We start from the raw sequence: 144,179 nt of genomic DNA on the forward strand, positions 1-144,179 counted from the left end.
TCCGAGAACTTTTATTTCTGCACAAAAACAACACCATGGTAGTTCTCCTAAAAACAACGTCAGTCCGGGTTAGTTTCATTCAAATCATGCAAATTAGAGTCCAAAACAAGAGCAAAAGCGTTAGGAAAAGTAGATAAGATGGAGACGTATCATATGTATGTGTGCAAGATTTCAATCCGCTCCCAAGAAAAGCCATTTGATGGCGGTGAAAAGATTCTTAGATATTTGGTTCATACCCCAAACTTGGGCCTTTGGTATCCCAAAGGATCAACATTCAAGTTAATGGAATATTCAGACTCGGATTGGGCCGGAGACAAGGTTGACCGCAAATCCACATCTAGCTCATGTCAATTCCTAGGAGATCTTTGGTAAGTTGGTCATCAAAGAAGCAAAATTGTGTATCTCTCTCCACCACCGAAGCCGAGTTCGTCGCCGTCGAAAGTTGTTGGGCACAATTATTATGGAAGAGGCAAACTTTGATGGATTATGGTGTCAAATGTGACAAAGTGCCTCTTTTGTGTGACAATGAAAGTGCAATCAAGATCGCCGACAATCCCGTGCAACATAACCGAACCAATCATATTGATATTCATCATCATTTTCTTCGGGATCATGTGGCACGCGAAGACATTGAGATATTCCATGTTGGCACCGAAAAGCAACTTGCGGACATTTTCATGAAGCCGATTGATGAAGCAAGATTCCACGAGTTAAGGCATGATCTAAATATTGTGGATATGAGTAACTTGGATTAACCGTCTTGCAACCGCACACATGCTCAGCTTGTATCTTGTTTAGGTGTAGGCACATATGTATGGGGAGCTAGTTCAAATAATGAGCTATCTTATCCTACTGGTGCATAAATTGAGCAAAATCTTTCACATTCACCATTTTTATGACACTTGTGCTTCAAAGATGAGTATTGGTCTTGGGCCCAAGGTTCATATCTTCGCGGTCCATACCAAATAAACTCCAACATGGTGGGTATGGCCACAACCCTCCCTTGTAGGTTGGATCTTCATTTAGTTCTTATTTGGGTTCTTAGACCTTGTGTTGCTAGTTGCATGTTTGACCAATGCACTCACTTTTTTTTTTCTCATTGGATGTTTTGTCCCCTTCTTTGTGAGTGTATTCGATCTTCCTTCCTATTCATTGCTTTTCTTAGATATGCTTTTCATCGTGCAAGTGCTCCACATAAACCTTTCTAGTAGTTTAGGTGTTCTCTTACGATGTGTTCAGAAGTGAGATGGCCTTGAACATTTACCCTTGGTAAGGATAGCTAGTCTACCCAGCCGAGAGTTAATTCTGATATGCGTTGTCAAAATCTACTGGACACTCCTTCTCCATGGGCTTGTACCATGTGCACGGGACCCCTCGTGCCCACGAGCACTTTAGCCCCTGCGCACGGGGTAGCGGTTCCTGGCACCCTAAGAGGCGTGATTTGTGGGGGTTAGGGATCATTCCCTTCCATTCAACCCCCACACCCCTACACGCCTCTGGGAGCCGTCGATGTCACCTCCAGCCCTCCTAGTGCCTCCTCGCACCATGGAAGCAATCCCCTTCATGCTTCTTGTTGAGGACGGGATCCTCCTCTCGTATGCATCCCTTCCTCTTTTTTTTTGGTGGAGGAATCCTTTTTTTCTTCTCAAATCTCTTAGGGTTTCTCTTCGGATTAGATCAACTGTTTCCTTCAATAGTATGACTTAAAATCACATAGAACTAGTCTAGACCCACCACGTAACATTCACTATTCGTCTGAGAAGTGGCTGTCGCTAGGTGCCCATGTGCGAACGAGGCATGTGTTGTGCCCACGAGACCCCTATGTGCATGGGTCGTGTACCGTGCACACGAGGTCCTTGATCCCGTGAAGACGGGGTGTACAGAGTAGTTATGTACGATTGTTTGTCTATCTATTCCATGGCATAACATCAAGCACTTGCACTTATCTTTTTGCCTATGTTGTTTTACATTTTATCTCTCAGACTACGCTGACAAGAGGCCGGCAGCTCATCGCAAGCGCACTAAGGCAGGGGATGATCAGTTTCTTGTCGCTCGCTGTCAGTTGCCAGATGGAATTGGCCAGAGTTCTCAGGCTAGTGGTCGTGCTTGTCATGCAGCTACAACGAATCCAGTGGTTGGGGCTTCCAAGGATAGTGATGAGGAGTATGACTCTCAGGATGATGCCCACTAGCTATGAACAAGATGCAGATGTAGAGTCTAGGTATGTTGATGAAGATTATGAGGAAGAGGGTGAGTCTAGTCCTAGTGATCATGCCATACCTGGAGGGCATGATCTCAGGAACTTACCTCTCAGTGAGTGGTCCAAGCCAGATCTATGGGCTCGCAGGCAAGGTTTTCCTTATGTGCCTGCCACTGGTATGGGAGTTGACCCAAGATTCAAGAATGAGTAGTTCCAGCATCGGGTGTACTATGAGTTGCTCATGCTCAAGGGTAAAAAGTTTTCTCCTCACAAGCAGGTTAACGCGGAGCATCTCTGGGAAAACTCTCATATCTGTCCCGATGTCTATGATGCTCTTGGTAGGCTTGGTTTGCTTCCATTTGTCACTTTTAGTCACCCATTTAGTGAGGACCTTGTGATGCAGATCTTTGCCACCGTTTATTACCACAATGACTTTGCTCTCACTATTACTTAGATGTCTGGGACTCGTGAGTGCCTCGCCTCCATGGCTAAGTTTTGTGAGATCATTCCATATCAGTTCTTTGCCGAGGAGCATGATGACTATGGCCATGTTTGTGAGACTTGGCGGAACAAGGATGAGATTGTATTTGCTTACAAGTAAGAGAATTTGTTTGTCACCGGTTCTGTCAATGATTTACTACATGTATATGATACTATGTGCCACATCCTTAGGTACACTCTCACTCCTAAGGCTGGTGAATCACACAACCTGGGGAGCTCAATGTTGAGAATCTTTGTATACATTCATGATAGGAAGAAAGTGGATGTTCTATACTTCATGTTTTATGAGCTGCGTCAGTGTGTTCAGGAGAACAAGTCATTGATCTATGCTCCCTCTGTTCAGGCTTTGACTGAGGCAGTCTGCCCTGCTAGGTCCATCTCCCAGTACTATACATTCGTTCCTAAGCATAATGTCAACTTGGTTCCAGCTGCTCCTGTCCTTAAACACAATTTGTCTGTTGAAACTCTTGGAGGTCCTCCTCCACCTAAGGGTGATCCTTTGGTTGAATTAAAACAATTGCCTGATACATTGAAATATGATTATCTTGATGAAAAGAAGATATATCCTGCTATTGTTAGTGGTAACCTTCCAGAGCATGAAAAGAGATTATTAATAACTCTGAGGAAGCACTGTGCTGCTATTGGATATACTCTTGGTGATCTTAAGGGCATTAGTCCCACTCTTTGTCAGCATAAAATTAATATGGAGCCTGATGCTAAACCAGTTGTTGATCATCAACAATGGTTAAATCCTAAGATGAAGGAGGTGGTAAGAACTAAAATATTAAAGCTTCTGGAAGCAGGTATAATCTATCCCATAGATGACAGTAGATGGGCAAGTCATGTTCATTGTGTCCCTAATGAAGGAGACATTACCGTTGTACCTAATGATAAGAATGAACCTATTCCACAAAGAATTGTAACTAGTTATAGGATGGTAATTGATTTTAGAAAACTAAATAAAGCTACTAGAAAAGATCATTACCCGTTACCTTTTATTGATCAAATGTTAGAAAGATTATCTAAGCATACACACTTTTGCTTTCTTGATGGATATTCTGGTTTCTCTCAAATACCTATATCACAATCCGACCAAGATAAAACCACTTTTACTCCCTTTTGGAACCTATGCTTATAGACGTATGCCTTTTGGTTTATGCAATGCACCTGCTACTTTTCAAAGATGTATGGCTGATATATTCTCCGACTTTTGTGAAAAGATTGTTGAGGTTTTCATGGATGATTTTTTCGTTTATGGAACTTCTTTTGATGATTGCTTAAGCAACCTTGATCGAGTTTTGTAGAGATGTGAACAAACTAATATTGTCTTGAATTGGGAGAATTGCCACTTTATGGTGAATGAAGGTATTGTCTTGGGGCATAAAATTTCTGAACGAGGCATTAAAGTGGATAAAGCTAAAGTTCATGCAATTGAGAAAATGCTACGTCCTAAAGATATTAAAGGTATAATAAGTTTCCTTGGTCATGTTGGTTCTTACAGGAGGTTTATTAAATACTTCTCTAAAATTTCTAGGCCTCTTACTAAGCTCTTGCAAAAACACGTTTCATTTGTTTTTTATGACGATTGTGTAGAAGCCTTTTGAACACTTAAGAAAGCCTTAACTTGTACACATATTGTTCAACCACCTGATTGGAACTTACCTTTTGAAATTATGTGTGATGCTAGTGATTATGTTGTTTGTAATGTTCTAGGACAAAGAGTTGATAAGAATTAAGTGTTATCCACTATGCTAGCAAAACTCTAGACAATGCCCAAAGAAATTATGCTACTACTGAAAAAGAATTTCTAGCAGTTGTGTTTACTTGTGATAAATTCAGGTCTTACATTGTTGATTCTAAAGCAATTGTTCACATCGATCATGCTGCTATTAAATACCTTATGGAAAATAAAGATGCTAAACCTAGACTCATTAGGTGGGTTCTACTGCTACAAGAATTTGACTTGCATATTACTGATAGGATGGGAGCTAAGAACCCCGTAGCTGATAACTTGTCTAGGTTGGAAAATATTCTTGATGACCCACTACCAATTGATGATAGCTTTCCCGATGAACATCTAGCTGTCATAAATGCTTCTCGTAATACTCCTTGGTATGTAGACTATGCTAATTATATTGTTGCTACATTTATACCTCCTAGTTTTACATACCAACAAAAGAAAAATTCTTCTTTGATTTAAGAGCATTACTTCTGATATGACCTACACCTTTATAAAGAAGGAGTAGATGGTATTATCAGACGTTGTATACCTGAGCATGAACATGAACAAATCCTACGGAAGTGTCAGTCCGAGGCTTATGGAGGACACCATGCGGGAGACAAAACTGCACACAAGTTATTACAATCTGGTTTTTATTAGCCTACTCTTTTCAAGGATGTTCATAAGTTTGTCTTATCTTGTGATGAATGTCAAAGAATTGGTACTACTGGTAGACGTCAGGAAATGCCTATTAATTATTAAATTGTCATTGAACCATTTGATGTTTGATGGGGCCTTTTCCTTCCTCTAATGGGTATACACATATTTTGGTTACGGTTTATTATGTTACTAAGTGGGTAGAAGTTATTCCAACTAGTAGTGCTGATCATAAAACTTCCATTAAAATTCTTAAAGAAGTTATTTTCCCGAGGTTTGGAGTTCCTTGATATTTGATGACTGATGGTGGTTCACATTTTATTCATGGTGCTTTCTGTAAACTACTTGCTAAATATGATTTCAACCATAGAATTTCATTCCCCTATCACCCTCAATCTAGTGGTCAAGTTGAATTGTGCAATAGCGAAATAAAGTTAATTTTGCAAAAGACCATCAATAGATCTAGAAAGAATTGGTCTAAGAAACTTGACGATGCATTATGGGCTTATAGAACTGCTTATAAAAATCCTATGGGTATGTCTCCTTATAAAATGGTCTATGGAAAAGCATGTCATTTATCTCTTGAGTTAGAAAATAAGGCATATTGGGCAATTAAAGAACTCAATTGTGATTTCAAACTTGCTGATGAAAAGAGGTTATTTGATATTAGCTCACTAGATGAATGGAGAACCCAAGCTTATGAAAATGCCAAATTGTTTAAGAAAAGGTTAAAAGATGGCATGATAAAAGAATCCAAAAACAGGAATTCAAAGTGGGTGAGTATGTTCTACTGTACAATTCTAGTTCTAGATTTTGGCAGGAAAACTTCTCTCCAAATGGGAAGGACGATATATCATCAAAGAAGTTTATCACTTTGGAGCAATTAAGATCAATAATGCCGAAGGCACTAATCCGAAGGTGGTCAATGGACAAAGAATTAAGCATTATATCTTAGGTACGCCTATCAATGCCGAAACTAACATTATTCAAACTATGACACCGGCGAAATACATAAAAGAGACCTTCCAGAACACTCTAGAACCCTGAAAAGGAAGAGGTACGTGATACAGTAAGTAAACCGACTCCAAAAATTCCATAAAAATACTTTTTGTCAGTTTTGGAATATTAGAAAAAATACAAAAATAAGAAACACCCGAGGGGGCCACCCAGGTGCCCACAAGGCACCAGGGAGGGCCTGCCCCCCCAGACGCGCCCTGGTGGCTTGTGGGCCCCTCGTGAGCTTTCCTGACTCCGTTTTCTTCTGGTATACTTGTTTTGCATGATAAAAATTCTTTATATATACTCCCGGACATTTTGACCGCCGCATCGCGGAAATATCCTCTGTTCTTGTTTTGTACTATTTTTTGATAGATCTAAGAATATGTCGTCCCAAGATTCAGATGGAGAGATCTATGTTTCCCACTACATCGCAAACCCAAGGATCTATGGAGATATGGATCCTAATGTTTGGTCCACGGAAGAAGCACTGGCACGGCGAGCTGCTATACAAACGGTTTTTAACCCCTTTTCGTGACGGCATTTTAAACCGTCGCCTTGCTAGTGTGTGCGATAGGGGGGGTCCTTCCCACGCAACCCAGAAACTGTCGGGGATAGGGAGTAGGAATGCATACGTTTTCCAGAACAAAGCGTCTGTGATGCGCGCATCTACCCCAAACGCGATTCTTCACACAACTGTTTGAGATATGTCAAATATCCCAAATGCTCCATCCTTGCTACTCGTGTGTGATGGCATTACCATTGCACATGCTATTAAGTGGTGCAACGTTTATGATGCGCACTCCATCACAATCAGTTCTTGATTGCCAAGCGTGTGCTATAAGGAGACGATCACACACATTCACTTCTCTCGAACTGTATGCGATCTGTAATTAAGAAGATTACCTAATCATCGTACGAGTGTCGGATAGGATTACGAAACGTCGGACCGTCGTACCAGTGTCGTACAGGATAACTATTGCACACGCTATTATGTCGTGCAACATTTACGATGCCTACAACATACGAAACAATTCATGATTGTAAATCGTGTACGATAAGGTGATTATGACAAACATTTAGTTTGCTCACACCGTTTGTGATATTGTCTGACATCACACACGCTTCATAGACGGCAACTGTGTGCATGGTCGCACACGTTTCCTCTCTGCAAACCGTGTCGGATTATGATGTATATCACACATGTTTGTGCTTTATTAACCGTGTGCGCCGTAACGACCTGCAGAGCATATTTTGACCCTAATAAAATCGCTGCTATTTAAAATTCTACAGAATTTGGATTTGAAAGTTGGCTATAACTTTATTCATATCCATCAGGTTAAACAACTAGTCCATTACTCGATTCGCAAATACATATGTTCAAGAATTACATAAGCACCAACTAAAGAATGATGAACTAGGGTTGTATACGTGTACTATTAAACACGGTAAAGAAAGATGCAAAAGACATTCTGGTTGCTGAATAAGGTGAAGCGAAATGCCCGTATTGTGCCCTCCACCACGCAGAAGGCACGCACGACTCTAGTCCAACCCCTTTTGATGGCCGACCGCCCATCCTTCACTGTCTTCATGTCTCATAGGGACATCTAGATAGTCATTATGTTCTGGTAGAAATACTTTAACCTTTGCATGCCCACCAATCATGGAGTTCGAGAGGTAATCTTGAGTAAACAGCTTCGAGAACCACTTCAAAGGAAAAATATTCAGACATTATCATCTAACACAACTCATTATGGGCAGTAAAAAGAAGGCTGCAGAGTTCTTAATTACCATGCTGCAGTTCACTGTTGTCTTGGATAAAGTGTTAACAAATAGTTTAATTGCCATCTTTTGACCCATTTTACTAACAATCTTTATCAGTTTCCTCACTTGATGCTGGTTCATCAATATCTCATTGCCCCATACGCAGAAAGGGTCGAAGCACGAATCTTTACCAATGACATGTACCCAAAAGCACCAAGTTAATATTAGAAGCTAAACATCAATTACACAATGATGTAGTACAACACTCCCTCCGTCCTATTATATAAGATCTTATAACATCCAATATACTCACGACGTGGATGAATAAACATCTTATATCATGGGGCAGAGGGAGTTTATTATATTTTTACAAATATCAGCTGATTAACTGCAGTTAACTGCTGCTGTGTTGTTGCTGTTGTTGTTCTTGCTGCTCTTCTATGTATATCTAGACATCATACGAACATTAAGGTAACACTCTTGGTTTGAGACTACGCTTGCCAAAGGTTGCCACACCTAAGGTTAGGCAAGTTTGACCAACTTAGGTGTGTGTTTGGTTCAAGCCACATCTTTGGCAAGCCACACTATGGTCCCACATCACATACACTCAAAAGGTGTGGCAAGATTCTCTTAGGCATGCCAACTTGTGGCTCACATTTTGAAGAACTAACCCTTTGGCAATTTTGGCAACATTGTATGGCAAAGTGTGGCACTCCTAGGCCTAGAACCAAACATCCCTTCCTTGTTGCTATGTGGCCTAGGATTGCATATTTAGTCATTCAGTACAATGCATGTTGCTATCTAGCCTTAGATATGTTAGATATGGCCCTAGTTAACCTACTGATATATGGGTTACAGACATATTTAGTTAAATGTATGATTCAACAATTAATCCCTTATCAGCCCCCGACTATATGGTACCAGCTACCGATATCCTGAACAATGAGTACATATAAGCCCTGGATGAAACTAACCTCGATGGTAAACAACAGTTGTTCCCAATATTGTCCTGTGTAAGTACATCTAAAGGCATGTTAAGCACAACAGGCTAAACATCAACCAAATATATCCATGGTAGACAACATAATCTCCAAATGATAGCTTCCTGGCGAAGGTTTAAGCACGCTAGTTAAGAAAAACAAGAAGTGGAAAGGTGTGTTAACTGCAACAAGACTAACATTTAAAAACAAGCAAACGTAGTCATTCAAACTGGTATTGTGCATGTCTAAGTACACTAGTTATTGTTAAATCAAATGGAAAGGCGTGTTAAATACAACATGCTTAACAACAACCAAATATAGTCATTCATAGAGCTATTCTTAAAACTGGTATCGACGAAATTGAACTACACAGTTCATACTTGCACATATAGAACATCACATTGTGAATAACTGAAATAAACAAGGCATACTATGAGCAACCAAAGATGGCAATTGAAACTGGACATATGCTAACTACAAACAACCGAACAACCAAAAACCATGGAAATAAACAAGGCGTATTGCAAACAACCATATATGGCAATAAATACTGGACAAGTTCTCACTACAAAAGGGGTTCGAGAAAACAAATCATAGGATTCCCCTGGTGAAGAGGCACGACAAAACAAATCATGGGTTTCCTCACTTGTCACAGATGGGCTCCTCCTCGTGGTCGCCATCGATGAGGTCTGACTTGGCAGCTGAGGATCCCAAGCCAGCATCGCAAAACATGTCCTTCAGAAATGACAAAAGGGGCTCCATGGCGATGAAGGATGGCAAATTGTTCATAACGAGCACATGATATCAGCGGCAAGGCCATCACTGAGATCGACGGCTGTAGAACCCGAGGGGTTGGAGGTGGGCAACTTAACCTGTGACATAGCCCGCGTTAAGCCGTCATAGTTGGTGACCTTGATATCGTAGCCGGTGTCCGTGACATACAGAATACTCTAGCCCGCTGATTGAAAGGCTGTGGCCGTCATCGTCGTCAGCTTCCTCGGGGGCCATCTCACCGATGTCGGGTGAAGAGGCCGTGGTAAACCTCTTTTGGGCCATTCGCTCCTCGAGCTCCCCGAGAAGCGTAGTCGGTCTTAGGCTGCGACGCTCTAGTGTGGGGTAGGGGGGTGGGGATGGGGATCTATGGGAAAGGGGGCATTTCAGGGAGGCAAGGGTATGTATATCGGTGGGTAACCGACATGGGTAGATCGGCAGAGGTTGAGGATGGAGGCGGCCCGGCGGCAGCGACGACCTAGCTAGGGTTTCGAGCGAGGGAGGGGTGGTGTGTGTCTGTGTGAGAGGGGGATTTGGGGTGTGTGTGAGCGGAGGATTTGGGGGGTATGTGTGTGGAGAGGGGCCAAGGTGGTGTTTGAGAAAATGTCGTGGGTACTGAAAATTTTACTAGGTGGGACTAAAATGGCCGGGCTACCAAAAATTTGGATCAAGGGATTGAAGCAAAGCGGGGTGGGAGTAACAAACATCACACACGGTTAAAACATAATAATCGTGTGCTATCAAACAGAAAAACCCTCCAGTCGAGCAGATATTTTTGAGATTGCGAGGGATGCAGGCGGGAGTGAAATGCCGTGGCTGCTAAAAATTTGGATCAACAGATTGAAGCAGAGCGGGAGTAACAGACATCACACACGGTCCACACATACTAATCATGTGCTATCAAACAGAAAAAGCCTCTAGACGGGTGGATATTTTTGAGATTGCGAGGGAGTAGATATTTTCGAGAGCGGGAGGGAAGCCTCGTGGAGCCCAATCTACTGTGATGATATGGGTGACAGGGGCACGGGCGTGGCACACGGGTAGTCCGAGGGAACCGTGTGTGTTGCGTACCCGATCGCAGGCGGTTGCTGCATCCGACTCGCTTGCTATTTATGAATTTGGCAAAAAAACGCGGGAAAGGGTCAGAACACGAACACACTTGCATGTGGACCAAATATATGTATGAAAAAGCTGGTTTGATGTTCAAATACCCAATTCACAACTTTGATGTGGCACCTGTCTCAGAGAGCGCATGTTATTATTGCTAGTCCCCCTCCCTCCCCCACACACTTCATGTTGGCGGGAGAGGAATGCTAGCAATGAATGGATGCCCCCAAATAGCTAGGTCTGACATCTCACCCTACCATAGCACAAAACCGAAAGGAGTACATCATGGTTAGCCCCCCCTTTGCTTCCGGTCAAATGTGGACCGCGTGCGGGCCCACAAATATGTGCTTGTGGTGCGAGATGGGTGAGACCACATACGAACCACACCTGTGGGTGGCCCCACAAATAGGCTAGCTTGTCGTCGATAACTACGCGAGGGAGTGCCTGAAGACAACCACTGCGTGCATGTGTCCCAAACATATGTATGGTTATGTGGTGTTTGAATACCCAATGCATAACTTTGATGTGACATCGTGCTTTTGGAACCGGAAAGTCCCCACACGAAGCGAGGGTTCACGACATGTATAGTACACACACGTGCACACACACATATAGTAGCACTATTCCGATCCTGGAATCAGAATAGTTATTCTGAAAACTACCGGCGCTATATAGAGAGCCACGAGTGTTCCTGAACTCCCCGAACCGACATACACGAAAAAGAAAAAGACAAACGTCCATGAGTCCACCTCGACGAACTGCTCCACCTCCTTTCCCCTGATTCAACGACCCATCTCCCGCCCCTGGGAACCCGAGACGTCGCCGCCCCCGCGCCCCCGCCCCTGGGAACCTGAGGCGCCCCCGCCCCCGCCCTCGCCAACGGCCTCTGCCCAAGATCCTCTCACCGCCGCCAACAATTGCCTCTGCCCAAGCGCGCCGCCGCCGCCATCTGCCCTACGCACCGCCGTCGTCCCCACCTCTTCCCCTGGCAGACATGCCGGCGGCCCCACTTTCCTCCTCCAGCAGCACACACCGCCGCCCAAAACTTCCTCCCTGGCAGCACAAGTAACCGCCCAAACCTTCTTTCTTGAGCAGCATGCAACTTAGTTGCCGTTGAACTGCACCTCGAGCACCCTGCTGGTACGCCATTCAACTTCACCGCCTCGAGCACCCTGTCGGGCTGCCGTTTAACTAAATCACCTAACACCGCCCATCTCTATTTTATCTTCTCAGCCAACAACGAAGACGGCGGCGACCAAGCCATCTCCTCGAGATGCTCCACGTGCAGCCGCCGCCTTCTCGCATGCCATCGACCCCTTCCATCCCCGCGTGTGCCTTCTTCCTCCTGTGCATGGTGGACTTCCCCCCGCGTAGCCTGTGACCTTCTTACTCTTGTGTGGCTGCTAGCCAGCACTTGCGTTCTCGCCGACCCATTGTTCAGTTTCGCTTCAGCCCATGTGGGACTGTTGCTTGAGAGCCTTGTGGTGCTGCTGCAATTGCTTCAATTTTTGACCTGTGCTACTACTGGTTCCTTCTTCCATCTGATGTCGCTGATGCTGCTCTTATTCAACATCACGTGGTTGTACAGGGCACATGGCAGCTCGAGTAGATTTCTCATGGTCGTTCGAATAATAAATGACAGCCACATCGCGGTGGCGGCTAGAATGCATGATCAAAACTAAAGTCCGAGTGTTGCTAGCTACGTACATTCAGAGTAAGACATTTACACTTTTCTTCGGGAAGGCATTTGTAAGTCTAAACATGGTTTTACTTTTTCTTCAGGAAGACATTTGCTTTGAAAAGGAACTGCGTCTCGTTAGTACACTTATATTCTTATTCAGTAAAAAAGATGAAGTGCACTTAATAAGGAAGGCCTGGGATGCATCCATGTGGAATTGTATGAAAAAAAGGAAGGAACAGTCTGGGTGGATGAGCAGTTCAAGTTGAACTCTCCCCTACACACACTTTGATTTTTATTTACAAGTATTCAATTTTTAGATGTTCTACAGTCTCTGAACAAAATCTGATCTTATTTCATCCACTGATCCTGTTTACAGTCCTTGATCAACAATCACGGTTTAATTTTTGCTATTTCTGCATTACACAAAAAATGAAGGTACCGTCTTAGCCATGGTGAAATCTTTCCCATCCCTGATGAACAGCGACAAGCTCGATTTACTACTCTCACAGGTTTGCAATCGTCCAATGGAAAAGTTTTCATTCCAAGTTTCCATTCACATGACATTAGAGCAACTCTAATGGGATGACTCGTTTCGTCCGCGGCCGTCCGTTTGGGTCGGCGCGGACAGAAAAGACGGCCCAACGCGCCGACCCAAACGGACGCGCGTCCGTTTTTCGTCCGCGGGCGACCCATCCCCGGCCCATTTTTGAGCCTGATTTGCGTCGGCGCGGACACGTGACGGACGCACGCGCGCTCGCCTACTCCTGTCTCCGGGCCCGCTGGTCTGTGGCACATTGGCCTCCCCTCTCACCCCCCTTCCGCCGGCCAACAAGCAACCCTCGCCCCGCCTCCTCCGTCACCGACGCCGCCGCCCATTTTTGTCGGCGACTCTTCCAGCTGCCGCCGCCTCCACATCCGCCCAGCAACGCCGCCCCTGCCCCCCGTCGCCCGCCGCCGCCGTTTTGCCGCCGGGGAGCAAACTGGTTCCCGCCGCCGCTTCCCCCACCGCACAGCCGCCCGCGACCAAGAAGACGCCTCACCGCCCCCGCCACATCCGACCGGCACGCTCGTCGGACGCCGTCACACTCATCGGACCCTGGCAGGGCAGCTAGCAGGTCTGTGGGCGCCGTGTCTCCCCTCGCCGGCCGTCTCCTTCTTCGACGCCCGCAAGCTGTTCGACAGTTTGCCAAGGTACGAAAATGGACTCCGCCGACGAGTTCTTTTTCCACAATTTCCTTTGCGACTCCGACGATTCGTCGTCCGACGACGAGGAGGAGATATTGGCTGCCGTGTTGGTCCATCACCACCTCAACAACCAGCGGCCGTTGTTCCGTGGCTCCATTTCGGGCCACCTTCCGGCGTTGAATCGCAACCGAGAGAGCGGGCATTTCCTTCTCTGGAAGGACTACTTTGATACAACAAACCCGTTGTTCAAACATCACAAATTCCGCCGCCGGTTCCGTATGAGTAGGCATGTTTTCAACCGTATTAGAGAGGGAGTGGTCGGCTATGATGACTACTTCGAGTGCAAAGAGGATGCCGTCGGCAAGATTGGTTTCTCCTCTTATCAGAAATGCACTGCCGCCATCCGAATGCTTGCATACGGAGTGCCAGGTGATCTCATTGACGAGTACGTCCGTATGAGCGAGTCTACATGCCTAGAGTCCCTGTACAAGTTCTGCAAGGCTGTGATTGCTGTGTTTGGCCCTGAGTACTTGAGAGAGCCGACAGCTGAAGATACAGCCCGTTTGTTGGCGATGAATGCCAGCAGGGGCTTCCCGGGGATGCTTGGCAGCATAGACTGCATGCACTGGGAGTGGAAGAACTGCCCTTCTGCTTGGCAAGGGCAGTATAAGGGACATGTCAGGGCTTGCACTGTCATACTAGAGGCCGTGGCGTCTCAAGATCTCTGGATCTGGCACTCTTTCTTTAGCATGGCTGGATCACACAATGATATCAACGTGCTTCAGAGCTTGCCGGTGTTTGCTAGGCTTGCCGAAGGCAACAGCCCACCGGTGAACTTTACTGTCAACGGCCACAACTACGACAAAGGGTACTATTTGGGTGACGGCATCTATCCTCAGTGGACCACTATTGTCAAGACAATACCCAACCCTGTCGGAGAGAAAAGGAAAATATTTGCCAAGAGCAAGAGAGTGCTAGGAAAGATGTCGAGCGTGCCTTTGGTGTTTTGCAATCTCGCTGGGGCATCGTTCGGTATCCTGCTAATACTTGGAGCACGCAGAAACTATGGGAGGTGATGACTGCTTGTGTGATCATGCACAATATGACCGTAGAAGACGAGCGTCCGGAACGTCTGTACGATCAAGACTTTCAGTTTCAGGGTGAGAATGTTGTGCATGAGCATGGAGTAGCGGCAACATTTGAGCAGTTCACTCAGTTTCATGAAGACATGCGTGATTGAGAAACTCACGTGAACTGCAAAATGATTTGGTTGAGCATATGTGGACTCATGTTGGCAACCAATAGATGTATCTTCTTTTATTCGTTTGCAAAACTATGTGAAACATTTTTATTTGTATTTGGCTTGTAAAACTATACTATTTATTTGGGCGGCTAAACTATTTTGCTTGTTAACATTTTCATTTCACAATATGTTTGAATGCAAATCAATGTAAAATTGGGCGGCTAGCCGGCCACGCCTGCACATATGGGTCGGCCGTTGGGCGCGCTGCCGACCCATATGAAAAACAGGGCGGACGCCGGGCGGGCGGCCGACCCAAACGGACAAAAAGCGGACGAAATCGCCGTCCGTTTGGGTCGGCCCGTTGGAGTTGCTCTTATTTTTATTGACATTGTTGTAGGGAAAAATAATATGTTTTCATCAAAAATCCTGATAACTTAGGCGCTACTGTGGACATGCGTATCTTATACGTAGACATGATATTTAATATTTACTTTGATAAAATTCCAATTTTAAGAGAAAAAATATCCCCTGCTTATTTACTTAAGTGTTACATTGAGATACTAAACCACTTGATCCACAAACAGAATGAAAATTGCATGGTGTCCTCAATGCTCATGCCTGACCCTAACTGATGTTCCCAAAGACTGCCTAGACATTGCAGTGACCCCTGCCCGTGCGGCACTACCGTAACTTGCACCCTGCAAAAAAAATTGCAAGTCCAGAATCAAATAAACAAGAAGTTCAAAAAGAACAGAGGTACCGCCTTCACTCATGTGTTTCTAAAATGGCTAGGTTGTATCTCGCATGTTGTTTGCCAATGATCAATAAACATGTTGTTTTGCCAGCGATCTTTAGTTTATTCCGTAGCTCATAAATAATTGCCAAATACTCATAACTTCATAATCATAAGTTGATAGTTGGCCTACAAGGACAACCATGCCGATAACGATTGAAAAAGGATGCGGAAATATTATTATTGAGACTGAAGGCCAAGTTTTATGCACGATGTGGCAGGATCCCAGGGATTGTTCTTAGGCGGTCGGTGGCTTTCCAGAGATGTGTTCATACCACAAGTTGCAGGGGTTCAAAGATCACTTATACAAGCAGGAATGCCAATTTGGTTGCATATCTGTGTATGAAAAGGAGGCACTGAAACTAGATGTACTTGCTATTTCTGTATTTGTAACCCCTACCTACCTGATTGAGATGTGTTACAGCAGTTTGGAGTGTATTTATATGGAATAAGAAAAAACAAGGGCACCTGCACCAGAGCAACAGGACGACGCACCCTCCCAGCGACGGCGCAGCAACGCATTCGTCGTTTGTGCACATGTGTGTGTGCAGTGCACTTGAGGGAGCACTCCCCTATTGCTATTCTGCACATACGCCTCCCCATGGATCCCGTTCTCTTCTATTCTTTTTGTTATGAGTTTGTAAATTGACCATCGGTCATAACAGGGGAAGGAAAAGTTTTACAGAGTTTTTCGTAAAAAATCAGAGATGTTGTTCAGATTGTGATGGACTTTTCGTACATGTTTATGCTAGTTCATGCTTGTTTGTACTCTTTTTTTTTCTTACTCTGTTTCAGATTTATGTTTGAAAGAGTATGTGCATGTTCATAGAGACAATCTATACAAAGAAGTTCAAATATTATTGCCCTGCATGTTCATGTCTTCACAAGATGTACCACTATTTTCTTCTCTCAAAAAGTGTGTGTTTTCAACACTACAAACAGATCCAATACCCCAAGAAAGTTATGGGAAAAATATAAAAAGTCCAGAGAGGTTGGGGACAAAAGGGTTCCTGTAGCGAATAATTTTTTATTCCTATGCGAAGTCTAGAGAGGTTGGTGAAGAGCATTTCATTCCCGTATGCTCCCTATTTTTAAAGAAATGAAGTTCAAAAACAAGAAAATGAGAAGTTCGGATTGTTTAACTTTTACAAAAAGACTTAGATATTTTTCCTGTTAATATAACAATAAAATGAAGAAGTTCAAATTAAAATAAATAGAGCAGCTCAAAATTTATAGAGAAAATGGACATTCCCCGTTTCTACAAAGGCTAGAGGTTCAAATTTAAATAACAGAGAAGTTCAATGTTTTTTACAATACCAAGAAGGTCAAATAAAAAAACTGAGCAGTTCAAAAAGTATATAAAAACAGATTTTCCCTCTTTTCAAAAAAGACCTAAAAGTTCAAATTTAAACAATTGAACGGTTTGATATTTATTACATAACTAGGACTTTTCGTGTTACTAATGAATAACACCAATAATTCATAATTTTAAAAATGAAGCTGTTTGATGTTTATAAAAAACTCATATTTTCTTAAAACTAAAGAATAAAATTAAGAAGTTCAATTTTAAAAAAATGGAGTAGTTCATGTGTATAATAAACTCAGGTTCTCTCGTTAATAGAGAATAAAACCAAGAAGTTCAATTTCAAAAAGCGGGGCAGTTTGATATTTATTTGAAAAATTAGATTTTTCTAGTTACTAAAGAATAAAACCAATTAGTTCAATTTCAAATAACGAAGAAGTTCTATGTTTCTAAAAACCTCCAATTTTCACATTTTCTAAAAAATACATAATGAAGTCCAAATAAAAAAGGTAGAGCGGTTCAATGTCTATAAAAAACTCCAATATTTTCACGTAACCAAGACAAGTTCAGATTGATAACTGCTAGAAGTTCACGTACTACACGGTGTGCATTTGTATGAAAAAAGAATGAAAAAGCAAAGGCTAAAAGTTTTGTTGCTAGAATTTCAAGTGCTCGGCCCGAAAAAGTTCAAAAATTCTTGCGAGAGAGGTTGAACAAAAATACATGACAAAAGTTCAAGGTGAAAACAGCGGGAAGTTCAGCTACTACATGAAATGCGTTTCAGATAAGAAAGTAAGAATAGAAAACAAAAAGCTTAAAAGGTTTGTTGCAAGAAGTTCACTTGCTCCTCCTAGCAAGGTTCAAAATTCATGTGTGAGACGTCCGTCGTTCATTTACATGTTGAAAAAAGGCAAAAATCAACATTGTTTTGCCATTTCAAAAACTACTCTCAAACGACGGCGAATTTGTAATACCTATCCGCATGAAAATCTTGCTGCTATTCATAAGCTTTCCAATCATATATTATATGCTACATTCCGATGAGCGGTTTAAAATTTTCATGTAGACCGTTTAAAACACGTTTTTACGTATTCAAAAAATTCTTTTGAAATGTCGCGAGCATGAAAACTCATCAACACGGGAAAGTTGCATGTTTTCAACAGCTTTCCATCGGTATATCATTTGCTCAATTCCGGTAAGTGGTTTGCGAGTTATGGACAAAAACTACACGTCAAAAAAAGAGTGAAGTTCAAACACACATGCCTGAGAAGTTCAACTACTTCACGCTGTGCATTTCCATTCGCGATGAAGGAAGAAATCATGATCTCGTCATTTTCTAATTTACTTCAAAACGACAGAAATATCATTTGTGTAATTTCAAGTCCTCGGTCGGAGAAAATTAACAAAATTATTGTGAGAGAGGTTTGTACAAAAGGAATATCGTTTGTGTAACACTTACGAACTGATGAGAAAATTGCAAACGAAAATACGTCACAGAAGTTCAACGTGAAAACAACAGGAAGTTCACCTACTAACTAAATGAATTTCAGATGGAAAACTTTTAAAATTGTCGCGAGTATGAAAAAATAATCAACGCGGGAAAGTTGCGTGTACCGTTTTCTGAATTACTCTTAAACCATTCAAAATTAGAAAAAACTTTCAACATGAAAAAGTAGCACATTTTCATAAGCTTTCCAACGCCTTATCATTTGCCTCAACTGGATTAGCCGTTTAGAAATGGCATCGAAAATACGAACTCAGCTGTTCGGTTTGTGAAGTTTTACGATTTTCCAAATTACTCTTTAACCATAGGGAATTGGAGGAAACTATCAACATGTGGAAGGAGCGGTTTTGCAGTAGCTTTCCAATGCCATATTATTTTCCTCATTCTGATAAACGGTTTAGAAATGCGATCAAAAATACGCTCCATGTTTTTGTATTAAGAAAAAACGGTTTTCAAAACTGCTCTTAAACCGCTTACATATTGTCAAAAATTTAACTTGGGTCATGATACTCATGTGCATAGCTTTCCAATGGTATATCGCAAGCCCCATTTGGGAAATGTTTGCGGAAGTTCAACCTAGCACTGGGGGAAGTTCAGGTCGAACAACTCAGGCAGTAAAATTGGAACAGACGCATGTTCATCACGACCCGAGAGCAAAATCCGCCAATGAGCGAGATTCCTATTTAAAACGGGCATTTAGTTTCTAAAAACCGTTTGCAGATTACACTTACATGACATAGGACACGACTGACCAGAATAATTCGCGCGGGGAGACACGGTTGAGAAGATAGCCTGAAGGTCGGGTTCGAGAGAGAGAGAAAGAGAGAGGAGTACATAGTCATCTTGGAGTACAAGGTAAGGTAGAATAAATCCTACGCTATCCTGTGTTTCCTAAATAAACATTATACTCAACATCCCCCCGCAGTCACAATGGTAGCGACACAGACGGTGAGACTGGAGAAGAATTCGAAGACACACCGATGGACACCCCCCACAGCCGTAAGGGTCGATGCATCGTGGAAGTCGTGGCTGGAGTGGAACCAACGAGGTTGCTCAAGCAAGGTGGTAGCCCTTTGTGTCGTTTGTCAATGTAGCCGAGAGCGGAGGGTGGTGTTGAGGTGGTCGAGGTAGCCATGCGAAGAATGCCGTGGTCGATGTCGAGTTGGGGTGGCCGATGTCGAGGAAGTCATCGTGGAGCCGCGGGCGCAAGGAGGCGCCGAGTTAGCATGGGTGCAGTGGTGTCGAAGAAGGGGTGCACCGTGAAGAAGACGTTGTTCACGGAGCATCGCGCCGGGTTTGCCAAATCCGGGGACACGTCACAGACAAAGGCACGCATCGGTGTTGCCAGCACCAGGCATGCATAGACGGATGAAGTCGAAGTTGACAAAACACCGCTCCAAGTTGCCAGACTCGGGGACACGTCGTGGACGAAGGAACACATCGGTGTTGCCAGCACCGGGCATGCGTAGATGAGGACCTGCACGAGCTGTGCGCCATGTCGGAGAAGTAGGAGGGGCCAGCAGAGAAGAACTCGATGATGATTGCGGCGTCCATCGGCGCAGGGCCAATGTCATCAACGGTGATCGGAATAGACGAAGTGGTCGGGGTAGATGATGGTGACGGTGGCGACGGGATAGTGCTATACGAAGACGAAGGGGGTGGACGGGCGGCGGCAGTGGCTACTGTTGGAGATATGCCCTAGAGGCAATCATGTGATGATGATATTTCCATATGTATTCATGAGTCCTTTGTATTGTCCTTGAACATCATCAATGATATGTATCAATAAGTATGTGACTTGTTTGTGGAACTATGTATTGTATGATGATTGTTTTAATGGTCCCTAGTTGATAAGGTTATGCGGACACATATCCTTGACTAGTATACGACTCGGTTGATGACTATGTTTCACAAGTCATGTGCATGGAGATGCTAAACCGATAGTATGGGCTCGGGGATGGAGATCACCGAGCCGGACAGACCCACTTTGAGACGCAGCGAGATATAGTCATCTGTTAGTCTCAAGTGAAATGTCTATGCCATGTCCTAGACCTGAGGTCCTCGCATGTTCTCGGGATGAGGATCGACTCACTTAGGGTCTATCAAACGCTACTCCATAACTGGGTAGTTATAAAGGTAGCTTTCAGGTGAGTCGTGAGACATGCCGCGAGACATGGTTGACCAAGATGGAATTTGCCCCTCCTATTTGGAGAGATATTCTCTGGGCCCTCTCGAGTGATCATATTCGGAAAGCATGGCCATGCGACTTGGGTTAAATGTTAACCCAGTTCGGGAATCTATATCATGGTTTCGAGAAGAGAGGTCGAGCTAACACAAGGGTGACAAGTACTCGCCTTGAGCTCGACAACAAATATCATGAGGAAAAAGGAATGTTGCATATGCCACATTGTTGAGGTTCATCAAACGACTTTATGCCCACATGGGAGTTGGCATGTTCTGCTAGGAGCCGCTACCAACTATCGACTCTGGTCGTGTCCATGTGTACGTGAACCTATAGGGTCGCACACTTAAGTGGATGCAGCCCATTCGGATAGGATCTGAGTGGAAAATGGATGTGGACTCCTAGTGGGCTCAAGTGTTGAGCCCACCTCGGAGGTCTATATAAAGGTGAGTGGGCACACCACTTAGGGTTGACTGGATTGAACCCTGGTTAGCCACCGCCACTCCCCATGCCCATGCCGCGCGACCGGACCTAGCAGTCCGCCGCTCGACGCTGCTCCCCGTACGTGTGGATACCTTGGAGGCATCGCATCTGCGGTGCTTGGACGAACCGTTCGAGGGAACCGCGAGGTGCCGTTCGCGGGAGATCACCGTTCACGGGTCTTCGCTGTTCGTGGGAGATCGGCAAAGCGAGGAGGAGACGGCCCGGGAGATCGGCTACACGCATCACCAACTCTACTTCCGCTGTGGTGACTGCGCGTCTAGTGGTAAACCCGATCCCGTGATCTATTTCCAGCAGCATGATCTTGGGTGCGCGGTAGAAAATTTTATTTGGCGCTAGCGTAGCGTACCGTGTGTTCCAATAGTGGTATCAGAGCCTCCGCTGTGTGGTAATAGATTCGATGATATGCATATGAGATATGTAGATCGGTTCAGGTGCGGGTCGATGAGATCGGTCGCGCATGTCAGTGTTGAAGGTTGGTTTCGTGATCTTGTTTCCGTGATCGTGATGCAGAGGTTGTGACACGACTTACCCCTACCGGTCGGTTGTCTGCCATCGGGGTAGACAATGGAACATAAATCCGGATGCAACACGCGAAGATCAATGAGATTGATCGAATCGGAACATAGATCAACACCTTGGAAATGTGATTTCTGCGGTGCTGAAATCTGTTGGAGCGGTCTCGGTAAAACGGCTATAACTTTTGCATACGAACTCCGATTTTGCTCCACGACCTGTCAAACTGAAGCTAACAAAAATTTGGATTAGCGGTGAAATCCTAGAATAGGATTTCAGCGCTTGTGGCTAGGCCAAAATCCGCTTGGAAGATAGAGTTTCAGGAGGTTTTATCTTCGGCGGTAGAACGTCTGACTCGTTTTTGCAGGGAATGACTGTGATTTGGTATAGCCCATGTATGTTTCTTGTATATTATTGTTTCATGACCTGCGTGTCATGAGTGCGGCAACCGGCAGGAGCCATATGGTTGTCCCATTATTGTATTAATGACCTGCGTGTCAACATAAGAAGTCATGTAATGTAATTTACTTTCAGTAGCTATTAGTTTTTAATAGCATAGTATCTTATGTAACACTTGGCGGTTGACACTATGGCGTGGAGATGGAGATCACCACGAGGACAACCATGCATGGGCAGACTGCGCACGTGGAGATGGAGATCACCATGCGTTGTGAAAAGGGGCTATACCATATCACACATACATAAACTGCCTGTGAAAGTTTATCCCTTTTATGCACCCTTCCTTTTGCATGGTAGATGTTTTAAGTAGGGTGATCCCTCAAAGAATGTCAAGTACAAATGCCTCCCCAATTGATGCACCTTCACATGTCAAGTATACTTAGTGGCGGGCCTATGAAATTAGGGTGCCACTAGATCTCCTTGAAGTGATGGGTTCGTGTCGGACACTTACACGCGGAGCATTGGTTGACTTGTCGTGGCTATCAAAATAGTTTTGGGCTACGAGGCATAGGAGTTGGCGAGGCATGAGATGTCCCCAACAACAAGAGTCGTATGGAGATACGATTAGCAAGAGTTGCTTACCGAGTGATCTTGTCCTCTAGCGGTGATGCAAAAGCTCACTAGTTGACATGTTGATCTTGGATCTTGAATCACTAAGTATCAACCGAGGGATGTTGATTTTAGTGGGAGTAATGATCTTATTAAAATGTTTAGTATGAATTACTCTTCATGAATACATGTCTTAGTGTTTTGCATATTTCTGTTGTAGATCAATGGCACCACCTGCTCAAGTTACCCCTTTTGCGTTGAAATCAATCCTGGAAAAAGATAAATTGAATGGAATAAACTTTACCACCTGGTATAGAAACCTGAGAATTGTTCTTAGGCATGAGAAAAAGGAACAAATTCTAGAGAATCCGCTTCCAGAGGAACCTGCCGATAATGCTAATGCCACTGCCAGAAATGCCTACCAGAAACTCGTTGATGAATCAAACGAGATCAGCTGTCTCATGCTGGCTTCTATGGAGCCCGATCTGCAGCAGCAGTTCGAAAATATTGAGGCTTTCGATATGATCGAGAACCTTAAGAGCATGTTTCAAATGCAGGCTAGGACCGAAAGGTTCAACGTCTGGCGATCCTTGATGGATTGTAAGCTGAAAGAGGGTGATCCACTGGGCCCGCATGTGATCAAGATGATAGGGTACATGCAAGCTCTGGATAGGCTGGGCTTCCCACTTGGGGATGAGTTGTCCACAGATACAATTCTGGGTTCTCTTCCGGACAGCTATGGGCCGTTCATCTCGAACTACCATATGCATGGGATGGAAAAGAAGCTCACTGAATTGCATGGGATGCTCAAAGTAGGAGAGCAGGATATCAAGAAAGGTACACATCGTCAAGTGTTGATGGTGTAGAACTCGGCTAAGTTCAAGAAGAGCTGGTCCAAGAAAAAGGCTAAGGCAAAGGGCAAAGAGAAGGAGGCAACTCCAACTACAGCCGCTGCGCCTATGTCAGGGATGGCTTCGGGGAGTATTTGCTTTCATTGCAAGGTAACCCGGACACTAGAAAAGGAACTGTAGCAAGTGGCTTGCCGAGAAGGGCAAGAAGACTGGAAGTATGACTTCTTCTTCAGGTACACTTGTTGTATATGTTATAGACATTTATCTTGCTGATGTTTCTAGTAGCTCTTGGGTATATGATACCGGATCGGTTGTTCACATATGCAACTCGATGCAGGGGCTAAGCGGAAGTAGGAATGTCGCAAGAGGAGAAGTTGACATTCGCGTCGGGAATAAAGCAAGAGTTGCTGCATTGGCCGTCGGCACTATGCAACTTAATTTACCTTCAGGATTTGTAATGGAACTTGATAATTGTTATTATGTTCCTGCTTTGAGTCGAAACATTATTTCTGCCTCATGTTTGATGAGACAAGGTTATGAATTCAGTATTAAGGACAATGGTTGTTCTATTTACTTGAATAATATGTTTCATGGCCTTGCACCCGTTGTAAATGGGTTATTTATCCTAGATCTTGAAGGTGAATCAGTCTATAACATAAATGTCAAGAGGCATAAGCCTAATGAGATAAATCCGACTTACATCTGGCATTGTCGACTAGGACACATTAGTCAAAAGCGCATGAAGAAGCTCCATGATGATGGAATTCTAACTTCGTTTGAGTTTGAATCATTCGAGACATGCGAGTTGTGCCTACTCGGTAAGATGACTAAGACTCCTTTTGCAAAGAGTTGCGAGAGGGCGTCCGAGTTGTTGGAACTTATACATAGTGATGTATGTGGACCAATGAGCATGGCAGCCAGAGGTGGTTTCCAATACTTCGTGACTTTCACCGACGACTTGAGTAGATATGGATATGTCTACTTGATGAGGCACAAGTCAGAAACTTTTGAAAAGTTCAAGGAGTTTCAGAACGAAGTGGAAAATCAACTCGGCAAGAAAATCAAACTTCTACGATCTGATCGTGGCGGTGAGTATATGAGCCAGGAGTTTGATGATCATCTGAAGAATCGTGGAATAGTTCCACAACTGACTCCTCCGGGTACGCCACAGAGAAATGGTGTGTCAGAACGGAGGAATCGGACCCTGTTGGACATGGTCCGATCGATGATGAGTCAGTTGGATTCACCCTTGTCATTTTGGGGATACGCTCTAGAAGCTGCAGCTTTCACACTAAACAGGGTACCATCTAAGTCCGTAGATAAGACACCATATGAGATATGGACTGCGAAGAGTCACAGTTTGTCTTTTCTAAAAATTTGGGGATGTGAAGCATATGTCAAGCGACTCCAGTCGGATAAGCTCACACCCAAATTGGACAAGTGCATATTCGTGGGATATCCAAGGGAAACCTTGGGATATTACTTCTACAACCGTGAAGAGGGCAAAGTGTTTGTCACTCGACATGGAGTTTTCCTTGAGAAAGAGTTTCTCAATCGGAAGGCTAGTGGGAGGACGGTCCGACTAGAAGAAATTCGAGAACCACACGGGGACGTTCCGGTAGGTGATACTGTCACACCGGAGTTAGTCAGGGAACCCGTAGTGGAGTCGACACCGGTTCCACGGAGGTCAGAAAGGTTACGCAATTTGCATGACTGCAATGTGTTGTTCTTGGAGAACAACGAGCCGACTACGTATGCGGAAGCGATGGAGAGCCCTGATTCCGAGTTATGGCTTGAGGCCATGAGATCCGAATTAAAGTCCATGGATGACAATCAAGTTTGGAACTTGGTTGACCTGCCAGATGGCGTTCGAGCCATTGAGTGCAAGTGAATCTTTAAGAAGAAAACTGATATGGACGGAAAATGTCTTAGTCCATAAGGCTCGACTTGTTGCTAAAGGTTATCGACAAGTTCAAGGAGTTGACTACGATGAGACCTACTCACCGGTAGCGATGCCTAAATCAATTAGGATCATTCTTGCTATAGCGGCATATTTCGACTATGAAATATGGCAGATGGATGTCAAAACGACTTTCCTTAATGGAAATTTAACCGAGGATGTGTATATGACACAACCCGAGGGTTTTGTCGATCCAAAGAAGTCTAGCATGGTATGCAAGCTTCAGAGATCCATTTATGGATTAAGGCAAGCATCTCGGAATTGGAACATTCGTTTTAATGAAGCTGTCAAAGAGTTTGGCTTCATCAAGAATGACTGTGATCATTGTGAATTCAAGAAGGTCAGTGGGAGCTCAGTTGCATTTCTGATCTTATATGTGGATGACATATTATTGATTGGAAATGATGTTCAAATGCTTGAATCTGTCAAGGACTCATTGGAAAATAGTTTTTCTATGAAGGACTTGGGAGAAGCAGGTTACATTTTGGGAATCAAGATCTATAGAGATAGATCGAGAAGGCTTATTGGATTAAGCCAGAGTGCGTATATTGACAAGGTGTTGAAGCGTTTCAACATGCAAGATGCCAAGAAAGGTTTCTTGCTCATGTCACATGGCATTAGTCCTAGCAAGACTCAGAGTCCTACGACTCCTGATGAGCGAAGACGCATGGATGGGATTCCGTATGCTTCGGCTGTTGGGTCCATCATGTATGCTATGGTATGTACTCGTCCCGATGTTAGTTTTGCTCTTAGTGTGGTGGGCAGATACCAGGCTGATCCAGGGGAGAGTCACTGGACAGCGGTTAAGAATATCCTTAAGTACTTGAGAAGGACTAAGGATATGTTCCTGGTTTATGGAGGTGAGGATGAGCTCGTTGTAAATAGTTACACCGATGCTAGTTTCCCAAAAGATAGGGATGATAGTCGATCGCAATCTGGGTTTGTGTTCATTCTGAACGGAGGAGCAGTGAGCTGGAGGAGCTCCAAGCAAGATACGGTAGCTGATTCTACAACAGAGGCCGAGTACATTGCGGCTTCTGAAGCTGCAAAAGAAGGTTTTTGGGTGAAGAATTTTATTTCTGATCTTGGTGTGGTTGAGGGCGCGTCTAATCCATTGGACCTCTATTGTGATAATAGTGGTGCCATTGCGCAAGTCAAGGAACCATGGAACCATCATAAAACCCAACACATACTCAGGCGTTTTAACCTTATTCGCGACATTGTCGAAAGAGGTGATGTAAACATATGCAAGGTACACACGGATGCAAATGTTGCTGATCCATTGACGAAGCCTCTCCCACGTCCGAAGCATGAGGCGCACATGAGCTCCATGGGCATACGATGCCTAAATGATTGACTCTAGTGCAAGTGGGAGACTGTTGGAGATATGCCCTAGAGGCAATCATGTGATGATGATATTTCCATATGTATTCATGAGTCCTTTGTATTGTCCTTGAACATCATCAATGATATGTATCAATAAGTATGTGACTTGTTTGTGGAACTATGTATTGTATGATGATTGTTTTAATGGTCCCTAGTTGATAAGGTTATGCGGACACATATCCTTGACTAGTATACGACTCGGTTGATGACTATGTTTCACAAGTCATGTGCATGGAGATGCTAAACCGACAGTATGGGCTCGGGGATGGAGATCACCGAGCCGGCCAGACCCACTTTGAGACGCAGCGAGATATAGTCATCTGTTAGTCTCAAGTGCAATGTCTATTCCATGTCCTAGACCTGAGGTCCTCGCATGTTCTCGGGATGAGGATCGACTCACTTAGGGTCTATCAAACGCTACTCCGTAACTGGGTAGTTATAAAGGTAGCTTTCAGGTGAGTCGTGAGACATGCCGCGAGACATGGTTGACCAAGATGGAATTTGCCCCTCCTATTTGGAGAGATATTCTCTGGGCCCTCTCGAGTGATCAGATTCGAAAAGCATGGCCATGCGACTTGGGTTAAGTGTTAACCCAGTTCGAGAATCTGTATCATGGTTTCGAGAAGAGAGGTCGAGCTAACACAAGGGTGACAAGTACTCGCCTTGAGCTCGACAAAAAATATCGTGAGGCAAAAGGAATGTTGCATATGCCACATTGTTGAGGTTCGTCAAACGACTTTACGCCCACATGGGAGTTGGCATGTTCTGCTAGGAGCCGCTACCAACTATCTGAAGAAAATATGCCCTAGAGGCAATAATAAAGTATTATATATTTCCTTATATCATGATAAATGTTTATTATTCATGCTAGAATTGTATTAACCGGAAACATAATACATGTGTGAATACATAGACAAACAGAGTGTCACTAGTATGCCTCTACTTGACTAGCTCGTTAATCAAAGATGGTTATGTTTCCTAGCCATAGACATGAGTTGTCATTTGATTAACGGGATCACCTCATTAGGAGAATGACGTGATTGACATGACCCATTACATTAGCTTAGCACCCGATCGTTTAGTATGTTGCTATTGCTTTCTTCATGACTTATACATGTTCCTATGACTATGAGATTATGCAACTCCCGTTTACCGGAGGAACACTTTGTGTGTTACCAAACGTCACAACGTAACTGGGTGATTATAAAGGTGCTCTACAGGTGTCTCCAAAGGATTTGTCACTCCGATTGTCGGAGAGGTATCTCTGGGCCCACTCGGTAATGCACATCACTATAAGCCTTGCAAGCATTGTGACTAATGAGTTAGTTACGGGATGATGTATTACGGAACGAGTAAAGAGACTTGCCGGTAACGAGATTGAACTAGGTATCGAGATACCGACGATCAAATCTCGGGCAAGTAACATACCGGTGACAAAGGGAACAACGTATGTTGTTATGCGGTCTGACCGATAAAGATCTTCGTAGAATATGTGGGAGCCAATATGGGCATCCAGGTCCCGCTATTAGTTATTGACCGGAGACGTGTCTCGGTCATGTCTACATAGTTCTCGAACCCGTAGGGTCCGCACGCTTAACGTTACGATGACAGTTTTATTGAGTTTTGATGTACCGAAGGAGTTCGGAGTCCCGGATGAGATCGGGGATATGACGAGGAGTCTCGAAATGGTCGAGACGTAAAGATCGATATATTGGACGACTATATTCGGACTTCGGAAAGGTTCCGAGTGATTCGGGTATTTTTTGGAGTACCGGAGAGTTACGGTAATTCGTATTGGGCCTTAATGGGCCATACGGGAAAGGAGAGAAAGGCCTCAAAAGGTGGCCGCACCCCTCCCCATGGTCTGGTCCGAATTGGACTAGGGAAGGGGGGCGCACCCTTCCTTCTTTCTCCTTCCCCCTTCCCTTCTCCTACTCCCACAAGGAAAGGAGCCGGGAGTAGGACTCCCCCTATGGTGCGCCTCTCCCCTTGGCCGGCTGCCTCCCCCTTGCTCCTTTATATATGGGGGCAGGGGGGCACCCCAGAGACACAACAATTGATCCTTGAGATCTCTTAGCCGTGTGCGGTGCCCCCTTCCACCATATTACACCTCAATAATACCGTTGCGGAGCTTAGGCGAAGCCCTGCGTCGGTGGAACATCATCATCGTCACCACGCCGTCGTGCTGACGAAACTCTCCCTCAACACTCGGCTGGATCGGAGTTCGAGGGACGTCATCGAGCTGAACGTGTGTAGAACTCGGAGGTGCCGTACGTTCGGTACTTGATCGGTCGGATCGTGAAGACGTACGACTACATCAACCGCGTTGTGATAACGCTTCCGCTGTCGGTCTACAAGGGTACGTGGACAACACTCTCCCCTCTCATTGCTATGCATCACCATGATCTTGCGTGTGCGTAGGATTTTTTTTGAAATTACTACGTTCTCCAACACTATCGACTCTGGTCGTGTCCATGTGTACGTGAACCTATAGGGTCGCACACTTAAGGGGCTGCAGCCCATTCGGATTGGATCTGAGTAGAAAATGGTTGTGGACTCCTAGTGGGCTCAAGTGTTGAGCCCTTCTCAGAGGTCTATATGAAGGGGAGTGGGCACACCACTTAGGGTTGACTGGTTGAACCCTGGTTAGCCACCGCCACTCCCCATGCCCATGCCGCGCGACCGGACCTAGCAGTCCGCCGCTCGACGCTGCTCCCCGTACGTGTGGATACCTTGGAGGCATCGCATCTGCGGTGCTTGGACGAACCGTTCGAGGGAACCGCGAGGTGCCGTTCGCGGGAGATCACCGTTCATGGGTCTTCGCTGTTCGCGGGAGATCGGCAACGCGAGGAGGAGACGGCCCGGGAGATTGGCTACACGCATCACCAACTCTACTTCCGCTGTGGTGACTGCGCGTCTAGTGGTAAACCCGATCCCGTGATCTATTTCCAGCAGCATGATCTTGGGTGCGTGGTAGAAAATTTTATTTGGCGCTAGCGTAGCATACCGCGTGTTCCAACAGCTACAGGGGTAGCGATGGGGGCGGCCGAAGAAGAGTGGCGGCGGTGGCCTAACGGCGGCGGCGACGGCTAGGTTAGGAGCGCGGTGGTGATTCTCGAAGTAGGCGAGGAACCCGACAGTGTGACGAAGGCCGGCACGGACGGTGGCGTTCCCGAGCCAAGGGAGACGGCGTAGCGCATACCACGGGAGGTCAACACGCGGTGACAGCAGAGTGGACCGCGGGCCGTGGTGCTATGGCCCGAAGAGGCGATGCAGTGACGGCGGGCAGGTCGGGGTGACGGTGGAAAGACCTCGGGGCGGCGGCGGGGACCGCAGGCCACGGTGCTACGGCCCGAAGGGGCGGCCCAGCGGCGGAAACTAAGATGGTGCAACTGCGCGAACGGTCTCGAGACGGTGGCTTGGACCGCGTGCCACGCTTGCTACGGCCCGACGGGGCGACGCAACGGCGACGCGAGGGTCGGTGAAGCCATGGGACGGCCTAGAGCGAACAACCTTGGGGCGGCGGTGGACCGCGGGCCGCGCGCACTATGGCCCGAAGGGGCGACGCCGCGGTGACGCGGGTCGGTGCAGCTGGGAGAAGAACCATGGGACGGCGGTGCTGTGGCCCGACGGGGCGATGCAGCAGTAGCCCATTGCTCGGCCGGTGGAGGGTCGCGCTGAACTCGGGGATGATCTTCACAGGACCTGCGAAGGCGCGTGCAACCAAGGGCCCAGGTCGGTCGCGCGGCATAGATGAAGCGGATCATGGCGGCGAGCGGGTGATCAAGCCGATCGCACGCGAGATCCATGATGCCGCTCGGTGGAGGCGGAGTCCGAGATGAAGCCGGCGACAACGGTCGGCAGGGCGGCCGTACAGGCAAGGCATAGATCGATGGGCGTGCCGGCGCGCGTGGGGCGGCAGTGATGGGCCGCCACATGGCGTGAGGCCGTCGGGTCGGGGCGATGCAGGAGTCCCGGTCGGATCAAGGCGGTGACGGCCAAGACAGGGTGACGGGCGGGCCGATGCACGGACGGCGGCTGGCCCTGACTGGCCGCTGGGTCGAAGGAGAGGCCGGCTGGACGCGCCGGGGTCGAAGTAGAGGCGCGCGGGGGTCGACGGCGACGGCGGGTGACGCAAATCGATCAAGATTAGATCAGAAAACCAGAAAGAAAACACTGATCAAGGTGAAATTCATGAAACTTATCGTGCTGTCACTGCTCCATATTAATGGCGCGCATGATCCGCTGGTCATAATAGGCGGCCGCACCCCCCGTCCATAGTTGTCACCGTGGCCTGGAGTGTATGAGGATGCTGCCAAAGCTCACCATCGGAGGGAGTGGCGACTCCGAGGCTGGTGAAGCATCCGCGCAACGCATGAAGCTGGGCACAGAGGTTGCGGTCGCTGCCGACGAGGACACGTGTGGGCAGCAGCGCCACCTTGACTTCGTCGCCACCATTGTGCCTCCCCAGCCGGAGCTGGAGGTCCACAGCTACTCCGGCAACGACTCCGACTATGGTAGAAGACCGGTTAGTCCCAAAATCCTATGGTAGGTTCTCCTTGTCCATAAAATTAGAGTAATATTCGTTAGATCCGTGTAGTGTATTGATTGCTTGAATGGTATCTATGGTTAGTGATTAATTGTTTGTTCTGTACAAATGAATTTTTTGCTAATAATCTGAGTAGCGTTAGTGTTCATGCTAATAATTCATAGCCAGATCTTGAGAATTGATTTGGATTGTCGTATATATATTTGTGCCATTTTTTTCTTCCAGATTCTTGAGAACTTATTTTGAATGTCTTACATATATGTTTCTGCCATTTCCCCCCCCCCCCCAGATCGGTATGTATACTGATGAGGCTCCGGCCAGCGGCGTCGTTCGTTTTAGATCCTGCACCCAACAGCGCGGGCAGAAGTGGCCACGCCCCATGGATCCGAGAAACCCGTAGAATCTCGGGCGGCATCAGCGATCGCTCGGAATCCATCCTTGGGGAGATCATCTCCCTTCTCCCCACCAAGGACGGCTGTCGCACACAGGCCCTCGCATCTTAGTGGTGCACTCTATGGCGCGCCGCGCCTCTTAATCTCGACTGTCGCCAGCTATCTGTCATTAATGAATTTGAACTCCACGAAGCCATCATCTCCTCCCACCAGGGCTCCTTCAATGCCTATGCATCCGGCATGCTGCCTGCTGCACATACCCTCCATGGTGGATGCCTGACGGACATCCCGTCAATTCTAAAAACTCCAGCATCTTGAGTTCTACCATTACTATGAAAATAGCTTCCCACAAGCGTAGCTGTGCCCTCACCACCGATGTCCATCTCATGGTTTTCCTCCTCTCTCCACACCGCCACCTTGGCCCAATGCCATCTAGCAGACAATCTGGTACAAATGCTTTGACTCCCACAGCTAAAAAAACTCGCGCTTGTGGTGGTAGATCTATAGGAGGCCTCACTGCACAACATCGTCCACTCCTGCTGCCCTGCCCTAGAGTGCTTGTTGCTTGTTTTTGGAAAGAAATATGTATCTGTTATCTCTAAATAAAGTCGCCTCACCTTGTAAGCGTTGGAATTTGCTTTAAAGGAGAGGATCTCATCATCAAAGATGCCTCTTCACTCCAAAGGTTGCTCCTTGATTATCGTTATGCACCTTCGCAAATAACTGTGGTCTCTGCGCCTAAACTGGAGACCTTGGGTGTAATTCCTGATCCGTTTAAAGGTTACAAGATGGTGTTTGGATCCACATTTATTAGGGTGTTGTATATTATCATCAACACTTTTGTAATCATAAGCTGCCTTTTTTCATTTGTGCACATAAGTTTTGTATCGTCAACACTTTTGTAATCATAAGCTGCATTTTTCATTTGTGCGCATAAGTTTTATACCATCCTGGAGTACACTTTTGGTATTAATATTATGTTCTATGCTCATTAAAGAGTTTGTCCATGGATACCCTATCAATGGTGCTAGTTTCTGTCAAGACCTTACATATCAGGTGTTTTGATATGAACACGATTATCGGCTTGCTGCGATGCTTTCCATGTCTGGAGAATTTATATAGAGGTGATGCTGAGCATCCTACAGTCATCCCCATGGACCTACCATCGTCTCATCAAGAGCTAAGAGGACCCATGACACGAGCACGAGCTAGAGCTCTCGAGACCGAGGTGACTTCCTTCCTTAGTGATATCACATATGATCCACTCGAGACATGGCTACTACCTAAGTCCGGAATGTTGTGCATGATTAGGTACCAAGAGGACCCTCCTGAAGATGCACGTGAAGACGGACAAGTCACCAAGTTCATGGATGAGGAGAACCAACGGAAGGAGTTAAGAACAGCTCCTAGGACCCGGACATCCGGCCACGACCCCGGACATCCGGCCCCTGGAAGTGTCACCAGCAGCAAGGAGCTAGCGGCCAAGTCTATAGGGCCCGGATATCCGGCGACCAGCTCGGACATCCGGCCTCCAGCCCAGAAATCCGGACTTCTCCCCGGACATCCGGACAGGACCATCCAGAGACCAGAAGACCTGGCCCTTGAGCCCAGACATCTGGCCAAGGCCCAGACATCCGGCCTGTCCCGAGCTCCGGGACATCCGCCCATCGCCCAAACATCCGGACCCCGCCTATCCAGAGAGCATCAAGGCCAGCATCGACCGCCCGGACATCCGGTGCTAGCCCGGACATCCGGCACCTCGCGAAGGCCGGACATCCGGCCCGACGCCCGGACATCCGGCCTCCCCTGTCTGCGCACAGTGTAAGGGCCGAGGCCCATGTACCCCTTCGTCCCCCTAGACTATATATACTCCTCCTTCTCCCTCTTTCTAGAGTTAGCATTGTGATAGCTCATTTGTGAGATAGATCCTCGCTCATCCATATGGATCTACTCCTTAAGAGAGACCGCGACCCCTCTTCGAAGAAGATCCACGTTGGATTCAAGACCCCCTCTTGGGTGGCCCCATCAAGACCTCCTCACGGAGAAGAACCTGTTACCCTTTGTATCGTCCTTTGTTGATCGTGGATCTTGTATATCCTCTCATGTTTCGAGGATCTAGCATATGTGTGACTATATCTTGTTGGTTTGAGCGATTCTCTCGTGTTTTCGCCCAGACCCAGCCATGTACACGAGCCCTGGCCGTACGTATGCACGAGTAGGCGTTCGAAACCCCGCCCGTATGTACGTACGTGGCCGTATTTACTTTCTTGCACCCTGGTTGTACGTACGTGTACATGCTATGTGCGCGCCTCTACTACGAGATGTGCCCTTCCTTACTCGGCCACGGTTCATCATTGTAGCCTGCAGACAGACCGATCGACCAGTATGTACGTACACGTTCGCGACCAGAATGACAACGCTAGGTACGCTTCGGCCAGGTGGGTCCCGACTCTCAGGGAGGATAAGGAGGCACTTCCTTACGTGTGAAGATGTAGCTGGTGGGTCCCAACAGCCAGGGGGAAACATTTTTTTTGCGAAATACGGTGGCCCGTCCGGTGGGTCCCTGCTGTCAGGTGGAGGAATCATTATTTTCCGCGTAATAAGGAGGCACTTCCTTGTTGCAGTCGTGGACCCAGCTGTCAGCCTCTCCACGTACAGTACTCTTCCCATGGAAGTCGTTCCTTGACCATGTTAACCATGCCGCGCCGAGAGCACCAGGGCGGTGGATGACGGTGAGGCCTAGGAAGGGGACGACGCGGAGCCGGGGGAAGACGCGACAGTGGATGCCCATGCCGAGAGGAGTATGAGGGTTCACTGGTTCGGCTGCGGTGTGAGGCTGCCGTTGCCGCAGTGCCTGGCCAGCGGTGGGAATAGTAGGGGGCGGTGAGGCCTTCGCGGCAGCACAGCCGGCCACGGGAGGCAGGAGCACGCGGCACAACCGGCGCTAGTTTGGGCGGCTGGAGCAAGAAGACCAGAGGTTGAAGAAGCTCTACGACCGTTGGATGGACAACCTACGGTCACTGGAGCTAGAATCGTTCATATTGACTAAGTTGATAAAGCCCTCCGTCCCCATCAACTTAGTAGGCCTACAAGTCAGCCTCCCACTATGGTGGGTCCCAGCTAGCAGGGGGAGTATTCATGTTTTTGTGCGTAATAAGGAGGCACTTCCTTGCATGTGAAGATATAGCTGGTGGGTCTGACTTGTCAGCGGGGGAAACATTTTTTCCGCAAAATACAGAGGCCCTTCCGGTGGGTCCCAGATGTCAGGTGGAGGAATCATTATTTTGCGTGTAATAAGGAGGCATTTCCTTGTGTGCGGCCGTGGACCCAGCTGTCAGCCTCTCCACGTACAGTCCACTTCTGATGGATGTCGTTCGTTGACCACGTTGACCACGCCGCGCCGAGAGCACTAGGACGGTGGACGATGGTGAGGCCTTGGAAGCGAACGACACGGAGCTGGGGAAGACTCGGCAGTGGTTACCCATGCGGTGGGGAGTACGAGGGTTTACTGGTTCGGCTGCCTTCGCCGGAAAATAACAGGAGGTGTGGGTGAGTAGAGGAATGGCCTGGCCAGCAATGGAGTAGGGTGGGGCAGTGCAGCCTATGCGGCAGCACAGCCGGGCACGGGAGGCGGGAGCAGGCAGTCCCACCGGCGCTGGTTTGGTCGGCTGGAGCAAGAAGATCAGATATTGAAGAAGCAGCACGGCCGTTGGATTAACATCCAACGGTCACCGCTGCTAGAATAGTTTGTGGAGTAAGTTGACAAAGCCTTTCATACACGTCAACCTAGTAGACCCACAAGTCAGCCTCCAAATCCGTCCCAAACAGCATACAACCCGAAATTTCTAGCCAGATTCAAATTAATTTAAAAACTAAACATACCTTAATTTAAATCCAATGAATCTTACCCGCACAAAAACAATGAAATTTAAAATATCAAAATCCAAAAGAAAAAGTATTTTGGAACTAATTGCCTGTTTGCTATATTTTTTCATTGTACAGCCCATTAATTATTACTTATAGCCCATTTCTTATTACTTATAGCCCATTTTCTGGGCAAAATGCATCCCTCGTCTTGAAAGATTTTCCGCCCAGCAGGGCGTAGAAAAGCAAGTAGGCCTACGTTGGTTATTCTGCAAAAAACAAAATAGCTGGGCTAGCCATTTTCAGAAAGGAAAAAACAAATTGGGCTGGTCAGGTGGTAAACATATGAAATAAAAGCCTGGGCTAGACGGGCCACAGCTCCCGCACAACCCAGTTGATACCCTTCTCCGTCCCGAAAAAACAAAATTACTGCGCGTGCTACTGGGTCCCTACTGTCATCCTCACCATGTACAATCATCTCCTTATTCCTCTCAGTTGTTGACAATGTTCACAACACCGGAGGGCGGCTCCGTGGCGAGTGAACCAAGGCGGAGAACGATGGTGAGGCCTCGGACGGGAACGAACAGGAGCCGGGGAAGATGCGCAGAGTTTTAGGGTGCAATGTGGCCACGATGCGTGTGCGGCAGCACAGCCAGCCATGGGAGGCGGGAGCAGGCTGTCCCGCCGGCGCTGGTTTGGCGTTGGCGGGTGGAGGAAGAAGAGACTGAAGAAACACGACAGACGTTGAATGTCAATCCAACGGTGAAGGTTTGCACAATCGTTTGTTGACTAAGTCGACACCAAGTAGCATAATTTTTTATATATAGGAAGAAAAGAAAAACTGGGCTCGTTCGCCTGATAACATTCCCGAAACTGCGACCGTTCGATCTTGCGTTGCAACTAAAACTACGAGGAACATGCGTTTGTCTGCCGTCCTCCTCCCAGGGAACGTTCGCCACATAAGTGACTAGCACCCTTGGTTTTCAACCGAGAGGTCTTGGGTTCGAGTCCCAGGAACTCTCAATTTTGCCCTCCTTCCTTCCTCGCCAAAAAGAGAAAGAAAATCAAAGACTTGAGAAGGCATACAGAACAAGCTAGTGTACCAGTAAAGAGACGTTGCTGAGTTTTAGAAAAAAGAGAGACCTGATCCTGTAGCTGGTTCAAATCAAACCTAGACTATGACTATATATGGTGCTATGCTACTCTGCAAGTAATGAAACTGACATATCCAACATTCGCGCCTCCTCTTCTCTACTTACTCTGCCTAGCATCAAAAGTCTGGCCGCAGCAACCATGTCCGCAGGCTGCTCGTCCACCTTCTCTTTAGCAGGCAACAACCAGATATGCGCCAAGTTGCCACCCGTACCATTGCATGTGGGTCTCATCACACCCTCGCCGGCACACGCACCGCAGCCGGTTGCTCATCTCAACCCGCTGCCGTTGGTGTGGTGCCACTACTGGAAATCACGCAGAGTCATCCGTCGCGTCTTAACCACAATCCTCAACCCTGGCCGAGTCTTCTACAAATGCTCGAATCATGGGGTAATAATATGTTTAAGTGTTGTTCTGCTGCTTTCAGTTGCTGATTTTTTTAATAGTTTGGTTGATGATCTTCCAATTTGATTCATGCAGAAAAGAGAAGATTCGTGAATGCAACTATGCTGATTATTTGGTTAGCCGAGGAATCCCAGTACCAGCAGGTTGGGGTGTTGGACAAGTAACTGAAGGAACGACAGAAGAGGAAGATGCAGAGCAGAAGGTTAAATATGCAGTTCCTCTGATCACGGCCAAGCAACAGCTGCTGAATGGCCTTGACAGCAATGAGGAGATGAAAGAGCTTGTGAAGATAATGGGCAAAATCGATGTGCTCTGTAGGATGATTGTCTCTTTATTTGTAGTGTATGTAGCACTCATGATGTATTCAGTGGCTATGACACGAGCACTTTGCTGAAACTAGTAATGAATGAAACCTGTGCAGCAGGCTGGGCATAGTGTTGTGGACATCTAATGATTTCTATTAACGGAAATCGGGGGTATCCCCTTTTGCTCATAAATAAATAAATAGCAGAGGCCCTTTTGGTAATAAATAAATAAATTAGCAGAGGCCCTGTCGGGTCAGCTTTGTTCCCATTCAAAGACGTCAAGCAAATTGCAGTCCAACAGCAAACTATGTCATCAAATTCAAGTTTCATAGCCAAATATGAGTACAACTAAACAACAATGTCATCATGTTTTAGTCGTCATACAATCACCAAACACAAATCAACATACATAACAAGTGATGTTCTCACAGCAAAATACTAAACAACACGTTCATCAGGTTTCTGTTGTCATAGCAAACACAATTTCACATAGTAGATAAAAAATGTCTTCTGACAGGCAAAGACGACAAAATCAATCTAATCATCATCCGTAGCAGCAGCGTCAACATCTTCGCCATGTGTATCAGTATGACTCGTAATTCCCCGCAGTGTCATCTTCTTCTTCATCCTCAATGTCCTCGAACGTTGGCTTCTTCTTGATCAACTCTTGTATGTCCACAGCACGACAGGCAATCTTTTTACCAGCGTCATTGACATGATGGTTCTCAAAGACATTAGGAACATCTATGGAATCTTGTACATTAGGAGCAGTGTAAGCATCATCTTGTTGTGCAACTTCATTAAACGAATTCCTCTGCTCAAACCTTTGCAATACTCTCTAGTCATCACTACGTGAAAATGTGTTTTCCAAGAAAAATATCTGTGTTGCTTGATTTGCCAAAATAAAAGGCTCGTTGGTCTGGTACGCCGCCTTGACATTGATGGATTTGAAATAATCATCAGCCCTGGGTTTTGCAATCCTGGAAAACGGGTTATACCAACGACAACACAACAGAACCACACACCGATGATCTTTGAAACTGGAGATATACTGCAACTGAACAATGTCTATTATGTTAGCATACATTTCAGCTGTCTCTCTGTCATACGTATCCGTGCTCATGATGGCACTATTTTGTGTCTTCCTTCCTTCATCGCGTGCAAGGGTGTCGTAGCGCACATCTCCAACAACGCAAGATTCATAATGTCTTACTCGAGTATCATGACCTATTGCTAGTGCGTAAAGGGCATCATCAACTGCCTGCCCATCCTCCCGCATGTTCTTAACCTATGGTTAGAAAATAGACAAGCTGATCATCTTATGTACTCAATATATTAAAAAAACTGACAGTGCAATTCAAAAGCTTACATGCCTCTTGAACCATTTCGCAAATCATGCCATAACCAGTTTGTCAATGTTTCTTGGATTTTGCGGCAGTAACTCCTTTTTGTAGATGCTGCACAACATAGTGATCGCGTCAAACATCTAAATATATAAGAATGTGATGCAAGTTTAGTAGATTATGATGTATAAGCTGCAGTACTTAGCACTTACTTGATATAAGGTAGTATCTCAGGACAGTTATTCAACACATACCAAACTATTTTGTCAAAATCTTTAGGTTTGTCCTCTTGTCGACTCTTCCCTGTAACTCGAACAGAATAATCGAAAACATTGAGCCCGGGATTGTCTTCACCCACCTCTTTGCTAAGCTGATCAGCTGTTTCAATGTATTTTGAGAAGAATGTCAACGCTTATGTAGCAATGTAGGCCTCTGCAATGGAACCCTCGGGTCTAGCTCTGTTCCTAACATAGCCCTTGAAAGTGCCTAGTCGCCTTTCAATAGGGTACATCCAGCCATACTGTACTGGACCTCTAAGTAGTGCCTCATCAGGTAGATGACCAACCAAATGCACCATCACATCAAACAAGGCTAGAGGATATATCTTCTCAAGGTCGCATATGATAGTTGGAATCTTGTCTCTAAGACACTCCAAAGCATCTATCCTGATATTTCTACTGCAGAGTTCCTTGAATAATTGTCCCAACTCTGCAACTGCTCTGTATAAGTCAGGGCGGCCCAATCCTCTAAGGATAACAGGTAAAACCCTTTGAAGTAGGACGTGGCAGTCATGAGTTTTCAACCCTTGTACCTTGTTTCCATCTGCACTGACTCTCCTTTCAGGGTTGGAAGCAAATCCACGTGAAAGGACCTCGCATAATTCTTTTCTTTTTACCTTGTCCAAGACGCACACAGCAGGTGCCATATCCCGTGGTTTACCTTCATCTTCCACCCGCAAATCCTTTCTGATACCCAGGTGTGTCAAATCAATCCTAGATTTTAAGGTACCTATCGTCTTGCCTTCAATATTAAGAAGTTTGTTGATGATGCTGTCACATATATTTTTCTCGATGTGCATCGCATCAAGATTATGCCGCAGATCCAAATCTTTCCAATACTCCAAGTCCCATAAAGTGGACCTGCGGGCAAACAATAATCTCTCTTCTGCCCTGCCACGCTTCCTTTTCCTGCTACCATTACCAGGATGGTTTCCTGGTGTAATATGCCTGACGTTCTCTAATTCCACTTGCAACTCATCGGCGGTGAGCCTCTTTGGTGCATCACGGTTTTCATGCTTTGCATTGAACACATGTCTTCGGTATTTTGTAGGACGCGGCTTGTCCTTCGCAAGGAAACGACGGTGTCCAATGTAACAGATCTTGCTAAGTATTGCGTATGACAGTGGATTCCTGTCACGGCGAACACATGCATTGTAACCATGTGTCGTTCGCCCTGACATAGTGCCCAAAGCCGGATAATCATGGATGCACCAAATTATAACAACACGCAGAAAGAAATCAGCTGGTGGGCTGCTATATAGGTCTCGAGTGAGAACACCCCTCCATAGCTGTTGATGTTCTTCCACAAGAGGCTCCATGAATAAATCAAAATCCTTTCCAGGACTTTTTGGACCTGGGATGAGCAAGGCCATCATGTAGTTTGATTCTTTGGTGCAGACATTTGGAGGCATGTTGTAAGGGATAACAAGCACTGGCCACATGCTATATGTGGCACTTTGGTGGCCAAATGGGTTAAATCCATCTGAAGCTAAGCCAAGTCTAATCTTTCTCGGGTCAGCAACAAACTTCTCGGGTCAGCCAAGTGAATGTGTAGTGGACGTACTATTGGAGTGCCTAAGATAAATTGTGTATGTAGACCCTATGTGTTTATTTACTTTGCATGTTAGCTTTGTCTCGGTTCAAACCTTCTATGTTTATACACACAAAAACGGATCATCATTCCATATCTATCTACTCTTATATATTCAAAAAGCAAAGTTGGTGATGATGATGTGCCTGCCATCCTGCAATATAGGCCATCCAATCTATATCTAACGGATAGGAAGAAAACTATGACAATTTACCCGCACTCCTCTCCAAATTTGCAGATAAGGCCTTCCCTCGTTCATCCTTTTCCCCCACAAGATCTTGATGTTCCATGCAACGCATGGGCATCTTGCTAGTACACCTACAATATACTATATTATTGTGAAAGTTCATATACACCGGCCGACATTAATGCAAACACGTCATATTTTCATTACATTTTGAACTTTTATAGGACAGAAAAATAAAACAAACCCTACCCTAAACCTATTCTACGGGGGCGACCGACGTCCTCCATCTGCGATCTCCATGTACTGGGGCGGGGTTCAAGACCTGTGAAGTGAAGGTGCAGTTTCCGGCGAGGAAGAGTAGAACACGGGAGACGGACCAGCCAGTTGGCACACCATGCACTGCCGCCTCCCATGCCCTACTCATCCTCGGAGGAGTCCCCAACCTCGGCTGTGCCGGACGTTGGACGGCGGCAAGTAGGACGCGTGGCTGACGGTGCTCCCGTTGTCGGCCGCTAGCGTGGCCACCGCTTGTGCGGTCGCGTCCGCGTCCGGCTACGCCGCTATTGCGTCGCGAGCGGTGACTTGAGCGAGGGCGGTGACCTCGAGCTTCATCCCCGAAGACAAGCTCTCCCGCAGAGCGTTCACGCTCACGGTCATGGCGGATGTGGTGCCAGGTAGCAGGACGATGCGCTATGGTGTGGAGGTTAGCTGGGCGTTGCCACTTTAAGTAGCGCATTCCGGTGAGGCCAAGCGTCCGGTGCGTCATTAAGTTGCCGGATTTGGTTCCTCAGGCACTGAGCCTCTTAACGACGGCATACAGACGGACGGCATGAATGCGGTCAGCTGGCGCCGGCTGGGAACGCACTGCGCAACAGCGATAGGGATGAGCGTTTTTGGTGTGCCAGGGTAGTCAGCTGCGGTCGTGGCAACGTTGGAGATGCCATTTGCTCACATGCGATCCCCACATGTCATTGAAAAAGCAACATGACCAAGCATGGTCTCAGGTCATGGGGATGCAGTTGGCCGCGCTACACCACTCCGCGGACACGTCGCGGCGCGCGCGCACTTCGGCACCCCATGCATCCTCGACGAGCCGGGTATTGATCTGCTGGTCGTGCCACAACGCTAACGCCACCCTCGACACACTGAAACCGACCGTGTCCAGCGATGATGAGCGTGTCGCTCACCGCGGTCGCCATGTCCAGAGGCGGTGCTGGAGCTGCGCCACGTTGCTGGCCCCCACGACCCACATGAACGATTGCCGGTGGCGAGGAGGTCGTGGGCCAGCTCCTCCATTGGACTAGTCTGCGCCATGTCACCCTGACAGGTGTGCCCCATGTGTCGGTTTCCCTGTTTTCCTGACCATATTTGAGCGTCAGTGTTCCGCGTTGCGCATTAGGCGCAGAACAGGTGGTTTTTGTGCCCTGGTTCAAATGTGGTACAATACCAAGTTATTACCCTAGCCCCAAGTGTGGTGGTTTTGGGTACGGTATCACCCTTTTCCTTTTCAAGTAGTGAATCGTAACACTTGATTAAGTAGTCGGATGGTGTGCTAAATCTAGGTGTCCGACTATTTGAAGGAATAATTGAGGTGTGCCCGGTCTGTGCCCGCATTTAGGGGTCCAACTTACCATGTTCCGGCAGTAGTAGCTATACTAGTCCCTGCGTACTCCCTCTGTTTTTATTTACTCCACATTTTAGCTTTGCTCAAAGTCAAACTTTGTAAACTTTGACAAATTTTATAGACAGAAATTATAACATATACAATAACAAATCAATACCATTAGATTCATTATTGAATATACTTTCACATCATATAGATTTGCTATTGTAAATGTTCATATTTCTACTCTACTAGCAAGATGCCCGTGGGTTGAACGTAACATCAAGATGCATTTGGATGACTAGTTTATCTTGTGAGAGAAAAGGATGAACGAGGGAAGGCCTTATTTGCAAATTTTGGAGAGGTATGTGGGTACCTTTTGCAAAATTGCCATAGTTTCCTTCCTATCTGTCAGATATAAATCGCACGGCCTATATTGCAGGATGGCAGGCACACCATCATCACCAACTCTATTTTTTATAAGAGTGTAGATAAAAAGCAGAGTTGGTGATGATGGTGTGCCTGCCATCCTGCAATATAGGCCGTCCGATCTATATCTAACGGATAGGAAGGAAACTATGACAATTTACCCGCACTCCTCTCCACATTTGCAGATAAGGCCTTTCCTCATTCATCCTTTTCTCCCACAAGATCTTGATGTTCCATGCAACGCACGGGCATCTTGCTAGTTTTCTATAAATTTGGTCAAATTTTATGAAGTTGACTTCAGTCAAACCTAATATGTAGAGTAAATAAAAACAGAGGGAGTATCTTACTCCGTGACCAAGACGGAAGGGAAAACGAGACAACTTATTGTTTATTTGAGCCGTTCAAGTATAACCATGTGGCGTTGCTTGTTTCTCATTCCTCTCCAACCCTCTTCTCCATCGATCATGCCGTCCTCCGGTCGAGTCAACCCTCCCGCATGCCTCATTTGAACATTCTGCCGAGTATCATTCGCATGTGGGCCTAGACCATGCTTGTATTTCCAATGTTGTAATTTGTACGACATGCATACAAACAAACGATTCATTTAAAGTTTCACTTTGCCTCCACTACGTGTCGCTTCCCGTCTTAGTTTTGACATCCCATTCGGTTCATGCCCTGACACATCTTGACGAGATCGATTGATGTTGAGAGATCAATTGCGTGTCGTGCAAGGAGATAAAGGTTTGGTCCGTTTCTATGATAGAAATGAACCGCGCGGGGGGGGGGGGGGGGGCGTGGGGATCAGAGGGAGTATATTGTACGTTCATAAGCGAAACAAATGTATTGTACCCACCCTAGTCCTCTTTCAATCGATCTTCGGACTCCGAGATGAAATCGAGAGAGAACGAGTTGGTGCATGTGTGATACCTAAGGCAGATTCAAAATTTTGAACCGGTGATCATAGCTTTCGCAAATCATATATAAAGGGTATTCAATGTTCATTTCGCTTTTGAACGTACAATATACTCCCTCCGATCCTTTCTAGTTTACATATAAGTTTTATGTGTAGTCAAAGTATCCCTACTTTGATCAAACTTACAGAAAAAGTATCAACATTCAACAATGCCCAATCAATATTGTTAGATTCGTACGTACTCCTAGATTTGTATTCAAACAGAGATGGTTTCCAATTTGTTTTCAACCACGTGAATGTGCTTGTTCTCGTGCATGCTCTTCCTACTAGGATTTCGCCATGTATAGCCAGTCCAATAGCAACTTTTTTAAGCTCCCTGTCCAATAGTACTAGTGGAGTACTGACAACATCTGTAGTAGAGTATGCAGTGCTCATAGTACTCCCTCCTTCCATTTATATAGGGCCTAAGAGCAAGTACAATAGTGGGCTTATAGCCTGCTTACATGGCACTTTTGCCTATGTGGAGAAGAGAGATGTGAAAAATTAAGGGGAGTGAGATCTCATGCAAGAGCCTAGCTATATACGCATTCCTAGGTAAATACAATAAATATGAAGAAGGAGACAAATAGGAGATGGAAAAAAGTACTAATACAATAGCCAACTTTTTTTGCGGGAAATAGCCAACCTTATAGCCCACACTATTGTATGAGTGCATATAGATGATGGCTATAGATGACATGGTAGTTCCTTATAGCCATCAGCTGGCTATATTATTAACCATGCTCTAATGCGTTTTTCAAAACCGCCTTTGACTATTGACAAGATTAATAGTACATGAGATGTATAATGTGAAAATTATATCATTGGAAGCTCCTTCCACACACGAATTTGACCGTATGCTTTGTGTAAGTTGCATGTCATATATTATTACTCTAACATTTGGTTAAAGTTAGCCTCAAAAAATGCATTAGGCCCTGTATAGATGGAAGGAGGGAGTAGTAGTGGAAGTGGATCCTCTGATGTAGGTATCCCTGCCTTACCCTCCCTTTCGGTCACTTACTGGCGGGCCCCATGCTTGCCAGGCCCTGCATGTCAGTTACTCAATGGGTTCGGCCATGTCAGGGGATCCTCATCCGTAGTATACTCCCTCTGTTTTTATTTACTCCGCATAAAATGGAGGGAGTGGTAGTATAAATGATGCGGGCGGGGGAGGGGAGTGTAAAACCCCCAGTGTCATGCTACAGTAATCCCCTGTTAATGGCGCCATGTCATCATGTTACTGTTGCCAACCTTCAGTTGATCCAAATCACCATTCAAATTCAAATCCAATCTAAAGTCAAAATTCAAATTTGTCAAACTTCAAAATAAAAATGTTCAAGGTGTGGCAAATAATCCCTGGATATTTGTCATGTTGGAAACAACCTCTTTTGGATTCCTAAAGTGCCCCTGGAAGTTATTTAGTAGTCCAGCAACATTTAAAATTGGCCTTTTCAATTTCTATAAATGGTTAGACATCTCCTTTTCACTCCATACTTTTTGTTTCCATCTCATTATATTGTGTTAGAGTTATGTGCCAAGTTTTGATCAAAATAAAACTGATTTGTTACTAAAAGAAAATACAAAGCTCAGGCTAAATTTAATAAACAGAGAAGTTAAGGCAAGTTATAAAAATTTAAAACAAAGAAAACCCCCTCCCCCGCGCTGGACCATCCGGCCCAGCTAGCCAACCGGACGGCCCAACCGCCCCCTCTCTGGACTACAAGGCCACCCCCTTGACCCAAACCCTAACGACCAACCCCACTCCCCTGCACGATTCCCCCTCACTCCCCACTCCTCTCCCCTCACGATCCGATCTGGATCGGGCTGAACCCGGCGCCCCAACGCCAACCGCCGTCGCCGGAGGCGTCCCCAACTCCACGCCGGGCAGCCCCGCCCGAGCCGGCGCCCCCATCGCTCGACACTGTCGCCCGTCTCCCTCTTCCCCGGAGCCCCTCACGCCGCGACGGCCCCGCCTCTGCGTCGTCCTCGGTGAACGCCGCCGGCGCCGCGCCATTCGCCACCGTCCTCCTCATCCCCCTACCCCACCGGCCACCCCGAGCCTAGTGCCATCCCCGTCCGGCTCCCGGTGAGCCTCGCCTGCCTTCCCCCTCTCGAAAAACCCCCTCCCGCGCTCGCCGCGTCCAGCGTGCTCGGCCATGCTTGTCGCCCTCTGACCCTTGCGGCGCCCGGTGCCTGCTTCGGCCACGCCCACCTCGCGCCCTATCGCCAGCCACGCCGCGTCGACCAAGCCCGTCCACACCAACCCCGCTACCTGACCTCGCCCCGCCGCGCCCTAGCGCGCGCCCCCTACTGCCTTCGCTCGATCGCCTGCCTGCCAGGGCCTTGCTGCCCAGGGTTGCACCCTGTTTCCTCTCCCTGCATGCCCGTGCGAGACCAGAGCCGCGCCGCCGCTCGACTCGGCGCCGCCGTCGCTGCACGCCGCCTAGTCCATCTGTGAACACCGTTGGACGAGTCGCGCTGCGGCCGTTCCAGCAAGCCCAGCCGCGCATTGAACGGCCTCCGGCCGATGTGTTGTGCTTGGCGCCGGCTGTTAAACGCCGGTTACGTGACGTGGTTTGTTTTAGTTTAGTCACTGATAACCCCCTGTGTAACTGACAGTAGGACCCACTAGTTAGTGAAGTTAACAAAGTTTGTTTAAAACTCTGTTTAACTAAATGTCCCACTGACAGGTGGGCCTCTCTGCTAACTAAAACAGATTAAACCTGTAAATAACACTGTTAAAAAATGTGTGTGACTGACAGGTGGTCCCCACCTGTTAGTTGGACTGGTTAAATGTTAACCCAGTCAATGTGGACTGTGGATGCTGACTGGACCCCCCCTCGGGCCCCACTGTCAGCCACATAAGCACCTCTGGGTACACTTTCTGTGTACCCATAGTAATTAAGGATTAATGTATTTTCGAATTAGAATAAATCCAGAATTTATAAAATTAATTAAAACTTTGAAAATTAATATCAAATAATCCGTGACTCGGAAGGAAAAACTTTGTACATGAAAGTTGCTCAAAATGACGAGACGAATCCGAACACGCGGTCCGTTTACATGTCAGAGGCCTCTAACTATCTGAACATGGAACTTGCCCCCTCCGGTCATCTGTCTGACACAGGTCCGGAACCGGGAAAACATTCCCGGTTGACTTCCCCCTTCGCCGGTATCGTGTAGCACCGCGTTAGAACACGTCTAGCTGTGCCTGTTGTCCTGTTATGCACTTGCTTGCTATGTATTTACTGTTTCTCCCCCCTCTTCTCCTCGGTAGACCTTGTCACGATGCTGATGCCCCTGCGATCGACTATGTCACCGACGACCCCTCCTTCTCGTCTGAGCAACCAGGCAAGCCCCCCTTTGATCATCCCGATATCGCCCATTCCATTCTCTCATGCTTGCATTAGATTTTGCTACTGTTATTGTTTGCTCCTATTCTGATGCATAGCCTGCTTTTGTAACCTGCTTATTGTTACCTACCTGCTTATCCTAAACTGCTTAGTATAGGTTGGTTAGTCATCCATCAGTGACCCCCACCTTGTCCTTGTTGCCCCTGCTTCATCATCGAAGACCCGTTCAATGGGATCGAAGACCAGGCCCCGGCACCGCACATCACTTTCCCCTTAGTTGCTCGACACTACTGGGTTACTATCGAGTACCGAGGGTGAGACCTCATCAGCACTTCTGATGTTAACCCTGTAGTGTAGCTATTCGGTCGTGCTCATCGAGGGTGATTTCCTCCTTAACCACTTCCGATACGACTCTGTCGTGCAACCCCTCAAGTGTGAACCTCGAGGGTGGATCCTCTTACGTTCACCTTGATGATTACATCGAGTGGAATTCACCAGGGGTGATTCCTCGGGTTTTCCCCTTGATGTTTGGACACACGGATACTTGGACTTTACAACTGTTACTTGGAAATGCGGGTCGACCCTGAGGGGTACCCGCGACTGATGTGGAGACGGGTTGACCTGGAGGGTGCCCGCGCGATAATTACGAGGCGTGGCCGGGCATTCCTATCGCTTGCCGCAAGTCCTCGAGACGGGGCAACGGGGTCACATATTTCATGAGTCTCTGCTTGTTACCGCGCGTTCCTAATCCACTACGATTTGGATATTTGATCCGAGGGGCCTCTGGCCTGATAGCACTAACCATCACGTGGGCATAGTATGGGCGTTCTGCGTCGTATGCATCAGCCGAAGCTTAATTGACGTCAGTGACTGAGCGGCGCGCGCCGGGTTGGACTGCGTAAGCACCTGCCTTTTTGAAGGAGGTAGCTAGGTCTGCTCACTGGCCGCCCTCGCAACGTGCAGGAGTTCCCGGGGCAATGGCCCATGACCCATGGGGGCATAGGTTTAGTCCGGCGTGCTGACCTCTCTATTAAGCCTAGGTCGGGTTGCGGCGTATTTGTTGGCCGAGGCCGGGCATGACCCAGGAAAGTGTGTCCGGCCGGAGTTAATCGAGCGTGGTGGGTAAGTTGGTGCACCCCTGCAGGGAAGAAAACATCTATCGATAGCCTATCCTACGGTAACGGACACTTGGAGTTGTATCCCGATCGATACAACTAGAATTGGATACTTGTGATGAGAATTGGATTATGATGAGAACTGGATAGTATGGTTCTGGGATTGTTTACTCGCAGGGAGTCGAGAAAGGATCTCTGGCCGAGGTTGGTAACACTTCTACTTCTTTATTTTATGCTACTCTACTCCCTCCTGTTGCTGCAAGACGGTGGTTTCCAGAAGATGCCAGTCTTCGATAGGCTAGGCTTTCCCTTCTCTTCTGGCATTCTGCAGTCCAGTCCACATATACAACCCTTTTCATTGATACCGATGCATATGTAGTGTAGATCCTTGCTTGCGAGTACTTTGGATGAGTACTCACGGTTGCTTTGCGCCCCCTTTTCCCCCTTTCTTCTTCTTTCCGGTTGATGCAACCAGATGTCGGAGCCTGATAACCCACAAGTATAGGGGGTCAATTATAGCCTCTTTCGATAAGTAAGAGTGTCAAACCCAACGAGGAGCTAAAGGTAGAACAAATATTCCCTCAAGTTCCATCGACCACCGATACAACTCTACGCACGCTTGACGTTCGCTTTACCTAGAACAAGTATGAAACTAGAAATACTTTGTAGGTGTTGTTGGATAGGTTTGCAAGAATATAAAGAGAGCGAGTAAATAAAAAGTAGGGGCTGTTTAGATAAAGACACAATAAAGTTAGTATAGCGAGTGTGGAAAAGTGGTGGTAGGAGTTGCGAAATTGTCCCTTAAGCAATTGACTACTTTACTAGACCGATAGCAAGTATTATGTGGGAGAGGCCACTGCTAGCATGTCATCCCTTACTTGGAATTCTATGCACTTATGATTGGAACTATTAGCAAGCGTCCCCAACTACTAACGTTCATTAAGGTAAAACCCAACCATAGCATTAAGATATATTGGTCCCCCTTCAATCCCGTATGCATCAATTTCTATGCTAGGCTGAAGCTTCTGTCACCCTTGCCCTCCAATACATAGTCCTATCAACATACAACTAACCCTATGGTGTGATCCACGCGCGCGCTCATATGATGGGCACCAAAGGACAACAACATAACCAGAAGCAAATTAAATCAATCATAGCAATTCATCAACCACCGATAGGACAACGAAAATCTACTCAGACACCATAGGATGGCAACACATCATTGGATAATAATATGAAGCATAAAGCGCCATGTTTCGAGTAGAGGGTACAGCGGGTTGTGGGAGAGTGGACCGCTGTAGATAGAGGGGGGAAGGTGATGGAGATGTTGCTGAAGATGGCAGAGGTGTTGGTGGAGATCACGGTGATGATGATGGCCCCCGGCGGCGTTCCGGCGCCACCGGAAGCGAGGGGGAGAGAGCCCCCTCCTTCTTCTTCCTTGACCTTCTCCCTAGATGGGAGAAGTGCTTCCCCTCTGGTCCATGGTCTCCATGGCATGGGAGGGGCGAGAGCCCCTCCGAGATTGGATCTGTCTCTTTGTCTCTCTCTGTTTCTGTGTTCTGTTCTGCTGCCCTTTCACCATTTCGTATATATATGAGATCCGTAACTCCGATTGGACTGAAACCTTCGCCGTGATTTTTTACCAAAAATTAGCTTTCTTGCGACTGAAGAAGGGCGTCAACTGCCTTATGGGTGGCCCACGAGGGTCAGGGGCGCGCCCCCTGCCTCGTGGCCACCTCGGGCACCGTCTCGCGTTGATTCTTCTTCCGGAATTTTCCAAATATTCCAAAAATAAGCTCCGTCCGTTTTTATCCCGTTTGGATTCCGTTTGATATGGATATTCTGCGAAACATAAAACATGCAACAAACAGGAACTGGCACTTGGCACTGGATCAATATGTTAGTCCAGAAAATAGTATAAAAAGTTGCCAAAAAGTATATGAAAGTTGTATAATATTGGCATTGAACAATAAAAAATTATAGATACGATGGAGACGTATCAGCATCCCCAAGCTTAATTCCTGCTCGTCCTCGAGTAGGTAAATGATAAAAAAGATAATTTTTGATGTGGAATGCTACCTAGCATAATCTTGATCATGTATCTAATCATGGCATGAATATTAAGACACGAGTGATTCAAAGCAATAGTCTATCATTTGACATAAAACCAATAATACTTCAAGCCTCTAATAAAGCAATCATGTCTTTTCAAAATAACATGGCCAAAGAAAGTTATCCCTACAAAATCATATAGTCTGGCTATGCTCCATCTTCACCACACAAAATATTCACATCATGCACAACCCCGATGACAAGCCGAGCAATTGGTTCATACTTTTTAACGTGCTTCAGCCTTTTCAACCCTCACGCAATACATGAGCACAAGCCATGGATGTAGCACTATAGGTGGAATAGAATATGATGATGGGGGTTATGTGGAGAAGACAAAAAAGAAGAAAGTCTCACATCGACGCGGCTAATCAACGGGCTATGGAGATGCCCATCAATTGATGTGAATGTGAGGAGTAGGGATTGCCATGCAACAGATGCACTAGAGCTATAAGTATATGAAAGCTCAAACTGAAACTAAGTGGGCGTGCATCCAACTTGCTTGCTCATGAAGACCTAGGGCATTTGAGGAAGCCCATCGTTGGAATATACAAGCCAAGTTATATAATGAAAATTCCCACTAGTATATGAAAGTGATAACTCAAGAGACTCTCTATTATGAAGAACATGGTGCTACTTTGAAGCACAAGTGTGGTAAAAGGATAGTAACATTGCCCCTTCTCTCTTTTTCTCTCATTCTTTTTTGTTTTGTTTTTTGGGCCTTCTCTTTTTTGGCCTTTTTTTAATTTTTTTTATTTTTTTATTTTTTCGTCCGGAGTCTCATCCCGACTTGTGGGGGAATCATAGTCTCCATCATCCTTTCCTCACTTGGGCAATGCTCTAATAATGATGATCATCACACTTTTATTTACTTACAACTCAATATTACAACTCGATATCTAGAACAAAGATATGACTCTATATGAATGCCTCCGGCGGTGTACCGGGATGTGCAATGATCTAGCGTAGCAATGACATCAAAAAATGGACAAGCCATGAAAACATCATGCTAGCTATCTTACGATCATGGAAAGCAATATGACAATAAATGCTCAAGTCATGTATATGATGATGATGGAAGTTGCATGGCAATATATCTCAGAATGGCTATGGAAATGCCATGATAGGTAGGTATGGTGGCTGTTTTGAGGAAGATATAAGGAGGTTTATGTGTGATAGAGCGTATCGTATCACGGGGTTTGGATGCACCGGCGAAGTTTGCACCAACTCTCAAGGTGAGAAAGGGGAATGCACGGTACCGAAGAGGCTAGCAATGATGGAAGGTTGAGAGTGCGTATAATCCATGGACTCACATTAGTCATAAAGAACTCATATACTTATTGCAAAAGTTTATTAGCCCTCGAAGAAAATTACTACTACGCATGCCCCTAGGGGATAGATTGGTAGTAAAAGACCATCGCTCGTCCCCGACCGCCACTCATAAGGAAGACAATCAATAAATACCTCATGCTCCAACTTCGTTACATAACGGTTCACCATACGTGCATGCTACGGGAATCACAAACCTCAACACAAGTATTTCTACAATCCACAACTACCCACTAGCATGACTCTAATATCACCATCTTTATATCACAAAACTATTGCAAGGAATCAAACATATCATATTCAGTGATCTACAAGTTTTATGTAGGATTTTATGACTAACCATGTGAATGACCAATTCCTGTCATCTCTCTAAATAGATATAAGTGAAGCAAGAGAGTTTAATTCTATCTACAAAAGATATGCCCACGCTCTAACAAATATAAGTGAAGCAAAAGAGCATTCTACAAATGGCGGTTTTCTATGTGAAGAGAAACAGGCAATCCAAACTTCAAATGATATAAGTGAAGCATATGAAGCATTCTATAAAGCCATACTCAAAAGATATAAGTGAAGTGCAAAGAGCATTCTATAAATCAACCAAGGACTATCTCATACCAGCATGGTGCATAAAAGAAAAGTGACAACTAAATGCAAAAGACGCTCCAAGATCGCACATATCACATGGATGAAACGAATCCGAAAACATACCGATATTTGTTGAAGAAAGAGGGGATGCCTTCCGGGGCATCCCCAAGCTTAGATGCTTGAGTCTCCTTGAATATTCACTTGGGGTGCCTCAGGCATCCCCAAGCTTGAGCTCTTGCCTCTCTTCCTTCTTCTCACATCGAGACCTTCTCGATCATCGAACACTTCATCCACACAAAACATCAACAGAAAACTCGGTAATATCCGTTAGTATAATAAAGCAAATCACTACTCTAAGTACTGTTGCAAACCAATTCATATTTTGTTTTTTCATTATGTATAATGTAGTATAACTTTTTCATGGCTTAATCCACTGATATAAATTGATAGTTTCATCAAAACAAGCAAACTATGCATCAAAAACAGAATCTGTCTAAAACAGAACAGTCTGTAACAATCTGAACATTAATCATACTTCTGGTACTTGAAAAATTCTGCCAAAATTAGTAAAAATACAAAATTTGTATATAAAGACAGTGCAAAAAGAATCAGAACCATTTGACGTTCCAGTAAAAGATGTAAAATCACACACTACAGCCAAAGTTTCTGTCCTGCACCGCACAAACCAACAAGCATCGTAAACATCCTAAAGGCAAACCTTGGCACATTATTTTTATTTCTAAACTTTATAAAAGCACACAACAGAAATAAATGACTCTCTCAAACTTCCGGGTTGTCTCCCTGGCAGCACTTTCTTTAAAGCCATTAAGCTAGGCATATAGTGCTCAAGTAGTGAATCCACCCGGATCCCAAGGTATATCAAAGCCAATTTTAATTAACAATGATTTGTAATTTAGTAGTGAGCACAAAGCAACATATATCAAGCAATGAAGAAGTCTAACTCTCTTCCTATGCATCGGCATGTTATAAAAGAACAATTCATGCACACACAGTAAAGGCCAATGCATAGTATAAACAGTTTCTTGCAATTTTTTCGTGTTGGAAATATAGAGAGGTGGAGATATAGTTCCTCTCTCATAATAATTGCAAGTAGGAGCATCAAGCACATGCATATTATATCTATCAAAATCATCATGTGCAACATTAAAAGGCAACCCATCAATATAATCCTTAATAAGGGCAAACTTCTCCGATATAGTGTAGTCGGGAGAATTCAAAAAGATAATAGGACTATCATGTGTGGGTGCAATAGCAACAATTTCATGTTTGACATAAGGAACTATAGTAAGTTTATCTTCATAAGCATAATTCATATTGGCATCTTGGCCACAAGCATAGCAAGCATCATCAAAAAGGGATATTTCAAGAGAATCAATGGGATCATAACAATCATCATAGCAATCATCCTTCGGTAAGCACGAAGGGAAATTAAACAATGTATGAGTTGAAGAGTTACTCTCATTAGAAGGTGGGCACGGGTATCTAATCCGCTCTTCCTCCTTTTGTTCTTCGCTCTCCTCATCATCTTTTTCATCCAATGAGCTCACAGTTTCATCAATTTCTTCTTCCATAGATTCCTGCAAAATATTAGTCTCTTCTTGGACAGCGGGGGAGTCCTCAATATATGGTTTAACATAAGCATTAGAAGCATAATTATCATAGCAATATTTAAGTATGGCAAAATTTTCAGATTTGTAAAGAGTAGCACCATACTTTTCAATCAAAGAAGCAATTTCATAAGCACCCTTAAAAGCAACAAATTCTTCAATTTGTTGAACATCATAGTAATTATAAACACCCTTAGCATACGAAGATACGATTCCATTATCACTAAACTCACATTGGTAGGGAAGGTGTTTCTTAGGGTTTTTAGAACAAGAAGTAAAATCATATATATAACATAAATTCCAAGCATAGCATTGCAAACGATGAATTTGACCTAGCAAAAGTTTCCCTTTTTCAGATATACGGTGTCGCACATAACAGGCATGCTCATCTAAAGATTTTCCCTCAACTAAGCTAGTTGGGGTTTCAGCACGAGCACATAGGGATCGAAGATGATCCAAGCAATAAGCTACAGGAGTGTGATAGATTTTGAGTGGTTCTTCAACCATTGGTTCAGTAGGTACAACTAATTTTTTGGTATTTTGCGTTTCCTACCCATAACTAAAGATAGAAAACAACTAAGAACAGCAAATAAAAATTACTTAGTGATAAAGCAAACAAGCACACACGAGAATATTCACCCCACGCTATGACTCCCCGGCAACGGCGCCAGAAAAAGGTCTTGATCACCCACAAGTATAGGGGATCAATTGTAGCCTCTTTCGATAAGTAAGAGTGTCGAACCCAACGAGGAGCTAAAGGTAGAACAAATATTCCCTCAAGTTCTATCGACCACCGATACAACTCTACACACGCTTGACGTTCGCTTTACCTAGAACAAGTATGAAACTAGAAGTATTTTATAGGTGTTGTTGGATAGGTTTGCAAGAATATAAAGAGAGTGAGTAAATAAAAAGTAGGGGCTGTTTAGATAAAGACACAATAAAGTTAGTATAGCGAGTGTGGAAAAGTGGTGGTAGGAGTTGCGAAATTGTCCCTTAAGCAATTGACTACTTTACTAGACCGATAGCAAGTATTATGTGGGAGAGGCCACTGCTAGCATGTCATCCCTGACTTGGAATTCTATGCACTTATGATTGGAACTATTAGCAAGCGTCCGCAACTACTAACGTTCATTAAGGTAAAACCCAACCATAGCATTAAGATATATTGGCCCCCCTTCAATCCCATATGCATCAATTTCTATGCTAGGCTGAAGCTTCTGTCGCCCTTGCCCTCCAATACATAGTCCTACAACATACAACTAACCCTATGGTGTGATCCACGCGCGCGCTCATATGATGGGCACCAAAGGACAACAACATAACCACAAGCAAATTAAATCAATCATAGCAATTCATCAACCACCGATAGGACAACGAAAATCTACTCAGACATCATAGGATGGCAACACATCATTGGATAATAATATGAAGCATAAAGCACCATGTTTCAAGTAGAGGGTACAGCGGGTTGCCGGAGAGTGGACGCTATAGATAGAGGGGGGAAGGTGATGGAGATGTTGGTGAAGATGGCAGAGGTGTTGGTGAAGATCGCGGTGATGATGATGGCCCCCGGTGGTGTTCCGGTGCCACCGGAAGCGAGGGGGAGAGAGCCCCCCTCCTTCTTCTTCTTCCTTGACCTTCTCCCTAGATGGGAGAAGGGTTTCCCCTCTGGTCCATGGTCTCCATGGCGTGGGAGGGGCGAGAGCCCCTCCGAGATTGGATCTGTCTCTCTGTCTCTCTCTGTTTCTGCGTTCTGTTCTGCTGCCCTTTCACCGTTTCGTATATATATGGAGATCCGTAACTCCGATTGGACTAAAACCTTCGCCATGATTTTTTTACCAAAAATTAGCTTTCTTGCGGCCGAAGAAGGGCGTCAGCCGCCTTACGGGTGGCCCACGAGGGTCAGGGGCGCGCCCAGGGGGGCAGGCGCGCCCCCTGCCTCGTGGCCACCTCGGGCACCATCTCGCATTGATTCTTCTTCCGGAATTTTCCAAATATTCCAAAAATAAGCTACGTCTGTTTTTATCCCGTTTGGATTTCGTTTGATATGGATATTCTGCGAAACATAAAACATGCAACAAACAGGAACTGGCACTGGGCACTGGATCAATATGTTAGTCCCAAAAATAGTATAAAAAGTTGCCAAAAAGTATATGAAAGTTGTATAATATTGGCATGGAACCATCAGAAATTATAGATACGACGGAGACGTATCAGAGCCCAGGAGCCAGATGCCACGGCCAATGCCTACTACTACGTGGGGACCGCCGACGACCAGGAGTAGTTAGGAGGCTCCCAGGCAGGAGGCCTTGCCTTTTCGATCGTAGATGCTTTTGTGCTGGCCTTCTTAAGGCAAACTTGTCTAACTTATGTCTGTACTCAGATATTGTTGCTCCCGCTGACTCTTGTGTATTCGAGCTTATGTATCCGAGCCCTCGAGGCCCCTGGCCTGTAATATAAAGCTTGTATTATTTTAATTTGTGTCTAGAGTTGTGTTGTGATATCTTCCCGTGAGTCCTTGATCTTGATCGTACACATTTGCGTGTATGATTAGTGTACGATTGAATCGAGGGTGTCACAAGTTGGTATCAGAGCCGACTGCCTGTAGGTAGCCCCCTTTCCAACTCCTTGGCCAAAGTTGAGTCTAGTCATCCAAAGCTGTTTTACTAACTTGGCTCTGTGGCTTATGGGCCCACGTCGCCATTGGGTGGTATTAGGATCTTTTATTCCTCGACTATACTCTGGGACTCTGATCTCTCTTCTATTCGGGTTTAAATGGATTTACTAATGCCGACACTTAGGTTCTCGGACCCACTTCCTCCCAGAGAGCCCCGACATTACCGATGACCGCTTGCTGCACCAGAAGATTCTGCAGTTACTCTCCGATGTTTTCCTGAGACCCTTGTGACCTTCGCCTTTGCAATTCCCTACCACCGTTATATTCATATGGACAATGACTTACGCGTGTCGTTCATACAATCATTCCCAATTGCTCTTGCTGATTACAAGTTACCCCAATACTATTCGTTGTTCCGAGAATCCTTGTGCTTCTGCTTTGCAGCTTCTTTCGCACTACGGATAATTCCTCACACTTATCAGGGATTCGTTCATCCCTAGTTGATCATGTGCTTCGCATCATCATTCCCATTGTTAATCGATCTTCCGAAATTTCTCTGCACCCCTTTTTCTCTTGAAATTCATGCCTGCTGGCATTATGGATAGTTCCATATGTCAAGTAATCCTCGTTGACATTCCTTGATACTACTATTTTGAATCCCTTGAATCAATATGCTGCCAATGTTCGTAATCATCAGTTGAATCCTAGAATTCATCCTTCCGACTCAGACATCATTTTGAGCAGGAGCTGGTTCTCGACCAATCCATTTGCCGTCGATTGTACCCCCAAGTCTATTCAACTTATCCATCCTTAATCAGAGTGTTCTCTTCCGATCCATTGATTTGGAAATCATAATTCCTTGGCATTTGAGTTTTGAATTAGTCAGTTGTTTCTATAATCTGATCTCCTTGCATTCTTTCTTCTTCTGGTTGGGTACCGATGGTCACATCAGATACCTTGTGGACCACCACATCCTTTGTTGGATCATTATCCGACACTGCCCCTCGTATTTAATCGCCTTGTGAGTTCTTCCCTGATACATAATGACTTTGGTAAATTCTATCCTCTCCTTTGGTCAACCATGCTCTACCTTTGAGCTTGTATTAGTTATTCTTTAAGATTGTGGTATATGTTCCTAAGATACCCCAATGGGTTGAATCTATGCCTTCCTTAATCTGTGTGAACCAGAAGATTTTTCACAAGTTATGCTATTCTAGTGTTTTGCCAAATATAATTTCAACACTACAACTTCATCGAAAGCGAGAAGTGAATGGAAGGTTATGCATTGAAGAAGTGGGAGTCGACCTTGAACTTTGTATTCATGCCCATGGACCTAATGTGGAACTTATCGTGGAAGCTTCTTGTGATATAATAATCCCCTTATTATAAGTTCATATGGTATCTATGTTTGGTCCTTTGCAACCGATGTTCTCACCATGATTGTTCCCCTTTAATTCCATTTCTCGGACAAGTTAAAGCACTTGTCTTTTGCAGATCAATGCATCTCCGCAACCTCTATTTTGATCTTCCTTCGAGTATTACCCTTCGGTACCTGGAGAATATCAAATAACTGTGTTGCTTCCTATGAGTCTTCATCTAGTATTGCTTCTCACTGATTTCAGATTTCCCCGGTATCTGAGTTATTAATCACTCGAGGACACCGATAAGTGAATCTGTTGAATCGATTCCGCACTCCGATCTATAACTCTAAGTAATTTTCATTGCTTACGAGTTTAAAATTCCTTCAAGTCATTCATAGCGTGGCCGGCTATGTCGTTATCGTGCTAAATTTTAACTGTGCTACCTGGTCCTTCTTCCCGGAACAGAATTTTCGACGATGACCTAAGCTTATGTCGATCTTCCTCGTCATATCATTTTGCCTTGAACAACAAGCTTGATTTCAAGTTTGTGCCGTACCCGTGGTTCCAATAACCTTTTGCTTCATCATTCCTTTGACTTTATGTCATCGCCGATCGATTACATCTTCGTGAAATCTCTCGAAAAATGTGTCATGATCATCATCAACATTCTGATGCTCCTCCAGGATATCAATCGAATTCATGATGAGAAATACCATCCGCGCCCCTCGATGATTTGGGTTATCATCGACAACATTCTTGCCTCCCCCCTAACACAATTTTTTTCATATCATTTTGGCATTACATCCTTTTGACATGTCGATGGTTTGCTGCTGAACCCATCGGCCACATCCTCATCTTTCAATGATGAAATTGTACGAACTATTCTAGCAGTTCCCGCGGGATCCCTTGTGTTTCCGAAGTCTGAATTTTACCTGCTCACCATGTCAATGCTATCCTGAAGCACAACTGTGGTACTCCGTTCACCAACAAGAACATTGGCAGCGCAATGCTAAATGTTTCTTGACAAACTATCCACACACCATTGTATGGGTAACATCACGAGTTATCGCCCTTTTCCCTAGTTGGTTAACTACTTGTAGTCCTGTCATGATTATTCCGCTCTGCTTGCTCCTGGGAAGGAGATACACCTAATACTCATGTATACACCTCTTCCTTTCCATTGTTTTGCTTAACCTTCCTTGTGATCTGTATGATATAAGAAGTAATATTTTGCTGCTTAGGTAAACACCTCAATGCACAACTCTGTTAGTAAGACGCTGTTACTATTGATGATGCCATTTCGGTAACCACCGATGGATGAGAACTTTGCCTATTGGTCTGCCTCGTTTCAACGAGCAGGAAAATGGTTCTCTTCGTCCCTCACCCTTGGTACCAACGTTGTTGCCAACATAACTGACATGCTATCCTCTGACATGCCTTGCTACCATGACCGTGCAATATGTCAATGTCCTTCCTACTTTTGAACCACATGGTGGGCCCATAACCCACAGTTCCACAGGATCGAAACCTGACTCCTGTACATCCTTGATTCCGAAGTATCCTTTTTCACTTGCCTTCGTATGTAATTCATGAGCCACCTTCCTAGTGATCTATTCTAGTATCAGACGTAATATTTTTTCTTGTTAATGCTATGAACCCCCTTCTCACACTCTGTTCAGGTATCGATCGTTTGTCCATTCGCTTGAAACTTCCTATTGTACCTTCATATTTTGCTCTTGATGTTTTCTTAAGTTTCAACTCAAGAGATACTTCTGCCACATTCCCTGAATTGTTCACCAGATAATTAACCCTATAAGGGTCAGTTCTCCCGAAGTTACTCTTTACTTCCACACTTAAATCTCGGGACGAGATTTCTTGTAGTGGAGGAGATTTGTAACACCCCCAGTGTCATGCTACAGTAATCCCCTGTTAATGGTGCCATGTCATCATGTTACTGTTGCTAACCTTCACTTGATCCAAATCACCATTCAAATTCAAATCCAATCTAAAGTCAAAATTCAAATTTGTCAAACTTCAAAATAAAAATGTTCAAGGTGTGGCAAATAATCCCTGGATATTTGTCATGTTGGAAACAACCTCTTTTGGATTCCTAAAGTGCCGCTGGAAGTTATTTAGTAGTCCTCCAACATTTAAAATTGGCCTTTTCAATTTCTATAAATGGTTAGACACCTTCTTTTCACTCCATACTTTTTGTTTCCATCTCATTATATTGTGTTAGAGTTATGTGCCAAGTTTTGATCACAACAAAACTCATTTGTTACTAAAAGAAAATACAAAGCTGAGGCTAAATTTAATAAACAGAAAAGTTAAAGGCAAGTTATAAAAATTTAAAACAAAGAAAACCCCTCCCCCGCGCTGGACCATCCGGCCGAGCCAGCCAACCGGACGGCCCAACCGCCCCCTCTCTGTCCTACAAGGCCACCCCCTTGACCCAAACCCTAACGACCAACCCCACTCCCCCGCACGATTCCCCCTCACTCCCCACTCCTCTCCCCTCCCGATCCGATCTGGATTGGGCCGAACCCGGCGCCCCAACGCCAACCGCCGTTGCCGGAGGCGTCCCCAACTCCACGCCGGGCAGCCCCACCCGAGCCGGCGCCCCCATCGCTCGACGCTGTCGCCCGTCTCCATCCTCCCCGGAGCCCCTCTCGCCGCGACGCCCCCGCCTCTGTGTCGACCTCGGTGAACGTCGTCGGCGCCGCGCCGTTCGCCACCGTCCTACTCATCCCGCTGCCCCACCGGCCACCCCGAGCCCACTGCCATCCCCGTCCGGCTCCCGGTGGGCCGCGCCTGCCTTCCCCCGCGTCCAGCGTGCTCGGCCATGCTTCCCACCCTCTGACCCCGCGCTCGCCGCGGCCAGGCCGCGCCCTGGCCGCGCCCGGTGCCCGCTACGGCAACGCCTAGCTCGCGCCCTGTCGCCAGCCACGCCGCGTCGACCGAGCCCGTCCGCGCCCACCCCGCTACCTGACCTCGCCCTGCCGCACCCTAGCGCGCGTCCCCTACTGCCTTCACCCGGTCGCGTGCCTGCCAGGGCCTTGCTGCCCGGGGCTGCACCCTGTTTCCCCTCCCTGCACGCCCGTGCGAGACCAGAGCCACGCCGCCGCTCGACTCGGCGCCGCCGTCGCTGCACGCCGCCCACTCCCATCTGTGAACACCGTTGGACGAGTCGCGCTGCGGCCGTTCCAGCAAGCTCACCCGCGCATTGAACGGCCTCCGGCCGACGTGTTGTGCTTGGCGCCGGCGGTTAAACGCCGGTTACATGACGTGGTTTGTTTTAGTTTAGTCACTCATGAACCCCCTCCCCTGTGTAACTGACAGTAGGACCCACTAGTTAGTTAAGTTAACAAAATTTGTTTAAAACTCTGTTTAACTAAATGTCCCACTGACAGGTGGGCCTCTCTGCTAATTAAAACAGATTAAACCTGTAAATAACACTGTTAAAAAATGTGTGTGACTGACAGGTGGTCCCCATCTGTTAGTTGGACTGGTTAAATGTTGACCCAGTCAAAGTTGACTGTGGATGCTGACTGGAACCCCCTCGGGCCCCACTGTCAGCCACATAAGCACCTCTGGGTACACTTTCTGTGTACCCATAGTAACTAAGGATTAATGTATTTTCGAATTAGAATAAATCCAGAATTTATAAAATTAATGAAAACTTTGAAATTAATATCAAATAATCCGTGACTCGGATGGAAAAACTTTGTACATGAAAGTTGCTCAGAACGACGAGACAAATCCGAACACTCGGTCCGTTTACCTGTCAGATGCCTCTAACTATCTGAACATGGAACTTTCCCCCTCCGATCATCTGTCTGACACAGGTCCGGAACCGGGAAAACATTCCCGGTTGACTTCCCCCTTCGCCGGTATCGTGTAGCACCGCGTTAGAACACGTCTAGCTCTGCCTGTTGTCCTGTTATGCACTTGCTTGCTATGTATTTACTGTTTCTCCCCCCTCTTTTCTTTGGTAGACCCCGTGACGATGCTGATGCCCCTGTGATTGACTACGTCACCGGCGACCCCTCCTTCTCGTCTGAGCAACCTGGCAAGCCCCCCTTTGATCATCCCGATATCGCCCATTCCATTCTCTCATGCTTGCATTAGATTTTGCTACTGTTATTGTTTGCTCCTATTCTGATGCATAGCTTTTGTAACCTGCTTATTGTTACCTACCTGCTTATCCTAAACTGTTTAGTATAGGTTGGTTAGTGATCCATCAGTGACCCCCACCTTGTCCTTGTTGCCCCTGCTTCATCATCGAAGACCCGTTCAACGGGATCGAAGACCAGGCCCCGGCAGCGCACATCACTTTCCCCTTAGTTGCTCGACACTACTGGGTTACTATCGAGTACCGAGGGTGAGACCTCATCAGCACTTCTGATGTTAACCCTGTAGTGTAGCTATTCGGTCGTGCTCATCGAGGGTGATTTCCTCCTTAACCACTTCTGATACGACTCTGTCGTGCAACCCCTCAAGTGTGAACCTCGAGGGTAGATCCTCTTACATTCACCTTCATGATTACATCGAGTGGAATTCACCGGGGGTAATTCCTCGGGTTTTCCCCTTGATGTTTGGAGACACGGATACTTGGACTTTACAACTGTTACTTGGAAAGGCGGGTCGACCCTGAGGGGTACCCACGAGTGATGTGGAGATGGGTTGACCTGGAGGGTGCCCGCGAGATAATTACGAGGTGTGGCCGGGCATTCCTAGCCCTTGCCGCAAGTCCTCGAGACGGGGCAACGGGGTCACATATTTCGTGAGTCTCTGCTTGTTACCGCGCGTTCCTAATCCACTACGATTTGGATATTTGATCCGAGGGGCCTCAGGCCTGATAGCACTAACCATCACGTGGGCATAGTATGGGCGTTCTGCGTCGTATGCATCAGTCGAAGCTTAATAGACGTCAGCGACTGAGCAGCGCGCGCCGGGTTGGACTGCGTAAGCACCTGCCTTTTTTAAGGAGGTAGCTAGGTCTGCTCACCGGCCGCCCTCGCAACATGTAGGAGTTCCCAGGGCGATGGCCCATGACCCTTGGGGCATAGGTTTAGTCCGGTGTGCTAACCTCTCTATTAAGCCTAGGTCGGTTGCAGTGTATTGTTTGGCCGAGGCCGGGCATGACCCAGGAAAGTGTGTCTGGCCGGAGTTAATCGAGCGTGGTGGGTAAGTTGGTGCACCCCTGCAGGGAAGAAAACATCTATCGATAGTCTGTCATACGGTAACGGACACTTGGAGTTGTATCCCGATCGATACAACTAGAACTGGATACTTGTGATGAGAATTTGATATTGATGAGAACTGGATAGTATGGCTCTGGGATTGCTTTCTCGCAGGGAGTCGATAAAGGATCTCTGGCTGAGGTTGATAACACTTCTACTACTTTATTTTATGCTACTCTACTCCCTCCTCTTGCTGGAAGACGGTGGTTTCCAGAAGATGCTAGTCTTCGATAGGCTAGGCTTTCCCTTCTCTTCTGGCATTCTGCAGTCTAGTCCACAGATACAACCCTTTTCATTGATACCGATGCATATGTAGTGTAGATCCTTGCTTGCGAGTACTTTGGATGAGTACTCACGGTTGCTTTGCTCCCCCTTTCCCCCTTTCTTCTTCTTTCCGGTTGATGCAACCAGATGTCGGAGCCCAGGAGCCAGATGCCACCGCCGATGCCTACTTCTACGTGGGGACCGCCGACGACCAGGAGTAGTTAGGAGGCTCCCAGGCAGGAGGCCTTGCCTTTTTGATCGTAGATGCTTTTCTGCTGGCCTTCTTAAGGCAAACTTGTCTAACTTATGTCTGTACTCAGATATTGTTGCTTCCGCTGACTCTTGTAATATAAAGATTGTATTATTTTAATTTGTGTCTAGAGTTGTGTTGTGATATCTTCCCGTGAGTCCTTGATCTTGATCGTACACATTTGCGTGTATGATTGAATCGAGGGCGTCACAGGGAGGGACGTCGGTTTGCTCTCAACTGCGGTCCCATAAGCGAGCGAAAATGCAAGACGAGCGTGTTCCATTCGGTGAGCGACATGGAGGGTCTAGCATGCCGGGGTGCAACGCGAACGCGACAAGAACGATTTACAATCAAAACCAATTGACCGGACGTCACCGGAACCACTATTCACACCAGAACCTTCGCTGCTCGGCCTACGCCAGCCATTGCCCCAAAACCACACCTTATTTCCAACCCATTTCCCCACCTTTCGATCCCCTAGCCCGCATCAAGCGTCCCCTAGTTCACCGAAAAGACATGGTGCGCCGCAAGATCACGTACTACAAGATGCTGACGCCGGAGCGCCACGCAGAAATTGCGGCAGCGGTCAATGCCACATACCTCCGTTCCCAAGCTCGCTTTGCGGCGGGCCAATCCCCCAGTTCTCTGGAGCCAAGCTACGAGGAGGAGGAAGCCAATCCAATGTTCATGGCGGAGGTCACGGCGCAGAAGGCCCCCGATGTGTATGAGACGATGGACGTCGACTTCGTGCCGGCGTTCGGGTCCCCCATGGTGCAGGCGGACCGGAGGTTCAACCTGGCAATACTAAAGGAGGACTGCGAGGCAGAGGCTCAACTCGACACGGACCACGTGCATGCCGCTGCCATCGAGGCTCTCCTGCACGCGGAACCGGATGTCGTGGATGTGAACCGGGCGGCGGAGGCTCAACTTGACGCAGAGCGCACGGATGCCGCTGCCATCGAGGCCCTCCTGCAGGCGGAACCGGATGTCCTGGACTTGAACCGGGCCGCGGAGGCTCAACTCGACGCGGAGCGCGCGGATGCCTCTACCATCGAGGCCCTCCTGCAAGCAGAACCGGACGTCCTGGACTTGAACCGGGCGGCGGAGGCTCAACTCGACGTGGAGCGCGCGGATGCCGCTGCCATCGAGGCCCTCCTGCAGGCGGAACCGGACGTCCTGGACTTGAACTGGGCGGTGCTCTCGTCTGTGCAAAGCGCCCGCACGCTCCGCGTGAACAAGTAGCTGGAGGCCGAGGACAACCACGGTGCGGAGACACACATCGGCAGCTATGGCTGGTTCGCGCCGGCAGCCATAGACGACGAGGCTGTCCCGTTCTGCGAGCAGTGATAGTTTTTCTTTATGTTGTTGTTTTTAGGGATCTTTTGCCGTGTAAAAACATATATTTATGCAAATCGCCTGACTTTCATCATTTGGGTCAATCGACCATTTCAGGCGGTTGGATGAATATCCTACGTCTCCTAACCCTTCTTCCTCACCTCTTCTTCTTCCCCAACAGACCACCGCACGGGTCGTACGGATCTTCCCCAACATGCGGTTGGATAAACATATTGTATGTGTCAGCGGTAGGATGGCTGAGTTTGGTTTGATCACATGCGGTAGCACGTGTCACTGAGGGTGCGTTCCCTTGGTCGGGTTTGCGGCGTGCAGGAGCGACTGTGTGAGGGTGCGGTGTGACTGCGGCGTGCAGGAGCGACTGTGTGAGGGTGCGATGCGACCGCGACAGCTGTGCGCAAGTGTACCTCCTTTTCATTTTGAAAACTTTAGACAAGCTTCAGAAAAATGTGTGGCGAAGTATGGCAATGCAAGGCCTAGACCCAAACAGGATACAAGTACGCACGTAGGAGTACTAGTGTTAAAAAAGAAAGGCGGGGTTTTCCTTCGCGGGATTAATCGATACAAATCCTCGTTTGACGTGTCAATTAATGCGTATTTTTTTCTCAAAAGCCCAAAGAGCTAACCATCTCACTCCTCATCGCTTGAGTAATGCAGCGCCATGCAAACCAACCTTCTCACTTCCGCATGCATGAAAGGGTATATTAATGTCCTTGGTTGCTAGTATGAGGCAAACCCCATCAATTTTGCCTCGATTAGTGTTAGTGGCCTTTTGCAAATTGTAATTTTGATATACTGGCCTTGTGTACAAAAAAATGGAGGCAGTAACTATTTGACTTCCATCCCCGTTGCGGTGACGTCGACGATATCTCGAACGTTGTGGTTTGGCGAAGTGCGTTCAACGGAGAACACCATTGAGGGAGACCACGGTAATTCATTCGCAAGTGTCGCCTGCAAGCCGAGACAACCACATTATTTGGATCCAGGAAGTCCGTTGAACCAAAGAACACGTAAATGTACTAGTACTAGTACACAATAGCGTCGTCCGTCCAGCTTAGTGCGGTGAGGTGGTTTCTCAAAGAAGACGATGGAGAAGCAGAGTCAGCGAAGAGTGAAATGATGGTTGCCTCGTCCGTTCTTTGTGATTTGACGCCTCACTGCTTTGTGATTTATGATAGAAGGGATAGGGGAGTAGACTCTATGCTCTATACTGTACATGCGTCCAAGCACGGGAGAAAGAGGAGAGACGTTGCATTTTTCTATTCCTTCAATCAATCAATCAATCAATCAGGGAGCTTCGGTTCCATCTTTTTGGCTTTGGCAGCACCATCCACAATGGTTCCCATCGATGCCAAAAGCTATTCTCACATTTGGCTACACATTGTGGATGCCCTTAACCATACCACTTGGTTTTGCTCCTGTGCGCTATCTATACAAATCTCAATTATATTGATCTAAAAAATTATAGAATCAAGATTAGTAAAAAGGAGGTGATTTTGCCACGCGGATGGCAGGGGAGTTTTCTTATTTTTAAAGGACGTTGGCCTGGTGGTTTGATAACATGTGGTCCCACGTGTTAGTGCTTTACCAAGCCGATCCGCGTCCCACATGAGGCAGAACAACAGCAGAAGCAACACGTGGTTAACTTGAAGAAGATGAGGTAGAAGCGGATTCAGAACGAGTGAAATGATGGTTGCTTCATCCCTCCAACTTCTTTTTTTAGCATTATTACTTCGTCCCTCCAACTTAACTGCGGGAAAGGTGCAACTTTGTGATTTGAAGCCTCATTGCTCATTACTATGCCGGCGCCATGACTGGGGTGCTTCAGCCTTGCTGCTCTGCACTGTATTTCGGTATGGCACGTGGACCCGATAGCTTGATGTCCCACATGTCGGCGAAAGGGACTAGAACATTTATGAAAGCGAGCGCTCCACTCTTACGACGGAGGAGTACACGACACGGCGGCCGAGTGAACTATTACTTGTACTGTATAGTACTATAGTTTTGCGGTTTCGCACGATCCATCGATACAAACCCGATTAAACAGGAAAGGGCGGGATTTTTCCCGCGCGGTAGATGATACTGGTCATACATTTCAAAGGCAATTTGAATGTATGCAAACTGAATAATTAAGTAACAATATGATATCTAGTAAAACTAAAAACACATATGATTGTGTTAGAGTGTAGTAGTAGTGTTGTATTGCATAGTTGTTAGATGTAACATGCGAGCACGTGTAGAGATGTAGTTTGGGAGAGCCTACAGAGAGAAAAGCATAATACGGTCACCGGACTTCAGAATACGCTCATTACGGTCACTATATACGTTTTGCGGTGATTATAAGGTCACTTGCTCACCGTTCAGCATTGGATTGCACTCTGTTGACCGGCCAAATAGTCTCCGTGGCACCATGTTGACTAGTTAAATTCACCACGTTCCTTGTGGGTCCCACCTGTTAGTTCGCATAGGAAAAAGGTCAGATAAACACAAATTTACGCAGGCATGACAAGACTCCAACCCATGCGTGGGAACCACCTGGTTGTGTATGTGTCTGCCAGGGCCTGATGTGTGCGCATGCACGTGTAGGTTGAGCACTTGAGCGTGAGAGTGTATGTTGGTCATGTGGTGTGTGCATGCGTGCGTGCGTGTGTGCATGTGAGTGTTGCGTGCGTGCGTGGCTGCGTGTGTACGTGTGAGTGTTGCGTGCGTGCGTGGCTGCATGTGTTCGTGTGAGTGTTGCGTGCATGCAGTTCGTGTGCATGCGTGAGTGTGTGTATAATCACCACACCAGCTCCTGTGTGTTAAAACAAATGGCTCAGCATACCAATACAAGGCCACCTTGTCCGCTGTGCCCGCGGTCATGACTTTGAACCACCATCCAAAATTTTTTTGTCGTCTGTTTTCATTCTTACTAGCAAGATGCCCGTGCGTTGCACGTAACATCAAGATGCATTTGTATGACTAGTTTATCTTGTGAGAGAAAAGGATGGACGAGGGAAGGCCTTGTTTGCAAATGTGGAGAGGTGTGTGGGTACCTTTTTGCAAAATTGCCATAGTTTCATTCCTATCCATCAGATATTAATCGGACGGCCTATATTGCAAGATGGCAGGCACACCATCATCACCAACTCTGTTTTTTATAAGAGTGTAGAGTAGATACACGCCGACAGGTGGGCCCAATGGTAGTGAGATAATGTGATGCAACACTAGAGGTGCCACGTGGAGCATTTAACTGGTCAACTAGTCATGTCGAGCAAATATAGAGCTGTACGGTGAGCCCGTGACTGTATAATAACCAGAAAATGTAAATGGTGACCGTAATGAGTGGATTCTGAAGTCCAATGTACGTATCGTGCTTCTCTTCAAATACCATGATCGTCACTATATATATCGCGAGAGAAAGATGAAACATGCGTGAATGTGCTGGGGGCGTACTTTTAGAGGACCTGGAGATAGTTTGTGTGCAAACGTGAAAGGGGCGTAGAGGGGGTGTATGAGACGGTGAGAGAGATGCTCTTCGGATCTCTTTATTATGACTAACTTTCTATATAGTATAAAAATATAAAAATTCACGGTGCGGAATAAATATCACTGTGGGCACCATGCAATGCAAATTAACATTCATACTCCTCCATATAACTTTGTAATGTTTTATATATGTAGAAATTCTAAAATAATTTTTTGGCCACACTTTATTCAAAAGGAATGTTGTATGCGAAATAAACGTGAAGAGAGGGCTTTTTAGATCAATGGGCTACGTGATGTAACATGTGTGAATGTGTAGTTGATGTATTTGGCAGGGACTAGAGAGGTATGTGTGTGTATTACGTACTTAAGAGAGGCATGGATAGAGGGGCCGGCGGGGGGAGGGGGGGCGTGGGAGAGAAAGCACGAGAAATGAGAGAGTTCTAGAGAGAGAGACGAATATGATGTCACGGCGAGAGATGCCCTTGAGTGTGTATATGCAAGGGGGGAGGGGATAGAGGCACGAGGAGATTTTTTTGTGTGGTGTCTGTGTTGGCATGTGTGGGTGTGAGAAGATAACAAGACCTGGGGCAGAGGGTGTGTCACCGCGTGAGGTCCGGTGGGCCGAGGTTAGGCCCTTGGTTCGGTTCCGTCCTGCACCACATTGGTCGGCCCGTGACGCATTCAGGGAGACCCATGGATGACTAGTCATACAAGACAAAGATAGCAGAATCATGAAGGACTATGTGTCCACTGACAAAGCCATCTAGGATTTGTAACCCTAGGTCCTCGGAGTAAGGTAACCCCTTATCTCTGATATTACTATTCATCCAACCAAACTTTAAGGGGCATCCTACAGAATGCTCTACTAGAATCATACTCGTCGATTAGGAAGAGAGGTGTGAGACAATGCGTGAGAGACAGTCCTAAAGATAATGTGCGTACGGGAGACACGTAGGCAGGTCTATGTATATAGAAAGGGTCGATGGGGATTGTGCGTGTGTATGCTTGTGAGAGGAACAGTGCTTGTGATAAAGGTTAGTGAAAACAGTCGTAAATGGTTATGAGAGGGAGTGAGGGTTATATCGAGAGCATGTCTGCGAGAAAGACACCTCGGGAGAGTGTGTGAGCATGTGTGAGAGACCACCGATGGAGAGTGAAACTACACGTAAAAGATTGATGTACACATTGATTAAAAATATAAATTGTATCCAAATATTAGGATGGGATCATGATACTTGCAATTCGTGTAAGGAACGGTCATTGATCCATCAGACATCTAGATTCTATCGAATTTGAGCATGTTTATGTTATTATTCGACATAATTGATCCACATAGTTAGTATTTTGAACTCCAGACAATGCATCGCTTTAGCAATCGAATATAAACGTGAGTATAGTTCATGTTGTGTGTGTAAAGCACATTATACATATGAAAGTTACACAATGAACATTATAAATAGATAGCTATGAACTAGCATACATTTGAATTCAACTTAAGGTGGTTTAAAAAATTCGAATTCAACATGAAGTCCATTCAATTATTTGAGTTCGATATCATGGCATTTGTAAATCATACCTAAATTATGGGGGCACCAATCTTTGCTCTGCTTTTATACATAATAGCATATATAGTTTTGTACAAAATAGATTCAAATTTAGCTCCTCCATTCCAAAATAATCATAGTTATAGGATTTTCAAGTGTCAAAATTTCAAAAAGAAGCGGATAATTTAATGAGGTTTTCAAACATACAAGGTCAAATTTAACGTTGTCTATTTAGGTTAATCCTCAAAGTTCAAGAGTACTCTAAACGTGAATGCTTCTGTTTCAAAATTTCGAACGAAGCGCCAAAAGAGCCTCTACTCGCCCGAAACCGCGCGAGACCAATGTTTGGTAGTAGAAGGAAATTACTTTTCTAATTCCGACCCGTGAAACCTACCGGCCCGACATCCAAAGGTCTAAACCGGGGTAGGTTTGTAGCTTCATGTAGACGCCACGCAACTGCCTCCGAAAAAACATTCATACACAATGGCCGCCTAAGCACACATGCGCGCGGCCGAAATTGCTCCCGCCCACTATTTGGGACACCTGGGTTTACCATCCTACCCCCGACCCGCAGTAGGTCCAAAATTTAAGAGGGGGGCAAAGTTTATACTTTCCCCAAATTTCAAACAAGCGCGTCCCATCTGTTCAAAAATCTAAAAACAAGCGTGTCCCAGACCAAAACATGGTTCTCCCTTAGCTCCCCCCCCCCCGCCCGATTCCCCATTCGTACTCTGTGGGTGCCAAAACTACCTCTACACCAGCCGCGAAACCCCGGCGTCCTCCATCCGCCACCCCATCCCACCCATCAAACGCCGCCCTCCTCCGTCACGCGGGAGCCGATACCCCGATGTCGTCGTCCACCGCAACCTCAACCGCAACGCCCTCCACGGCTAGTAGTTGAAGCCGAGCCCGAGCTGTCCATACCCGAGCCAGTTCAACAGCGCCATCTTGCGCCTCACCGCTGCCGCTCCAACTTCGCCATCATCCACCGCACCGGAGCTGTTCCTGCTACACCGTCCTTCGTCGCCTCGGACCTGCTTCCCTTCCGCTGACATACGGCCACGGCAACACAGTCCACAATTTGGCCATGGGTTCGTCCAAGGCTACACCCTCCTCCAAAACATCGGTTCCCCCGGCAAAAAGAAGAAAATCGCCGCGACATATGGAGGACACAACACTGGCAACCGGAAATGGTACTCCTCTTCCCTTATTCGTGCAAATCTTACATGTCTGCTTGCACGGTATTCATCCCACAGAAGACAATAGTTGACCACTTCTTCTTGATACTAGATATTCCTAGTAACTCGCGATGCACAAGGTTTCTCCTCATATACTATTTCACCTTAGCTAGAGGTCCGTCGCCCCCCTGGATTTCAATTCCTGATTAGTTGATTCCCAATTAACGGAAGCATTCCCCGGCGTAACAGGCGCTAGTCCGCCTATTACGCCGGGGAAGTAGCGCCTCGGTGTTTATCTCAGGGGCATGTGGGGCCTAGAGCTGCTGGTGCCCGATCTGGAGGTCGGCTGGGATTAAAGGGATGGCCGGGGGGCGCTGCCAAGCACGACGGTGGTGTGAGGTCGAGGGGAGGGCGGGGCGGCGGAGGCAGGGGTCTGGGCTGATGGTTCGAGAAAGATCGTCAACAGTGACTGGCGGGAGGTAGACGAAGGCCATCTGCCCGTTCCTTATAGATCGGACGGTTCATAAAAAAAATCGACTGACCTATTTATTTTCGGTCGACTATTATTTTGATAGGACCACATGTGGTGGTGTGCTGGAGGAGTACCTACATTTCCCAGCCATCCCTGTGCTCGTATATTACAAAATCATACGGAGTAGAATCTAATTTTGCTTGCCATGCAATGATGTAGAGCTATCATATGTCTCCTGTCATTTATTTTTCAGCCACCTGCTATCTGCTACTTTTACAGTGCACTAGTTCTGCACACACTTCACCCATACTCTCACTATTGTGTTTTTATGCAAGGGTATTTAAGACTCTGCCTTAACAGAAGCAGAAAAGAAAAGAGAGAAGTCGCTCCAGCTTCGTACGCGGCTAGGCCAGACACGTTTCAGCACTTTAAAGGGTGTAGTGTCAGCAGATGGAGACGGTAAACGTAGCTCTGGAGTTGATGATCTTGCTCGCAATGAACCACCATCCCAGGTGCCTGCTTTAACTTCACGGTGTCATATGTGGTTGCATGTTGCATATGGTGTCTAGCTTGTATTCGAAAGGCCGAAGTTGGTCTTTATTAAGATAAAGGAAAGATATTTTTTTACATGAACCACCATCCCGGGAGCACCAGAAGACAAATAGCTAGTCAGGGCACTGGCCGAGCCAGTGACAAGCCCAGCACAGACATGCATCACCTGGAAGCCAACTAAAAAGCCACGATGGTGGCGAAGCAGCCCGCCTCCCACGAGGCTCTCAGGTCCTCGATGATCATGCTCACCACTCCAGCCGGATGTCTAGCTTGTATTGCTTTCAATTTGGTCAAATTGCATCTGCTTAGCTTACACATTATACCTTTGAATATGACACGCCTTCCTGTTTTTGGTACATACTAGTACATTTGTCTATTAACCATGTTCTTACATCAAACTAATGTTCTTGTGTATCCCTCATCAATCACTTATGATGAGACAGTCACCCCAGTGGGTTACTATGAGAAAAGATCCTCTTTTAAAGAATGCAGTGTCAGCCTCCCCACATGATTCTCAAGAAACATCAAGGCTAGATGAAGATAGTGAATGTAGCTCTGTAGTTGATGACCGCATTTCCCCTACACCAGCATCGCATGTGCTTTCTCTAACTTGGCAGCATGATATGTGGTTGCATGTTGCATATGGTGTCTAGACTGTAAGTCTTCCAATCTGGTTAAATTGCATGTGCTATTCTGCTTAGTTTATACATTATACCTGTTAATGTGACATGCCTTCCTATTTTTAGTACATAGTACATCTGTGTATTAAGCATGTACTATTGTTTTTTATATCCCGCATGAATCAATATGACGAGACACCTTTAGTATATGCAGTGTAATATTAGTTGCATCTTTCATATGATTTATAGCATGCGCTGCTTCTAATTTGTTGAAACGCCATCTATGATGGGACGCTTTTAACTTGCCAGAGTCATATTGGTTGCATCTTTCATGTGGTGCCTATATTACATTGCTTCTTATTTGTTGAAATGGCTTCTGCTTAGTTTACACAAACAGTTCTGAATATGACATGTCGTCCTGTTTTTCGTACATATTCCATCCTAGTATCATGTGTTTGCCTTACATCAAAGTAGTGATTGTCAGTACCATGCACGAATGAGTTCTGAAGAGTGAATTTTCTTGCTTTTTCTTGTCGGTTTTACTTGATAATTCAAAATCAATAAAGCGGAAGGAAAGTAGCAAGGCAGCGGATAAAGGTGCTCCTTCCAAATGGAGGGCCTCTACAGATTCTACTCCGCCACCCCCCAAAGAAGATTTGCAAGACAAAACATGCATAAACACTCAACGTAGCTGGGTTGATGATGAGCACGTCTCCCCTAGTGCACCACCACAGGTGCTCCCTCTAACTTCGCACTGTTATATGTGGTTGCATGTTATGTATGATGTCTAGCTTGTATTGCTTCTAATTTTGTTGAATTCCATCTGCTTACTTTACACATTATACTTGTGAATACACGTGTTCCTGTTTCTAGAGCATACAATATCTGCCTATCACACCATGTTCTTACATCAAAGTACTACTGTTGTGTAACCTGCAACAATCACTTATCATAAGACACGTTTGACTTGGGAGTGTGATATAGGTTACATCTCGCATTCTTTTCTAGCTTGTACTACTTCTAATTTGTTGAAATGGCACTTATGACGAGACAGTTTTAATTTGGCAGAGTGATATTCGTTGCATCTTTCATATGGTGTCTAGCTTTCATTGCTTCTAATTTGTTGAAATGCCTTCTCCTTAGTTTACACATCATAAGCTGTGAATATGCAATGTTGTGAATATGCAATGGCACTAATGAGGAGAGACCTTTAACCTGGTAGTGTGATGTTGTTTGCATCTTGCATATGATTTATTTCTTGTACTGCTTCACATTTGTTTAAACGCCAATTATGACGAGACACTGTTAACTTGGCAGCGCGATATTTGTAGCATCTTTCATATGGTGTCTACCTTCCATTGCATTGCTTCTAATTTAGTGAAATGTCTTCTGCTTAGTTTACACATCATAGTTCTGGTTATCTCATGCCGTCCTGTTATTCGTACATATTACATCCTCCTATCATGTGGTTGTCTAACATCAAAGTTCAGTTCATCTGTATCACACATCAATTTGTTCTGAAGAACTAAATTGTTATTCCTTTTTCTTGTCGGCTTGGCTTAACATGGCACAGAGAAAGAGGAAGGAACACAAAATGACAGGGAAGGGGAAGCAGAAGAATCCTGCAGATTCTGCTGGTACTGATGGTGCAATAGAAGGTCAAAGTCCAGCGGAAAATTGTACAAACGGGGTATCCCATGCTACACGAGCTGCAGAACAAGCCAAACAAAAACCAATAGCTGCCACCAAACAAGTAGAGACAGACCTAGTTGTTGCAACATCTTCTACAGTACCACCAGTTGCACGAGTTACTCGTTTGTCAACTCAGCTAGCAGCACGTTCCCAAGCTCCCTTGCGACCTGACACCACTTCCGAAGCACTCTTGACACAGGACGAGTTGGCAAGACCAGATGAGCTTTGTGAGCTTCAACAGCAAGAAGGTAGTTGCTGGAGTCAAGTTACAGTTGCATGCTTCTTTATATGTAGTCTCACAATTTGATGTACACTAACACTTCCTATGTTCGTTGTTGGACTAGCACCTAGGCGCAAGAGGAAACAAACATCAGGGATAATGCTCGATAGGTTAACTAAATCTAGAGGAGGAAGAATGGAGATCTGTTTTGAGGCAGGTTTAAAAAGGCCACGTGATGCTACAGAGTCAGCCAAGTTAGTATCAGAGGCAGCGGTTGCCGTTAGGTGTCATGTACGTATCCTCCCAACATGGATTCAGTACAGGAATGACAAAGACGAAACCCAGTTCAACACCTTCCTCGACCATTTATCTGTAAGTATGGTTATGTATGGAAACTAGTAATATCGTCTTGCTCTGTCCCATACTTTCTAGGTTGCTGATAATGAGACTCCCATAATTTTCAACAGATGAGGTTCAAGTTCAATAGCCAAGATGATGCAACCAGACAAGCTTGCACCCATGTTTTCAAGTCTGCTCTGCGACAGTATCGGTGTAACTTGAGGAAAACTCACTTTGAAGGCAAGGCTAACAGTGAACTTGCCCAAACATCTCCAGTGGAAAATATATCGAATGAAGACTGGAGAGGCCTCATTAAACACTGGTCTGATCCAAAGTATCAGGTACATTATATATATGTGATCAGATCACATGTTGAAGCCCTATTTATGCATGTGCCTCACAAATCTATCTTCTTGTAGGTGAACTGTTCAAAGAACAAGGCCAACCGTACGAAAGTGAAATTCCAACAGACAACAAGATCTCGTAGATATATTGCACACTACGAGGCTCTTGTAATTAGCTGTTGTTTCACTCTTTTCGTTGTACCATATTATCAGATCCATATTGACTTGTTCCAAATGCAGATGAAAGCCCGCAAGGACCAAAAAGTAGGTGAACCAAATGTTGTGAAAATCTTCAAGGACTGTCACACCAGCAAGACGAAGGGCATGACTACACCAGTCAAAGTTGTTGTTGTAAGTCCTTAATCCTCGTGCCTTTTAAGTACTACTTACTCTGACTTGTGCATTGAACTGCATGGTTTGCAACCAATGTCACTCTTTTCAATTTTATACACAATTGTCTTAGCGTATCATTGCACCTTACAAGGTTTAAAAGAGAGGAGTGATGTTCCTTTGATCTTGATCTATAATCTAGTTCCGTGCTGGACTTTGCCCACACAATGTTACAATTGCATGTTTGTCTGTTCTCAGTTGTTTTGTGATATGAATGATGTCATACTATGCTTACCGTATTATAAACTTTGCCTCTTTATCCTTAGCTATCAATACAATGTGAAGAAATAGACAATACATTAGCCATGGTACATGGTCATATGTTTGGAACCTGGTTTTATTATGTACTATGCAGTAAAATACAACTAATATTTTACATGGGTTCACCGAAATAAGTTCTGTATATAGACCAACGCTATTTTGTTTGGTTTTGCTGCCTCCTTAATATCTTCTGTTCTGGTACTACTAATGTAAAAACTCAACTTTTCAGCAAGCTATGGGAAAAATGGTGGAACCTCCACCTTTTAAAGGTGGCGAGGCAACTATAACCGCAATGTTAGCTCTTGCTGCAGTGGGTCAGTACGTGTCCACTAACAGTGCCAAAAGCATGTTCCTGCGTAATACTGGGTTGGTTGTTAAGGCAATCTCATCCAAACTGCCTCATGATCAAGATATGCAAGCTCAAAACTATGTTATATCTGTGCTCTAGACACAAGTCCATTCCCTAACAGAGACCCTTTGTGAAACAAGGACAGACATTGTTCGACGTCGTCAAGATATGCATGGTTTTGAAACCAGACTATCAGACATTTGCTATGTTGTTCAGGTGCCTAGGAGAAATGAAGGCGAAGGTTATGGTGCTCCATCGGACAATACAACATGAAAACATAACAGTCAGGTCAAATGAACTGAGCTTCTGAACTTCTGGTGGTGCATTTATCTACCAGACTTTTAACTTTTATGCCAACCTACCTTTTGTTTTATAGTTGTAATTTGTTTTGTTGCGATACAAAATTTGTTCTTAACGTGCAGCCACCGGCTAAAGAAAACAACAAGCCATTTTTGTATAGTGTAGGGTGTTCCCTATATTTGCACTGGTGGCGACCTTTGATGCCTAGTGGATGTAATCCGTGCAATCGCCTTAGTAGCCTAGCGTTAGTTTCGGGCTTATTTATTCCCTAGTATTCTTTTTCCCTGGTTTGCTAGTGGCGGCAACAACCATGGGCCATATACGGACCGTGGTAACCTTGACCCTGCTACAGGACGTAGGATCCATGGGCCTCCTACGGGCCATCGGATAAATGGGCCTCCAACGGGCCGTAGAATCGGTGGGCCTCGGGCCGTCGGATAAATGGGTCTACATGGGCCATAAACGGGCGTAATTGGTATCGGCGCAGCATAGTAACGGGCTGTTAACAGGCCGGAGGAAAACAAAGGCTTAATTCTGTCACAAGCATAACGGGTCATTAATGGGCCAGAATATAGGACGGGCTGGAAACGGTGCAACGGGTTAACAGACCACAAACGGGCCGACTCTTGCCATGGGCCGAATTTGGCCCATTAGGGGAACAGGCCAGTAACGGGCTGGAAGTAATCGAGGGCTGGAAAGGATCCCAAGAACGTATGGGCCGTCAGTAGGCCGAAAGCTAACACGGCCTGGAAACGGCCCATGTGAATCATGGGCCGTTAATGGGTACAAAGAAATTTACTGTTCATTATGGGCTAGAGTCACCGTGGGCCTCTAAAGGGCCTAAAGATACGAAAGGCCTCATATGGGCCGAAAGACGTCGTGGGCCATACATGGGCCGAAAGTGAAACGGGCTGGTGTTATATTCGACAGCCCACATGACGTTATTGGGCCGATTTTGGGTAGGCCCTAACGGGCTGTGAGTTACTGGGTCGTAAAATGGGCTATTTGTGAAGAGACTGTTAATAGGCTTTTCATGGGCCAGCCCGCTAACTTTTGACCAAGTCAAACAGGCTGGCCTTTGTAAGCTAAATGGGCCAGTGGTGGGCCGTTGCTGTCACATCCCTTGTTCTGGTAATGCCTAGTGCTAGCATCTAGTGTTGCATCATGTTTACTTTTCACAGAAAGTTGAAATGGGGATTATAGAACCCCCAGCACCCCCCTAAAACCAACTAGGGTTTACTAAAATTATCTTCAATGAACCTGAAATGCCCTTCTAAAATGTTCATCATCTTTGCCTTGGTCTTAAACCTCTGACAAAAATGGTGCACATATTTCTAGGACATCATAGGGTCACTGAATTAAATCATACTCTATTTGCATTTGGGCATTTAAATGCTATAAAATATTTTAAATGTCCAAATAATCCTAAACTAAAATGTTCCATGTTGGTTATATGCTAAACAGTGGGCATGAGCAGTTTGGTGATTTTTGAAAGTGCCTAAGAATTTTTAGAAAAGCCACAAACCTGCAGAAATAAAAAAAGAAAACAGAAAATAAAAGGAAAAGCACTTACCTGGCCAACTTACCTGGCAGGCCCACCTGGCGGCCCAGCACTGTGCTGGCCCATGGCCAGTCAGCTGCTTCCTCTCGCCAGGCAGGCAGAGAGGTGAGCGCCGGCGTGCCCGAGCTCGCCACGCCGTCACTTGCTTGCCGCCGAGCTGCTGGACGCGTGGATGAACTCCTGCTCATCGCCCCGACGTCGCCGACACCTCACTCGCCCCCCTGCGCCTCTCCCTCGCTCTCTCCCTACCATGGCTGACGCCACCGCGCCCGCGCCGCCGTAGTTTCCACAGCCACCGTCGTCCTCGCGCCTCCCCGACGTGTTCCCGAGCTTCGCCGCCGTCTGCTTCACCGAGCTAGCCGAGCCCCGAGCGCTCGCCTGCCATGGAGCCACCGCAACAGCCTCGTCTTCGCCGATCGTCGCCGGAGATCCCCCTCGACGCCCTGACCACTCCGGTTCCTTCCCGACCTCGCCGTCTGCACTGCCGTGACCGTGTGAGCCCAGCTACCTCCTCCCCCTTCCCGTTCTCGCTCTCGAGCACCGTAGCGACCGCATGAAGCTTGCCCGCACCCGCCGCCGCCGCCTCTGCTTATCGCGTCGTGGCCACGACCATGTTGGCTCGAAACCGAGCACGCCACCGCACTCACCGCATCCCCAGGAGCCCGTAGTACCACTCCACGCACCTCGCCGTGCCCCCTAGCGACGAGCCCGAGCTTGCCCGAGCTCCGGCGTCCGCCAAGGTCGTCACCGGCGTCGTTTCCGGCGACCCCGAGCTCCACCGCCACCACCAATCAACGCGGCTCACTCCCCGCGTCACTTAGATGCCCTGCGCCGTCCATTTGGTCGCCGGAGGAGGAAACCCGCACCTCTCCGCCGTCCCTGGCCTTGCCGGCGACAAGCCCCGGGTCAACTCCGGCGAGTTTGACCCGGGTTGACCCCAGTTTGACCCCGCTGGGTCAATGACAGGTGGGGCCCTGCCCTGCTGATTAACCTAGGTTAGGACTAACTAAACTTAGTTAGTTTAGTTAACCACTGACACGCGGGACCCACTGGTCAGGTTTGACCTGGACCGTCCCCGTTGACCGCTGACGTCACAGTGATGCAGTGCTGACGCAGTAAATTATTTTCTGGATTTATTCTTATTCAGGAAATTCCAGAAAATAGTGCTAACTTCTATAAATCATAGAAATTAATCTGTAACTCCAAATGCAAAGTGTTATATATGAAAAATGATCAGAAAAATCCAATCTATCCATCTGTACTGGTTTCATGCATGTTAAAGCAACTTAACCCTGCTGTTTATATCAAAACATGACAAAGCACTATTTAAATTCATAAGATGAGTTTGGGGTTGAACCTTTGGTTCAAAATGGCTCAAACCCATCTGGTTGTAGTTGCATTATCCCAACACACTCATATTGCCATGTCATGATCATGCATCATATTGTTACATTGCATTGATTGTGTTCTTTCTTGTTTGCCGGTATTTGTCCCCTCTCGATAGACGTGTTCCAACGATGAGATCGATGACACCGATGAAGAACTATACTATCTTCAGAAGTGCCAGGCAAGCAAAACCCCCTTGTTCATTCTGATACAATCCCACCCTCTCGCTCCTGCTCTCTTTTACTGCATTAGGACAACATCCATTCATCTGTTACATGCTGCGGTAGCTGAACCCCTTTTCCTCTGCATGACCTGTCATTGCCACAGTAAATAGATGAAACCCACTAGCATGAGTAGGAGTTGTTTGAGCCCTGGTGTGCCTACTCATTCATGCTTGTTTGTCATGCCTGCTACTGCTTAGACTTGAGTCAGGTCTGATTCATCGGGAATGAATTGGAATGGTGATGAACATGTCCTACTGTGTGTGAGCTAAGTGTGTGAACACGATTTGGTAAAGGTAGCGGTGAGAGGCCATGTAGGAGTACACGGTGGGCTGTCTCATTGAAACCGTCCTCAGGAACTGAGTTCTGTGTTTGTGATCCATGAACAGTTACTACCACACATTGGGATCCTTAATTGACTCTCTCGACTTATTAATCGCCTTGATCTCTGTCTAGGAGTTGCAAATAGTTTCTGGTGTTTGTAGGATATGTGTTGGAGGCCGTGGGTAGCACTGACCCTAGGGGTGGGCTATGATGCGGTAGATACACTGTGGCCCGGTGTACCGGGCGCCCGTTTAGTGTCTCGGGTACCCTGCACACATCGTTTGGGACTGTGAGCGAAACCCCGGCCGGATCTCCTCGCGGATGGAACCCGAATAGGCGATAAACCTGGACTAGAGACTTGTGTGGTTAGTCAGGTCATGGCCGACTCCCTCGCCAGTCTTCCGCTTGAAGGTTGCCGAGATACACGACATGTACATGGTGGTAAGTGGCGAGAGCGTGTGTGAAGAAGTACACCCCTGCAGGGTTATAAATGATCTATTCGAATAGCCGTGTCCGCGGTAAAGGACTTCTGGGTTGCCTATAACAGTTCATAGACAAGTGAAAGTGGATACTCTAAAATGCGCAAGATAAGCGTGAGTGCTATGGATAGTGTTCTCGTAGGGAGACGGGAGCGGATCCATAGTGGTGTATTGATATGGTGAATATGTGGACTCGTGTGCGCCACCTCAAAAGAGTTACTTGCAGTCGTAGTTCAGGTTAGCCACTGAGTCAAAGCTGGCTTGCTGCAGTTAAACTCCACCTCCCCCTTTGTTGATACTGATGCATATGTAGTTAGTGCTGATGTATGTCTTGCTGGGTACATTTGTACTCACGTTTTCTTAATTTATGTTTTGCAGAGAGACTTCAGTCTCGCTAGTAGTTCTGTGTGGACTTCGACATTTAGCTTGATACCTCAGCTACGATCTTGTGCCCTTAGCAGGATCTGGTAGATAGTCAGGCTTCTCAGCCTTTTTCATTTGTAGATGTCTGTACTCAGACATGTTAAGCTTTCGCATGTGTTTGACTTGTATGCTCTGAATGTTGGGTCATGAGACCCATGTTGTAATATCTCGCTCCTCGGAGCCTATTGAATAAATTCTTGAGTTGTAGAGTCATGTTGTATTTACACCTATCGGGCATATTGTGTGTATGATTGAAATGCTTGGTATGTGTGGGATCCGACAACCTAGTTGTCTATCCTTGGTAGCCTCTCTTATGGGGAAATGTAGTCTGGTGTTTCCACTGAGCCATGGTAGTCTGCTACAGCCCGGTTTACCGGAGTCCTGTTAGCCCAGTTGCTACTGCTTCGGAACACTTAGACTGGCCGGCATGTGTCCTTCTTCGATCGTGTGTCTGTCCCTTCGGGGAAATGTCACGTGGTGTCCTTCGGAGTCCTGTTAGCCTGCTACAGTCCGGATTCCCGGAGTCCTGGTAGCCCAGTTACTACAGCTCGAATTCACTCACTGATGACCGACACGTTCGTTGCTGGGTCATGTATGCCTGTCCCTATAAGTTAGCGCCACTTTGGGTTTACGACTAGTCATGTCGGCCCGGGTTCTTTGTCATATGGATGCTACCGACACTATCATATACGTGAGCCAAAAGGCGCAAACGGTCCCGGGCCAGGTAAGGTGGCACCCATGGGAATATCGTGCGTGAGGCCGCAATGTGATATGATGTGTTACATGCTAGATCGGTGTGACTTAGGATCAGGGTCCTGACAGTCGCACATGTTGACATGTCATAGGCGCCTATCTCACCCACTGACGAGCTAACACGTGTTTCCTCTGGCCAATCAAAATTTTACACGTGGAAAATCCCCATTGGTCTGGGCTGTTAACGGGTTATCAGATCCAGAACCGGACCCGATAGCTTAACGGCGACCCGTTACGGTGGATGCCACATGTCGGTCACCCTTGACGAAAGCACTTCTATGACGCGTGATTTATCGTCATGGAAGTGGACACTTCCGTGATGATAATTTTGGTAATGTCATGGAACACTTCTACGACAACATAGGTATGACTATCTTGATTCTATCATAAAATTGTCATGGATGTACATGCATGACAAAAAAGTGACCTACTGTGACAAACACGCACTGGTGCGCGTCGGTGCTATACATACGGTTTTTAACCCCTTTCCACGACGGCATTTGGAACTGTCGCCAAGTGAGTGTGGGCGATAGGGGGGTCCTTCCCACACGACCCAGAAATCGTCGGGGATAGGCCCTCCTGGGACACAGGCTAGGGCCGTGTGCGATCGGGTGAGGCATCGAAACCCAATCATTTCCATAGGTATGTACATCCCACACGGTAATCCGAGAAAAAAAATTCCGTAGGTATGTACATCCCACACGGTGAATCCCAGAAAAACATTTCCGTTCGTATGTATATCACACACAGTCAATCCAAGGAATATGTTTCCGTTCTTATGTACATCCCACACAGTCAATCCAGGGAAAACGTTTCCGTTCGTATGTACATTCCACACAGTTTTATGTGTAGGCTCGTGTGTGAAAGGTGTAACTATCAGACACGGTCTGCCTTGGTTAACTGTTTGCTTTTATCAACTATATCACACACGATTTGATGAAGAAAACAGTGTGGCATTGGGCTATCCATCGCAAGCGCTTTTAATGCTAGAACCATTTGCAAAGGTCCATGACACATTTAGCAGGTTTATTAGTTTACAATTAATAATTCCAGTATTACACAAATTCACATTCCATATTGAGCAGTTGTTTGCCAATTTCATATCAGACACATAAATATATTATAACATCACAGTACGGTAGCTACATGAAAACATCACAGTACAACATATTGCTAGTTCAACTTCATAAGAACAATATATTCATTTCCCTAATCGAGATCATCCAGGCTCGTCTTATCCACCTCTGCTTTCAGTTCAGTAAGAACCTGTTTTGCACGGGCTAACTGGGAAAGTGCCTCCTCCTTCGCCAACACCATCTTAGAAAAGTCTGATTTAAAAAATATGAGCTCATTCTCTACCTTCAACTTTTTATCCCGCATCTTCAAATATTCTTCAGCGTTGACAACAGTTTCTCTAAGCCTACGTATGTTCTCTTCCTCATACATGCTCCAAAGCTTCGCTAGGCACATCTTCAAAGACTGTGGCCACTCTTGATCAACCCACTCCAAGTAAGAACTCTTCCGTTCATCCTATAATATTTAAAACTAGATTAGTAACAATTGTAGGGGAAATGGGTTTATAGCAACATAGAAATCATCAATGCTTATTTTGAAAAACTGAAGAAACATGTTAATTATGACATATGTTCTCAAAAAGATCAATGTGCAAATGAATTAATTGCTACTAAGATAACAACCAAATTCTGGAACATCAGAAGCTATAATTAACTACAACGACGCTACAAGTTCTTACTCATGTACAATAAATAACAAATTGAATATTTTATGAGGAAGGTAAATATAACTGCAATAGCATAGCGACAATGTTTGGATGATAGCAAATTGATACTAACAGGTGTGTACATGCACAAATTTAGTAACATAGAACTAATAGCACTAAGGCCGTCCACTATGTATGCCAAAACTGGTGTGAAGACAACTGTTGCTACATCTCGCACCGGTGCCCTGCACTGGCGAGTCGATGCAGCGAAAAAATCAGGGACCCGGAGCACGTAGTTGGTCTGATGCCCAGTTCCTTCGTGACATAAAGATTTAGTATTTTACTGCGTGGCTGCTTGGATGTGTGGACCAAAGTTGGGTGCACAAACTGCTGAAGCGGTGCCAAATAATTTTCTAATGGCACCGCTGATGAGATGGCAACAATTTAAGATACTAGGTACAAACTGTGACACTGTCTTAGGATGCGTTTGGTTGAAGATGTGGTATGAATGGGTTGGGACCGTGACAGTGTCTGAATCACATCTAACAAATGATTTGTAACAACGCAAGAGGCTCTAACCTTCTCTGCACAATGCCAGAAACTTCCTCCCACTGTCCACAGATTCAAACGCAACTAGCTTCATGCATGGAGATTGATGGTGACAACGACCAGATAGATCTTCAGCCACCCCGCTCCATTCGTTGCCACTGATGGTCCTAGGGAGCTACAAGAGGAAGAAATGACTCAAATCGACCGCCGGGTAAAAATCCTTCATTCCAAATCATAGCCCGAGAGAGAGAAGAGAGGCATACCCGGGTGGTGAAGGAGTCGGAGGAGGAGGAGGAACCGCTGGAGAGGTGTTTGAAGAAGACCATGGCGACCCCGGCGGTAGGATGCGAGACAACGAGAGCGAGGAAGCGGCTATAGCTTAGGAAGGAAGGAAGGAGGAAACATGGGAAATGTGACTTGTGGTCGGGGAGAAAAGGGGGTGCGGAAGGGGGAAGGGGGGCAGGGGGCGGGGGTAGATATTTTGGCGGTAGGCCAAAATTTTGGAAATGTGGAGGGAAACTTTGCGCGCGGTGCCGCCGGACCATTCACTTTGAACGATTGTGTGCATCGCAAACGATTCTTCTGCTTTACGCGCATGGGATGAGTTTGATAATTCAAATTTTGGTGGAAATTTCCCCAGGTACGTCATTGCATAATTTAACATCGCTTGCTAATTTCGGCACACAAAAGAGCGTACAGCAGACATACCACACTTACTGAATCTTAGTAATTAAACAGAGCCAGTTGACCTAAACATTGCTCTAACAAAAGACCAGCATTAAAAACAAAGCCTAAGTACGCATAATTTTAACAAATCCACCGCCGCGCCGGCTTATGCACCGCCGGTGTGAGATGAGACGTCGATGACTTGTCCTGGCGACATGCCGCCATTGGTGGACTCCGCATCCCCCCTGCTGAAGTCGACCGCGTCCTCGTCCTCGTCCTCGACACCGCCCTCAAGGTTGTAGAACTCGTAGTAGTGGCTGCGCCAGAGCTCACGTTGGTACTCCATCGTCGGTTCCTCGACGGACAGACTCTTCTCTACCTCGACCGCACCCACGCGCAACTCCTCCTCCCGGCGCTCCTCGATCTCCTCCTCCACCTGCATCTCTAGCTCCCGCTCGGCGACCTCATGAGGAAGCAGGTGCTCCATGGCCACCGCCGCCTTTTCAGACGTGGGTTGCATGCTGGAGTCCGATGTGGCCTGGAATATCTTGGTTTGTGCATCCTCGATCTTGGCATGGATGGCCTCGACCCGGGCCAGGGCGACATCGGCGGCACGGACGGCAGCTTGAGCGCTCTCGGCGTTTGCGGCCGCCGTTGCAGCAGCAGCTGTAACCGTCTCGGCTGCTCCAGCTGCCCTGTCGGCTGCCGCAGATGCCCTCTCGGTGGAAGCGGCCGCGCTCAATGCGGATGCGGCAGCAATCTCGGCGGAGGCGGCCACGCTCTCGGCGCAGGTGGCCGCGCTCGAGGGGGACGCGGCCATCGTACGGGCGTTCACTAACCGTTTCCACGGTGTCATCTTTGCAAGAATGGGGTACGGGAATGGGGAACAGGATTCTTGGATTCGGGGGTTGCCGGCACTGGAGCAGACGAGTCGGTGAAGCTTAAGGAGGGGGACTTAAATAGACCCAGATATTTTTCATCGCAAACGGTTCCTAGAAAACAACTGTGTGATGTTGTAGATATTTTTTATTAGCTGTGAAAGACAAATTTGGAGTAAAGTGGCAACGGATGGTGTTTTGAATGAAAGAGAAATTTTGTAGTACTAATACAACTGTCATGTCAAATTTTGGAAAATTTCAAGGGTCATTTGACCTTTTAAGACATTTAAGTGATTTTCTAGCCATTTAATGACCGTCATTGAAATTTGAACTACATGTACACGCAACAGCTAACCATAACGGTTTGAAAACTCATATTTTGTGTACTTGTGTGCGGTTTAATTCCATGTGCAGTAAATTGGAAGGAATTTTCAAACATATTGGTCTAACGGCTATGACACAATTAAGCATGGAGTGACATGGCATTTTAATTCAAAAAAATACATGAAACCTTGGTTGATGTAATGTCATGCCACCAAGATGATGTGGTAAAAAAATTGGCATGTTTGACGAAAGTTTGGACACACACTCCTCACAAACCGGAGCAACTCACTACAAGGCTCGTGGTTCCGAAAGGGAACAATGCATGTTTGATGACGAACGGGAGATAGCTTCCTCTACGGCCTTCACTTTTTTTTACGTCTAACGTGCAGTACTACAATTGTAATGTGAAATTTTGGAAAATTCTAGGGGTCATTTGACCTTCTAAAGACATTTAAATGATTTTCTAGCCATTTAATGACCGTAATTAAAATTTGAACTACATCTACATGCAACGTGTAACCAAAATGGTTTGAAAAATCATATTTGTGTACTTGTGTGCAAGTTAATTCCATGTGTAGTAAATTAGAAGGAATTTTCAAACATATTTGTCTCACGACATGGACACATGCATACGTATGCATGGAGTGACATGGCATTTAAATTCCGAAAAATAAAAAAAACCAAAAACACATGAAACCTTGATTGATGTAATGTCATGCCACCAAGATGATGTGGTAAAGAAATTGGCATGTTTGACGAAAGTATGGACACACACCCCTCACAAACCGGAGCAACTCACTAGAAGGCTCGTGGTTCCGAGAGGGAACAATGCATGTTTGATGACGAACAGGAGATAGCTTCCTCTTACGGCCTTCAATTTTTTGTACGTCTAACGTGCACTACTGCAACTGTAATGTGAAATTTTGGAAAATTCTAGGGGTCATTTGACCTTTTAAAGACATTTAAGTGATTTTCTAGCCATTTAATGACCGTAATTCAAATTTGAACTACATCTACATCTAACGCCTAGCCAAAACGGTTTGAAAAATCATATTTGTGTACTTGTGTGCGAGTTAATTCTATGTGCAGTAAATTAGAAGGAATTTTCAAACATATTTGTCTCACGACATGGACACATGCATACGTATGCATGGAGTGACATGGCATTTTAATTCCAAAAAATAAAAAAATATCAAAAAACACATGAATCCTTGGCTGATGTAATGTCATGCCACCAAGATGATGTGGTAAAGAAATTGGCATGTTTGACGAAAGTTTGGACACACACCCCTCACAAACCGGAGCAACTCACTAGAAGGCTCGTGGTTCCGAGAGGGAACAATGAATGTTTGATGACGAACGGGAAATAGCTTCCTCTTACGGCCTTCAATTTTTTCTACGTCTAACGTGCACTACTACAACTGTAATGTGAAATTTTGGAAATTTCTAGGGGTCATTTGACCTTTTAAAGACATTTAAGTGATTTTCTAGCCATTTAATGACCGTAATTCAAATTGGAACTACATCTACATGCAACGCCTAACCAAAACGGTTTGAAGAATCATATTTGTGTATTTGTGTGCGAGTTAATTCCATGTGCAGTAAATTAGAAGGAATTTTCAAACATATTGGTCTCAAGGCATGGGCACATGCATACGTATGCATGGAGTGCCATTCCATTTTAATTCCAAAAAATTTAAAAATGATTAGAAAAACATGAAACCTTGGTTGATGTAATGTCATGCCACCAAGATGATGTGGTAAAGAAATTGGCATTTTTGAGGAAAGTTTAGACACACACCCCTCACAAACCGGAGCAACTCACTAGAAGGTTCGTGGTTCCGAGAGGGAACAATGCATGTTTGATGACGAACGGGAGATAGCTTCCTCTTACGGCCTTCAAATTTTTCTCTACGTTTAACGTGCACTAATACAACTGTCATGTGAAAATTGGGAAAATTTCAGGGGTCATTTGACCTTTTAAAGACATTAAAGTGATTTTCTAACCATTTAATGACCTTAATTCAAATTTGAACTACATCTACATCTAACGCCTAACCAAAACGGTTTGAAAAATCATATTTTTGTGTACTTGTGTGCGAGTTAATTCCATGTGTAGTAAATTAGAAGGAAATTTTAAACATATTGGTCCCAAGGCATGGGCACATGCATGGAGTGCCATGGCATTTTAATTCCAAAAAATAAAAAATGATCAGGAAAACATGAAACCTTTGTTGATGTAATGTCATGCCACCAAGATGATGTGGTAAAGAAATTGGCATGTTTGACGAAAGTTTGGACACACACACCTCACAAACCGGGGCAACTCACTAGAATGTTCATGGTTCCGAGAGGGAACAATGCATGTTTGATGACGAACGGGAGATAGCTTCCTCTTACGGCCTTCAATTTTTTTCTACATTTAACATGCACTAATACAACTGTTATGTGAAAATTTGGAAAATTTCAGGGGTCATTCGACCTTTTAAAGCTATTTAAGTGATTTTCTAACCATTTAATGACCATAATTCAAATTTGAACTACATCTACATGCAACGCCTAACCATAACGGTTTGAAAAATCATATTTTTGTGTACTTGTGTGCGAGTTAAAAAATCATCAGACGATGTAAATATCTGGTGTTCAAAAAAGAAAATGTAAAGATCTGGCAAGACAACCAGCCCCCACACAATTGGCACTCTATCTCGCGGCTCAAGGTTTGGTAGGTGAGTGCCGGGTATCATTAACCAGACACGGTTCTATATTGGAAACCGTCAGCTATTATATTCACACATGGATTTTGCTATGGGAATCGTGTGTAATTCAAACTACAGTACTCGTAAATTCCGGTGACCAGCGTGTGTACTGTCCCCGTCGATCTAGATTCTGGCCGCCAATAAATACTCCCTTTCTCACGTCGTCCCGCCTGCATTCTCGTCTACATCCTCCCCTCGCTCGCCCTCTCTCTCTCTCTCACACACACACACACACACAAATCTCTGCCATGGCGCCGCCGGTCTGCCCACGCGGCGACGAGGAGTCGCCGCCCCCAAAGGACGCTCACTCGAATAGCAGCGACGAGGACCCCTACGCGCCGCCTGATGAGGTTGCGCTGGACCCCCCCCCCAACTTTGGATTGGTTTTGGGGCCAGTACAATATTTGCCTGTGGAAGTCGCTGCCGCCGGTTGAGAAAGCCATGCAAGTGGCATTCAAGAAGGAGATGGACGAGGAGGAAGCTAGGTACCAGGCGGACTGTGAAGCCCGTGATGCCGCCTGGAAAAAGGAGGCGGCGGAGCTTTGGGGGCGGGCGCGTCGTCGTGCCGAGGAGGTGTATGAAGATGGGTACTTCACGAGGAAGGTCATAGGAGCTGGGCGCCTCGTCGCTGCGTGGAGGTGGGCCAATAAGCTCCAGCGTGCCACCGACGAGGAGCTCCGGTGGGCGCCCAACGAAATGGCGAGATCGTTCGCGCGCGTCCGCCAGCCAGAGGCAGATCGGTACGTCAAGCGCTGCGAGGCAGAGGAGGCGGAGTACTGCCTCCGCACTAGGAAGACGCCACACACTAGGGAGCTGCTGGCGAGGGGCTGCTGGAATACTGGCCCCAAGAGGGATTATTAGTTTTAGTATTGTTCGTTTTCAATTTTATGCATTGTACCTAGTAGTTAAGTATCATCACGTATATGTGATGATATTATATATATATATATATATATATATATTTGTGATGAACTAATGAACAATTGATATATATATATATATTATGAATTCCATTTTCTATCTGTTTTTATATACTAATTTGAATCTAGCTGTTATCATCCACATATACAGAATGGAAAGCGTATACACACACATTGAAACAGAACATATAAGAATGGAAAACAGAGTACACACATTAAAACAGAGGAATAAACAGAGCAATACTATGATGGCTGTGAATACATAGCTATCCACGTCGAAACGACTCAACAAAATAAAACGCGTCCATGAGACCATGACCAGCAGCCCTTGCCTACGGTAGCCCTTGGCTCTGCCTGAACTCATGCAGGCGTTCGTCCAAGCGGTCGACACACTCGTAGTACATCTGGAGCGCGATCTCGAGCTCCAAGTTGGCTATTTCATCGGAGATCACCAGCTCGAGGATGCGACGGCCATGTTCCTCTACTACGCGCAGGTGGACACCTGGGCCAAGGAGGCGGTCGAGCCTACGGATCAGCGCGTTGGCATCCAGCTGGCCGCGGACAAGGGGAACGGCGGCACCCATGCGAACGGCATGGCGGGCGTCCGATGCAAGTACTGCGCGGCCGGCCTCTGGTGCAAGTACGGCGCTGAGGGCCTCTGCCCACTCCTGGCGAGGAAATGGGGGTACTGGTGGGACGTGTACCCAGCTGCGACGCCGTGTCGACAACAGGCAAGCGCCGATGGATCCGCTCTTGCTGTGCGGCGCGCCGCGCCTCTCGCTCTCCGGCGCTCCAACGGTCTCGTCATGCGGCGAGCCGCAACTTATCGGCGCGGACGCGCCTAGCTTGCTCTGTGGCGCGCCATCGATCATGTTGTGCGGTGAGCTACAGCCTGTCGGTGCTGACATGCCTATCTTGATCCACGGCGCTCAAGCTCCATGCGCGAAAGGTCTGCTCAACCCTGGTGATGACGCGCATCACGGGGTCGTCCATTGTGTTGCCAGGGAGTGCCTCAGCCTTGACGGGTCGTGGCGCCTGCTTGTTTTCCTTGTCGACGAGGTTGATGTCAGAGGCGGCGCTTTGGTGGGTTGGCATGCTTGGAAAAGGAGGATGTACTACAGGCTACGCTTTTCACCTCCGTGCGTCGCGCGCCGCCTAGGTTTATGCGCAATACAGGTGAGGAAATGGCGGGAAACGGTGGCGTGTTCATAAAATGCCATCAATTAATGGAAACTTAGCATAGAAGGAACATCGAGCTAGCACAAGAAGTAGATGATGATCAAATGAACACGGAACACACTAGGGAACCCGTCGGTGATGAATTCATTAAGTTGAACCGTTTCTGTTCCCATGTCTCAACGCAAACCGTTCATCTGAGTGAACCGTCTGATGTACATCGCACACACCTTGATCTGGCTGACCGTTTCTTTTGTGTTGCCTAATCACAAACAGTTCGTCCGAGTGGACCATATGCTGTACATCGCACACACCTTCATCTGTCCGCCCGTTTCTTTTGTTCCTCCTCATAGCAAATGGTTGATTGAATTGAACCATATGCCCTGCATCGCACAAGCAACTAAAATCTGAACCGTGTTTGATGCATCCTCCATCGCAAATGTTTTGTACCTTTTTTGACGGTTTTTTACACCACCGCTTCGTCGGAGGGTCTCTGATCGTAGTGTCGCGTTAGAGCATCCTGCAGTAGTGAAGTATCATCCCGGAAGTGTATTTTTTGTAGTGTGACATGCTTTTCCATAAACCATTTTATACGGAGACATGCACATAGGGTTCTTATAAGCAGTTCTATAGGCCAATAATGCATCATCAAGTTTCTTAGACCAATTCTTTCTAGATCTATTAACAGTCTTTTGCAAAATCAATTAATCTGTCTATTGCTCAATTCTACTTGACCACTAGATTGAGGATGATATGGAGATGCAATTATATGGTTAACATCATACTTAGCAAGCATTTTACGGAAAGCACCATGAATAAAATGCTAACCACCATCAGTCATTAAATATCTAGGGACTCCAAACCTCGGAAAAATAACTTCTTTAAGCATCTTAATAGAAGTGTTATGATCACCACTACTAGTTGGAATAGCTTCTACCCACTTAGTACCGTAATCAACAGCAACTAAAATGTGTGTATACCCATTAGATGAAGGAAAAGGTCCCATATAATCAAAGCCCCAAACATCAAATGGTTCGATAACAAGTGAATAATTCATAGGCATTTCCTGACATCTACTATTACTAATTCTTTGACATTCATCACAAGACAAGACAAACTTATGAGCATCCTTGAAGAGAGTAGGTTGATAAAAACCAGATTGCAATACCTTATGTGCAGTTCTATCTCCAGCGTGGTGTCCTCCGTAAGACTCGGAGTGGCACTTGCGGAGGATCTGTCCCTATTCATGCTTAGGTACACAACGTATAATAACACCATCTACTCCTTCTTTATAAAGGTGTGGGTCATCCCAAAAGTAATGTCTTAAATCATAGAAAAACTTTTTCTTTTGCTGGTATGTGAAACAAAGTGGTTTAAATTTAGCAACAGTGTAATTAGCATAATCAGCTTACCATGGAGTATTACGAAAAGTATTTATGACAGCTAATTGTTCATCAGGAAAGCTATCATCAATAGGCAGTGGGTCATCAAGAACATTTTCTAACCTAGACAAGTTCTCAGCAACGGGGTTCTCAGCTCCCTTTCTATCAATAATATGCAAATGAAATTCTTGTAACAAGAGAAATCATCAAATAAGTCTAAGTTTAGCATCTTTATTTTCCATAAGATATTTAAGTAGCATGATCAGTGTGAACAGTTACTTTGGAATCAACAATTTAAAATCTAAACTTATCACATGCAAATACAACTGCTAAAAACTCTTTTTTAGTAGTAGCATATTTTCTCTGGGCACTGTCTAGAGTTTTACTAGCATAATGAATAACATTTAATTTCTTATCAACTCATTTCCCTAGAACAGCACCAACAGCATAATCACTAGCATCGTACATAATTTCAAAGGGTAAATTCCAATCAGGTGGCTGAACAATAGGTGCAGAAATCAAGGCTTTCTTAAGTATTTCAAATGCTTCTACACAATCATCATCAAAAACAAAAGGAACATCTTTTTGCAAGAGATTAGTGAGAGGCCTAGAAATTTTAGAGAAGTCTTTAATAAACCTCCTATAGAAACCAGCATGACCAAGGAAACTTCTTATACCTTTGATATCTTTAGGACATGTCATCTTTTCAATAGCATCTACTTTAGCTTTATCAACTTCAATACCTCTTTCAGAAATTTTATGCCCCAAGACAATACCTTCATTAACCATAAAGTGGAACTTCTCACAATTCAAGACAAGATTAGTTTCTTCACATCTCTGCAAAACTCGATCAAGGTTGCTTAAGCAATCATCAAAAGAGGTCCCATAAACGGAGAAATCATCCATGAAAACCTCAACAGTCTTTTCACAAAAATCAGAGAATATAGCAGTAATACATCTTTCAAAGGTAGCAGGTGCATTGCATAAACCAAAAGGTATACGTCTATAAGCAAAGGTGCCGAAAGGGCAAGTAAAAGTGGTCTTTTCCTGATCATCTTTTGACACATGTATTTGAGAAAAACCAGAATAACCATCTACAAAGCAAAAATGTGTATGTTCGGATAGTCTTTCTAGCATTTGATCAATAAAAGGTAGAGGGTAATGATCTTTCCTAGTAGCTTTATTCAATTTGCGAAAATCAATTACCATTCTATAACCTGTAACAATTCTTTGTGGTATCAATTCATTCTTATCATTAGGAACAACAGTAATACCTCCTTTCTTAGGGACACAATGAACGGGACTTGCCCATCTACTATCAGCAATAGGATAAATTATACATGCCTCCAAAAGCTTTAATATTTCATTTCTTACCACTTCTTTTATCTTAGGATTCAACCTTTGTTGGTGATCAACAACTGGTTTAGCATCATGCTCCAAATTAATTTTCTGCTGACATAGAGTGGGACTAATGCCCTTAAGATCATCAAGAGTATATCCAATAGCGGCACGGTGCTTCTTCAGAGTTTTCAATAATTTCTTTTCTTCATGCTCTGAAAGGTTAGCACTAATAATAACAGGATATGTCTTCTTTTCATCAAGATAAGCATATTTCAAAGTATCAGGTAATTGTTTAAGCTCAAACACAAGATCACCCTTGGGTGGAGGAGGATCCCCAAGGATTTGAATGGGCAAGTTGTGTTTCAACACAGGCCCTTGATTAAAGAATATTTCATCTATTTCCCTTCTTTCATTCATAAACATATCATTTTCATGGTCTAGCAAATATTGTTCTAAAGGATCAGCAGGAGGCACGGCAATAGAAGCAAGGCCAATAATTTCATCCTTACTAGGAAATTCTTTATCATGGGGTGGTCTATGAAATTTAGAGAAATTAAAATCATGAGACATATCGCATAAACCAATAGTAACAATATCTTTCTTGCAGTCTATCTTAGCATTAACAATATTCAAGAAAGGTCTACAAAATATAATGGGACAAAAATCATCTTGTGGGGAACCAAGAACAAGAAAATCAGTAGGGTATTTTATTTTCCCACACAAGACTTCAACATGTCTAACAATCCCAATTGGTGATATGGTATCTCTATTGGCAATATTAATTGTAACATCAATATCTTCTATCTTAGCAGGTGCAATATCATTCATAATTTCTTCGTATAAGGTATAAGGAATTGCACTCATACTAGCACCCATATCACATAAGCACGAAGGTTGACAGGATTCATTCCACCCCTCGCCCAAGCCGGAGTTACAGCAGGCATATCGATGAACCGGCTGTGTCAAGCAGTGGACGGAACCATAAACCGCCGCGTGGATATAACCCGGTAGGCGGTGGAGTGGATGCTCAGAATGTAGTGGATCAAGGTAGAGCACATCGGGAGGCTGAGCTGGCGGCTCAATATGCAGCCCGTCAGTTTTCTCCGGCTCGTCCTACGACTTAGATTTAGCCGGGCATGACCTCTAGGAATTTGGGCGTGTCGTGTTTGATACCGGCGCTGCGCAATGAGCGACTGCCCTAGGATTTCAAGGGTCCTCGCAAAGTGCCTAACTACATAGCCGACTTACCTCCTGAGGCATGGATTGAGAGTTTTGAGATGGCCATGGAATTGCTGGATGTTAGTGAAGCTGCATGTGTGAAATATTTCCCCCTAATGTTGGTAGGAACGGCCCGTACTTGGTTGAAGGGGCTCCCCGCCAACTCTATTGGAGCATGGGCTGAGTTAAAGGCCCAGTTTATCCAGAACTTTAAAGATACATGCAAGCAGCCCATGTCAATTGTGGATTTAGCCTCATGTGTCCAAGAAGAAGGTGAGTCGACGACTCATTGGGTGCGCCGGGTCTCAACGATCCTGCATTCGTCAGATCGCATCAAGGCCAACTCAGCAGTCTTAATGTTGGAAAGCAACTGCCGTTTCACGCCCCTGAAGCGGAAATTGGGGCACCTCAAACGCCACTGCAATGACATGGGGACACTCATGGCGGCTCTGGTTAAGTATGCTGACTCTGATGGTACCAAGGACCCCGAGTCTGATGATGAAAAGCTGGGAAAGGGAAAGAAGAGCAGCAACACCAAGGGGCAGCAGCATAACCCGGCAAACCAAGGAGGCAACGGTAAGCGCAAGGATGATAATAGTTTTGACTTTGTGGCTAACACCAATGCACAGAATAATGGTCAGCGCCGTAAGGGTAAACCGCCCACGCAGACTGGATAGTCAAGCATCAATCTTGAGCAGCTGTTAAATCAGCCCTGCCCGAGACACGGGACGCGAGAGAGGCCGTCTGGGCACCTCTAGAAAGATTGCTTTATTATGAAGGAGTTCAAAAATTCGAATTTTTACCAAGACGGTCATGGGCTGGGTGGCGGCTCGGGAGCCGACTTTCATGGACCGGGTTACGGCGGTGGCGGCTCTAACTCCGGGTTCCAAGGAAATCAAGGTGGTCATGGCATCCAAGGTGGTTACAATCAACAGAATAATCAGGGGAATCAACAGCAGCAACAGTCTGGTTATCAGAGCAACCCAAAGCAGTTGAATAGTGGACAGTATCATGTCTTTACCACTAAATTATGTAAGCATGACCAGAAGCTTCATAAGAGGGTAGTCAATGCCGTTGAGCCGGCGGTTCCCCGTTACTTGCGATGGTCTGAGCAGCCAATTGTATGGAGCCGGGAAGATCACCCGCCCCGGGCTGACAATCCGGGTCACTTGGCTCTGATAGTCGCACCTCAGGTTGGAGGATATAAGTTCACCAAGGTACTCATGGATGGAGGGAGCAGCATCAATATCATTTATTATGAAACCTTCCGCCGCATGGGGTTGACTGATAAAAATCTTAAGCCGTCAAACACTGTTTTCCATGGTGTGGTGCCTGGTAAGTCGGCTTATCCAGTTGGTAAGATAGCTCTGGAGGTTGCCTTTGGTGATGATCATGACTCTAGGTCGGAGACATTGACCTTTGAAGTGGTCAAAATCCACAGCCCATATCATGCTCTGTTTGGACGGCCGGCTTATGCCAAGTTCATGGCGCGGCCTTGTTATGTGTATCTGCAGCTCAAGATGCCGGGTCACAAGGGAACCATCACAATGCATGGGAGCCGGAGGATAGCTTTGGAGTGTGAGGAAGGAGATGTTGCTTATGCCGAGTCTGCTTGTGCAACGGAGGAGCTGAAATTTTATAAGGATAATGTTGACCCAGCGGACATGACGTCTCTCAAGAAGCCAACCATAGAGCAGGATCCTTCGCTCAAATTTAAATTGGCAGATGATACTAAGATGGTTGATTTTGTTCCTGGCGATTCATTCAAACAGTTCAGTATCAGTGCCAATCTGGATCTGAAATAGGAAAGCGTCCTCATCGAGTTCATCCATGAGAACCGGAACATCTTTGCATGGAAACCTTCAGACATGCCGGGTGTACCGAGAGAACTCGTTGAGCACACTCTTAATATTGATCGAAAGTTTAAGCCGGTCAAGCAATTTCTTCGCCGATTCAACGAGGAGAGGCGGAAGGCCATTGGAGAGGAAGTGGCCCGGCTCTTGGCAGCCGGGTTTATCGTTGAAGTTTTCCATCCTGAATGGTTGGCTAACCCGGTGCTGGTACTCAAAAAGAACGGTACCTGGCGGATGTCTGTCGATTACACAGACTTCAACGAGGCTTGCTCGGCTGATCTGTTTTCTTTCCCTCGTATTGATCAAATCATTGATGCTACGGCGGGTTGTGAGCGTCTGAGTTTTTTGGATGCTTATTGTGGTTATCATCAGATCAAGATGGCAGTTAAGGACCAGGAGAAGACAACTTTCAATACTCTGTTTGGAGCCTTCTGCTATGTGTCTATGCCTTTTGGGCTCAAAAGTGCCCAGGCGACTTATCAGCGGTGTGTGCAAAATTGCCTTCACAATCAGATTGGGCGCAATGTTCATGCTTATGTTGATGACATCGTGGTGAAGTCAAGGAAGAAGGAGACCCTAATTAATGATTTGAAGGAGACATTTGATAATCCCCGGGTCTACAAGATGATGCTTAATCCAACTAAATGTGTCTTTGGTGTACCTGCAGGCAAGCTCTTGGATTTTTTGGTTTCTAACAGAGGCATTGAAGCTAACCCGGAGAAAATCAAAGCTATCACTTCTTTGGCTAAGCCGGCATGCATTAATGATGTTCAGCGCTTGGCGGGTCGTATTGCCGCTTTGAGCCGGTTCATAAGCCGGCTAGGTGAGAAGGCTATCCCCCTCTATCAAGTGATGAAGAAGACAGATCATTTTGTTTGGAGTGATGCGGCTAACCAAGCATTTGAGGATCTGAAGAAACAGTTGGCTGAGCCACCCATGCTTGCTCCCCTGTTGATAAGGAGCCTCTGTTGTTATACGTGGCTGCTAACAGCCGGGCCGTCAGTGTGGCTATAGTGGTAGAAAGGAAGGAGGCAGGCAAGGAATATCTGGTTCAACGGCCGGTTTATTATATCAGTGAGGTTCTCATTGAGTCCAAGCAGAGGTACCCACATTGGCAGAAGCTTGTGTATGGAGTCTTCATGGCAAGCCGGAAGCTTAAGCAATATTTTCAGGGTCCTCCGATCACGGTGGTTAGCTTTGCTCCTTTGGGGGATATCATCCAAAACAGGGAAGCAACTGGCCGGGTTGCTAAGTGGGCCATTGAGCTTGGACCACACAGGCTAAAATATGTGCCTCGTACGGCTATCAAGTCTCAAGCGCTTGTGGATTTCATCAATGATTGGACAGAGTTGCAGGCACCGGAGGAAAAGCCGGATAGCATGTATTGGACCTTTCACTTTGACGGGTCTAGACAGCTGGAGGGCTCGGGGGCTGGAGTCGTCTTGACTTCCCCACGAGGTGACACATTTTCTTATGTCCTCCGACTAATGTTCCCTTGTACTAACAATGCAGCTGAGTATGAGGCCCTGCTCCATGGTATTCGGATGGCTAAGGAAATGAATTTAAGCCGGGTGAGATGCTTTGGCGATTCAGATCTGGTGGCCCAGCAGGTCTCTGGTACTTGGGATTCAAAGGATCCGTTTATGGCGGCTTATCGTCGAGAGATCGATGCCATTGCAGGTCACTTCAAGGGTTACCAGGTTGAACATATCGATCAAAGGAAGAATGAGGCGGCTGATAATTTAAGCCGGCTAGGCTCTCATTGTAAGCCGGTGCCACCGAATACGTTCCTGGATGTTCTACTCAATCCTTCGGTCAAGTTGCCTACGGAGGAGGACCTTGATATTCCTGACCAGGAAGCACAATTGGTGGCGGCTCTTCATGCTATTCCTGATTGCCCTATTTGGCTTACATGACCCGGGGTGAGTGATCTGAGGATGAGATCTTGGCCAGGCAGATAACCCGACGGTCTAAGTCAATGACAATTGTCAATGGGGAGTTGCACCATTGCAGTGTTATAGGAGCATTTCAGCGTTGCGTTTCTCCTGAAGAAGGTTGTGAGATTCTGCGTGAGATCCATGAAGGAGATTGTGGTCATCATGCCGACTCTAAATCCCAGGTGGCCAAGGCATTTCGTCACGGGTTTTATTGGCTGACGGCTCATACAGATGCTGAGGACTTGGTCAAAAAATGTGACGGTTGTCAGAAGTTTTCACGCCGAGCTCATGTTCTGGCTCAGGCGCTGAGGATGATCCCAATCACTTGGTCGTTTGCAACATGGGGGCTTGACATGGTTGGACCTTTCAAGAGGTCCAAGGATAAGAAGACCCACCTCTTGGTGGTGGTTGATAAGTTCACTGAGTGGGTCGAGGCAGAGCCGGTCAGCAAGTGTGATGCAGCCACGGCGGTTCAATTCATGAAGAAGGTGATCTTCCGTTTTGGTTTTCCACACAGCATTATAACAGATAATGGCAATAATCTCTCCAAAGGTGCTATGAAAGAATTTTGTCAACGTGAGCATATCCGGCTTGATATATCATCAGTGGCTCGCCCCCAGTCTAATGGCCAAGCGGAGAGAGCCAATCAAGAGATCTTGAGAGGCATCAAGCCCCGGCTAATGGTTCCTTTACAACGGACGCCGGGTTGTTGGGTGGAGGAGTTACCTTCTGTGTTATGGAGCATTAATTCTACCCCCAACAGGTCTACAGGATATACGCCTTTTTTCATGGTCTACAGAGCAGAGGCGGTTCTCCCTAGTGACATCCGTCACGACTCACCTCGTGTGGCGGCTTATGTTGAAGCTGACAATGAAAAAGCACGTCAGGAAGCACTTGACCTGTTAGATGAGGAGTGTGACATCGCAGCAGCTCGTTCAGTGATTTACCAGCAAGATCTGTGTCGTTACCACAGCCGCCAGGTTAAAACCAGAACTTTTCAAGAAGGCGATCTAGTGCTCCGGCTCATCCAGGATCAGACTGGTATGCACAAGTTATCCCCACCTTGGGAAGGACCCTTTGTGGTCAGCAAGAATCTGAACAACAGGTCATACTACCTTATCGTTGTTCGAGAGCACAAAGACTCACGTAAGTCGGAGGAGGAGACCCACCGGCCCTGGAATATTGCTCACCTTCGGCCTTATTACACTTGAGCCACCGGCTCTTCTGATGTACATATTATAATAATGTATATATTATGATCAATATAATAAAGTCGGCATGCCTGTCAAAGTAGGGCCTCTGTCGTTTTCTCTTTAAATCATGAGTTTTTTGGGGGCTTCTGCTTTATAGAGCAAAGTTATGATTACCCTTTGATCTGGCTTATAGGCCACAAAAAAACTTGGGGGCTTGCTACCCAGGTTAAAGGGACCAAAGAGAGTCTGTTGCAAAAGCACAACTCAAACATAGGTTTCCATTGAGCATCGCTCAGAAATATTGCTTGGGGGCTCTTTTGTTCTAAAGAAACGGAGTTGCTATAACCCTTGTAATAGGCTTAAAAGCCAGGCTCGGAAGCCAGGTGTATTCACCTAAAACCCCGGGTTATCCTGCCTTTTTAAGTAAGCCACTCCGCCCAGGTATTCCTGGTATGACCGCCGAACGTTTGACAAGTCAATCTCATGCAGACCCTGAACTTGTCAAAATTAAAACGACGATTGGTTAATGTGAGGTCCATCTTATAAGGTTTGTAAAACGGTTTAACTCAGTGGCCTGGCAGCCCGTGAAAAGCCTCAGATTTCGGCCTGGTAGCCCATGAAAAGCCTCGTTTTTCATTTGCTTTTATTTGACAACTGTTTGAGGTTTATTGAATAAGGATTATAAGGTTTTATTATCACGATTCGCCGATGTTTATTAACTCGGTTTGGCTTTCGGCTATAAGTCGTCAGTACATGATAAAGTAAAATCCGGTGTTTATTAACCCGGCCTGGTTTTTGATTATAAGTCGCTAGTATAAAGTAACATGATATCCGGTGTTTATTAACCCGGCCTGGTTTTTAAGCCGGCAATATATACTTACCAGTGCTCAAATTTTGGGTTATCACCCTTATTTCACTGGCTTGATAAACCAACAATGTGATCAAGTATCACAGGTATGCTATATGCTCAAATATATAGTTATTCCTAAGTCCAGCTTTGGTTATTACTTATGATTATTTCTCCATAGCTTTATATATTGGGCATTATGACCCGTCCTACGGTAAACCCTGGGACACTTGTGATCTGTTTTTGTATACAGGAACAGAATCAAAAAGCTGATATTATCAACATCAGTGGCAGATATTCAATTGGCAGTTTCATGCAAAGCGGAACATGCACGATGGCACAGCAGATTCAAAGTTTTGCTACTCTATTACAAGTCTCCACGGGCTAAATGAGACCAAAGTGTTTTTCAAAAGCTCAAGTGTTTAGAGCCGCCTGGCGGTTCAGTCTTCTTGGCCTTGTTGCTCGGAGTCTTCTGCGTTATCCTTTGCTGCCTCTTCGTCTTCTTCCGCTGGCTGAAAAGTTGGTGATGACCAATCGATACCAGATAAAGCTTCAAATTCAGCTTCATCATCTATAAGCTCAGACGGATCAACTTCAGGAGTAAAGGTGTGCTTATGGATTGGCGGGATTAAGTCCATCACTTTGTAAGCTGGAGTTGGCATCTTCTTATGCTCCCGGTCATAAGCCGGATGGTACTTGGAGAGATCCGAGTCATTGGCAATCATTGTGGCCATTGGACGAATTTCTTTTACACAGGCTATGAAGTCTTTCTAATTGAAAGGTGTACCATCTTCTTTTAGACTTGGGTAACCAGTAGCTACCTCAGACGGGTCAAGCTCTGGTACCCATGCCTTGGCCCGACTCAAAGCTGTCACGGCACTGGCTCTTGCAGATGATCACTTTATTTCATCAAATCTAACAGGCAGCACAGAGATTTTCTTCAAAACATCTATCAGTATAGTTGGTGCTTGACCTGTTGGTGAGATAGCGGCCAGTGCACGTTGAGTCTCGGTGTACAGCTGCTCAACAAGTGTATAGACAGCTTTAAGCTTGATAAGCATGTCTTGATTGAGATTGCTGCTCCTGGGACCTGAATATATTGCAGAACAATTAAATGGCGGGTTATATGATCAAAATAATGATTCATTTCTGATGCTTAGTAAGGCGACTTACCAAAGATAGCTGAAACCATCTGATTTACACGGCTTTTTAAACCGGTAAGCTCAGTGGTCACTTCTTGAAGCGCTGCCTCTGCCTTCTCAGCACGTTGGGTCAAAGCCGTCTTTTCATCCGCCCAGGTCTTTTTCTCAGCTTCAAAGTTGGTTTTCAGTTTTTCCGACTCAGCCACCACTGAACTGGAACTTTGACTCCGCCTTCCGAGTCTCAGTTTCCTGAGTCGCCAGCCGGGTCTTTGCATCATTCAATTGGCCCCCTAGTTCAGCAGTGGCAGCCTGTACAAAGTATAGAGTTATCAACATTTATATCATGCTTACAAGAGTGCAAGTCTCAAGTATTTTGCCAGCAACAACACTTGACACTTGGGGGCTAATGTCTATCAACGAAAAAAATTCAAGACAATGGCTCTAATGAGTTAAGTCCCAAGTACTTTGCAAGAAAGACTACTTGGCACTTGGGGGCTAATGCATACCATTTGTTTTTTCTTCATCATGAGCCGGAAGTAATGTAACAGTCCCAACCGACTCATGGGGGCTATGCAGTTAAGATTTCTCTTCTTATACAAAGGCAAATAGGACCGACTCATTCATGTGGATTAAATCGGCCCTTGGGGGCTACGGACGGAAAACTCAACTTGTACAAACATCCGGTTTACATTTAAACCGGCCAAGGAGGGATTCTAAGACAGAAGTTATCGATTTTTCTAAAGTCTACAACCTATTCAATCTTGTCATAGTCTGTAGACTTGGGGGCTGGCAGGATATGTATACAAATTACTTAAAAGCTGGAAGTCATACCTCATATTTTTGGTGCATCTGCTTCACCATATCAATTTCGAGGTCGCGGCTGGAGTGGACCTGGCTGAGAGAACCGGAGAGGATTTCATTGCTGCTCAGTTGCGCGTAATGAGAAATGTCAAACTTCTGTTTCCGCCTCTCAATAACTTCTTGTTTGGCAGTATGTTTGGCCAGAGCTATTGGGTTTCCCGGCTCTACAAAGCTGGTGCCAGTAATTAACACATCATCATCTTGAGGCTCTAATGGCTTATGCGAGCCCGAGGGGGCAGAAGTTGAAGGATTAATGGCAGTGCCATGAACGCTAAGATCTGGAATCTCAGGCGGGGTTATAGTAACAGGTTCTTCCGGCTGTTTATCAGAAGCCTCGGGAACAGGGACTTGTTGTTCCGTCTCAGTAATTTTAGGCGCTTCTGTTGGCTTGATCACCTTAGCCTTCTTGTTTGTCTTTGCTTGGCCGCTGCAGAGATTATGACAAGTCAGTATTAATATAAGAACATACGAGGTTATAGAGAAAAGCTAATTGTTATTACCCAGGGGCAGTCTTGAAAGCCGAAATTTCAGTTTGTGATCAGCCGTCAGAAGAAGAACGAGCAAGTTCCTGGTCAATGATCATTAAAAGAGTTAAGTGACAGATAAGTAAGACCCGTTAGCAGATGAGAAGAATTTTAAGGTTTAAGAAAGCACCTCGTTTCAACGTTTCCGAGGAGCAGGGGTGTTCGGTAAGCCGGAGGATAATTCATCACCTCCACTGGTCCGGGCCTGGCGACGGTTTTCGTGTTGCTGTCGTTTCAAAAGAAAGTGAGGATCTAAATAAGCCAAGGGGTGTGAAAACCTTACTTTCCGGGTTACTTGCCGAAGTTTCTGTCTTGGCAAAGATTCTGAGCCGGAGGAAATAATAGTTACCTCTGCTTCAGCTGCTTGGCTGGCTCCCGTATTAGCCTGATAATAATCAGTGTCAATAAGATGGTTGAAAAATAAGCCAAGAGAGTCAAGGGCTACCTCCGACTCAGAGGTGTCATCCAGCTTGAGCATGTCAGAGGCGCTTGGTTTCTTCTTCTTCTTGGTGGTCTTCTTGGCGGTTTTCCTAGCGGCCTTCTTGGTAGCCCTGGCCTTCTTAGCAGCCTCGTGGTCATATTCCACTTTCCAGAATTCTGACTTAGCCTGCAAAGGTTGTCAAAGGTTGAGTTAATCAGACATTCAAATGATGAGGTGAAGATAAAGTAAGTTCAAAGGCTTACATCTGGGGGCGGGTTAAGCTTGCTGAAAGGGGCCAGGCCCACTTTGACACAATCCTCCGGGTGTTCAATTAGAAGAGATTTCACCATTTCATTGATTGCTTACTTAGTTAATGGTGCAGTGCTGTGGCGCAATGAATCTTTCTCATCACCAGTATAGGTACACATTAAGCCGGTACGACGGCTCAACGGGATGATCCGCCAAGAAACCCAACACCTGACTAAATCAACACCGGTCAGCCTGTTTCCTAGCAGAGCTTTGACCTTCACAATAGTAGGTGCAATCTTCTTCCGTTCAGCAGCAGTAAGCTTTTCAGGAAGATTATGTTTAGGGTTCAGGCGCTCAACACGGTAACCCGGCAGAGGATTCTCATCAGCCGGAGAAGTGTCCTTGCAATAAAACCACGTCTGATTCCAGTCTTTAGGGTAACTCGGCAAACATGCATAAGGGAAGATGGCATCTCTGCGACGTTGAATTGAAATTCCGCTGAGCTCCAAGTTAGGACCATTGGTGAATTCAGTCTGGCGGTTTAAGTAAAATACTCTCTAAAGAGTTCAACACTGGGCTCCTCTTGAAGGTACACCTCACAGAAGACTTGAAAGTTGCAAATATTTGACACAGAATTGGGTTCGATGTCTTGAGGGTGGAGCTTGAAAAAGTGCAGAACATCTCGGAAGAACTTAGAGCCGGGCGGTGAGAAGCCCCGGTTCGTGTGGTTAGTAAAAATGATGACTTCGCCGTCTTTCGGCTGAGGTCTCTCTTCGCCCGGGTTAGGAGCACGATAATGCATCACAGTCTTGGCGGGTAAATACCCGGTCTTAAAATAGTCTTTGAAAGTGCTCTCGGTGACGATGGAAGGGACCCAATTGCATGTGTACACTGTTTTGGGCGGCATTGTGAACGAAAGCCTAAAGGAAATAAAATTGCCGGTTTAAATTAATTAGTGAAATCACAGTTTAAGTGTTGACAGTATACATTCAGGATGGCGGCTTAAGTGAGGGCTAATGGTATATGAATAATTATAAGCCGGAAGTGTAAGCCGCCATGAAGGGTGCAGATACTCAAAATCTGACAGAGGGTAAAATTCTACTAAGTGTTGGACAAACAGGTTTCACATATTACAGTTAGGAATTTGGAGCTGAAACCGCGCAGAAAAAGGAAATAAATTTGGAACTTACAGAGGCGACAGTGGAAAAGCATAGATGCTCTAAAGGGGATCTGCAGCGATGAGGGTATATTCTAGTATTAAAAGTAGATGCTAAACTACTACCGCACGAGATTTGTGTGGTTTGTGGGTCTAATCCATGGGTCTAGACAAAGAATAAAGACGGGCGGCGATGAACACTGACGAGCGCCGACGAACACTGAAGAACACCGAAACCCTAATGCCAGATCTATGGCGGAGGAAAGAAGGGCTTACCGGTGCTGAGGAGATGGCGGGGAGGTGTCGCGGTTCTCTGGTTCGTTCAGGGTGATGCCGCGGCCGGAGTTGAAGACGGAGGCGGAGGTCGACGGCGGCGGAGCTCGTGCAGGTCGGCGCGTCGCAAGGAGGAAGAAGAAAAGGAGAAGGAAAGAGGGGGAATGAGAGGAGAGCCCGAGGTCTTATTTATAAAGCCTATAAGGACACACGACAGGCGCGAAAATTGCGGAGACAAAAAATGGATAAGTGACGACGCGGGCGCCTCGATTTCCGGAAAGACAGTAAAGTAAGAGATTTATTAAGATTTGGGTTCTGTGAAGCATTAATGACAGGTGATGTCATGGCGGGTTACTAAAAATTCAGGAGATGACGTCATGGCGGGTTACAATATTTCACAGTCAAGATGAGGAAGGATTTTTCTAAATATTGAAGATTGACATGAACAAGTTCAAATCAACCCGGGGCCTAATGTTGGGGATATGACTATTAGGCATGACCCGCCAGGAGGGGCCGGGTCATCCTTATGACGATTCATCTCCATGAAGCCCAAGAGCGTAATGGTGGTTCATAGATAGGCTGAGTAGAGGGCCCAAGCCCAAAGGCGGCTTAAGGCCCATGGTTATAAACGCCATGTATCTATGACTTGTATTGTAAGGCATATGTAATTGGTCTCCGAGCCGGACACGTATATGAGCCGGCCGGGACTCTGTAGACCGCAGGGCGTCAACCCATGTATATAAGGGGACGACCTGGCGGCGGCTTAGGGCAAGAGACAACAGATCGAGAGCCAGGCTAAGCGTATTCGCTCCCTGGTCATTGAAACCCTAACAATACCACCTCAAACCAGATTAGGCCTTTACCTTCACCGCAAGGGGCCGAACCAGTATAAACTCCTCATGTCATTTGTCATGTTTAACCCCTTTAAGCTAATCTCGTTGCGATGGCTCCACGACTAAGTCCTCACACGAGGACCTCTGCCGTGACAATTCCACGACACTTACCAAAGGCGCTTCACTCCCCGGCAAAGGCGTCAGAAAAGAGTCTTGATGACCCACAAGTATAGGGGATCTATCATAGTCCTTTCGATAGGTAAGAGTGTCGAACCCAACGAGGAGCAGAAGGAAATGACAAGCGGTTTTTAGCAAGGTATTCTCTGCAAGCACTGAAATTATCGGTAATAGATAGTTGTGTGATAAGATAATTCGTTACGGGTAACAAGTAACAAAAGTAAACAATGTGCAGCAAGGTGGCCCAATACTTTTTGTAGCAAAGGACAAGCCTGGACGAACTCTTATATAAAGCAAAGCGCTCCCGAGGACACATGGGAATTGTTGTCAAGTTAATTTTCATCATGCTCATATGATTCGCGTTCATTACTTTGATAATTTGAATGTGGGTGGACCGGTGCTTGGGTGCTGCCCTTCCTTGGACAAGCCTCCCAGTTATGATTAACCCCTCTCACAAGCATCCACAACTACAAAAGAAGAATTAAGATAAATCTAACCATAGCATGAAACATATGGATCCAAATCAGCCCCTTACGAAGCAACTCATAAACTAGGGTTTAAGCTTCTGTACCTCTAGCAACCCATCATCTATTTATTACTTCCCAATTCCTTCCCCTAGGCCCTAACAATGGTGAAGTTTCATGTAGTCGACGTTCACATAACACCACTAGAGGAAAGACAACATACATCTCATCAAAATATCGAACGAATACCAAATTCACATGATTACTTATAACAAGACTTCTCCCATGTCCTCGGGAACAAACGCAACTACTCACAAAGCATATTCATGTTCATAATCAGAGGGGTATTAATTATCATTAAGGATTTGAACATATGATCTTTCACCGAATAAACCAACTAGCATCAACTACAAGGAGTAATCAACACTACTAGCAACCCACAGGTACCACTCTCAGGTTTTGAGACAAAGATCGGATACAAGAGATGAACTAGGGTCTGAGAGGAGATGGTGCTGGTCAAGATGTTGATGGAGATTGACCCCCTCTTGATGAGAGGATCGTTGGTGATGATGATGGCGATGATTTCCCCCTCTCGGAGGGAAGTTTCCCCGGCAGAACAGCTCCGCCGGAGCCCTAGATTGGTTCTGCCCAAGTTCCGCCTCAAGACGGCGGCGCTTCGTCCCAAAATCTTCCTTCTGATTTTTTCCAGGTCAAAATACACCATATAGCAGAAGATGGGCGTCGGGGGCCTGCCAGGTGGCCCACAAGACTCATGATGTAAAAGCCCATAATGCAATAAATATCAATATAAAAGCATGATGTAAAATGGACGTATCAGTGACACTGTAACAAAAAATTATGATGATTTACGAACTACCTTGTTGCATTCCTTTTTAGAGGAAAGTGGAGATGATTATATGGATAGATTTTCGGGAGGATTAAACCGTGATATTCAGGAGATACTAATTCATGAAGAGTGTTATCCTATGGACCGTTTGTTTCGTCTTGCTTGCAAAGCTGAACAGGAAATAAAACGGTGTGTTGTCCACAAGGAGAATAAGCGCAAGGTGCACATTCCAAGAGATGGTACGGTTGTTCCTTCAACTACTCGGCGTACTATGACAACCACATCCATTGTATGAGGACTACATCATCCTTGATAGAGGCGAGGGTCCCAATCTTTCGATGAGATGATAACTATCGATTTGGTGGAGCCGACTTTGACGATCTGACTACAAACGTGCAAGGACGTCACTCCTTAGAAATCGCTAAACCAACTCCGAGAGGTTATTGACCACGCCGGAGCACGATCAACCTGACCAAAAAGGTCTATTCCTGCATGCAATCGAAGAGCAAGCAAAAATATGATAAAGCAATCTGAATATTGCAAATATATAGTATTGATAAAAGTGGGGATCCAGAAGCGATCTTGGTCTCATCGTTGGACACAAACAAAGTACACGAAGTTGCAATGGCTAACTTTTAACTAAACAAATCCCAAGGAAAAAAACTACTAGATTGATCTAATTATATAGGAGCAAAGGGTGGTGGCCAAGGACGTGGGAGGACGTCCCAAGGCATCCTAAAACTAATCCTAGGTTGTACAAGGCCCATGGGCCCAAGTGGAGGTGATGCAACACCTTTGGACTTGTAGTTTGACTCGAATTCTGCTACAGCGTCAGATTGTTTCATCAATATCTCAACGCTCCTGATGAATTTGAAGGTCGATCCAATTGGGTTGAGACGAGCTCGAAATCTACTTTCCAACAAAAAAAGAATCACCCAATTCAGAGTCCGGATGAAAGAGATCTTGGCGTTTTGAGTCAGGTATATCTGTGCAGTCCGAATCTGAGTCCAGAACGTGAGAGACTTGGACTCTATCTTCTCTTGGCCCAAAAATGATGTGAGAGGACTTTTTTAACAGCAAAAACTTATCTTTTTCCCTTATCTTTATATGTGGATTGTACAAATTTTCCACACATTTGCAATTAGACATGACACAAAAGTGTGTGAAGTATTTTTGTCTCGCATAACGTAAATAAACTATTGCATAGTTTGCATTAGAAATCACCTCACAAATATGCATGTATGCAAATATTTTTGGTCGTATTCAAGGTAGTCATGTCCTCATCATCCTCCCCTTTTTGAAAACAAAGCCGTCCACGGTGTTGCTTAATCTGAAATGTGGCCAATAAAAGAGACAAGGTGTACAAGTTGTATATGTATATGTCATGCATTTTTACTTCCCTTGGTTGTTGCACATATGGCACATGTATAAATGAGTAACTTTCATATTTCATAAAATATAAAGCCAAAATATTATCACAAGAAGTAGAAGGCATGAAAATATTGCAACTCAGTTTGCACATGTAAGTGAAGCTCTTATTCATATCAAAAGATTGACAATGTCCATCATTAAATCATCCCAACATTGGTGAATAAACCTTAATTGCATAAAATTTACATGCTACAACATGCTTAAATAAGCAAACATGCAATAAGTCGTTTGACACAAAATAATCACCAAGATTAGAGGTCATATCAAAATGGTTAAACATTGGTTCTTTTGCATCAACAGTTAATTCAATGGGTGCACTCAAATTTTTGGTATTTTAGCTGTTTGATCACATGACACATTCATGATACTGACACAATTCTCTAAAATAGGCGGTATGCTCAAATCAATAGGTAACTCAACACATGATGTATTCAAGTTAACTAGGCATGCATCATTCTCATGTGAAGTTATATCAATAATACCTTTATTGTTACCTTGTCGCAAAAGACGTAGTTGATGTAGGTACGAACGATGACAATGTACCATACACTTGAGATGATTTCACGCTCACAATCTGAGGTGTGGCTGCTCTAGTAAGTGCAACAGTGGAGGAACCAACCGATGGTGGTGAGCATAAACTGGAATAATAGTTGTCGTAGTCACGCATTGCATCGTCCTATATTTGTCTCCCATAGGTACAAGCGCGAACATACATACCAGTAATGCAATGAGGAATATATTGAAATCTTGCGCAAATATCATGGTTGAAACCACCAAAAAATCTATTCATTGTATCTTCCTCAGATTCTTCTATGTCACAATGATGCATATAAGATTTGAACTCTTGGTAGTAAACATGAACATTATTACTGCCTTGTTTTAATTGTTTCAATTTGTGAAGCAATTCACGATGATAGTAAGGAGGAAAAATTGTTGTCTCATTACAGCTTTCAAATCTTTCCAAGTTGTGGGTTGGTTATCAATGGTTTTCCTACAATGTACACTCCACCATACAGAAGAAAAACCAGTAAATGCTCCAGTGGTAGCTCGTACTCTCTCAAGTTTAGAAATATCATGTTGTCTAAATACTTTTTCTACTTCAAGCTCCCAAGCTAGATAAATAGCAGGATTAAATCTACCATCAAATGATGGTAAAGAGATAACCTGACCATGTGATTGCGTGTGTTGTCCCACCTCTCGTGATGGTGAAGATGTATCCATCGTCCAAGAACTTCTATCTCTGGAACCTGCCATGATTAGTAGAAACAAGAAACAAAATTCGAGAATAATGTTCCTATGAACTACTAGGATGTGGTGGTAAAACACTCACAGTAAAGCAAATATCAATATCTTACAAGTTCTTACCATGCAGTAGGTGGTGACAGGCAACCAGCGGTATCAAATAACTCCAAAAATTGAGTAAAGCGATTGCTAGGGGAACGTACGTACACACGGTGTAGAAATATGTGGAGCTTGGAAGGCTTAAATATTTGGTAGCAAAAGATTAGCAATAATCAATTCAGAGATGCAATGTTGAATAAACGCTCAACGATGGTACTGTGCTGGTCCTAGGCTAGACCGGACTAGAGACGCAAGCCTAGAACACTAATGAGGTCACGGTGTAGCACAACTAGCATCAATAAAGGATATGAAGTAGCTCTGGACAGCAAGATATAAGTGAAGAACACAATGGCAGTAAAGACAATGATGAGAAACAACTACCAAGTAGGATATACCAACGACTCTCTCTCCAACTTTCCTCTGGAAAAGTTTGTGCCAATTTTTTGATAATTTTTTCACAGAATGCTACTGACTCAAGCTTTCCAATGCAAAAAGAATCACTGAATTCTAAGTTGATATGAAGAGTCAAAAAATTCTAAAACTGGCCTGAAAAACTTGAACAAGCTGCGTTCACGAATTTCGGAGGGCAAAACGTTCTATTTCGAAACCAACTTTGAGGTGCCAAATATTGAAATAGCTTCTACAACTATTCAGATGTGGCTCGTTGCTAGCTTTAATCTGAGTACTCATGGTGCCAAAACAAACTTCGTATGAGGAAGATATGCTTGTTTTACTGAACAGTGCGCAAAATAGATTCAAATCCGAATTCAGGTACGAGATTGAGTTCAGATAGATCCGAATTTTTTTCTTATCTTTTTTCTCACACTTTCTCTTCTTTTTCTTTCTCTCCTTTTTTCTCTGACTTTATCTTTTACTTGTTTTTCTCTGTCTTTTTTTTCTTTCTCCCTCTTTCCAAGACAAACTAGATAAGACGCCGATTGGATCAAGCAAAGATGTGAACGACCTCAACTATGATTGTGAAAATGAACGATGGGTAGCACGTGGTGGAAATTGATGGATGGGGTGGTGGACAACGGAAGGGATAATGATGCAGCGACGGTGTGACTAATGTGAACAGAACTCGAAACTCTAAACGAACTAGAAATTAAGACAAGCAACTCGACACGACGATGGAACCGATAATTCAACTATGCAAACAATAAAAAGAAAATTGCAAAGGCTCGGACTGGCTTGGATAAAGGATGAACAGATCTAACTTTTTTATGACTTTTTCTTGGACAATAGGTAAGAAAATAAAATCTAATCTAGGGATAACTGGAAATTCTCACCGAGCAACCTGAAAACTGATACCACTTGATAGAGGCGAGGGGCCCGATCTTTCAAAGTCGACTCCACCAAATTTATAGCTATCATCTCATCGAAAGATCGGGCCCTCGCCTCTATCAAGGTTGTCCGGTGAGATATGGAACGTGCATGCATTATATGGGGAAGGGTACACGTATGTGCACGGAAGGAAGGACTCATGTACTTTTCATCAAGGTTCATTGTGGTTGCCACGTCCAAAACAATTCCAAGTTATACACGTACAAGAGATTTGCTTCCTTGAGATTAATCAAAGAATCATAAGCATCTACTACTTCTCCCGATTGAGACCTCCGGAGCTAAAGGTGCACATCAGCATGTTACAATGGTGGACATTATTTTCTTTGAAGGAAATTGGATGGGGCCCACCAAGAGAGTCCAACGTGATTGGAGTCCAAATTTTGTTTAGCAACTTCTTTGGTCAGTGTCTATCTATGGTTCGCTTTTTTGATTCAAGTCGGTTGTGTCCATAGATTTTTATTGGTGTGTGCGTGCGTGACAGCCATAGGCCAAACTTGTGTTCAACTATTATAAATAGCCATGGTGCGTTTAATGTAAGGATATGTTATATTTTTATGATAGACACAATACCCGTATCGAGTTTTGGGGAAATCTGTCTAACATTCCCTAAGTTTTGGAGGAAGCTTTAGAAAACCTCTGTGTTGCGATTTCTCTTCGTGGAAATTGTTTTGTGCGTGAGTACCGTCGTTGAGGTTGGTTTTCTCGTGTTGAGCTGTGATGTCTACTACGCAACCTTCTTCTTGTAGACTCGTGTTGGGCCTCCAAGCGCAGAGTTTTGTAGGACAGTAGCAAATTTCCCTCAAGTGTATGACCTAAGGTTTATCAATCCGTGGGAGGTGTAGGATGAAGATGGTCTCTCTCAAACAACCCTGCAACCAAATAACAAAGAGTCTCTTGTATCCCCAACACACCCAATACAATGGTAAATTGTATAGGTGCACTAATTCGGTGAAGAGATGGTGATACAATTGCAATATGGATGGTAGATATAGATTTTTGTAATCTGAAAATATAAAACCATCAAGGTAGCAAGTAGTAAAAGTGAGCGAAAACGGTATTGCAATGCTTGGAAACAAGGCCTAGGGTTCATACTTTCACTAGTGCAAGTTCTCTCAACAATGATAACATAATTAGATCATACGGCAATCCCTCAACGTGCGAGAAAAGTCACTCCAAAGTTCCTACCTCAAAGTTATTCTTTCTGATCAATCAATTGAGCTATTCATATAAGTGTCACAAACAGCCCCTAGAGTTCGTAGTAAAATAACATCATATGACACACATCAATCAACCCTAACGTCACCTAGATACTCCAATGTCACCACAAGTATCCGCGGGTCAATTATACGATATGCATCAAACAATTTCAGATTCATAATATTCAATCCAACATAAAGAACCTCAAAGAGTGCCCCAAGATTTCTACCGGAGAAACAAGGACGAAAACGTGCATCAACCCCTATGCATAGATTACCCCTGATAGAGGCAAAGGTGTCCCGTCTTTCGATGAGATGGTGGCTATCGTTCTAGAGGAAGTCGACTTTGACAATTCGACTACGAACGTGCGAGGACGTCGCGCCTTAGCAATCGCTAAACCAACTCCGGAGGTTATTGACCACGCCGGAGCACGATCAACCTGACTACGAAGGTCTGTTTCCTGCAGGCAAACAAAGAACAAGCAAGAAACTAAGATTGCAATCTGGATATTGCGAATATAAGAGGAAAGCTTTATTCATCAAGGTGGGGTTATGTGACGCCTTTGTCTGGTCATTGAACACAAACGAAGTATGCGAAGTTGCAGCTATGGCGAACTTTAATCTAAACAAAACCCAAAGTCAAAACGGTGCCCTAAGGGTTGTATGTATGGAGGAAGAGGGGGGAATTTCGTGGCCCTTGGGGAAGGGGTCCGAAACCAACCCTATCTCTTGTTTCCCCACACATACGGACTCTAAAAACAGCCTATACTTATGTATTTCGAAATTACATGGGCCTGGCCCAATAATAAGGTGACACAGCACCTAGAATAGCCTTTGGACGAAATTTATGAAGTGGCATCTTGTATATTTCGTCCAAGGCTTCATGCACTCATTATGGTGGCTTCAAAGTCCTGAAATCATCACTTGTAACTCTGTTCTTGTTCCCCTTGCGCATGCCATCCTCTCCATGCTTGGTCTTGCTCCAGTGTTCATCCCTCTAATCCATGGCAGGCCCTTCATTTGTAAGCAAAACAAATGTATCCAATTTAGGCAGCATCATATTCTCATGAACATTAGAACATTACCAAGAAACGAAAGTACCTGCGAATTTAATTGGCATGCGCGAGCTCTAGTAATTGGTCCAGTATATGTATTAGTGGGGGCTGTGGGTGTAACAATGGTATTGATGTCCTCATTGTCCTCCCCTTCTTGAAATGAAGTCGTGCTCGACGGAAGCTCATCTTCCTCACCCAAATAAGGCTTCAAATCTGCAATGTTAAAAGTAGGACTAACCCCAAAATCTGCAGGCAGCTCATGTTTATATGCATTATCATTTATTTTCTCTAACACCTTAAAAGGACCATCAGCATGTGGCATTAGCTTTGATTTGCGCAAATTAGGAAACCTATCCTTACGCAAATGTAACCAAACAAGATCTCCAGGTGCAAAGACAACATGTTTTCTACCCTTATCTCCAGCAAGTTTATATTTAGCATTCATACGCTCAATGTTTTCCTTAGTTAACTCATGCATTTTTAAGATCAAATCAGCACGTTGTTTAGCATCAAAATTAACCTTCTCTAAAGATGGAAGAGGCAACAAATCAATAGGTGTACGAGGTAGGAAACCATACACAATTTCAAAAGGGCACATCTTAGTAGTAGAATGCAACGAACGATTATAAGCAAATTCAATATGAGCCAAGCATTCTTCCCACATTTTCTTATTATTCTTCAAAACAGCCCTAAGCATAGTAGACAATGTTCTATTGACTACTTCAGTTTGACCATCAGTTTGGGGGTGACAAGTAGTACTAAAAAGCAGTTTAGTCCCCAACTTAGCCCATAAACATCTCCAAACGTGGCTAAGAAATTTAGTATCACGATCTGAAACAATAGTATTGGCACACCATGCAAGCGAATAATTTCACGAAAGAACAAATCAGCAACATTAACAGCATCATCGCTTTTATGACATGGTATAAAGTGTGCCATTTTCGAGAACCTATCCACGACAACAAATATGCTATCCCTCCCCTTCTTCGTTCGAGGTAAACCTAAAACAAAGTCCATAGATATATCCTCCCAAACACTAGGTACAGGCAAAGGCATACATAAACCATGAGGATTGAGTCGTGACTTAGCTTTTTGACATGTAGTGCAGCGAGCAACAAAACGCTCAACATCTCGTCTCATCTTTGGCCAAAAGAAATGTGTAGCAAGTATATCCTCTGTCTTCTTCACGCCAAAGTGTCCCATTAGTCCTCCTCCATGCGCCTCCTACAACAACAAAAGACGAACGGAGCTAGCTGGAATGCATAGCTTGTTAGCACGAAACACAAATCCATCGTTAACGACGACCTTGTTCCATGTTCTGCCTTCTTTACAATTCTGCAATACATCTTTAAATCCAACATCATGCACATATTGATCTTTGATGGTCTCCAAACCAAATATTTTAAAGTCAAGTTGTGAAAGCATAGTATAACGACGAGACAATGCATCAGCAATAACATTTTCTTTACCCTTCTTGTGTTTAATGACATAAGGGAAAGTCTCAATGAATTCAACCCATTTAGCATGTCTACGGTTCAGTTTTGACTTTAATGTGTTTCAAAGATTCATGATCAGAATGTATAACAAATTCTTTGGGCCATAAATAATGTTGCCATGTTTCTAAGGTCCGAACAAGAGCATATAATTCTTTATCATAAGTAGAATAGTTCAGACTAGGCCCACTCAATTTTTTCAGAGAAGTATGCAACAGGTTTGCCATCTTGTAATAACACACCTCCTAATCCAATTCCACTAGCATCACATTCAAGCTCAAAAGTCTTATTAAAATCAGGAAGTTAGAGTAAAGGAGCATGTGTCAACTTATCTTTCAATACCGTGAAGGCTTCTTCCTGTGTGGTACCCCAAACAAAAGGCACATCCATCTTTGTAAGCTCATTGAGAGGTGCAGCAATGGTGCTAAAATATCTCACAAAACGCATATAGAAACTAGCGAGTCCAAGAAAACTCCTCACTTGTGTGACCGTTTTGGGCTGCGGCCAACTCTCAATAGCTTCAATCTTGGCTTTATCAACTTCAATTCCCTGTGGAGTAACAACATAGCCAAGAAAAGATACTCGGTCGGTGCAAAAGGTGCACTTCCCAAGGTTACCAAACAAACGTGCATCACGTAGAGCAATAAAAACTACATGTAAATGTTCCAAATGTTCTTCCAAAGATTTGCTATAAATCAGTATATCATCAAAATAGACTACCACAAATTGTCCAATGAAAGCACATAAAACTTTGTTCATTAGTCTCATGAAAGTACTAGTTGCATTAGTTAACCCAAAAGGCATGACTAACCACTAATATAACCCAAACTTACTTTTAAATGCTGTTTTCCATTCATCTCTCAATTTCATACGAATTTGATGGTATCCACTACGCAAATCAACTTTGGAGAATATTGTAGAGCCACTCAATTCATCAAGCATATCATCTAGCCTAGGAATAGGGATGACGATAACGAATAGTAATATTATTAATGCCTCTACAATCAACACACATACGCGACGTACCATCCTTTTTAGGCACGAGTATAATAGGAACAGCACTAGGACTAAGAGATTCGCGTATATAACCTTTGTTGAGCAGCTCTTGTACTTGACGCATAATCTCCTTCGTCTCCTCTGGATTGGTACGGTATGGTGCACGGTTGGGTAGCGATGCACCGGGAATTAAGTCAATTCGATGCTCAATCCCTCGAATAGGTGGTAATCCCGGTGGCACGTCTTGTGGAAAGACGTCAGCGAACTCCTGCAAAATGTTAGTGACAGCAGGGGGCAAAGAGGAAGGCACGTCCTTGAATGAAAATAATTCCTCTTTGCACACAAAAGCATAGCAAACAGATTTGCTGAAATCTAGCTCATCAATATCAGATTTTGTGGCAAGTAAACATGCACTTTTCAATTTTATTTCAGAAGCAACACTAGATGGTTTATTATTAGGTTTCATTTGTTGCTCAAATTCTTTTGCCACAATCTGATTTTCACTCTTATTTTTCTCCTGTTTTGCTTTATTAGCTCTATTAATATCATCTTTCAAAATGGAATCAGGAGTCGTAGGAAGCAAAGTAATATTTTTATCCTTATGAACAAGAGTATACTGATTGTTTCTACCATGGTGTACAGAATTTTTATGAATTGCCATGGTCTACAAAGTAATAAGGAACATGCTTGCATAGGTACCACATCACAATCAACATAATCAGCATATGTAGAGATACTAAAATGCACACGAACAGTACGTGTTACCTTAACCTTGCCGTTGTTGTTGAACTATTAGATGTAGTAAGGATGTGGATGTGGTCGTGTGGTGAGAGATAGCTTCTCCACCATCTCCATGCTAGCCAAGTTGTTGCAGCTCCCTCCATCTATGATGACGTGAATAGAACATTCCTTCGCAACTCCCTTTGTATGGAAAAAATTATGCCTCCGATTTTGCTCAGCTTGTGTAACCTGCACACTCAAAACACGTTGAGCAACCAAACATTCATACCTGTCAGCATCTTCAGGAGCCATGTATTGCGTCTCATGATCAGAATCATCTCCATCATGTTCTTCACGTGTAATAAGAGCCAAAGTCTCCTCATCATAGTCACAAGCGGACTCATACCCACCATCCTCAGTAGCAATCATCACACGCTGAGATTTGCATTCTCTCGCATAATGACCTCTTCCCTTACAACAACGATAAATAATATCACTTGTGTGCCCTGTTGATGCCATGGAAGAACAAGAGCTCTGTGCAGGTCCGGAGGTGTGCTCTTGGCAGATAGTGGTGGTTGTGCATGCTTTCTTGTATCACGGTTGGAGGTGGCACCTGATGGAAGTGATGGTGCAGTGGATGTAGAGGATGCACGTGGTGTCCATGATGAAGGTCGACCTGCAGAAAAGTTAGTTCGCGCCAATGCCTATCGATCCTGCACTTCACGTTCAGCTTTACATGCAAGATGGAATAAACGAGTGATATTATTATACTCCTTATACTCTAGAATGGTCTGAATCTCCCTATTTAATCCACCCATAAAACGTGCAAGCATAGCTTCATTATCCTCAACAATACCACATCTAATCATGCCAGTTTGTAATTCCTGATAATATTCCTCTATAGAATTTTTTCCTTGTCGTAAATGCTGCAATTTTTGAAGTAATTCATGTTGATAATATGGTGGAACCCAACGAGTATGCATAGCAGTTTTCAAAGCAGCCCAAGTAGTTGTAATATTATTCGGATATAATCTACGATGTTCAGACCACCACACACAAGCAAAACTAGTGAATGCACAAAGTGCAGCAGCAACACATCTCTCCTCAGGATATTCTAAACATGTAAAACATTGTTCGGTTTCTGACTCCCAAGTAAGATATATCAGGAACATATCTATCCTCAAATGGTGGAATATTCAATTTCAGTTTAGGAAGATGGTCATGATCTCGTACCTGAGCTGGTAATGCAGCCCTACCATTGCGATTATTTGCATGTGGACAACCGGGTGCTGGTGGTTGCACGTAGTTCTGATTTTGATCAACTTCATCCTGGTAATCTCCCGCATAATCATCCTCCTCCTCATCAGCAGCAGGAGCCACAGAAGTATCAACAGCAGCACCAATAGTATCTTATCCATGGCCTATTCAAAATTGTTCAACACGTCTTGCACCTGTTCAGTCATCATTTGCTGAAAATTATCATGCAACTCCTTATTCGTCATGTTCTCCCAGTCAATCTCGTCGGCTTGTGATCCTGGCATGGTTAGCAGCAATAGAAACACAAAAGAATATGTTCCTACAGACTACTAACAAGTGGTGGTGGCGGTGGGTGTCACAAATCCGTTAAGCAAATCTCAAATTCTTACCAGTTCTTACCCAGCAGCAGGCGGTGATCGGCAACCGATGTAGTCAAAACTCTCAAAGCTTGGATAGAGCGATTACCAGGGAAAGTCAAACGCACGATGTAGATGTATGTGGAACTGGGAAGGCTTATAATATGGTAGCAAAAAGGGTCAGCAATAATCAAGAAGTAGCAGGAAGAATTTCTCGCACCGTTGCCAGGAGATCTACGTCAGGTCAAGACATACCAAGTACCCATCATAAACTTTCATCTCTTGCATTACATTATTTGCCATTGGCCTGTCGTTTTTCTCTCCCCCGGTTCTAAAACGATTTTCGAAAAGATTTGCCTTTTCTTCGCCCCTCTTCCGTTCGTCTTCTTCGCTTGCTTTTGTTGTGCTCGTGTGTTGGATTGCTTGCTTTGTCACGATGACTCCACCAAAGAACGTTGATCCTCACCTTAGGAGGATGGACGAAATTGAAAATAACATTAGAAGCTTCATGTCTTTGCAATTTGAGCATAATAATTTCTTCAGAAATGAGATCAAGGAGCAGAAAAGTTTTATGGAATACATGAATAAAGAGCTTGATGATATGTCTAATGAATTTTATGGCTTGAAATCACAGTTTGCTCATCTTGAAAATTTAGTAGGCCAAATCTCTGATAGGCAAGCTACCTTGGTAAATAAGATGGCCGCTAAACCAGAATCTTTAAATAAAGATGAAGATCTTAAAGTGATTGATGTGACTCCTATTGAATCTTTGTTTTCCAGTATAAATCTTGATAAATATGGGACTGGAGATGAGTCAACTTTAGTTAAAAGGCGTCCCAATGATTCAGAGTTTTTAGATCTTGATGCAAAAATTGATAAAAGTGGGATTGGAGAGGTCAAAACTTTACATAGCAATGAAACCACTCTTTTGGATTTCAAGGAATTTAATTATGATAATTGTTCTTTAATAGATTGTATTTCCTTGTTGCAATCCATGTTGAATTCTCCTCATGCTTATAATCAAAACAAAGCTTTTACTAAATATATCGTTGATGCTATGATGCAATCTTTTGAAGAAAAGCTGAATTGGAAGTTTCTATCCCTAGAAAACTTTATGATGAGTGGGAACCTACTATTAAGATTAAGGTTAAAGATTATGAGTGCCATGCTTTGTGTGATTTGGGTGCTAGTGTTTCCACAATTCCAAAAACTTTATGTGATGTGTTAGGTTTCCGTGAATTTGATGACTGTTCTTTAAATTTGCATCTTGCGGATTTCATTGTTAAGAAACCTATGGGAAGGATTAATGATGTTCTTATTGTTGCAAATAGGAATTATGTGCCCATAGATTTCATTTTCTTGATATAGATTGCAATCCTAAATGTCCTATTATTCTTGGTAGACCTTTCCTTAGAACGATTGGTGCAATTATTGATATGAAAGAAGGAAACATTAGATTTCAATTTCCGTTAAGGAAAGATATGGAACACTTTCCAAGAAAGAAAATTAAATTGCCTTATGAGTCTATTATGAGAGCCACTTATGGATTGCATGCCAAAGATGATAGTATCTAGATCTATTCGTGTTTTATGCCTAGCTAAGGGCGTTAAACGATAGCGCTTGTTGGGACGCAACCCAATTTTATTTTTGTTTTTTAGGTTCTTTTTTGCAATAAATAATTCATATGGCATCTGGTTAGATGTGGTTTAGTTAGTGATTGTGCCAAGTAAGACCTTTGGGATAGCTTACGGTGATAGTTGATTTGATCTTTCAAAAAAATAGAAACTTTTGCGCTCAGGCCCAGAATTGTTTAAAATCACAGAAGAGTGATAAAATACTGATTCTTTTTGTAAAAGATTAATAAACAAATTGCTTAGGTAGTCCTAATGTTTCAGAATTTTTGGAGTTATAGAAGTATTCGAAATATCCAGATTGCTACAAACTGTTCTGTTTCTGACAAATTTTATTTTCTATGTGTTGTTTGCTTATTTTGATGAATCTATGGCTAGTATCAGGGGGTATAAACCACGGAAAAGTTGGAATACATTAGATATTACACCAATATAAATAAAGAATGAGTTCACAACAGTACAAAAAGTGGTGATTTATTTTCTTATACTAACAGAGCTTCTGAGATTTTCTGTTGAGTTTTGTGTTGTGAAGTTTTCAAGTTTTGGGTAAGGATTTGATGGACTATGGAATAAGGAGTGGCGAGAGCCCAAGCTTGGGGATGCCCAAGGCACCTCAAGGTAATATTCAAGGACGACCAAGAGCCTAAGCTTGGGGATGCCCCGGAAGGCATCCCCTCTTTCGTCTTCATCTGTCGGTAACTTTACTTGAGGCTATATTTTTATTCACCACATGATATGTGTTTTGCTTGGAGCGTCTTGTATGATTTGAGTCTTTAATTTTTAGTTTGCCAAAATCATCCTTGTTGTACACACCTTTTGAGAGAGACACGCATGAATCGTGATTTATTAGAATACTCTATGTGCTTCACTTATATCTTTTCAGCTAGGCAATTTTGTTCTAGTGCTTCACTTATATCTTTTTAGAGCGTGGCGGTGCTTTATTTTACATAAATTGATGAACTCTCATGCTTCACTTATATTATTTTGAGAGCCTTTAAAACAGTATGGTAATTTGCTTTGGTTATAAAATTAGTCCTAATATGATAGGCATCCAAGGGAGGTATAATAAAAACTTTCATATAAAGTGCATTGAATACTATGAGAAGTTTGATTCCTTATGATTGTTTTGAGATATAAAGATGGTGATATTAGAGTCATGCTAGTGAGTAGTTGTGAATTTGAGAAATACTTGTGTTAAGGTTTGTGAGTCCCGTAGCATGCACGTATGGTGAACTGTTATGTAACAAAGTTGGAGCATGAGATATTTTTTGATTGTCTTCCTTATGAGTGGCGGTCGGGGATGAGCGATGGTCTTTTCCTACCAATCTATCCTCCTAAGAGCATGCGCGTATGTAAATCCATCTAGTGCCCCTTTGTGATTTTGGTGTATTGAAGACTTATAGGTTAAGGGGCTAATGCATTTGTGAGTGTACACAGGTCTATAAGTCTATGAGGAGTTTGATATTTACAGAGGAAGCCGGCCCCTAAAAATGAATGTCTTCAACTGAAGACTTTGGCTTTCTGAAGAAGTGAAGAAATTGGTGTGACCGTGAAGACTTGATATTCATGCGAGGAACATGAAGCATGAAGAGTTTTGTTTTCGTAGTTTCATTATCTCTTTCTTGAGTCATAGGAAACACCGTACTGTTAAAGGGGGTCGAGGTAAAACTAAGGAAAAGTTTCCAACTGATGCTCATCCCAAAATCCTACACCTACCAATCTTTTCGAGTGAAGCCACTGGAAATCTCATACAGTTCAGTCAATTTGTTTAGTGACAGAGACAAAGATCTTCTGGTCTCTGAGGAATTTGTTCTGACAGAGGAGTTAGGAATTCGCCAGTGTGGATTGCCTACAAGTGAGGAGCATGATAGCCCTGAGGAATTTGATAGCCAAATTTCCGATCGTTGTTGTGCTACGCGCCAGCTATCCCAAAATATCTACCCACCTAACGGTCATATCATTGAAGGGCATTTATGTCTTATCATGTCGGGCTGCTCCCTAGGCTATAAATAGCTGGCCCCTACAACCACTAGTTGGTTGGCTGCTCCGAGAGAAACTGACACTTGTCATTGAGAGCATCCGATCCTCCGAGGACTGAGCAAAAATCATCAAGTGAGGAAAAGCCAAACCCAAACACCTACAAACCCGAAGTGATTGAGCATCAATGAAGAGATTGTTCCTGTGTGGAACTGATGCGTGTTACCTTTGAGGACTGTGCATCCTCCAGACGGTTAGGCGTCATGGCCTAGATCATCCAAGAGGAAATTGTGGATCACCGAGTGACCCAGTCTGTGAAGGTTTGGAAGTCACCTGAAGACTTACCACGAGTGATTGGGCGAGGTCTGTGTGACCTTGGCTCAAGGAAAATACGGTGAGGACTGTGTGTCTGGAATGTGTGTCCTCAGGTTTAAATACCTAGCCGCTCAACCAGACGTACAACTGTCACAACAGTTGGAATTGGTCTACCAAATCACTGTCTTCACCGAGCTACTGGTTCTATTTCCTCAACCCTTTCATTTCCTCATTCATATACTGTTGTACTTGGTCTTTACTGTTTGAAGACCTTGACTGAAGACTTTCTCAATTTCCTCTATTGAATTTCTTCAGTCAGATTGTCTTCAGCCTGCTTATCCTGATTATACGCTACTTGTACTCTGTGCTTGCTTTCATTTCATCATGATGACTATGCTTCTATTCTGTTATGCATGCATCTGAGTACTTATTCCGCTGCTAGTTGTTCGTGACTTAGGAATTTCCTCACCCTAAAATTCCTAAGTGACGAATTTGTAAAAATCACCTATTCACCCCCCCTCTAGTCGATATAACGCACTTTCAGTGTAGTACTTTGTTTTGATGACTAATAGATTTTTGCAATAAGTATGTGAGTTCTTTATGAGTAATGTTGAGTCCATGGATTATACGCACTCTCACCCTTCCACCATTTCTAGCCTCTCTAGTACCGCGCAACTTTTGTCGGTACCATAAACCCACCATATACCTTCCTCAAAACAGCCACCATACCTACCTATTATGTCATTTCCATAGCCATTCCGACATATATTGCCATGCAACTTTACACTATTCCGTTTATTATGACACGCATCATCATTGTCATGTTGCTTTGCATGATCATGTAGGTGACATCGTATTTGTGGCAAAGCCACCTTTCATCATTTTTATACATGTCGCTCTTGAGTCGTTGCACATCCCGGTACACCGCCGGAGGCATTCATGTAGAGTCATATTTTGTTCTAAGTATCGAGTTGTAATTTTTGAGTTCTAAGTAAATAGAAGTATGATGATCTTCATTATTAGAGCATTATCCCATGTGAGGAAATAAAAGAAAGAAAAAAAGACAAAGAAAAAAAGAAGAAAAATGAGAGAAAATGAGAGAAGGGGCAATGTTACTATCCTTTTTCCATACTTGTGCTTCAAAGTAGCACCATGATTTTTATGATAGAGAGTCTCCTATGTTGTCACTTTCATATACTAGTGGGAATTTTTATTATAGAACTTGGCTTGTATATTCCAACGATGGGCTTCCTCAAATTTCCCTAGGTCTTCGTGAGCAAGCAAGTTGGATGCACACCCACTTAGTTTTCTTTTTGAGCTTTCATAAACTTATAGCTCTAGTGCATCCGTTGCATGGCAATCCCTACTCACTCACATTGATATCTATTGATGAGAATCTCCATAGCCCGTTAATACGCCTAGTTGATGTGAGACTATCTCCCTCTTTTTGTCTTCTCCACAACCACCTTCTATTCCACCTATAGTGTTATGTCCATGGCTCACGCTCATGTATTGCGTGAAAGTTGAAAAAGTTTGATAACGTCAAAAGTATGAAACAATTGCTTGGCTTGTCAACGGGGTTGTGCATGATTTGAACATTTTGTGTGATGAAGATGGAGCATAGCCAAACTATACGATTTTGTAGGGATAAGCTTTCTTTGGCCATGTTATTTTGAGAAGACATAATTATCTTGTTAGTATGCTTGAAGTATTATTGTTTTTATGTCAATATTAAACTTTTGTTTTGAATCATACGGATATGAACATTCATGCCACAATAAAGAAATTACATGGATAAATATGTTAGGTAGCATTCCACATCAAAAATTCTGTTTTTGTCATTTACCTCCTCGAGGACGAGAAGGAATTAAGCTTGGGAATGCTTGATACGTCTCCAACGTATCTATATTTTTGATTGTTCCATGCTATTATATTATCTGTTTTGGATGTTTTATATGCATTAATATGCTATTTTATATTATTTTTGGGACTAACCTATTAACCTAGATGATAGAGGCAAAGTGTAACATCCCAAATTTTCAATTTGGAATGTTATACATAGATCATCATTTGCATATCATGTTTTGTTGCATTTTGGCAAATCCTCGATAAATCAGCAACTCAAGGACCCTCGGAGAGAGTTGGGGATTTTCTCGAATTTTCTTATTTGATTTTTCAAACGAGGATTGGGATCTTAATTATTTTTCTCTCCGGAAAAATATTTCATTTTAATAAACGAGAGGAGAAAATATGACTTCTCCAAAACTATTGAAATACTGGAGGAAAAATGTTAAAATCATTATTTGAAATTTATTTGGATTTTATTTGCAATTTTTATTGCATTTAAAAATATGCATGTTTTCAAATATTTATTTTTGATTTTAAAAATGTTCACCCTATTCTAGATTTTCTACCTAGATGGGGAAAATTTATTTCATATTTTTCTGATTTTTATTTATTTTTCTACGCAATTTTTCCCGCGGAACTTATTTAAAAAAAATACGCGCCCGCGGCCTCTCCTCCCGCACGGAGCCGCGCCGCCGAGTCCGGCCGCCGCACGCCATCGCCGGCCGACCCCTTCCCCAAGTCGCCGCCGCCCCCTCCCCTCTTTATATACCCCCCCTCTCTTCTCTCCTCACCCGAGCCGCCGCCGCCGCCGCCCGCATTCCGCCGCCGCCGCCCGCCGCCGTTGCCTCGCCGCCGGAGCCCCTCCCCGAGCCCCGCACCCCGCCGCCCGAGCCCCCGCCCATCGGAGCCTCGCCGGAGTCCCGCCGAGGTACTGCTGCCGCCGGCCGTTCTCGCGTTGACCGGTTTTCTGAAAAAAAACCTTTTGTTTTAAAAAAAACCCTAGATCGGTTTTTTTTCGGTTTTCTTATTTCACGAGCGTTCACCGAACCGTTCGTTTTAACGAACGCGTTCATTGGTTTTTCTCTGTTAACGAACGTCCGTTATTTAACCGTTCGTCCGTTTTTCTTTTTCGTCGGATTTTCTCGTTATTTCTCAGATTCGATTTCCGATCGAATTTTCGAATATGTTTAACTTCTCGCTCGTTTATCGGAATCAGGTGATTCAAGCGCCTAGAGTTTCGTCTCGAAATTCTCTTTCCGTTTAACCTACTCAAACAAGTTTTTGCTACAGTAAAATTTGACCTAGATCCAGATTAGCAAACGAAGTTTCTTTCTTTCGCCGTTTGACTTCCGTTGTTTCTTTCGAGTTGAATCTTTTTGCAAACCGGAGTTCTTAAGTTGAACTTTCTGGTTGGATCTTTCTTTCGAGTTTTACCTGTGCATTAGTTGAGTACTGATTGTATGCTTGTTTGTTTGCGATAGAGTACCCGGAGTGTGCCGCTTGTTACTTCGACTCGCTAGGTTTTGCGGATCATCAGCAAGGCAAGTAACACTTTGATCATACCCCGTTCATACCCAGTTTTATTGCATTAGATCTATTTCCTCAAACACATTGCATGATTAGGATCTAATTAAACTGTGGGTATTGGGAAGTAGTTGAGGTAGTACCTATTACCTGTTTCATTGTCAAACCCTTGGGAGTTACTTCTACGTTGCTTTTATTATTGCCATGCTATGCTCGTAGACGTGGATTGGGTTTGAGTGATATTCATGACAGATGTGAGATTGTTAATAATGGTTCAACTTAAGGTGGCAACTAAAACTCACATCTGGGTGGATTGAGGCACCTGGAGAACCCAGTGTTGTCTGTATGTATAAGGTCCGCCACCCAGGCTCAAAGGGATCATAAGATTATTCATGCTAGAAACTTCCGTGTGCAGCCACAAGCTATTATGGGCTCTAGCATAGCTGAGTAGGTTATAGGATCTCTTGAAGATGTGGACTAGCAGATGTAGGGGAAAGTAGGTGTACCGGTCCATCCAGAGTAAAGAGTGATTGTTTCTGAAAGACTGTGTCTCGGTCATCCGTTTCTCAAACATCATGCAGTGCGAGAATCAAGCGGAGGCGATCGAGTCTTGTGGGGAAAAGTGCACAAACCTCTGCAGAGTGTACAAACTGATCATGATTAGCCGTGTCCCCGGTTATGGACAACTTGAGTATCTAGTACCTGGATTATCATTTGTATCTCATCACCGTGATACTTTTAAATAATTTTTCTGGGTTAATGATGATACTTAATTGGGATTGAGTTGGAGGTACCTTCTCAATGTTTCAACCACCATGATAGTTAAATAAAATTTATTCCTTTGCAGTATGATAAAATTGGCTTTTCGCAAAACTGTAACCATAGAGCCTTTCCACCAGCCATATATGCATGTAGTATAGCCTTATCATTGTTCATTATTCTCTATGTGTTACTTTGCCAGCATATTCTATGTGCTGACCCGTTTCCGGGCTGCAACGTTTCATGTTGCAGACTTTTCAGACGACGAGTAAGGTGCCTTAGGTCGTGGTCTTATACTCAGTGATGCCGCTGGAGTTGATGGACTCACTTTTCTTCCAAGTCTTCCGCTGTTATCGTTATTAGATGGCCTTAAGCCATGTTTATCATACTTAATCTCTTTGGAGATATTCGATGTAATAAGTGTGTGATTGCTACTCTGTTATAAATCCTCCATTTGTACTGTGCGTGTCAGCATTACTGATCCAGGGATGACACTGGTGCACAGCAGCACATGCCATTTGAGGTCTGGTCGCTACAAAGTTGGTATCAGAGCCAGGTTGACTATAGGACACGACCACTAAGCTTAAGCCCTAGAAAACTTCTCTCTTCTCATTTCTGAACCCTCTCCACTTTCTACTCTTTTAGGAATGGCGAATGCAAGGAGCAAGTTCATGCAACCAGATGAAGACACGCCGTTTGGACGACATTTGAAGGAAGTCACCAAGTACTTGAACATAGGAATACCAAGCGTCACCGGAACCTACAACGCTACATTACCCGAAGAGGAGAGCTGGAAGATTCAAGTTATCATTCCAGGAAGAACGTTTGCGCCAATTACGGAACCCATAAGATTGGTTTTCGAAGCACCAACTTGGAGTTTAGGGAAGAGCATGGCCGCACACATCGCCATGGGACGCATTGGAGAAGTCTATCACCAGGAGCTTAAGGATACAATTTATCAGATTTGTGGACGTCGAGACGCGCAATGGGAGATGATCAAGACCAAGAAGGATGGATCAATTGCAGCTTTCATCCAGGAACAGAACCAACATATTCGACGCCAGGAGAATCAGATATGCACGGACAAGGAAGAACTGAAGAAGGCATTCACGAAGATCAAGAAACTCCAAGAAGAACTCAAGACTACACGCGAAGACTATTTGGAAGAAATCAACGCACTAGTCGGGAAGATTGACGACCTGGAGAATAAGATTGGAACATTCGTGGGAAATCCAGTGCCGAAAGCAGAAGTCGACGAATGCACTTGTCCGGATAACTACATCATCATCGACGACACCGACTCAGAACCAAGTGAAGACGAATGGATTGATGAAGCTGGAGCAGACATCATGGAGTCTTCAATGGATCAGAATTTTTAGTAGACTACTATATCAGTAGTAGTTTTCCCCCATTTAGTAGTATAGCTCAAGCACTTTGTAACGCTAGCTAGACCGATTGTTTTGCCTTGCTTGGATTGATTGAGTGATATTGATTGAATTTGTCTCATGAGCATATGGGTAGTGTTTTCTCTCTAGACCTCATTCTATTCTTAATTCTCATCTTTTCTAAACCTATCAGATGCCTCCGAGACGCGACCCCGGATTTGTTTTCCCGCCAAAGATCACCCAGTTGATTCAGCAACAGAATGCCCTGATGCAAGTGTTAGTTCAGAACCAAGGCAACAACAACAACAACAACAACCCACCGCCACCACCACCTGTTGATCACTTAGCCCGTTTCTGAAGGCTAAACCCGCCGGTGTTTTCCAGTAGCACCGAGCCGATTGTAGCAGATGATTGGCTCCGCAAAGTTGGAAGGGAGTTGACCACTGCAGGATGCACAGATGCGGAAAGAGTGCGTTTTGCCGCACATCAGCTTGATGGACCCGTAGCATCATGGTGGGAGAATTATACAGCCACGCACCCTATTGACACTGTCACATGGGACCAGTTTCAGCAAGCTTTCCGTACAGCTCATGTTTCAGCAGGAGCTATGGCTATGAAGAAGCGTGAGTTTCGTAACCTACGCCAAGGAGGACGCACCGTAGGCCAGTATGTGGAGGATTTCAGTAAGTTAGCACGTTATGCACCAGATGACGTTGCTACAGATGCTGCCAAGCAGGAGAAATTTTTGGAAGGTGAATGATGAGCTGAGTATGCAGTTGATGGTAGCAACCTTCAACAACTACCAGGAGCTGGTAGATAGAGCTCTCATGATTGAAGGGAAGCAACAGCAGATTGAAAACCGTAAGAGGAAGTATGGACAAGGGAAGTACAATTCTGGAGCTCAGCAGAAGCCTCGTTTTGCCCCGAAGCCGGGAGGACAGTTTCAGCATACCGATGGAGGAGGTAGTTCGCACAACCATAATGGCACCAAGAATGGTAATGGGAATGGAGGAGGAAACGGACAGAACCGCACCAACCCATCTACCCCAACCAAGAGAGATCTAAGTCACATTACCTGTTTCAAGTGCCAGAAGACGGGACATTACGCTACTGATTGTCCCGAAGCCCAAAATGGAAACGGCAATGGAAGCTCTGGGAAGAAGCCGAACCCGTTCAACAAAGGACATGTGAACCACGTGAGCGTGGAGGAGATTGAAGCTCAGCCTGATGCAGTAATAGGTAAGTTTTTGGTTAAGTCATTTACTGCAACTGTTCTTTTCGATACTGGTGCATCGCATTCATACATATCAAGGGGATTCGTAAACAAGTTTAAGATGTCCACCCAAGTTCTCAAAAGCCCCATGTTAGTAACCTCGCCAGGAGCAGAGTATATGGCCACCCAAGGATGTTTTAAGATACCATTGGCCATTGGAAGGCATGTTTTCCCCTCAGACCTCATTGTTTTGGAATCGCAAGGGTTGGATGTGATTTTGGGAATGGATTGGCTATCGTTGTATGGAGGAAACATCGATTGTGCCAGCAAGACAATTTTGCTTACCACCCCGGAAGGAAAAAGGATCAAGTATGTATCTAGGCATATGCCGAAGAGGACTCAAGTGAATTCCTTATCAGGAGTTGTACAGGAGGAAGTACCAGTGGTGAAGGATTATCCGGATGTATTTCCAGATGAGTTGCCAGGCATGCCACCAAATAGAGACATTGAGTTCTTGATTGAACTTTTGCCAGGCACAGGGCCAATATCTAAGAGACCGTACAGGATGCCCGCAAAGGATTTGGAGGAAATTAAGAAGCAGATCAAGGAGTTACTGGATAAAGGCTATATTCGCCCAAGTTCGTCACCTTGGGGATCACCAGTACTTCTAGTAGAGAAGAAGGATGGATCGCTGAGGATGGTTGTTGATTACCGAGGATTGAATGAAGTGACCATCAAAAACAAGTACCCACTGCCGATGATCAATGATTTGTTTGACCGCCTGCAAGGAGCTAAAGTATTTTCCAAGATCGATCTACGATCAGGGTACCATCAGTTGAAGATTCAAGAGCAGGATATACCCAAGACAGCATTTACCACCAGATATGGATTGTATGAGTATACCGTTATGTCATTTGGACTGACTAACGCACCGGCCTATTTCATGAACCTGATGAACAAAGTGTTTATGGAGTTTTTGGATAAGTTCGTCGTGGTGTTCATTGATGATATTTTAATCTTTTCCAAGAATGAAGAAGAGCATGAGGAGCATTTACGATTGGTACTTGAGAAGCTCAGGGAACATCAGTTATATGCCAAGTTCAGAAAATGTGAGTTTTGGTTGAAGGAAGTTGGATTCCTTGGACATGTTATTTCTGGAGAAGGAATAGCAGTAGACCCTGCCAAGGTTGACACAGTGACCAGTTGGGAATCGCCCACTACAGTTGGAGAAATCCGGAGTTTTCTTGGACTCGCAGGATACTACCGGAGATTTATCGAGAATTTCTCAAGGATTGCTAAGCCCATGACTGAGCTATTGAAGAAGGACACCAAATTTAATTGGACTAAGGAATGTGAAGCTAGTTTCCAAGAGTTGAAGAAACGATTGGTTACCTCACCAGTGTTGATTCTGCCAGATCAACGCAAGGACTATGAAGTTTATTGCGACGCTTCTCGTCGAGGACTTGGAGCAGTGCTTATGCAGGAAGGAAGAGTTGTTTCGTATGCTTCACGACAACTTAAACCCCATGAGAAGAATTATGCTACGCATGATTTGGAATTAGCAGCCGTGGTGCATGCATTGAAGACATGGAGACATTTTCTCATTGGACACCATTGTGAAGTGTACACGGATCACAAGAGTTTGAAGTACATTTTCACGCAGAGGGAGTTAAATCTCAGACAGAGGAGATGGTTGGAGCTCATCAAAGATTAGGATATGAGATTGCATTATCACCCCGGAAAGGCTAACGTAGTAGCAGACGCGCTGAGCCGCAAGAGTCATGTCAACACCATCATGACAGGAGAGTTACCTCAGGAGTTAGCCAAGGACTTACGCGAGCTATGCTTGGAGATAGTCCCTAGAGGCTATTTAGCGACATTGGAGATTCATTCTACCTTGATGGAAAGGATCAGAGAAGCTCAGAAGACAGACAAGGAGATTGAAGAGATAAAGGAGAAGATGAGCAAAGGAAAAGCCAAGGGATTTCGTGAGGATGAGCACGATACCTTATGGTTCGAGGACCGCGTATATGTGCCAAATGATCCGGAGATCAGGAAGTTGATTTTGCAAGAAGCCCATGATTCACCGTACTCGATTCACCCAGGGAATACCAAGATGTATTTGGATTTGAAAGATACTTCCTGGTGGACCGGAATGAAGAAGGATATTGCGGATTTTGTAGTAGTTTGTGATGTATGTCAGAGAGTGAAGGCAGAGCATCAGAAGCCAGCAGGATTGTTACAGCCATTGCCGATACCCGAATGGAAGTGGGATAAAATAGGCATGGATTTTATCACGGGATTACCCAGGACTCGTTCAGGTTATGACTCGATATGGGTTGTAGTCGACCGTTTGACGAAAGTGGCTCATTTCATTCCAGTGAAGACCACTTACACCAGTGCTAAGTTGGCAAAGATATACATGACCAGGATAGTATGTTTGCATGGAGTTCCGAGGACCATTGTATCAGACAGAGGAACCCAATTTACCTCGAAGTTTTGGAAGCAGTTACATGAAACATTGGGAACCAGGCTGGAATTTAGTACAGCATTTCACCCGCAGACAGATGGACAGACCGAGAGAGTCAACCAGATTTTGGAGGACATGTTGAGAGCATGTGCACTAGATTATGGATCAAGTTGGGACGACAATTTGCCATATGCGAAGTTTTCTTATAACAACAGTTATCAAACCAGTTTGAAGATGGCCCCTTTCGAAGCTTTGTACGGAAGGAGGTGTAGAACACCGTTGTTGTGGGACGAAGTTGGAGACCGTCAGTTGTTTGGACCAGATTTGATTAAGGAGTCTGAACAGAAAGTGAAGTTGATTCGTGATAGGCTCAAGGTAGCCCAGTCCAGGCAGAAGAGTTATGCTGATTCTAAACGCAAGGAGACAGTTCACGAAATCGGAGACAGAGTGTATCTTCGAGTGTCACCACTTCGAGGAGTGAAGCGCTTTGGAGTTAAGGGAAAGTTAGCGCCTCGTTTTATCGGACCATACAGAGTGTTGGAACGTATGGGAGAAGTTGCCTACAAGCTGGAATTGCCCGAAGGATTGTCTGAAGTACATGATGTATTTCATGTTTCGCAGTTGAAGAAGTGCCACGCAGAAATGGCTGAGATGCCACTGAGAGATACTGTGCCACTGGAAGCGATTCAGTTGGAAAGTGATTTGACCTATGAGGAGAAGCCAGTTAAGATTCTCGAGTATGCCAGCCGAGTTACCCGCAGCAAGGTTATCAAGTTTTGCAAAGTTCAGTGGAGTCACCACACAGAAGATGAGGCCACCTGGGAGCGAGAGGAAGATCTACGGAAAAACCACTCCCACCTGTTTTCTAGCCAACCCGAATCTCGAGGGCGAGATTCATCTTAAGGGGGGTAGGTTTGTAACATCCCAAATTTTCAATTTGGAATGTTATACATAGATCATCATTTGCAAATCATGTTTTGTTGCATTTTGGCAAATCCTCGATAAATCCTAAGCAACTCAAGGACCCTCGGAGAGAGTTGGGGATTTTCTCGAATTTTCTTATTTGATTTTTCAAACGAGGATTGGGATCTTAATTATTTTTCTCTCCGGAAAAATATTTCATTTTAATAAACGAGAGGAGAAAATATGACTTCTCCAAAACTATTGAAATACTGGAGGAAAAATGTTAAAATCATTATTTGAAATTTATTTGGATTTTATTTGCAATTTTTATTGCATTTAAAAATATGCATGTTTTCAAAATATTTATTTTTGATTTTAAAAATGTTCACCCTATTCTAGATTTTCTAGCTAGACGGGGAAAATTTATTTCATATTTTTCTGATTTTTATTTATTTTTCTACGCAATTTTTCCCGTGGAACTTATTTTAAAAAAAAATACGCGCCCGCGCCGACTGGGCCAAGGGCCCAGCCGACGGCCCGCCCGCGGCCTCTCCTCCTCCCGCACGGAGCCGCGCCGCCGAGTCCGGCCGCCGCACGCCATCGCCGGCCGACCCCTTCCCCAAGTCGCCGCCGCCCCCTCCCCTCTTTATATACCCCCCCTCTCTTCTCTCCTCACCCGAGCCGCCGCCGCCGCGTGCATTGCCCGCCGCCGCCGCCCGCATCCCGCCGCCGCCGCCCGCCGCCGTTGCCTCGCCGCCCATCGCCGGAGTCCCGCCGCCGGAGCCCCTCGCCGCCGGAGCCCCTCCCCGAGCCCCGCACCCCGCCGCCCGAGCCCCCGCCCGTCGGAGCCTCGCCGGAGTCCCGCCGAGGTACTGCTGCCGCCGGCCGTTCTCGCGTTGACCGGTTTTCTGAAGAAAAAAAACCTTTTGTTTTTAAAAAAAAACCCTATATCGGTTTTTTTCGGTTTTCTTATTTCACGAGCGTTCACCGAACCGTTCGTTTTAACGAACGCGTTCATCGGTTTTTCTCTGTTAACGAACGTCCGTTATTTAACCGTTCGTCCGTTTTTCTTTTTCGTCGGATTTTCTCGTTATTTCTCAGATTCGATTTCCGATCGAATTTTCGAATCTGTTTAACTTCTCGCTCGTTTATCGGAATCAGGTGATTCAAGCGCCTAGAGTTTCGTCTCGAAATTCTCTTTCCGTTTAACCTACTCAAACAAGTTTTTGCTACAGTAAAATTTGACCTAGATCCAGATTAGCAAACGAAGTTTCTTTCTTTCGCCGTTTGACTTCCGTTGTTTCTTTCGAGTTGAATCTTTTTGCAAACCGGAGTTCTTAAGTTGAACTTTCTGGTTGGATCTTTCTTTCGAGTTTTACCTGTGCATTAGTTGAGTACTGATTGTATGCTTGTTTGTTTGCGTAGAGTACCCGGAGTGTGCCGCTTGTTACTTCGACTCACTAGGTTTTGCGGATCATCAGCAAGGCAAGTAACACTTTGATCATACCCCGTTCATACCCAGTTTTATTGCATTAGATCTATTTCCTCAAACACATTGCATGATTAGGATCTAATTAAACTGTGGGTATTGGGAAGTAGTTGAGGTAGTACCTATTACCTGTTTCATTGTCAAACCCTTGGGAGTTACTTCTACGTTGCTTTTATTATTGCCATGCTATGCTCGTAGACGTGGATTGGGTTTGAGTGATATTCATGACAGATGTGAGATTGTTAATAATGGTTCAACTTAAGGTGGCAACTAAAACTCACATCTGGGTGGATTGAGGCACCTGGAGAACCCAGTGTTGTCTGTATGTATAAGGTCCGCCACCCAGGCTCAAAGGGGTCATAAGATTATTCATGCTAGAAACTTCCGTGTGCAGCCACAAGCTATTATGGGCTCTAGCATAGCTGAGTAGGTTACAGGATCTCTTGAAGAGGTGGACTAGCAGATGTAGGGGAAAGTAGGTGTACCGGTCCATCCAGAGTAAAGAGTGATTGTTTCTGAAAGACTGTGTCTCGGTCATCCGTTTCTCAAACATCATGCAGTGCGAGAATCAAGCGGAGGCGATCGAGTCTTGTGGGGAAAAGTGCACAAACTGATCATGATTAGCCGTGTCCCCGGTTATGGACAACTTGAGTATCTAGTACCTGGATTATCATTTGTATCTCATCACCGTGATACTTTTAAATAATTTTTCTGGGTTAATGATGATACTTAATTGGGATTGAGTTGGAGGTACCTTCTCAATGTTTCAACCACCATGATAGTTAAATAAAATTTATTCCTTTGCAGTAGGATAAAATTGGCTTTTCGCAAAACTGTAACCATAGAGCCTTTCCACCAGCCATATATGCATGTAGTATAGCCTTATCATTGTTCATTATTCTCTATGTGTTACTTTGCCAGCATATTCTATGTGCTGACCCGTTTCCGGGCTGCAACGTTTCATGTTGCAGACTTTTCAGACGACGAGTAAGGTGCCTTAGGTCGTGGTCTTATACTCAGTGATGCCGCTGGAGTTGATGGACTCACTTTTCTTCCAAGTCTTCCGCTGTTATCGTTATTAGATGGCCTTAAGCCATGTTTATCATACTTAATCTCTTTGGAGATATTCGATGTAATAAGTGTGTGATTGCTACTCTGTTATAAATCCTCCATTTGTATTGTGCGTGTCAGCATTACTGATCCAGGGATGACACTGGTGCACAGCAGCACAGGCCATTTGTGGTCTGGTCGCTACACAAAGGTGTCCCGTCTTTCGACGAGATGGTGGCTATCGTTTTGGAGGAAGTCGACTTTGACGATCCGACTACGAACGTGCGAGGACGTCGCGCCTTAGCAATAGCTAAACCAACTCCGAGAGGTTATTGACCACGCGGGAGCACGATCAACCTAACCACGAAGGTATGTTTCCGGCAGGCAAATTAAGAACAAGCAAGAAACTAAGATTGCAATCTGGATATTGCGAATATAAGAGGAAAGCTTTATTGATCAAAGTGGGGTTCTATGACGCCTTTGTCTGGTCGTTGAACACAAACGAAGTACCCGAAGTTGCAGCTATGGCGAACTTTTAATCTAAACAAAACCCAAAGTCTAAACGGTGCCCTAAGGGCTGTATATATGGAGGAAGAGGGGGGAATTTCGTGGCCCTTGGGGAAGGGGTCCGAAACCAACCCTATCTCTTGTTTCCCCACACATACGGACTCTAAAAACATCCTATACTTATGTATTTCGAAATTACATGGGCCTGACCCAATAATAAGGTGACGCGGCACCTAGAATAGCCTCTGGACGAATATTATGAAGCGACATTTTTGTATATTTCGTCCAAGGCTTCATGAACTCATTATGGTGGCTTCAAAGTCCTGAAACCATCATTTGTAACTACGTTCTTGTTCCCCTCGCGCATGCCATCATCTCCATGCTTGGTCTTGCTCCAGTGTTCATCCCTCTTATCCATGATAGGCCCTTTATTTGTAACCAAAACAAATGTATCCAATTTAGGCAGCATCATATTCTCATGAACATTATAATCATTACCAAGAAACGAAAGTACCGGATAATTTAATTGGCGTGCGCGAGCTCTAGTAATTGGTCCAGTATGTATAGCAGCAGGGGCTGTGGGTGTTACAATGTTATTGATGTCCTCATCATCCTCCCCTTCTTGAAATGAAGTCGTCCTCGATGGAAGCTCATCTTCCTCACCCAAATAAGGCTTCAAATCTGCAATGTTAAAAGTGGGACTAACCCCAAAATCTGCAGGGAGCTCAAGTTTATATGCATTATCACTTATTTTCTCTAACACTTTAAAACGACCAGCAGCACGTGGCATTAGCTTTGATTTGCGCAAAGCAGGAAATCTATCCTTACGCAAATGTAACCAAACAAGATCTCCAGGTGCAAACACGACATGTTTTCTACCCTTATCTCCAGCAAGTTTATATTTAGCATTCATACGCTCAATGTTGTCCTTAGTTAACTCATGCATTTTTAAAATCAATTTAGCACGTTGTTTAGCATCAAAATTAACCTTCTCTGAAGAAGGAAGAGGCAACAAATCAATAGGTGCACGAGGTAGGAAACCATACACAATTTCAAAAGGGCACATCTTAGTAGTAGAATGCAATGAACGATTATAAGCAAATTCAATATGAGGCAAGCATTCTTCCCACATTTTCTTATTATTCTTCAAAACAGCCCTAAGCATAGTAGACAATGTTCTATTGACTACTTCAGTTTGACCATCAGTTTGGGGGTGACAAGTAGTACTAAAAAGCAGTTTAGTCCCCAACTTAGCCCATAAATATCTCCAAAAGTGGCTAAGAAATTTAGTATCACGATCTAAAACAATAGTATTTGGCACACCATGCCAGCGAATAATTTCACGAAAGAACAAATCAGCAACATTAACAGCATCATCGCTTTTATGACATGGTATAAAGTGTGCCATTTTCGAGAACCTATCCACGACAACAAATATTCTATCCCTCCCCTTCTTTATTCGAGGTAAACCTAAAACAAAGTCCATAGATATATCCTCCCAAGGAACACTACGTACAGGCAAAGGCATATATAAACCATGAGGAATGAGTTGTGACTTAGCTTTTTGACAGGTAGTGCAGCGAGCAACAAAACGCTCAACATCCCGTCTCATCTTTGGCCAAAAAAAATGTGTAGCAAGTATATCCTTCGTCTTCTTCACGCCAAAATGTCCCATTAATCTTCCTCCATGCACCTCCTGCAAAAAAAAAGACGAACGGAGCTAGCTGGAATGCATAGCTTGTTAGCACGAAACACAAATCCATCATTAATGACAAACTTGTTCCACGTTCTTCCTTCTTTACAATTCTGCATTACACCTTTAAAACCAGCATCATGCACATATTGATCTTTGATGGTCTCCAAACCAAATATTTCGAAGTCAAGTTGTGAAAGCATAGTATAGCGACGAGACAATGCATCACCAATAACATTTTCTTTACCCTTCTTGTGTTTAATGACATAAGGGAAAGTCTCAATTAATTCAACCCATTTAGCATGTCTACGATTCAGTTTAGCTTGACTTTTAATATGTTTCAAAGATTCATGATCAGAATGTATAACAAATTCTTTGGGCCATAAATAATGTTGCCATGTTTCTAAAGTCCGAACTAGAGCATATAATTCTTTATCATAAGTAGAATAATTCAGACTAGGCCCACTCAATTTTTCAGAAAAGTATGCAACAGTTTTGCCATCGTGTAATAACACACCTCCTAATCCAATTCCTCTATCATCACATTCAAGCTCAAAACTCTTATTAAAATCAGGAAGTTGGAGTAAAGGAGCGTGTGTCAACTTATCTTTCAATACCGTGAAGGCTTCTTCCTGTGTGGTACCCCAAACAAAAGGCACATCCTTCTTTGTAAGCTCATTGAGAGGTGCAGCAATGGTGCTGAAATCTCTCACAAAACGCCTATAGAATCCAGCGAGGCAAAGAAAACACCTCACTTGTGTGACCGTTTTGGGCTGCGGCCAACTCTCAATAGCTTCAATCTTGGCTTTATCAACTTCAATTCCCTGTGGAGTAACAACATAGCCAAGAAAAGATACTCGGCCGGTGCAGAAGGTGCACTTCCCAAGGTTACCAAACAAACGTGCATCACGTAGAGCAATAAAAACAACACATAAATGATCCAAATGTTCCTCCAAAGATCTGCTATAAATCAGTATATCATCAAAATAGACTACCACAAATCGTCCAATGAAAGCACGTAAAATTTCGTTCATTAGTCTCATGAAAGTACTATGTGCATTAGTTAACCAAAAAGGCATGACTAACCACTCATATAAACCAAACTTAGTTTTAAATGTTGTTTTCCATTCATCTCCCAATTTCATACGAATTTGATGGTATCCACTACGCAAATCAGCTTTGGAGAAAATTGTAGAGCCACTCAATTCATCAAGCATATCATCTAGCCTAGGAATAGGATGACGATAACGAATAGTAATATTATTAATGCCTCTACAATCAACACACATACGCGATGTACCATCCTTTTTAGGCACTAGTATAATAGGAACAGCACAAGGACTAAGAGATTCGCGTATGTAACCTTTGTCGAGCAGCTCTTGTACTTGACGCATAATCTCTTTCGTCTCCTCTGGATTGGTACGGTATGGTGCACGGTTGGGTAGCGATGCACCGGGAATTAAGTCAATTTGATTCTCAATCCCTCGAATGGGTGGTAATCCCGGTGGCACGTCTTGTGGGAAGACGTCAGTGAACTCCTGCAAAATGTTAGTGACAGCAGGGGGCAAAGAGGAAGGCACGTTCTCGAATGAAAATAATGCCTATTTGCACACAAAAGCATAGCAAGCAGATTTGCTAAAATCTAGCTCATCAATATCAGATTTTGTGGCAAGTAAACATGCACTTTTCAATTTAATTTCAGAAGCAACACTAGATGGTTTATTATTAGGTTTCATTTGTTGCTCAAATTCTTTTGCCACAATCTGATTTTCACTCTTATTTTTCTCCTGTTTTCCTTTATTAGCTCTACTAATATCATCTTTCAAAATGGATTCAGGAGTCATAGGAAGCAAAGTAATATTTTTATCCTTATGAACAAGAGTATACTGATTGTTTCTACCATGGTGTACAGAATTTTTATCAAATTGCCATGGTCTACAAAGTAATAAGGAACATGCTTGCATAGGTACCACATCACAATCAACATAATCATCATATGTGGAGATACTAAAATGCACACGAACAGTACGTGTTACCTTAACCTTGCCGCTGTTGTTGAACCATTGGATGTAGTAAGGATGTGGATGTGGTCGTGTGGTGAGAGATAGCTTGTCCACCATCTCCATGTTAGCCAAGTTGTTGCAGCTCCCTCCATCTATGATGACGTGAATAGAACATTCCTTCACAACTCCCTTTTTATGGAAAAAATTATGCCTCTGATTTTGCTCAGCTTGTGTAACCTGCACACTCAAAACACGTTGAGCAACCAAACATTCATACCTGTCAGCATCTTCAGGAGCCATGTATTGCGTCTCATGATCAGAATCATCTCCATCGTGTACTTCACGTGTAATAAGAGCCAAAGTCTCCTCATCATAGTCACTAGCGGACTCATACCCACCATCCTCAGTAGCAATCATCACACGCTGAGATTTGCATTCTCTCGCATAATGACCTCTTCCCTTACAACGACGATAAATAATATCACTTGTGTGCCCTGTTGATGCCATGGAAGAACAAGAGCTCTGTGCAGGTCCGGAGGTGTGCTCTTGGCAGATAGTGGTGGTTGTGCCTGCTTTCTTGTATCACGGTTAGAGGTGGCACCTGATGGAAGTGATGGTGCAGTGGAAGTAGAGGATGCACGTGGTGTCCATGATGAAGGTCGACCTGCAGAAAAGTTAGTTCGTGCCAATGCCTACCAATCCTGCACTTCACGTTCAGCTTTACATGCAAGATGGAATAAACGAGTGATATTATTATACTCCTTATACTCTAGAATGGTCTGAATCTCTCTATTTAATCCTCCCATAAAACGTGCAAGCATAGCTTCATTATCCTCAACAATACCACATCTAATCATGCCAGTTTGTAATTCCTGATAATATTCCTCTATAGAATTTTTTCCTTGTCGTAAACGCTGCAATTTTTGAAGTAATTCACGTTGATAATATGGTGGAACCCAACGAGTATGCATAGCAGTTTCCAAAGCAGCCCAAGTAGTTGTAATATTATTCGGATATAATCTATGATGTTCAGACCACCACACACAAGCAAAACTAGTGAATGCACAAAGTGCAGCAGCAACACGTCTCTCCTCAGGATATTCTAAACATGTAAAACATTGTTCGGTTTCTAACTCCCAAGTAAGATATATCAGGAACATATCTACCCTCAAATGGTGGAATATTCAATTTTAGTTTAGCAAGATGGTCATGATCTCGTACCTGAGCTGGTAATGCAGCCCTACCATTGCGATTATTTGCATGTGGACAACCGGGTGCTGGTGGTTGAACATAGTTCTGATTTTGATCAACTTCATCCTCGTAATCTCCCGCATAATCATCCTCCTCCTCATCAGCAGCAGGAGCCACAGAAGTATCAACAGCAGCACCAATAGTATCTTATCCATGGCCTCTTCAAAATTGTTCAACACGTCTTGCACCTGTTCAGTCATCATTTGCTGAAAATTATCATGCAACTCCTTATTCGTCATGTTCTCCCAGTCAATCTCGTCGGCTTGTGATCCTGGCATGGTTAGCAGCAATAAAAACACACAAGAATATGATTCTACAGACTACTAACAAGTGGTGGTGGCGGTGGGTGTCACAAATCCGTCAAGCAAATCTCAAATTCTTACCAGTTCTTACCCAGCAGCAGGCGGTGATCGGCAACCGATGTAGTCAAAACTCTCAAAGCTTGGATAGAGCGATTACCAGGGAGAGTCAAACGCATGATGTAGATGTATGTGGAGCTGGGAAGGCTTATAATATGGTAGCAAAATGGGTCAGCAATAATCAATTCAGAGATGCAAAGTTGAATAAACGCTCAATGATGGTACTGTGCTGGTCCTAGGCTAGACCGTGCTAGAGACGCGAGCCTAGAACACTAACAAAATCACGGCCCTGCACGTAAACAAGGGAAAAGCACACTCTGGAATTTTTTTTCGCTCTGTTTGTTTTTGCGCTTTTTTTTGCGAAAAATCACTATAATGGCGAGTGTCTCAAAACTCTTCCCAGGTCACAATGACAGGATGCGCACAAAAAAAAATTGACTGTTTTTTTCTACTGAAATCAGGGCAGCGACGACAAAAAAGTGCGACAAAAAATCACTATGATGGCGAGTGTCTCAAAAGACACAAAAAAGCCTAAAAATAGGATAGGGAAAAAATATTTTAGGCTGCCAAAATTTTGGCCTAAAAACTGCCCGGGGGTCTCCTCTTTTTTCCGAAACCTACTCGGGCAAGGAAACACGAATCGGAAAAAAAGATGGATCTCGAAAACAAACCTAATATGAGAAGAACTCGGATTGGTGGTGGATATATGATGGTAAGATATGGCAGCGGTGGTGGTATATGGTAGCGGTGGTGGTATATGGCTATGGATTGGTGGTGGTATATGGATACATATCGGTGGCGGATAAGCGGTGGTGGTAGATGGCAGGAGCGATGACGATGGTGCGGCGGCGGCGTGACAACTTGTGAACAGAACTCGAAACTCTAAGGGAAACTAGACGCTAAGACTAGGAACTTGACACGACGATGCAACCGCAAATTCAACAAAGCAAAATACTGAAAAGACTATGCAAAGGCTCAGACTGGTTCGGATATGATGAACTAACCCTTTTTTGTGGCTTTTTTTGTGGACTGTAGGTATGAAGAACAGACTCGATCTAAATTACGAAAAACTGTAAAATCTCACTGAGCAACCTGGAAATCTGATAACACTTGATAGAGGCAAAGGTGTCCCGTCTTTCAATGAGATGGTGGCTATCGTTTTGGAGGAAGTCAACTTTGATGATCCGACTATGAACGTGCGAGGACGTCGCGCCTTAGCAATTGCTAAACTAACTCCGAGAGGTTATTGACCACGCCGGAGCACGATTAACCTGACCACGACGGTCTGTTTCCTGCAGGCAAACAAAGAACAAGCAAGAAACTAAGATTGCAATCTGGATATTATGAATATAAGAGGAAATCTTTATTGATCAAGGTGGGGTTCTGTGATGCCTTTGTCTGGTCGTTGAACACAAATGAAGTACGTGAAGTTGCAGCTATGGCGAACTTTTAATCTAAACAAAACCCAAAGTCTAAACGGTGCCCTAAGGGCTGTATATATGGAAGAAGAGGGGGGAATTTCGTGGCCCTTGGGGAAGGGGTCCGAAACCAACCCTATCTCTTGTTTCCCCACACATACAAACTCTAAAAACAGCCTATACTTATGTATTTCGAAATAACATTGGCCTGGCCCAATAATAAGGTGACGCAGCACCTAGAATAGCCTTTGGACGAAATTTATGAAGTGGCATCTTGTATATTTCGTCCAAGGCTTCATGTACTCATTATGGTGGCTTCAAAGTCCTGAAACCATCATTTGTAACTCCGTTCTTGTTCCCCTTGCGCATGCCATCCTCTCCATGTTTGGTCTTGCTCCAGTGTTCATCTCTCTTATCCATGCCAGGCCCTTCATTTGTAAGAAAAACAAATGTATCCAATTTAGGCAGCATCATATTCTCATGAACATTAGAATCATTACCAAGAAACGAAAGTACCTGAAAATTTAATTGGCATGCGCGAGCTCTAGTAATTGGTCCAATATATGTATCAGTGGGGGCTGTGGGTGTAACAATGGTATTGATGTCCTCATCAACCCCAATGTCACCTCGGGAATCCGCGAGTTGAGTGCCAAAACATACATCAAGTGAATCAATAGAATACCCCATAGTCACCACGGGTATCCCACGTAAGACATACACCAAGTGTTCTCAAATCCATAATAGTATTCAATCCGATAATAGTGAAACCTCAAAGGTAAAACTCAATTCATGACAAGAAGATAGAGGGGGAGAAACACCATATGATCCAACTATAATAACAAAGCTCGCGGTACATCAAGATCGTGCCAAATCAAGAACACGAGAGAGAGAAAGAGAGAGAGAGAGAGAGATCAAACACATAGCTACTGGTACATACCCTCAGCCCCGAGGGTGAACTACTCCCTCCTCATAATGGAGACCGCTGGGATGATGAAGATGGCGACCGGTGATGGTTTCCCCCTCCGGCAGGGTGCCGGAACGGGCTCCCGATTGGTTTTTCGTGGCTAAAGAGGCCTGCGGCGGCGGAACTCCCCATCTAGGTTTTGTTATGGGGTTTTTGGGACATATAAGAGGTGTTGGCGTCGGGAACAAGTCAAGGGGGGCCATGAGGAGATGACAAGGATGGGGGGCGTGCCCTAGGGGGCGCCCTCCACCCTTGTGGTGGCCTCAAGACTCCTCTCCGATATCTTTTCATTCCAGTATTTTTCATATTTTCAAAAAATAATCTCCATAAATTTTCAGGTCAATTAGACTCCGTTTGGTATTCCTTTTCTGCGAAACTCAAAACAAGGGAAAAACAGAAACTGGCACTGGGCTCTAGGTTAATAGGTTAGTCCCAAAAATCATATAAAATAGCATATAAATGCATATAAAACACCCAAGATAGATAATATAATAGCATGGAACAATAAAAATTATAGATATGTTGGAGACGTATCAAGCATCCCCAAGCGTAATTCCTGCTCGTCCTCGAGTAGGTAAA

Source organism: Aegilops tauschii, chromosome 2 (genome assembly GCF_002575655.3).
Source record: "Aegilops tauschii subsp. strangulata cultivar AL8/78 chromosome 2, Aet v6.0, whole genome shotgun sequence".
Lineage (NCBI taxonomy): Eukaryota > Viridiplantae > Streptophyta > Magnoliopsida > Poales > Poaceae > Aegilops > Aegilops tauschii.